The sequence below is a fragment of the Nycticebus coucang genome, chromosome 22 (genome assembly GCF_027406575.1).
Source record: "Nycticebus coucang isolate mNycCou1 chromosome 22, mNycCou1.pri, whole genome shotgun sequence".
Taxonomy (NCBI): Eukaryota; Metazoa; Chordata; class Mammalia; order Primates; family Lorisidae; genus Nycticebus; species Nycticebus coucang.
Genome location: NC_069801.1, coordinates 43,614,184 through 43,758,362, shown reverse-complemented (window position 1 = coordinate 43,758,362; position 144,179 = coordinate 43,614,184). Strand labels below are relative to the sequence as shown.

General features: G+C 45.4%; 3 protein-coding genes, 1 long non-coding RNA gene, 1 other non-coding gene and 1 pseudogene across 5 annotated transcripts; 2 read left to right on the top strand and 4 right to left on the bottom strand.

Annotated features, from left to right (window-relative positions):
- Nucleotides 1–38,703: 38,703 nt before the first annotated feature.
- FOXD2 (forkhead box D2) lies at nucleotides 38,704–41,572 on the bottom strand. The gene has a single exon (XM_053576696.1). It carries the CDS (start codon nucleotides 41,407–41,409, stop codon nucleotides 39,934–39,936), a length of 1,476 nt encoding a protein of 491 aa, XP_053432671.1. The 5' UTR covers nucleotides 41,410–41,572; the 3' UTR covers nucleotides 38,704–39,933.
- Nucleotides 41,573–41,946: 374 nt separating this feature from the next.
- LOC128574920 (uncharacterized) lies at nucleotides 41,947–96,302 on the top strand. The gene is made up of 3 exons (XR_008376879.1): nucleotides 41,947–42,266; nucleotides 79,091–79,159; nucleotides 95,944–96,302. It is a non-coding gene; the product is annotated as an uncharacterized LOC128574920 (long non-coding RNA).
- On the bottom strand, nucleotides 62,759–63,959 carry FOXE3 (forkhead box E3). Its single transcript, XM_053575968.1, has one exon. The coding sequence runs from the start codon at nucleotides 63,732–63,734 to the stop codon at nucleotides 62,784–62,786; it is 951 nt and encodes a 316-aa protein (XP_053431943.1). The 5' UTR covers nucleotides 63,735–63,959; the 3' UTR covers nucleotides 62,759–62,783.
- LOC128574919 (transcription factor BTF3-like) lies at nucleotides 71,398–71,993 on the bottom strand (annotated as a pseudogene).
- A 1,271-nt stretch (nucleotides 96,303–97,573) lies between the features above and the next one.
- Nucleotides 97,574–140,792, bottom strand: CMPK1 (cytidine/uridine monophosphate kinase 1). Its single transcript, XM_053575965.1, has 6 exons — nucleotides 140,477–140,792; nucleotides 107,331–107,477; nucleotides 103,923–104,075; nucleotides 101,971–102,047; nucleotides 101,664–101,760; nucleotides 97,574–100,122 (listed from the first exon to the last, which is right to left on the bottom strand). Exons 1-6 carry the CDS (start codon nucleotides 140,645–140,647, stop codon nucleotides 100,081–100,083), a joined length of 687 nt encoding a protein of 228 aa, XP_053431940.1. The 5' UTR covers nucleotides 140,648–140,792; the 3' UTR covers nucleotides 97,574–100,080.
- On the top strand, nucleotides 111,254–111,393 carry LOC128575715 (U11 spliceosomal RNA). Its single transcript, XR_008377126.1, has one exon. It is a non-coding gene; the product is annotated as a U11 spliceosomal RNA (small nuclear RNA).
- Nucleotides 140,793–144,179: the final 3,387 nt, after the last annotated feature.

The window sequence follows — 144,179 nt, the reverse complement described above, 5'->3', positions numbered from 1 at the left end:
TGTTTTTGAGGAAAGTATTTAGCAAATTGGGGAAATTAGAACATGGGCCATGTTTTCAATGATAGTATAGCATCAAAGTTAAAATTTTAGGGTAAAAATGACTTGTGGTTATAAAGAAGGATGTCTTTTAATGAGATCCGTGTTGAAGTTTGAGCAAGGTGGAGGCGAAGGAGGAAGGGAAGGGGGGCAGGAAAGAAAAGGGAGAAAATAAGTTAATGGTTGATGGGTCTAGAATTCTAGATAAAAGGCATAGAAGTGTTTGTTGTGTGATTCTCACCATTTTTCTGTTCTTCAAATTTTTTCACAATAAAAAGTAGGGGGAAGGTGATGTGGCTAGAATGGGAAAATAGGAAAAGACAGCCCCAAAATAGAGGTGGGAATGATTCAGGTTTGGTCAGAGAAACAGTGAAGAGCCAGCCTCCATTGTGAGAGAAGGGGGAGGGCGTGGCGGAATCTCCTGACTCCCATCACACAGGGCTATCGAATCCAGGATGAAGGTTAGCTCCCATCTCACAGAGCTGTGGCCAAAGAGCAGATGGGGATGAGTTCTGCATGGGGCCACAGTGTGAGTGGGATGATCCCAGGAGAGAGAGAGACAGAGGAGAGAGAGGCTAGCAGTGGAGAGGAGCTGAAAGAGGAGACATGGCCTTGCCAAATGCCGTGGAACCAGATTGACCAAGATGAGACAGAGCTGTAGCAGGTGGAGAGGCCGGAAGGTGAAGGGGTGTGCAAGGTTTGTGGGCTTGGACACCAGCCCACCTCTGGCATTTGAGGCACATATATACCCACTTGGACACAGTATGGAAAGGCTAAGGGATGGACTCCCGGTAGTAATCCAACCAGGACCATTCCATTCCCTACACGACCACTTGCTGCCTCAGTTTCTTCACCCATGAAAGAGAGAAAATAGTCATACCCACCTTATAGATGGGCTGTTGTGAGCATTTGGCAAACTAGTGAAGTACTCAGTGGGAGATACATGTCAGCTATGACCCTGAGAACCCCAGTAACTAATATCCCCGAAATGGGGATTCACACATCTGCCACTCCAGTTGTCCACAATGCAGCCATGAATACAGCAGACTGAAACTCCACCTGCGGGAGAGACAGACAGTAACGGAAATCACAGGAAGATGTAGGGCAGTGGTTTTCAACCTTTTTTATCTCATGGCACACTTGAAACTACAGTTAAACTTCCACAGCACACTTCAATTATACTGATCAAATAAAGAGCAAAAGAAGAATATACTTACTGTGCTTTGAACTTCTTTTGAAATAATTTAATTAATGATCTTTAAATTTTTTCACAGTACATCTAAGATCCTGTCACGGCTCACAGGTTGAACATCACTGGTCTAGGACGGGTCAGATGGCAGGAGGTGCCACGGAGAAGGAGGCCACAAAGGCGGCTCCACATGAGCTCTGCTGTCCAGGAAAGGCCTCTCCTAAAGGGTGACATTTGGGCAAAAGCAGTTTACAAAGAGGTGAGGGAGGGGGTCTTCCAGATCTTGGGGAAATGGTTCCGGGAAGAGGGAACAAGATGTACAGTAACCAGGGGTGTGCAGAGAAGGGAAGGAGGGGAGCTGAGGCCGGAGGTCTGGGCGGGGCCGGCTGACATTCTTATTGATCACTCTGGCTCCAAAGGTGACAACAGACTGAAGGGAACAGGACAGAGTTTAGGAAGTTAACTGAACAACACAGTCATCTTCACTGTGCACAAGACATGGAGCGAAGTGTTTTACATCACCATCTCATGGGTCATGCTCAAGTATCTGTTATTCTTCCCATTGACAAAGGAAGTAATTGAAGCTCAGTTAGCTCAGGAGCAAGACATTTGGTGTCCAGCACCCTGAGAGTAGCAGTGGAGGCTGAGAAGGGGTTGGTTGATGAATAACTGTCTGAAGGTAGAACCATCAGCGTCTCCTGACAGAGGTCCCTCGACAGCCTGCCTGGTTATTTGACGTCTAGAGAGATGTGCATGAAGGGTCTCGGTGCCCATGCCACGGCCATAGGCCCGACCCATAGTAGTGGGCTCTCCTGAATGGGCTGTCCAGCCCGCACAGGGCCACCTGGAAAGCAGCTGGCAGCAGCGTTTCATGAAGAGCCTCTGTGTTGCAACCAAGCGAGAAAGGGGTGTCCCCAGAGCCCTGAGCCCCTCCCCACCACTCCCTGCCCGGATAGCACTGCAGAGGCCACAGGTTACGGAGAAGGAGCTCACACCCCGGCAAAGATTGATGCCTTTTAAACAGACCCAGAGTGAGAAGGACAGAAAAAGTCAATATTTGTCCGAGCAAGCCAAACAGGCCGGCTCGCCCAGGAATGTGAGGGAGGGAGGGAGGCCCAGTGCCCAGAGAACATTATTTCAACAGACAGATATTTGGAAACCGTCGCTGTCCTGGGGGTGGGGAAAGAGGGCAGTTGATCCAGCCCTCTTCTGCCCAGGGATAGATGGGACCAGGCCAGGCGACAAGGGGGTGAGGGGAAGGTTGGGGGGAAGAAGGCAGACTCACACAGTCCCGGGCAGAGGAGCTGGGCCACCATGCCCCTTGTCTGGCAGCCGAGGGTCAGAAAGGGGAGAGGATATGACCCAGGACACACAGGTAAAACCCTCCGGTGGTTCTTTGCATCTTTCAGATTGAATTGCAAACAGCTGTGCTGTGCAGCCCTCCACGATGCAGACCCCACCTACCTGTCTCAGCTCACCTCCCTGCACACTCAGCCAGTCTCTGCAATGAAAGGGCCCAAAACACACCACGTGCTGAGCTTGTTTTCACCACTCCGTTCTTCTACCTGACCCACCTTTTGTTAACTCCAATTCATTCTTCAAAACCTCGTCCAAGGTTCACCTGCAGCAGCAACCTTCTTGTTTTGAGGGTCAGAGCTAAAGGGTGTAGTCCAACCAGTGCTGGATTTGCCAGTCACTGGCTCTGTGGCTTTAGGTGCATTCCTTAGTCTTCGTAAGCCCTAGTTTTCTCATCTGTAAGATGGTGTGGTGGGCTAAACAGTGCTCCCCCGCTCCAGATGCCCACATCCTCACCCCCGGAGCTGTGAATATGCTACCTCTCAGGTCAAAGGGACTTGGCAGATGTCACTAGGTTAAAGGTCTTGAGATGGGAACACCATTCTGGGTCAGCAGGGTGGGCCCACTACAACCACAGGGTCCCCATAAAAGGGAGGCAGGAAGGTCAGACAGAGAGTAGGAGATTCAGCGACAGAAGCAGAGCTGGAGTGAGGCAGGGGCCATGACCTGAGGGATGGGGGCACCGTAGAAGCCAAAAAAGGCAAGAAAACAGATTCTCTCCTTAGTGGCTCCAGAAGCAACAGTCCAATCAACACCTTGACCTTCTGTGGACTTCTGACCTCCAGAACTGTAAGATGATAAATTTATGTTGTTTTAAGCCACGAAGTCTATGGTAATTTGTGACAGAAGCAATAGGAAACGAACTCAGTTAGAAACAACATTCAGGCCTATATGCAGGATGCTTGTAAGAACTAAACAACATTATAAGCAAAGACCCCTGAGCTTCCCACCTGATGCAGAGAAAAGGGTTCAGAGGCTGTCGAATGTCCCTGTTGGTGCTGCCACAGTCCCATCCTCTTCACAATCCCTTGAAACTTGGTCTTTAATTGCCTGCTTACATCACTGCCTCCTGCTTCTGACTGTGAGCAACGTGAGGGCGGACACACAGCATCACATTAGTCTTAAGATTGCCAATTCCAACCATGACCAAGTGCACAATAAATGCTGAATGAAGGAATGAATGAAAGCTGGCATCTGTCCATATACAATGTGGCTTATTCAAATTCTACAATAAGTAAAGCAAGCAAACAGCCCTCAGAATGGGAGAAGGTATTTTCAGGTTATGTCTCCGACAAAGGTTTAATAACCAGAATCCACAGAGAACTCAAATGTATAAGCAAGAAAAGAACAAGTGATCCCATCGCTGGCTGGGCAAGGGATTTGAAGAGAAACTTCTCTGAAGAAGACAGGCACACGACCTACAGACATATGAAAAAATGCTCAGCATCGTTAATCATCAGAGAAATGCAAATCAAAACTACTTTGAGATATCATCTAACTCCAGTGAGACTAGCCTATATCACAAAATCCCAAGACTAGAGATGTTGGCGTGGATGTGGAGAAAAGGGAACACTTCTACACTACTGGTGGGAATGCAAATTAATACATTCCTTTTGGAAAGAGGTATGGAGAACACTTAGAGATCTAAAAATAGATCTGCCATTCAATCCTATAATTCCTCTACTAGGCATATACCCAGAAGACCAAAAATCACTTCACAAGAAAGATATTTGTACCAGAATGTTTATTGCAGCCCTATTCATAATTGCTAAGTCATGGAAAAAGCCCAAGTGCCCATCGATCCACGAATGGATCAATAAACTGTGGTATACGTACACCATGGAATATTCTGCAGCCTTAAAGAAAGATGGAGACTTTACCTCTTTCATGTTTACATGGATGGAGCTGGAACATATTCTTCTTAGTAAAGTATCTCAAGAATGGAAGAAAAAGTATCCAATGTACTCAGCCTTACTACAAAACTAATTTATGGCTTTCACATGAAAGCTATAACCCAGTTACAACCTAAGGATAGGGGAAGAGGGAAAGTGAGGGAAGGGAGGGGGGAGGTGGGCAGAGGGAGGGGGATTGGTGAGATTACACCTGTGGTGCATCTTACAAGAGTATATGTGAAACTTAGTAAATGTGGAATGTAAACGTCTTAGCACAATAACTAAGAAAATGCCAGGAAGGCTATGTTAACCAGTGTGATGAAAATCTGTCAAACGGTCTATGAAACTAGTGTATGGTGCCCCATGATCACATTAATGTACACAGCTATGATTTAATAAAAAATAAAAATAAAAAAACAAATTCTACAATCAGTGGAACCAAACCTTGAATAATACCAGCAGAGATCTCTGGAAATGATTGGGTCCTGCAGGGCAGACAGGTGCATGGATGCCAGTCCCCCAGCTGGGGTTGTCTCCACTATAGGTTTTCAGAGGGCCATCCTTGCTGACACTGAGAGAAGCTGAGGTATCGGGGTAGTGCCCAGAGAGATGGTTCGCTGCATCTGGATACAGGTTCCCACATCTGGTTGTTGCCAGGTGAGAGGGAGGTGCCTGTAAAGGCAGCACAGGTGGTCAGCAACTGCGGACATGGATCAAGGTGATGATGAAGTGTTAACAGGTGGTCACCATCCAGTCGTCTTCACTGTGCACAAGACATGGTACGAAGTGCTTTATGTCACTATCTCATGTCATGCTCAAGTATCTGTTATTCTTCCCATTTACCAAGGAAGTAATTGAAGCTCAGGTAGTTATGCCATTTGTCCAAAATCATATACTGACAAGTAGCTGAACCAGGATTCAACCTCTGGCTGTTTGCCTTGAGAGCCCGTTCTACCATTACGTCCTTCCAGTCCCCATCAAGATGTCCTGTTCTCAGATTCTCATTGTCTCCCCTGTACAAGCTAGACAGGACCTAAGGACAGACAGCTTGGTATACTTGTCTGTTCCTCTTCTAGATTCAACAAACATTTATCATACCTCCTATGGGACAGAGAAGTGACCTAACCCAGAGGGTGAAACAGACCCTAAACAATCACAACACAGTACTAAGTGCTGGACAGTGGGACACGCGAGGCTATGGGGACCCACGTATAGGCATCAATACCTGGTAGGCATCAGAAGTAAAGCTCCCACGGTAACAACCAGACACATGGGGAGACACCCTTCAGAAAGGGAAATTCCAAGCCACAGGAACAGCATATGCAAAGACGCAGAGGCAAGAGTATGGTCATTCGGTGTAGCAGCCCATATAGCCTATGGCTAGGAGGAGTGAGAGTTCCAAGAAACACCTGTATAGCTCAATAATGGAACACCTTGGTGGAAAGGGCATGGAGAGGGATTTAGCTCTCCTAACAAGCATGAGAGCTCGTGAGATGAGAGCAGTGGTGAATTGGCAGTCTCTACGCCTGTGGTGTTGAGAGGCAGGAGATCAGCCTTATATTAGGATGGAGGAGCAGGCAGTCGGGAGCATGCGCATTCTATCACAGACCGCTTACTCTGACTCTGTCTCCTCTTCTGCCTGCAGAACGTCAGCATGGCGTCTCACTGCTAAGATTACCAAGCTGTACTAAAGACTAAGATCTATTTATTCTAAGTGTCTCTCTCTCTCTCTCTCTCTGGGCACCTAACAGACCTGAACAAGGTAACTTAGCAGTCCACGTCCACGTCCGGAACCTAGCTAAGCCAGGCCTGAGACCTGGCCAGTCTTGGGCCCTGACAAGTGGTATCAGGAATGAGATGTGACAATTCAGGAAAACACAGGCCATGTGGGGTGGCTGAAGAGCAGTGAGTCAGAAAGGGATGAAGCTAGAGCATGAACAGGGGCCAGATGTAGACCACAGCACTCAGAATGCACTTGAGCCAAGTCTGAGGTCAACCGGACACTATAGAAATGGTTTACACAAGAGAAGGACTTGGTCAAATTGTCTTATCTTGGGCAGCGCCTGTGGCTCAAAGGAGTGGGGCGCCTGCCCCATGTACCAGAGGTGGCGGGTTCAAACCCAGCCCCGGCCAAAAACTGCAAAAAAAGAAAAAAAAATTGTCTTATCTTCTTAAAATAATAACAACGTCTATCATGTATCTGATACTTGTTACGTCTCAGCTACTCTTGTAAGCACTTTACACGGGTTAATTCACTTAATCCACACTACAACATCATTATCACATAACATCCTCAGTTTGCAGATAAAGAAACTGGAGCACAGAAAGGTTGAGTAACTCGTCCAAGATCTCACAGCTAGTAAGTGGCAGAAATGAGATTTAAACCCAGGCAATATGGCTCCAGATCCCAGATACTCCCTCTGGCTGAACTCTTCTCCTGAGTGGCAAGATTTAGATGTATCTGGTGACAGCAGAGCCCAGCACAGGGCACAGAAAAAAGGAAGTGTCCAGGAATTCTGGGATGGGCTGCCCAGCAAGTGGGCCTGGCTCATGGAGAAAGATTCTGCTCTCCAAGCTGCTCTGGGGCCAAGGCAGCCTATCAACTACAAGCACCCCTACCTCCTTTGGATCAGGCCCCTAAGACCGGCTGAAGTTTCAGAAGCCCCACTCTGTCTCAGCACCCACCCACCCACAGTGCTGTGCCCCAAGTTCTAGGACATTGCCTTATCGTCTTCCTAGATTTCTTTGGGGTTTCTCCCAGCTCTGACTTTCTGAAAAGGCCTTCCGCTTTGCTGCAGATCCTATCTCCCTGTGTGTTTCCCATTAGCAAAGCGATTAGCACTCAGCCATTTACATAAGCACAGAAGGCCCCCAGGCTCAAGGGAGCCACAACCTCTGCTAGAAAAAGAGTTCCCTCTGCAAAACACAGCCAGATACTTTCTCAGTAGCCGCAAGTCCTCTCTAGGTGCCTCAGTTTCCTCATCTTTAAAGCAAAGATAACGATATCACTTATTCCACTGGGCCACTGTGATGATTGCCTATGATGATATACACAAGCAATGTGTGGTCAATATAGCACTATACATAGAGGGGTTACAACTATTATCGATGTTATTACGGCCATCTGAGCAATCATTACAGTGCAAGAAAAATGACTGAATATCCAATTTCGTCATAGCTATTTTTAAGAGATTAATAATATTTCCTTTGACCAAGAAAAATTGTATATAAGTCTTACAATGTGATGTTTTGTTGTACATATACGAAGTGAAATAATTATTACAATCGAGCTAATTAATATATCCACTCCTTACACAGTTTTTATTGTGTGTGGGGAGGACATTTAAGATCTAGTCTCTTAGCAAACTTCAGGAGTACAATACTATTCTCTATAGTCACCAGGTTGTACGATAGATCTCTTGAACTTTATTACTCCTGTATAACTAAAATTTTGTATCCTTTGACCAACATCTTCCCAACACCCCACTGCTCTAGCCCCTGCTAATCACCGTTCTACTCTCTGATGCTAGGAATTAAACTTTTTTAGATTCCACATATGAATGTGATTGTACAGAATTTGTCTTTCTGCCTGACTTATTCAACTTAGTTTAATTCATCTAGTTTATTCCATTACACTAGTTTATTCATCCTTATTGTCATAAATGGCAAGATTTCCTTCTTTCCTAAGGCTTTGTAGTATAATCCTCTGTGTATGTGTATACACATCTTTATTCATCTGTCAAAAGACACTTGAGCTCTTCCATATCATGCTGCAGTGATCATAGGAGTGCAACTATCTCTTTGACATATTAATCTCATTTCTTTTGACTATATACCCAGAAGTGGGATTGCTGGATCTGCTGCAGCCATCTGAACAACAAAAAGGAACAAACCCACACTAATCACTGATCAGAATGCAAGAGTCATTACTCCCTGCAGGCTATGAGCCAGGAGCCTTTATGATATTTCATGATATTCTCTCTCCTCATTCTCTCAGCTTCTCTATGAGATAAGAATTGTGGTTCCCATTTTACAGATGAGAAAACCAAGATCCACCGCTGTGAGAGGCTTGGAATCCGTGTGGCGGCATCAGCCTGGGCTCACTCTACTGGCCCATGCTGCCTTCCACCTGGCCAACCCACCTCACACCCAGGTCTCCCCTGCAGTGCAGTGAAAACAGGGAGCCTGGTGCCTCTGCCACTGACCCCAAAGCTAAGACTCACGTGACAGACAAACAGGAAGTACAAAATAACACGAATAAGAGCCAGCATCTATCTTACTAGATATCAGCATTCTCATGAATTTAATCCTCACAACAACTCTATAAGGTAGGTTATCTCTATTTTATAAACGAAGAAACTGAGGCACAGAGAGGTAGAGTGACTGCTTAAGGTCACTCCACTAGGAAATGGCAGGGCTAAGATTTGAACATAGGTAGTCTGGCTCCGACCTCATGCTCTTAATTTCTACACATGATACCAGAGAGGTAACACATGTCCCCAGCCACCACCACCACGTACACACTGACACACACACCCCCCATGCAACCTCAGCGCTCCCGGTGACTCAGGCCACTGTATCTGCTCTGGCCCAGCTCCACCTTCTGCTATATTGTATTCAAAATGTGTCTGGATGAAGATACCTGGGGGGGGTACACATACAGGTTCCAATGCCCTAGGTTTCCAAGGCACCCACATTGGAATGAGCCATCCCTGATACATCAGAGGTTGGGCAAGCTTGGGGCCCACTTCTCTATCAGGACTTGCTGCTATATAAACACCACGGGCCTTGGATTGTGCTCGTGATATGCAGACTTGCAGCAGTCTTCCTGGGCCCTCACAGTGGTCCACCAGTTCCGTTCATGTGAAAAGGCTAAGTTGTGGGGGAGGGGGAGGTGTGATACGTGCATCACCCTCTCTGTCACCAACAGCCACACAGCCCCAGCTTCCAGCTGTCTCGGAAGAGAGCAAAGCTGTCCAGGCCTCTCAGTGTTCTCCTTTCCCCCAATTCCCAGGTGTCTGGCCTCTGCTTCTCTTCAAGGGACAATCTGGGAGATATGATCCTGAGCCTCCTGGGAACACAGCAGGTCAAGGAAATGCCCAGTGATCTGCCCATGCAGCTCCCAGAACTTAGCACCATCCGCTCCAATCCTCAGCCCTGTAGGAGTCAGCTCCTCCCAGGTTCTGGAGATCACCTGGAAACCCCACCTTTGTAGACAGCAAAGCCTTTCTAAGACTCTGCTTCCAATAATGTGAGTAACTGACAAAAATAAGAGTCTGGGTAGACAAGGGCTCTGACAGCCCATACAGCCCAACTGGGGATAAAAGGAAGAAAAGAAGTTATTCTGCAGGTGTGAACACAACTGCCTGTCAGGAAAATAAACCTGCGAGTGCTGAACCCATAAGTTCAGGCCTCCATCCTCTTATTTTATCCAAAGAAGTATATCATCAGGGGCGCCTGTTGCTCAGTGGTTAGGGCACCAGCCACATAGTCTGAGGCTGGTAGGTTCGAACCTGGCCCAGGACTGCTAAACAAACGAACAACAACAACAAAAATAGCTGGGCGTTGTGGCGGGCGCCTGTAGTCCCAGCTAATAGGGAGGCTGACACAAGAGAATTGCTTGAGCCCAGGAGTTTGAGGTTGCTGTGAGCTATGAAGTACAGCACTCTACAGAGGGTGACAAAGTGAGACTCTGTCTCAATAAAAAAGGAAGGAAGGAAGGAAGGAAGGAAGGAAGGAAGGAAGGAAGGAAGGAAGGAAGGAAGGAAGGAAGGAAGGAAGGCTGGCTCAGATCCTACTGGACAAAGACACCTACTAGACCAGCGGTTCTCAACCTGTGGGTCACAACCCACAGGAACTGTATTAAAGGGCCTCAGCATTAGGAAGGTTGAGAACCACTGTACTCGACAAAGACACCAAACAACTAAACTCAACACAAGATCAGAATTATAGGGCGGCGCCTGTGGCTCAGTCGGTAAGGCGCCGGCCCCATATACCGAGGGTGACGGGTTCAAACCCAACCCCGGCCAAACTGCAACCAAAAAATAGCCGGGTGTTGTGGTGGGCGCCTGTAGTCCCAGCTACTCGGGAGGCTGAGGCAGGAGAATCGCTTGGGCCCGGGAGTTGGAGGTTGCTGTGAGCTGTGTGAGGCCACGGCACTCTACCGAGGGCCATAAAGTGAAACTCTGTCTCTACAAAAAAAAAAAAAAAAAAAAAAAAAAAAAGAAATGAGGAACTGAAGTTTAAAAAAAAAAAAAAAAAAAAAAAAAAGATCAGAATTATAGCATACAATGGCTTTCTATGTGACCTTAAGAAAGGATTTCCCTTCTGGGCCTCTATAAAATGAGTGGGTGGCCTCTGCACCTAGAACTGAATGATACAAATTTCAAGGGTTCTCCTCCAACATGACTCTGCCCTTACCAGTGCCAAATTCTTGGGGAAACACTCACTAGTGAACAGTATGATCACAGAAGGTGTCTCTGATCCCCCGGGTCTCATTACAGTTTGCCCCCATCTTATGCCTTTTGGTAAGAAAAAACAAAGAGGCCTGACTCTGGGACAGGCCTAGAGAAGGTTCTCAGGACATCCTGGATCTGCCTGGGGGTGGACCTGTTGGCAAGAAGCCCTGGATCCTGAGCCAAGCAATTGTCCCCTTAATTAAAGACACACACTGCATGATGGAGAGAGCCAGTGAGACTGACTCATTTACACTTGGACCATGAACCCTGCTCTCTGGCTCCAAGGAGAAGGTAGACTTTTTTATGCAAATGACTTGAGTTTTCCCTCATCAGGAAAAATAATCTTTTTTTTTTTTTCTTTTTTGAGTAAATAAAACAGCTCAGCCAAGATAGGGATTCTGTTGTAAACTCCAAATCAAGAAGTCCAAGTCTCAGCCAGACATAGTGGCTCATATCTATAATCCTAGTGCTCTGGGAGACTGAGGCAGGTAGATTACTTGAGCTCAGGAGTTCAAGACCAGCCTGAGCAAGAGCGAGACCCCATCTGTAAAAAGTAGAAAAACTAGCCAGGTGTTGTGGTAGGCGCCTATAGTCTTAGCTACTCAGGAGACTAAGGCAAGAAGATTACTTGAGCCCAGTAGACTCAGGTTGCTAGCACTCTACCCAGGGTACCCAGGGCCACAGAGTGAGACTCTGCCCCTTGCCCCACAAAAGCAGTCCAAGTCTCATTCCTGGTACCTTCCACTGTGAGGGTATGGGCTATGGCGAGGTGGGGCATAAAGGGACAGAATTTCTGGGGTAAGTCTGCAGCTACCATAACCAGAAGCCCATGAGATGCTCCAGAAAACAGTGTCAGGATAGATAGGGACCAGCCCTTCTCAAGGCCCTTCGGCCTCAGACACCCTCACTGCTTAAGCTCCTTGATGTCTTGCCCCTCCAAGTCTCTAACTCATCCAGAGAGGCACAGAAAAGGCTTCAAATTCCACCCTCTCAGGCCACGCCCTCCCCACCCCCAGCTGTTCCACAAGTATCTCTAGCTCAGCACATTAACACTGAATGCGTCATGGGCCTCCCCAGGTTCCTCACTATCTTGCCAAACACCTCAGCCAGAAACCCCACTCCTCTCTCTCTCTCTCTCTGTTACACCCACATCACTCAGTCCTCAAGTCCTGTCATTGCAAACTCTAGCCTATCCCTGTGGTCTCCTAAGCCCATCCATGCCCTCACCTCCACAGCAACTCATGCCCAAGCCCATGCAACTGTCCCTTCTTGCCTAGGTCACCATAATCCACCCTTCCCCCAGCAGCTAAGGTCACTGGTCTAAAACCCAAGTCTAACCATCTCTCCTCTTCTTAACTCACCAGTGGCGTCCCTCCAGTCTGAAGGAGATGAAGCAGGCTCTGTGGCTGGACAGTTCACATCCCCCCCCCCATCATACTTTCTGCCCTAATAACACCTCTGTTCTGTAGTCCACCCCCCACTCTGTGCTGCTTCCCACCTTGTGCCTTCCACATGCTGTTCCCTCAGCCAGGAATGCCTTTCTCCGTCCTCTTCACTTGGATAACCCCCAAATGTCTTTCAAGATTCAGCTCAGGGCACTACCTGCTTCAGGAGATCATACTGATGCCCAGTTTTTCTTTACTTCCATTCATCTTTTTGGGTAGACAATTCATCTTGTTCTTTCTAGGAATGGGGACATTCCTCCCTATCCAGCTCCCTGCTCAGTCATTTGCCTGTTCCATATAGCTGGATTTATTTGGGGGTTCACTAAAAAGATCTAGATCCTTCCCTGGACTGAAAGTGTTCTTTGCTGAGACAGCCACGGAAAAGGATTGGCTGCCATCTCTTCCACATACACCCTCACTGACTTGGCTAGTGTCTCAGTGGGCCTACCTCAGCTCTCCCATCCCCTCTTTCCCTCAGGGAGCCCCAGGTCTGAGAGGGGAACACAAGACAGCCTACCCCTAAGAAGGGGGTGGCAGGAAACACGACTCCCCCTCCCCCAGCAAAGGTCATAGCTCCACAGTCACAGAGAAATGGGCCTTGCAGGAGAAGAGAGGGTAAGATGAGTGGGTGAGGCCCTGCTTATTGTGTTCCTCCCCATCCAAGCAAGAGGCTTGACAAGGGCCCCCCTCCACTCAAAGAAGCAATCAGGAGAATCACATGTATATTTGCATAATATTTGCATTTCATTTGCTTCTGATTTACATAAAGCTGCTAGGCAGGGCTCATCTTCTTGGGCTGTTCTCTAGGTAAACATGTCCTTTCTATCTTAGAAAGTGCCAGCATTGTCTCAGCCTTTCTGAAATCAATTCTCTCAGCCTGCCTAGGTCACTGGGAATGGGCTAGGAACTGTATTCCCCAAGATCAAGCATGCCGGGCTGGCCAGAACCTCTGACAGAGCCCAGGGAAATGTGGGAGCAGTCTCCACATGCTACCTGTCCCAACTCCCCCTCACCATCTCCCTTTCAACAAAGCACAGGAACAATTAGGACAGGGAGTGGGAAATTCTGACTGGGGTGGAGAAATCAAGGAAGATTTTATGAAGCAAATACTTGAGCAAAGCTTTCAAGGAAGAATGAGATGTGTATAGTAAATAGAGACCACAGTGGTAAGAGAGCGGCCATTCACTCACAGCAGGGCTTACTTTGTATTCAATAAGATAGACAGATGAAGGGAGAGAGAAAGAGAAAGAAGGAGAGACATGATAGATGATTGATAGATGATAGATACATAAATTACACTGATCAACCATAAATGATTGATAGATAATAGATGCATAGATTACATAGGTAGATGACAGATGGTAAATGATCGATAGATGATAAATAGGTAGATAGACAGACAGACAGATAGATGCTACTGTCAACCTAGCTCTGTGCTGGGTACCAGAGATGCAGGGATGAGTTAAGTGTGTTCCCTTAGGCCAGTAAGACAGACAAGCAATCAATTAATTAAAATTCAGCGTAATGAGTGCTATGTTAGAGAAATGTACAAACTGTTGTGGGAGCACAGAGGGAACTATTAATTCAGCTGGGAAAGGAGATAGAGAAAGATGTGGAAAAGACAGTGTCAGGAGAATGAACATGAACTAACTGTCCTGAAGAAAAAAAAGGTCACCAACAGGAGAGGACACAGGGAAGAGCGATTCAGGCAGATGAGCATTCCATCCATACCTCTACCCTTCAGACCAGGCATACGGGTATGAGTGAAATACAAAAGGGCCAGGCAGAGAGGGAGAATTCCATTATGACGCATTAAGACTAAGGCAGACCACACCAAGGAGGTTCCTACTCTGTTTCCCCGAAAATAAGACCTAAGATAAGACGTCCCCTGAAAATAAGACCTAGCGCATCTTTGGGAGCACACCTTAAAATAAGACACTGTCTTATTTTCGGGGAAACAGGGTAATAGAAGAACAGCTGCTGATTCTGGGAAAAGGTGATTATAAATGCTTTGTAGAAGGTACCTACCATTTCAAAGGGACATCGCTAAATTAGAAGGTTGGGAGATTGGAGAGGCCACTCAGAGAGATGATCTTAAGGACCATGCCCTGGAAAAGTAAGGTAGCTGAGGAAAAGAAATGCTATGGGAAGAAAATCATGAAGGAAGGAAGGGAGGGAAAGAGGGAGGAAGGGAGGGAAGAAAATTAGACTCATCATCTGGCTTATTGTTTTTACAAACATTGGGCTAATTGAATTGGCGAGTGGGTGGTTGCTAATGGGTGGCTCAGCATATATGATGTGGGAAGAAAGTGAGGGAGGGAGGGGGGCAGCAGGCAGGTTACTGAAGAGCTGAATTTTAGACGAATGTGTAAGTCTGGTGCAGGAGAGGAAGCTCCTCATCTGTCAGGAGATCTGGGGGGAAAGACCTCCAGATTGATAGTAAAGATAATTTCTCACCTTGAGGGAGATATAGAGACCCTATTAATAATAGTAAGGGTGATAGTGAAAGTTTACATTTGAAGATAATTCTTAAATTTACATAGAATGACTACACGACATGTTTTATTTCATTGAAAATTTTCAAAGATGTCAAACTTTGACATCTTATAACTACATCAGCTGGAAGGTGTACAGCCATAGCAACGGGGCTTTCCTAACTGAAATTCAGCACACATAACTCCTGCTGTAGGAAACAGAGAGAAAACAGAACGGAGTATATGACAAAGGTATTGTCCTAAAGAATCTGGGAGCTGTGGCAGCTGCCACTGTGGCTCCAGTCCACAGCTGACGACAGCAGAGATCTACCGCACAGGCCCCCCCCCCCCGGGACAGAGGGTGGGCCCGGGAGGAAGGAGTGCAGTGAGCGGTGAGCATATATGAAAGGCCAGGCAGAGGTGCCAGACCAGGGAAGACTGACACAAGCAGAGCTTGGCAGAGGGACTTAGGGGAGGCTTCTTAGAGGAGGTGACACCTAGGATCAGACGAAGGATGTCTTTGCTAATACAGAAATACCAGAGGAGTAGCAGTTTGGTGGATAGGAGAGGAAAAGGAGGCTGAGGGGGGGTATGGGATTGGGAAATCATGAATTCATTTAGCCCTCTTCTTTCCATTCACATCATCTATCCAAAAGTCTTCCCACCCTTGGAGATTTAAGAGACGGCGAGGGACCATACCCTAGCCAGCAAACCCACAGCTTGACCCACATGGCTTCTGGTAGAGCCTGAATATCTTTCTAGCCGTCTTAGGCCAGGTCTGCTGCCTTTCCTTCTCCCATCATTCCACATGGCCCAGATCTTTTGGCCTCTCTGGAAAGGACTCCTGCTTTCTCCATCTAGAAGAAACAAGGTTAACTATGTGACCTTAATCAAGTCTGGAACCTCTCTGGGCCTTAATTTCTTTGCCTATACAACACATTTAATAATCCTAGGGCTTTTATGAGAATGAAATGAAATACAAACTGTTTCCTAGTATACATTTGTTAAAAGTAAACAAACAGAATTACATTAAGCTAGGTTTTTTATTTTCTTCTTTTCATTCATGGTAATTTTTAATGTTTTTACAGTGAATAAAAAGTACTTATTTAATAAGGCAGAAAAGCAAAAATTAGGAAACCTAATTTAGACTTAGAAATAGTACAAAAATCGGGAGGCTGAGGCAGGAGAATTGCGAAAGCCCAAGAGCTGGAGATTGCTGTGAGTCCTGTGACGTCATGGCCCTCTACCAAGGGTGGTAAAGTAAGACTCTGTCTCTACAAAAAAAAGAAAAGAAAGAAAGAAATAGTATAAAAAGTTAGCTTTTAAAATGACATGGGGCATTTCCTGTATTGCTATTTCTTGTGAGGATTCTCTTTTATAGATATTATTATTATCATCATTAATTATGGTTTATCACCCCATCTTACAGATGAGGAGACTGAGGCTCAGGAAGACTAAGTAACTTGCCCAAACACATGTAGCCAGTAATTGGTGGAGCCAGCACTCAAATCTTTTGTCTCCAAGTCTAGTGGCATTTACATGATAGACCAAACAATCTTTTGTATGAAATCTTCCAAATGTGGACTGTACTTCACTTTTAATTTTTAATTACCCTGGTATGTTCAATTTTCACATACCTAAATATGTTTACAGTAAAATTTTGATTGATGTATTATTCCAGATACCTGAGCTTTGGGGTAGCTGTAGACTTAAACATCAACTTCAATCATTCTTAGAAATTATTCTTTTAAAATATACTCTTTCTCTAACTTCTTCTTCTTTTTTATTTTTTTATTTTTTTAGTCTCACTTTGTCACCCTTGGTAGAGTACCATGGCGTCATAGCTTACAGCAACCTCAAACACTTTGGGCTCAAGTGATCCTCTTGCCTCAGCCTCCTGAGTAGCTGGGCTACAGGTGCCCACCACGATGCCCAGTATTTTTATAGAGACAGGGTCTCCCTCTCGCTCAGGCTGGTCTCAACCTCCTGAGCTCAAGCAATCCATGCACCTCCGCCTCCCAGAGTGCTAGGATTACAGCCGTGAGCCACCATGCCAGGCCCTCCCTAACTTCTTAATCCGGATATATAGAAAGTAATTTAACCATTTCTTAATGCACAAAGGCAATAATTCTAGTTCAGCTCAGCCTGAATGCATGTAACCTTATCACAACCGTTTCTTCTCTGACCAACATTTTCTCCATAATAATGGTAATAACCAGCATTTATTGTGCACTTAACCATGTGCATTGTTCTAAGCAAGCATTAGTGAATGTAATTGTCCTAACCCCGTCAGACGGATGTTGTTACTCCTGTTTTATAGACAAAGGAAGGGAGGCACCAAGAGGTTAAACAGCTTGCTCAAGACCACAGAGCTGGCAGTCCGTGGAGCCAGGATTTGAACCCTGGCAGTTCAGCTCTGGCGGTAGGACCAGATGCTTCCAGCTCTGGCACCCAGAGCCTCATCTTCCAAGCCCAAAGAGGGGTTTCATGAGCACAAATGCTTACCCCCAGAGTAGCCAAGGCTCTGCAAAGAGAAAACACCCCCTCCTCCAGAAACTCCACAGAGTCTTCCACAGGCCACAGCAGATGCTTCATGGAAATTCTTTTTTCTTTTTCTCCCCAGCTCCCAACGGTTGCCACAGCTTACGAAATTCAAAGCTCTTCAGCCCTTCTATCTGCCCTCCAGCCCTGCCAGTTCTGAACTTTATACCTCCAGTTTTTGTCTGGCTCTTGACAAATGGGGGAAAAAAGTCATTTTTAGGACTGGGGTGTGTGTACATGTGTGTGTTTCCCTACTCAAAGGGAAAAAATGACACTTTTGGCCCTTCCCCCAGCTCCCAGTTTCATAACACGGGAAGAGACAAGAAGCTGGACGGAGACTCCAGGAGGTGGCCGCAGCCTCCTGCCTACCCACCCCGCCCCACCATGGGCCACACAGCAAACCCCTCTGCAGCCCAATGCTTTCCGCTTCCCTTCTGCAGGGAATTACTGTTGTGGCCTCAGATCCGACCTGGAAAATGCAGCATTCCTGCCCACCTTCCAACCTCATCGCCCACAACCCCCTGGCACCAACCCTTTTTTCCGAACAAACCAGGCTCCTCATTGATCTCAACACATGTTTCATGCTTTCCTACCTCTGCGCCTTTGCTCACACGCCTTCTTCTCCAGGAATGTTCTCCCTTCCCCTCTCCCTCTACCCATCCTGCCCTCTGTCAAGGCCCTGCTCAAGACAAGCACCTGACTGATAATATGCTATGTGGAGCTAGGTGTTAGGGATACAGTGGTGAGCAGACAGGGCCCCTGCTTTCAAAACAGTTGTTAAAAAGTAGTTACACAGGGCGGTGCCTGTGGCTCAGCGGGTAGGGCGCTGGCCCCATATGCCGAGGGTGGAGGGTTCAAACCCAGCCCCGGCCAAACTGCAACAACAACAACAAAAAAAAGTAGTTACACAAGTACAAACGGCCCAAAGCCTTCCCCACTCCCCTTTGTTGTATTCATTCGCTCTCCTTCTGGTCACCATCTACCATGCAGGACTGCACTCACTAGTTAGTTTTTGTTTAGTTTTTTAGACAGAGTCTCACTTTGATGCCTCACTTTCAGTGCCCTGGCCTCACAGCTCACAGCAACCTCAAACTCTTTGGTTCAAGCGATCCTCTTGCCTCAGCTTCCCTAGTAGCTGAGACTACGGGCGCCTGCCACAACGCCTAGCTATTTTTAGAGATGAGGTTTCACTCTGGCTCAGGCTGGTCTCAAACTGGTGAGCTCAGGCAATCTACCTGCCTCAGCCTCTCAGTGTGCTAGGATTACATGGACTCAGTAATTATGACCTCCTTTCTACAACCACCTCTCCTAGGGAAGTTCCCTCACATCTTCAACCAATGGCCACCTCCTCCAGGGACCCTCCATAATCCCCCAGTCTTCTAAACTAACCCCCACTGGGTTGGATGGGCCTCTCCGAAGGCAGCCTTGTGGCCTGCTCATCATGGCACTTTCCATAATTGGTGTCATCACTGACCCCACAACCTCAGGGCCTCTGCCTTCAAATCCCCTTCCATTTGCCCCAGAGTGCCCCACAAAGGCCATCATGCTCCATCTGTGCTATGTCACAACAAGGCTGAGAAGCACTTCAGTGAAAAGCCATAATGTTTAGAGGACACAGCTGAGATTGTAACAAGGCTGCTGGTCTGGAATGTCTGTATGTTAACTGCACAGTCTAGAGGTTTGTGCTGGGCAGTGTCATTCTTATGGTTAAAGTCAGATCATTTTTAACTTTTTTATTGTGCTCAAAATTATTATTGGGGGGTCTTTTGATATCATTTTAGTGACTTATGAATGATTTGCTTGACAGACAAAACAGCATGGCAAATAGGCACAGCTTCAGCCAGCAAAAATCTACTCCCCTGAAAATTGTTCAGGGATAAGCCTGGTGCAGTGGCTCCCTCCTATAATCCTAGCACTCTGGGAGGCCAAGGCAGATGGATTGCTTGAGTTCAGGTGTTCGAAACCAGCCTGAGCAAGAGCAAGATCATGTCTCTACTGAAAAAATAGAAAAACTATCCAGGTGTTGTGGCAGGTACCTGTAGTCCCCAGCTACTCGGGAGGCTGAGGCAAGAGGATCACTGGAGCCCAGGAGTCTGAGGTTGCTATGAGCTATGACACCATAGCACTCTAGCCTGGGGCAAAGAGTGAGACTCTATCTCAAAAATACATAGATACGTTTATCTACCAGATAGATAAAAAGAAATAAAAATAAAACAATCCTCATTTTAAAAAGTTGTTCAGGGATTTGAGTGATAGAAACATTTCCTTAATGATTATTGGTCAAAAATCACTTAGTAAGACATGTAAACTATCATCGTTTACAAGATGTGATGTGACCTTGCTCCAGCCCACCATACTCTCCTATGATGATCCCACAAGATGACCACCCAGGCAGCTGCAGGGTGGGGCACCCTGTGCATAGGCAGCTTTCTGCTATGCTGACAATGATTGGTTCTAGTCACAGTCAATCGCTTTATAAGTCACCGTCCCAGATGGCAGAGACTTCAGCCCCACCCCACCCCCCGCAACAGAAGGGCCTGTATCACGAATGAGGCCTCGCCTCTCTGCAGTCGTGCTTGGAACACCCCAGCACCCATATCCACGTGCAGAGCGTACTCAGGACTCACCCAAAAGGCCTGAGGTCGATGGTCCAGATGTCATGGAGGAGCAGAACACACCAGAAGCAGGCTGACTCCTGCCGCTTCCAGGCAGGCACCTATCCAGGGCAGCATTGCTGCAGGCAGGGCTTTACGTGGGTCAGTTCAACAGCCAGAAGCCAATAATTAGAAGAAAAGCAGGACCACTTCCTAGAGCATTAAGCAAGAGCTCCTTATAGAGAATGGAAAACTGCAGAATGTCACAATTATTATTTTTATTAACTATTATCACATTACAAAGAATCTCCATAGTTGACCACCTCCCTACATAAACCACCTCCTTAAATTGACCGAATTTTCATAAACCAGACATGCACCACGTGTGCATATCCATACAGTGAGCCTAGTTCCTTATGTTGACCACGTCTGTATGTTGACCAGTTTGTTACAGTCCCCTGGAGGGTCAACTACAGAGGTCCTACTGCATTTGCTTGAGGAGGAAGAGCAAAGATATTCACTGCATCCTTACAAAAGAAAGTAATCATTAAATGACTCCCACGACAGGGAGTGAGGCTGCTGGAGAACTTGATTCTACTCCATAGGACCCTCCTTCTTTAAGTGGATCTGATCAGGAGCATTGACATGGTGCAAAAGGGAGCCAGCAGTAACCTAGCAGGACATAGAAGCATCTTGCAATAACCTTCCATAGGAATTAGGAAAAGACACCTGCTTACAATATACAATAACAATCAAGTTCTTCTGAATAAAAACAAATACCTCCACGGGTATAGTTCAATGGTGATCAGAACACCAGTGCAAATGACACATCTATCATCCCTCTCTCACAAAATTAAAATTCAAAAAAAGTGGAAGATGGATGAAGCAAACTCCTGGTAATTGGAGGCCCATGGAGGGTTCATTGTACTATTCTCTCTAGTTCTGCATATGTTTGTAATTACATAAGAAAAAAATTTCTAATGAATGGTCTCAAAAATTCAGAGGTACTGGCAGCGCCTATCATAGCTCAGTGGGTAGGGCGCCCAGTGGGTAGGGCGCCGGCCACATACACAGAGGCTGGTGGGTTCAAACCCAGCCCAAACACAGCCCCAGCCTGCTAAACAACTAGAACAAAAAAATAGCCAGGCGTCGTGGCAGGCGCCTGTAGTCCCAGCTACTTGAGAGACTCAGGAGAGAATAGTTTAAGCCCAAGAGTTTGAGGTTGCTGTGAGCTGTGACACCACACCCCTCTACCCAGGGCAACAGCTTGAGACTCTGTCTCAAAAGAATTAAAAAAATAAATAACTAAATTCAGAGGTACTACTAATTTTTAACACTGCTGAAATCTTTGTGGTTTAGGTAACTGTTGATTATATGAGGCTTAGAACTACCCTCTTTGTAGTACATGCAAAATAAAGATTCTTGTGTGGTTGCAGCAAAAAGGAAGAAGGGATGGGAGAGGAAGGGCAGGGCAAGAAAGGGGAAGTGGGCACAGCAGAAAGAGCATGAGGTTCTGCACAAGCTGGGCCAGTTCCCAGCCCAGCTCCAGAACACTCTAATGTGATGGGGGGTGGGGGAGGTGAGCTACTCCCTGTGCATCTGTTTCTTCTTCTGGAAAATTCGAATATTGCCCCCATTCGCCTGTTATGAGACTCTAACTAAATCAAAGATTTTGAATACTTGACATAGTAAGTACTCAAAAAATCTGACTATTACTACTTTATAAATATCCATACTTTACAAAGTAGACACATTCAGGAGATTCTTTGCTTTACAAAAGAATTCACCACAGGGTCCCTCTAAGCCCTCAGCCCTGCAAATGCATTTTAAGCGGGATTGAGTTTGCAAAAATCCATTTACACACAACTTTTTAAAGACACAGCCAAGGCACTAATGAAGGCAGGCAGGTCTCCAGGAGAGCTCCCCGGGTACACTATCTCAGTTTCAGATCCTGTCCAGCAGGGTTCTCTGAAAAAGGACAGACTAAAACATCTTCTCTGAAAACCCACAAAGACCCACTGGCTGCCCTCTGGGAAGCCTTTTTTCCATGCATATTTGGAAGGGCTATGGTACCTCCAGCCATGGGTCCAGGCTTATGAGGACAAAAGCAGTAGCAACAGGCTAAGGACATTAGCTAACATTTACCAAGGCTTCCTGTGTGAGAGACACTGTGTTAATTCCCATGCATTATCCGGCACTGGGCAATAAAAGCTAAGGTCTGTACAACCACAGCAAGAGCTTTCCAATGAAAGAAGTTCCTGTCATTCCTCACAAATGACTCACAAGGTGATAGGATCTTTTTTTTGTCTTCTTATTTTTCAGATGGAGAAACTGAGGCACTAAGTAGGAAAGTCATTTGCTCAAGGTTGTCCAGCTATAAAGGACAGATTATTTTAGAACCGGTCTAGCTCCAAAGCCCATTACAGACCCCATTACAGACCTTCTATAACCCATGTCCCCACCCCCTCCCCACCTGTACCAGATCCAGCAGAGATAAGATGCAAGGCAGAGGGTCCCTGCGGGAGGCACTGCCCCTCCCTCAGCCCCCCGTGCCATCTCACTTAGCCCTCCGCAAGCTGTTGTCAATTGCACTGAAGGATTTACAGCAACCAGCGACCGCTGACACCTCTGCCCACGTGGGCTATAATTTGATGCTCAAGTTGTTAAACAGCCTTTCCAGCACTGAGCTCTTCATACATGAGTGTCTTTCCCAAGAGCCGGGCTGGTTGCCTCTGCGCTGCTCCTGGTGCTTGCACAACTCTCCTGCTGGCCTCTGCTGGCCCCAGGCATGCACACGTGTGCACACATGCCAAATGCATCATCCATCACACGGACACCTTCACACACACAATTACCATCATAAGTCAATCCCAGTTCACTATTGAGGACACACCCAACACATATATATGTATCACAGACTCCCAACCTCACGCAGTTCACACACCTCTTGTCAACAACACACGAGACCCTGCAAAGATAATGGCTGTGACTGCTCCATGTGAAGCAGTATTCAGGAGTGAGTGATTGTTAGTTATGCCCGTCCCAAATATGCTCCCAGGAGATATGCTGTCCCCACATAATTATTTATCAGGAAATTACCCACAGCTTGACTAACTCTACGTTAAAGTAACCAGCTAAATACTAAACATATCTTTTCATTGACTTGTGCTAACATTCCCTTGGATGTGCCTCCTGATTCTGTACACGCTTGACATCCTTATGCTATACCTAAGCCCTGGACTCCACACCCATGTGTCTGGGCCTATGTGTGTGGTAGGTGGGGGGCTGAGGAGTGCACGTGCGCTCTCTCTCTCTCTCTCTCACACACACACACACACTAGCTCCTCTGCCTCCATGTGTCTGTTTGCACAGAGCAAACCCAGCGCTTTGGCTGTGCTGATGGTCCTATCCCCAGAGAGCCTCTGCAGAGTGGGGCTGCCCTCTGCATAATACCAAAAAGCAAACACATCCTGAAACCAGATCCCCAGCTAGCCCCTCATTAATACAGCCATGGTGTATGAAAAGAAGAGAGGGAGCAGGGGACGAAAGAGGAGGATGAGAGGAGCTAAGGGGCACAGGGCAGAAGAAGAAGCCGGGGCCCAGGCTCCCAGGACAGAATAGGTTCAGGAGCACATGATCCTCTGCAGTGGTACGGAGATGGCTCAGAGCACTGAAAGCTGACCAGTGGAGGGTCTGGGGAGGATGCAGATTTCTTGCCCTTCTGGGGCCCTCCTTGATCCCCTGGGCTGTGAGGTGCTGAAGTAGGGGTACTAGGAGGCTGTGTGGCATGCAAGTGACAGGGTGAGCCTGACCTGAGAAGGAGGAGCCTTACACAGTTGCCTTTCTGTGAGTCTAGACCTGTGCCAGCCCAGGAGATTCAGCCTAGGCACAGAGATAAGAAAATGGAGGAAAGAAAGAGGGATGATAACAAGGGAGGACAGAAAGAATGTCTGAGTAGGACGATGAGACCACTGAGGCCCAAAGGAGACCCAGAGCTGTAGAGAGACAAAGGACAGGGGCTGGGCACAGGGGTTCTTGCCTATAGTCCCAGCACTTTGGGAGGCTAAGATGGGCAGGTGACGTGAGCCTAGAGTTTAAGGCTACAGTGAGCTATGATTCCACCACTGCATTCCAGCCTGGGTGACAGAAAGAGACTATTGCTTGAGAGAGAGAGAGAATCCAGGAACTGTCTCTTGCAGGTCGGAGCCACTGACAAAGGACTCAAGATGGATGGGGCCTCTCCTGCAGCTTTAACAAGCCACAGATGAAGCATTCCACATTGTATATCAAGTCATCACATTGTACCCCATAAATGTATACAACTATGATGTAACAAAAAAATTAAATTGAAATAAAAAGAAAGAAAGGTAGATCCCTCTCTGTGCCCCTCAGCAGTTTTAGCTTCAGGAGAGGAAATGCCCCTGTGGCCTAGGCCAGAAGAGCAGTGGAAAGGGTTGGCATACTTCCCCAGCAGACATGCACAAAGACCTGACTGGAGGCCTTGGGATGAGCAGGAAACCATTAGGAGAGGGAAAAAAAGCAAACCTTCCAGTGGTGGCTGGGGGAGCACCCAAACCCACGGATTCAGAAGAGTTCAAGTCCTGATGCTGTTATTCTTGGTGCAACCCAGAGGCAGTCACAGAACTGGAAGTCTCCAGTTCTCTAAGTCTCATCTGGAAAACAGAGGCTATAAGTGCACATTTCCAGCCACTATGAGGGCTAAATAAGACCCGGGGCATTCAAATGTTTTCTAGTGAAATATATGAGCCTCTGCATTGATCAAGACTACCAGTAGGGGAGCAGTCACAAGACCAGGTAGAAATGACAGTGAGCAGTTAGCTACCAACATACAGACTTTATTATTTTTAAAACTTACACATGCTTGTGTGTCTTGCCTGATTCCACATACGAGTGATATCATGCAGAATTTATCTTTGTGTCTGGCCCATTTCACTTAACATAATAACCTTCTGGCTCCTCCATGTTGTTGAAAGTAACAGGATTTCATTCTTTTCCATGACTGTATAGTATTCCATTTTGTGTGCGTGCATGTGTGTGTATATATATATTTACATATATCTTTTACATGCTGATTTCATTTCCTTTGGATATACCCAATAGTGTAATTTTTTGAGGAATCTCCAAACTTTCTTTCTTTCTCTCCCTCTCTTTCTTTCTTTCTTTTTTTGTTGTTGTTGTTAAGATAGAGTCCCATCCTATGCCCTGAGCAGAGTGCAATGGCGTCATAGCTCACTGCAATCTCAGACTCGGGCTGTGGGCATCCTGCTGCCTCAGCCTCCGGAAGCTGCTGGGATTACATGGCACCTGGCTAGATTTTTCTTTTTTTTATGAGTTGGGGTCTCGCTCTTGCTCAGGCAAGTCTCGAACTCCTGAACTCAAGCAATTCTCCCTCCTCATCCTCCCACAGTGCTGTGATTACCAGCATGAGCCACCATGCCTGGCCAAACTGTTTTCCATAACAGCTTCTCTCCACAAAGGATTTAAATTGGATGAGAGAAAAGATTACTGACACACTGACTAAAGGACAGATGGATGGGCAGAGAAATTAAGGCAGAGCAAGAGACATACAGGGAAAAAGGGCCATGTATTCAGATGTTAGATTCAACATTTATCTACTGAGTCCCTATTAAGTGTCAGGTACTATTTGGTTTAAGTCCTAGTTATGATCAGTGAATCCTAGTTATGAATCAGTCCTGGTGACTTTACCCAGGGATAAAGCTATAAATGTGAATTTATTCCTTTCCCTTCGCACATACTCAGGGAAGCCTCTTTCATGCTCCCATGTGCCCCCATTCCAAAAGAAGTGTGATTCCCAATGGAATCTGGTCTAGAGAAAAAGGGGCAGATGGAAGGGTGTTGGTCCATGAAACAGGTCTCCATCTGGGATCCCACAGCCTGCTGGGAGCCAAGACTATTCCAATTAACTTCTCTGCATAGAGTGGGACATGGGAGAGGGGTGTGGAGAAGTGAGAGGAGGAAGAGGGGTACTTGGCCCTAGGAGCCACTGAGCACAGATTGGAGCCCAGACACCTCTGTGCCTCCTGAACTGGACTTAAAAGACTTGGAAAAAGGAGTATGTCTTCCTCTCTCCCCTTTCTAAGTTACAGGCATAATGCCCTTTGTTTTTCCAAACAAAGCTAGTCACAGTTGCTCACCTGGATCATTAAAACACTGAATGGACAGATGACTTCAAGAGGACTGCCATGTGATGTTGTGCAGTCACCAAACCCCATTTCCCATCCCTCCTGCACACACAAGACTACATTTCCTAGTCTCCCCTGCAGTTAGGTGGAGCCATATGGCCTGTGGTTCAAGCCAAGGAATGTGGTCAGAAGATACTTGCCACCTGCAGAACAGGTTATTTTAAAAATCTCCCCCAGAATCCTCTATTCTCTTTCTATCCTTTCTTGGCTAACTGAGTTTAGAGACCACATCAAAGGCTTAGAACTGAGGTCCACAGCCCCCAAAGGATAAGTGAATTGAGTTTGTTGGGTGAGAACTCCACAAATATGGATGGGGAAAAAATTAGCTTTATTTCACAAACCTCTAAACTGAAATCCTGTGTTTTATTGAATTATGAAGGCAGGCAAACAACCAGAATAATATTCCCCACATCTGTAATTTTGCCACCCATAAAAATTTCAGGTATTTTTTATATAGCATGTTAAACTGTTACAGAAATATCAAAAGGTTATTTATGCTGAATACATTTTGAAATTACACTGTTAATCCCATCGTTATATTTTACTCCATTTTTTTCTCATAAGTATTATATCACAAAAATTTTTTAATTATTTTGATATTTGAACTCAATATAATTGGTTTCTTTTGTAATCCTGTAAATTTGATGTCATACCCTTAAAACTCTTTATTTGTAAGTTCATGTTAGGCTTAACTAGCATGGATTCCATGACATAAAAAAAGATAAGAACTCTTCCTCTAGAGAGGTCCCTGAATGTCCTTACAGAACAAAGCTGCTCCCAACCACCACACCACTGATCCAACATTTGGCCCAAGTAAACATAAGAGTATGTATGTTTAAGGAAAATGTATATTCAAGAAGGGGAAAAAAAAGAATACTAGTGCTTTCCTAGAAACTGGAGTCTCTTATTTCCCTTTTCTAAACTATTTCTGCCCGGTTTTTATTTCCAAACAATGTATATTGCCCTCTAAATCTCTCTATTTTGGTAACCAGACAAGACTAAAAGTCATGAAGGGGTTAAAAACAGCGTGGGTCCTTCCTCTCCAACCCCAGTGAAGGATATCTCCTCCTGGGTCCTAGGCTGAGTCAGCCTCTTTGTCTCATACCCTTGAAAGCCACTCCTTCTGCCCACCCCCTTCCTTCTCTCCCTCCTCCAGTGAGCACCCGGAGCCACTGTCCTTGTGCTGGGAGCACTCATCTCTGTGTAGCGTGAGAGAGCCAAGGCCTGCTGCCTGGACAGCTGCTGCACCACAGTGATGTGTGTGGTGGTGGCAGAGGAGCCAACTCTCTGGCCCCCTCCTCCAGCCCAAGCTTCTTTTGTCGGGAGTATGGAGATTCACTGAGCTTGAGTAAAGTTCCCCTCTCCCTCCAGGTTATCTTGCAATGAAGGTCACTCAGGTGCCCCAATACTGCCACTCCCACCTGCTCATCTCCATTGCACCAGCCACCAACCAGGGCTTAGAGCTGAGATCCACAACCCCCAACAAGCCCATATGACAGGCACCAGAGATCACTACTGCTCTACTAAGGGTTATTCTTTTGAAAAATATTATCTGCTGGTCTTTGGGCAGTGCAACACACTTCTGGAGCCCTTCCACACACGTAATCATGTGCCAGGCCTTTTGCTGTGTACTGAAACAAAGATTCAGCTCCTGCCCTGAAGGAGCTCCCACCTGGTAAGAGAAAAAGTGGAGCAATAAGCAGAAAATAATACATCACGGAAAGTTTTTGAAAAGCAGTAACTGGTCTTAGGAGCCCAAGAGATAGAAGCTAACCTCATGCAAAAGGGAGAGAGATACAGTGGTAAGGGGTGGGGGGACAACTGAGTAGGGAACTTTTACATGTTAGAAAGGAGGAGAAGGAACAATCAGACCCATAAACAATAGTCACTGGCTCTTGGTTCATTAAAAAAGTAGACTCATGGGCTCCTAGAATTATTCATTTAACTGACAACCATTTATTGTGCCAGACACCATGCTGAGCAAAGAAATTTCAGAACCAAGTATCCCAAAGCCACCCTGGCTTCCACATCCTGCCTTTGAGAGGCAGACGGTTTCTTCCTGATCCAAGAACCTGGGGAGGAAAAAAAGGGGTTGAAGATGCTCTGGGCTGTCAGAATGAAAGTGAACCCTTCCTGGTGGTATTCAAGGAGGGCTGTTCAAGTGGGAACTCTGGGACAGACAATACACACCAGGAGGGGATCTTGGGCCCCTGTGGTTGCTGTGGCTGGCAAGTGGTCAGAGCTCTGTTGACTGAAGTCAGAGTCAAACAGGATGGAGTTTGGAGGGATGACCTCTCCCCACAACAGGTTCCAGCCTCCCAGAGCTGGGAAGTGAATTCCCCTGTCAATTACATCCTCCAGCTATTCTCTCTCAAAGCTCTTAGGTATTCAGAGCCCATATGACAGCTTTAAACCATATATATTTGTATGTTTTTTTTCTCTCCTTCACTAGATTCTCACTATCCTGAGGATAGAAACCACATCTTTTTTGTTCACCACTATATCCTTGGTATAGTAATAAAAGACAATTGAATTGAGAATGGTAGTAGATACAGAGGACATTAGAGCAGCCTAGTGATGAGCTCATTTTATTTGAGAGAGAATAGAGTGGTACAAAAATAAAGGCACCCTTGGTGGCACCAATAACTCAGTGGGTATGGCATTGGCCACATACACTGTAGCTGGTGGGTTTGAACCCAGCATGGGCCAGCTAAAGCAACAATGACAACTGCAACAATAACAACAACAACAAAAATAGCCGGGCATTGTGGCAGGCGCCTGTAGTCCCAGCTACTTGGGAGGCTGAGGCAAGAGACTCGCTTAAGACCAAGAGTTTGAGGTTGCTGTGAGCTGTGACATTGCAGCACTCTACAGAGGGCGACATAGTGAGACTCTGCCTCAAAAAATAAAATAAAATAAAATAAAGGCAGCACCCATGTATATGGTGAGGGTTGGGGGTGTGGTGAGGTCTGGCCCTTTGGGCAAAAACACAGACACAGAAACGAACTCACAGACCTGCCCGGCCCCAGGATGCCCCAGCCTCCGTAGTATCAGCTTCTTTGAAGACCCCTCCTTCCCCACACTCAGCCACCCTCCTTACGGCTGTAAACTCCATGTTCCAGAGCGTCAGGGTGCATCCAGCCAGGGTAGCCTTCAACCAACTGTCCCAGAACTGCCCCAAAGGGCAAAGGGGAGAGGACTGAAGCAGCTAACAGTCTGGGGGTGAAGTGGAACAGCCTTGCTGGGGGGGAGCTTCGCGGACCTACAGCAAGGACCGTACAGCCTTAGAACCTAATCTGTGCGGGGTAAGCCTTGAGAAGGGAAGCACACAGCCAATACGCGTAGCACAGGATCTGTCCCGGGTCAGCTTAGGGTCATCCCTGTTAGCACAGGGTCAGGCCCACTCAGAGCAGGGTCACCCACATTGACAAAGGGTCATCCCTTTTTAGCGCTAGGTCGTCCTGCTTTGGAGTAAGATCTTCCTAGTGTGCAGAGTCAGCTTCTAACAGAAGATTGGCACGGGAGGGGCGGAGTCACCTCGGTTAGCATAGGGTCATCTATGTCCGCGCAAGATAAGTCCCCAGCTACTTTGGGACCAGCGGCGCCCCCAAGCGGCTGGGCCCGCCCAGCGCTCAGGACTCGGCCTCCGGGAAGGTTTCAGGAAACTCGGGTCCCGAGGTTTCCACCCCAGCTCCTCTCACCGTCGGGCGGGAAGCCACGCCTTTCAGGAACTGCTTCTGCTTGCGAATATCCTTTGCACGCATATTGGCACTCTGATCACAAAACGCAATCGGGGTGCGCGAGCGCATCTGAGACCCAGATTCGGAAATGCAAGCAGAGAGGAGACATTCAACAGGAAAACCAGCCCCAGCTCCAGGAGAAGCGGCAACAGACCCCCGGGTCTCCGTCTGAGGACCCCTACTCCGCAGACTTGGCTCTGAGAGCCCCAATCCCGCCCGCCAGCTTAAAATACTTTCAGCTACAATACAAAACCTTAAGTTCTCAAGTTCGGCCGCCGTGGGGACATTAAGGGCGGGCGCAGAACCACTGCTGCTCCCCTTCAGTCTGGGCATATTCTGCCCACCTCCCCCATCTAACAGGGTCCACCCCTCTGGCTCCCTCCCGGTTAGGTGCCCAGCCTCTCCCACCACCGGGAAGGACTTGGAGTGTGCTGGGGAGGAAGGGGGGCCGGGGTGTCAAGGTGAACAGAGCCAAGAATAAAGGCAGCTAAGGAAGCTCTACAGGCTTCCCTTCAGCAACTCACTTTCACCCTCATCCTCATCCCACGTCCTCCATAAGGCGACGGGTTCATGCAGATCCTGGGTGGGGACCTAGGTGTCCACAGAGACTTGGCCACCCCTCTGCAGCCCTGCCAAGGAAGGAGAAAGCCTAAGGTCTCATGTGGAAACTCCTTAGATCCAGAAAGTAAGTGCGGCTGCGCCCCCAAGCCCCACTGTCTGGAGTCCGGAGCAGCTCTCCCATCCTGCACCCTGGCTGCAGAAGGGGAACTAGGAAAGGAGCTGAGAGACAGTCACTGACCCCAGGTTCAGGAAGTGGGTCCGCTCCCATTCCAGCTACTTTTCTGAGACAGAAAAATCAAGGCCCACTAAAGAGGGGTGGAGGAGTACCAACCCAAGGCCACTCAGGCTAGAATCAGGAATTTTCTCACCTCCTCCCCTTCTCTACCACCAGGATAATCTTCCTCAAGATGAAGACCCAGGAGGAGAGGAAAGAGGCACCAGTTCTGGTAACTTCCAGGGGTAAATGTAACTCAGAATTTCTAATGCTGTGTGCACAGGCACACACACAGACATATGCACTCCTGCCAAAGCCTTGAAGCTTGGTCAGCACATCTGACCCAGGAAGGAATAGCTTCAGCCAAAGCTGCCTGGGGCCTGGATGGCCTGGATTTTCTTTGCTTATTCTCTATTTTTTGAAAGGCCAAGGGTCAGTTAGGATGCAGGAAGCAAGGCCTGGAGCACTCAGGTGGGCCATCTGGCAGATGGATTCTCCAAAAGAGTCTTGGAAGCTGATAAAGAAGGAAGCCACCACCTTGGAAAACCCAAAGGGAAAGAGGTGATTCACTGGCATACACTGACTGTTCCCCCATTCCTTCTTCTCCTCCAACCAGGTCGCTAGTGCTGGAATTTCCCATGCTGCCACCTCCCCCTGTCCAGTAACCCTAGGTAGAGTGGAGCACTGCGCACTCTTGCTAAGATACACTGCACCTCCTTCCTGCCATCAGTACCTCCTTCATTAAATGTGGTCGATTTCATACCCAAATTTATCTGGATAACTGTCTGCTGTTCTGCACCTTGATCCCTACTTTACTCCTGTCTCAGGGAAGGAAGGGGGATTCAGAAACAGTGACAACCCAGATGACAATCAGGATTTCCTGAGGAGATGCTGAGTTTTGAGTTTCCTCAAAATACCCAGACCTTAAGGGATACAAAATTACAGCTGCATAGGAGTAATGTCTAGAGTGTTATAGCATTGGGAGGTAGGAGGCTGGTAAATGTGGTTAACAATAATGTATTGTATTTTTTCAAAAAGCTAGAGAGGATTTTGAAAATTCACAACACAAAATCCTCTCTAGCTTTTTGAAAAAATACAATTCACAAGACACTGGGTGGCGCCTGTGGCTCAGTGAGTAGGGCGCCGGCCCCATATACCAAGGGTGGTGAATTCAAACACAGCCCCAGCTGAACTGCAACCAAAAAATAGCCGGGCATTGTGGCGGGCGCCTGTAATCCCAGCTGCTCGGGAGGCTGAGGCAGGAGAATCGCGGAAGTCCAAGAGCTAGAGGTTGCTGTGAGTCCTGTGACATCATGGCACTCTACTGAAGGCGGTAAAGTGAGACTCTGTCTCTACAAAAAAACAAAAATTCACAACACAAATTAAGATGTGTTTCAGGTGATATGTTAATTACCCTGATTTGATCATTACATAGTGTATACATGTATCAAAATATTACTCTGTATCCCATAAGTATGTACAATTATTACATGTAACTAAAAATAAAAGGAAGACTTCTAGACCAGTGTCTTAACTGTCTGTGGAAGAAAGGCTGCGGAGTCCAACCTACATCCGGGATCCTGCTGAGCAACTTTGGGCAAACCTCACCCCTCACCCCTCTCTAGACCTATTTCCCAAATGATATCAGCCTTGGGAAACTGCAAACTCCGGCGTTGCAGACTCTACAATCTGAACCTGCCTCTTTGATGTTGGAGGACAGTTTTGAAGAAATGGAAAGGAAGACTCCAAAGCCACACAGGGCCAGGCCAAGTCCCTTAGTACAGGCTGGAAGGGGGCAAGATTAGCAGTACCAGGCCAGAGAGCCCCTCTGAGACCAGATAATGGAAACTTCAGCTATTCTTCTCCATTGCCAATCAAGTCACTGCACCCCTCAACACCTTTGCTTCACTCAGTGTTCCCAGGCTTGTCTGAGGCTGGGAAGGAACTTGGAAAAAGATGGACAGTTTCTAGTCTTTGCTAAGAAACAAAAGAAGAGGCTGAGAACTCAGGCCTCTTCCTCCCTACTCCTTTAGAAACCCATTCCTAACCCTTCCACCCTATTATCTCCACCCTCATCTCTCTAGCCTCTGCCCAAACCACCCAAGGAGACTCACCACATTCTCAGACTCACTGTGATGCAGTCACGAGTACAGTATATAGCACATATAGTCGTCCACAAATATTCACCCCTCAGCACAGTTGTCTGACATATGCATCCCCTCCCACACACAGTCATAGACCCCTGTGATACCTGGAGCCATCAGAGTTGAAATTTGCAGCCTTAACCCTGAAAACACCAAACTTTTCTTTTTACCTCAAATACAGTGACAATAGATTGCTTTGCCTTTCCTTGGGTTCTGTACAAGTTAGACTGCTCGTAATGACTCTAAGCAGATGTCTGTGTACACGTATCTGCCAACATCTGCCCAGTACACAGCAGGTGCTCAATAAATATTTAAAGAAGGAAGAAAGTAAGGAAAGAAGGAAGGAAGGAACCAACCAGACAGGGAAGAGATCTCTGAGCCTGGGAGTATATTAACTTGCCAGTATTTAATACTCACCAGGTAACTCATTATTAGAAAGGAAAGCTCTTCCTGGTCACCAAGTTAGCACTAAGGATGACCTCACATTTTTTACACAATGTCTCCGCAAAGAGACTGAGGGACTGAGGTGTGTGTGGAGTAGGCAGATCAGAAGCCAGAGAGGTGGTCTGATGCAGAAGAACCTTGAAGCGGCTTCCAAGGTGTCTGCCCTGTCACTGCCACATTGAAGACCCATGGGGTTTGCAAACGGAAACTCAGGATTCTCACCCCCTGGGTCCTCCCACTGACCTGAGGCTACACAAAGCACAGCTGGCTGGGGCAGCTAGGACCTAGCGAACTGGGCAAAGCTGGCTACCACCACGCCAACCCTCTGATCCGAATCTCCGTATTGGTAGTACAGGTGCTGGGTCTTTTTTCCGGCGGGAAATACAGCAATCCGGCTCTCAGGACCCTCTGGGTCCGAGGCTAAGTTAAGCGATAGTCTCATTAGCTACCCTCTTTGACTGGGGTAACTCGTAGGGAAGTGAGGACCTATCTCAAGATTGAGATATACGCATGTAACTCAAAAGCTGAGACACGAAGTCAAAAGGCCCAAAACAGGCGACCTCGAGGGAAGCCATGGGATACAGCGCGGGTAGGAAGGTGAACTTCTCACACTCAGAGGGGACCTAGCACATTTGCATCTGAATGGGATGGGGGGTCTAAAGCCTAGGAGTCCCAGAGGCACAGACACCTGCTGGGGGAGGGGGTGCAAAGCTAGGGACCTCTGTAAGCTGCAGCAAATTAACTTGAACAATGAAGTCCACTCCCGTACCCTCAGCGGTCCCCCACTCTCCGCTCCCACACACATAGTTTGACAGTATCTACACGATGACTTGAAATATATTTTTCAAGTCCACAGTGCTTTTTAGAAACCGAAGTGACAGATTTTAATTTTTTTGTTCTCCCAATAATTCGCCCTTTGCAATCTTAAGATCCGCGCTACCGCAATTCCAAAGATACTTGCACAAATAGAAATGTCCCAGAGGTGAGAACAGCCGGAGGCAATGTTCCAATATCTGGGGAACCAAGCAGAGACCTCCAAGGCCTCGGCTTCGCGCGGAACTCCAACAGCAGTGGCTGAGCTCATGCTCCGGAGCTGAGCGCTCACACTTACGGAGCCACGAATCTCCAAACAACTGTGCTGGGGATTGAGGGGCGGTAAGACTGAGACTCTGTTACCCTCTCCAGGACGTCAAAATTTTGACGAGGCGGCTAGCGTGCTGAAAGGAAGGCACCAGTGGAGACCCCTAATCCAGGGAGATTGGCAAAGTCCCAGAGAGCAAGCGACTTCCGCTCAGAGTCCGCATGGAGCGAAGAGGCAGCGCTCCGCAGGGACCTAGGACTCAAGGCCTGGAGCGGAGCTGGGGTCGGAAACAACCCAGAGGGTATCAGCGCGGAGTCCAGCAGCTGGGCTCTCCGCAGGAAACTACTTTCCTTTCCGGGCAGAACGAAGCCTCCGGACCTCCGAGCGGCCACAGCCTCGGTAGCCGCGCTCGCTGCGCTGCAGGAGGCGGTGCCCGCTCCGCCCAGCGCTGCGCCGCGCCGCGCCCACCAGCCCGCGGAAAAATTCGCTCCTCAAACCAGAGCTGGGAACCTCCGTCCTCCCTACGGATTTCTGTTGGAACGTGTCTATGCCGACCTTAAGGAACAGAATAATTCCGCTCCAAAAATCCAATCAACCCTTGTTTTGCTCTCAAATACCCTGATAGACAAAAAGCTTAGGGGTCTAAATTACCCTGTCCGAACGCTGCCCACCTCTAGTTTTTTTTTTTTTGTTTTTTTTTTTTCAACATTTCTCCAGAAACTTCAGAGCACCAACCCCAGGGACAAATGTCCGCTGGGTCCTTGTTGGTCCTCCTGGACGGCTCCCCAGGCCCTAACCGTTTGAACCACTTATCCGAATAATTTAGGCGCAAACCCAAACTCTCTTCGCTTCTCTGGCGGGATGCACGCGGTTCGAAGTAAACTCCGAATTCGGTCCACAAAGACCCTAGAGGACTGCCTCCTTCCACACACAACCTCAGCACAAAACCTTACGAGGCACACTCCACTCTCAAAATGTTTTCTCCCTTTCTCTTGCCTCGTTTAAACAGCGTCGGCGCCTTTATTCGCTTGACCCTGTGCGCTGGAAAACCCGCCTGGACGGTCATTGTCTGGTCCGCGATTGCCCCCGCCCCCGCCCCAATCAGTGTCACAAAACGCCCCTTTCAACAGATTCCAAACCCTCTTCACCCGGGCTCACCGAGCCTTCAACTTCATTAAGCGCGCGCTACCGCGGCTCTGGAGGAGGCGAAGTTTAAATAAACCAGAGCGGAGAGGGAGGAGTGGAGGGCCTGAGGGTATGGGAGTTTCTAGTGGAAAGGAGGAGAAAGAAATGTTTTTGAAAAGGGGAAAAAAGTCATCAGGGAACAGGCGCTTTGTAACCACGAAGACGCGCCCGCTGTGGCGAGAACAAATTGGATATAGAGGGGAAGTGTCCGCCCCCACCTCAACTCCGGCTTCTGGGTGGTCTGGGGAGCCCCAAGAGAAAGAAAGAAAGATTCGGAGGAATAAGCGGTGAAAAGAATTAACCGCTTTAATTGGACTGCCAGAGAGAAGTGCAGAGAGGCTCACCGATGTGCTTCGATCACCCAAACCAAATACCTTTCAATAAAATAAAATGTCTGCTCTTAGCCGCAGCTGAAAAATGTATGTCAAAGTTTGATAATCAAGGCTGTTCCTCACTGCCATGGAAAGTAAATCTGCACGATGGGAGAAATTCTGCCCGGAAAGACCTCCTCCCCTTCCTTGTGGCCTCTGGCCTCCCGGCGCCGGATGAAAAGGAATGAAATTGAACGAAATTGAACGAAATGAAGTGAAATTGACCAGTGAAATTCGCCAATTTTCTTCCCCTTTAAACTGCCGGCTCTCAGCAGCACTCTCTGAACCCCAGGCCGATTTCTTACCATTTTTTTCTCACCTCGGAGAGACGAAGGTGTGCCCTGAATATTTTCCTATTATTGTCACCAATTGTGGGGATCTGCCCTGAGCAGCACCTCAGCTGCCTCCACCCAAGCAACCAGGGAAACCGCAGAAGCCATACAGATGGGAGGGCCTATTTTTCCTCCTAGGAAGCCAGGCCCTTAAGTAAGTCTCCTTAAATTGAACATCCACCCTACACACCCACAGGTTAGGAGGAAGCCGCTGATTGAGCCCTTCCAGATTAGAGAAAGAAAAAAAAAATAGCTGGGAGGACTCCAGCATACAAATCCTCCAAGTCCCTAATCCTTGTCTTTGCCATCCAGCTTGCAGATCGGCCCTTCCCAGCTCCTAAAAGGTTCCCCATGAAGCCAACCTAAGGGAGTCCTGAATTCCAAATACTCTCCCTTCACCCCTGCCTTCAGCGTGTGGAGCCTCCAGGGGTCCCTTGACAATTCCCTTTCTGGGTATTTTTCAAGGCCAATTGGGTATCAGTGGCTTACCTCTAGCCTAAGTCCTTGGCCATAATTATATCTGACCCAGGTCTGGCCTTTTTGACCCACTGGGAAACTGTGGTCTAAGCCCTTAAGTTCCCTGAGAGCCCCCTGTAATGACACATCTTACTCTTCTTCCCCAATCCTCTCATTTCCACTGTTTCCTGATATGGACCCTCCCACACATACACAGACACCAAGCAATATTTTTCGATAAACTCACACACACACTTTCACAAAGACACATTAGGGAAGCTAGAAGGGTCTGCTGCTTCTGCTATAGAGAGCAACTGTGGAAGTATCTCATCTATCTATATATCAGATATGAATCCTAGCTGACTTAATTTTCTTTCTTCTAAAGAAAAAAACCACTACATAAATCTACTTAAAGCTCTGACCTAAAATATCTGGGAGTGATATATTCATGGTAAATGAGATCATGAAGCTATAAAGCGCTTCATTGAAAGCACACGTACACACATATGCACGCACAGACACACACATACAGAGATCACATTCACCCCTCCTCAAATGAAAAGAAATGAAATCAAACTCACAGCAATAGAAATTAACAAAGCAGCCAGCCAGAGACCATTATCCCAGTATCAGCAGACATTTCTCCCTTTTTACCGCTGAACCTAACCTTACTTCTCCTGAATCATTTCATAAAATGGTGGGAAAGGTGTTCCACTGCCTTCAACCTCCCTCCCTCTGCTCCCACAGTCTCTCAGTAAGGAAGAGGAGAGCGGTCCCTCACTTCTGGGAGAGGGACTGTATTCACTAACATGCCTTTTTGAGCCTTCTCTCTCCTCCACTAGTAAAGAGGTTGAGAGACCTGGGAGTCCCAACAACCTTTCCAGTCTCTGGTGTATTCTTCCCACCCTCATCCTGATCCTCTTTCTGTAGGGGCCTCTGTCCTCTACCTCTGCCTGCTTTCCCATTTCTAGCTGCGGGATCCTAGCTAAAGGGGCCTGTGTGGCCCAACCCTCTCAAGTGCTCTGATCTGGGCCTCTAACCCTGCCTTCTTCTTCCTGTCTCCCTGTCACTTCATCTCTCAACCCTTGCCCTCAGCATATGTTTGTTTTCTGTGAAGGCTGCACGGTATCAGCAGACATTTCTCCCTTTCTCACCTATACTCTTACCTGGAATTTATTAAGAAAAGAGCTAAGCAACCATCTTTCCTTCACCTGAAGCATCACTACTCACCTAACTCACTTGTGCTCCCGGCCATTGGGATTCCCAAACATCAGCACAGAGCTGGGAGGTTCGATGGGCTTATGGAAGACTGGAATAGACCAATTGATTTGAACTGGGGCTTCTGGCAATGAACCTGGATCAAGGGATAGGAAGTTTTACCCTAACAGAGTGAAACTGCACTGACTCTCTCTTTCAGCTTATAATGCATGGCTAACCCTCTTGGTGGCAGGAAAGAAAAGTTTTACAACCCCCAGTTCAAGCCTTTCACTCTGTCACATGTTGGAACGCGAGAGGGAGGTCCAAAGGCCCTACAGTGGCCAAGGAGAAGCCCCTCTTTTCCTAGGGACAGTCATGGTGACTGAGAATCACAAACACACACACACATGTTCACAAACATACCCTGAAATACAATTCATTAAAAAAGACAACAAGAAAGGATACACATGCTGACCCAAACACAAAAACAAATTACAAGCCCCATAAAAGTCCTACACAAGGAGCCATACAGAATAGACATCGGGAGACATATCCAGCTCGAATTGAATTGTACTTAGTGGGGATAGTATCCATGAGTACTTAGCACCCACATCTACCACACTAAAGTCTTAACCAGATGGAGATCAGAATCCTCAGGTACATTTGAAACACAACCCCTCTGCCAAATTCCAGGCAAAAACTTCTTAGGAGCAGATCGAAAATGAAAGTGCCAGTGGGGGGGGGACACAGTCCTCCCAGAGACCTGGCCTCATCAATAGCTGAAGGCCAAAACAGAAGTGGACCTGGTATCCTAGGAGTCTGAGCCCTCCCTTGCCTGCCTGGGCTGCCCAGGGGCATTTCCTTACCACCCCCTGCTGGGGAGCAAAGGGTCTTCAGAGAGAGCCCTCAAAAGGGACAAGGGAGTACAGGCAAACAGAGCTGGTGACTGCTGAAGTTCACACACATTTATTCAATTGACACCAATCCGGATGGGAGTGAGACAGGCTTTTTCCCTTTCTTCCGCACAAACCATCAGATGATTTCACAGCCTCCCCACAGTGGAGAAATCTAAATCAATGCACACCCAGTGGACAGAGAATGAGAGACAGCCCGCTGTACAGATATTTACACATAATTACAGGACCCCTGCCACAGGGTATGCCCTTGCCCACCCCACCCCATCTCTCCAGTCCCCGGCCCAGACCCTTCTCTCCCACCCAACCTCATTGCCTTTAAGCCTCAATAAATATGGTAGAGCCAGGGACAGAGCTGAGAGGGCTGCTGGACCCGATGGCTGGCAGCCAGGGAAAAGGGAGAAAGTTCCTTTCAAAGCACCCTAACACAAAAGAGAAAGGATTTTCCTCAGTGGAGTGGGATCCAGGGTTTCTGCAGGTATTGTGGAGATCCCCATTTCACCTCTCCATTCAGTTCCGCCTGTGTAGACACCGGTTTAGATTTCAGAGGAAACGAAATTCCTTGAAGAACAGCAAAAAAAAAAAAAAGGTGAATTTTTCTTTTAAGCACAACGCGGATAATAGATGTCTTTAAATTATAATTGAACAAGGTGAGTCTCAAAGTCCGGGAAGTAGTGAGGAGGAGAGGCAGAAAGGAACACCTCTCAGCGCAGTTGGTGTTTCTGTGGAAATCAGCAGGGCCTGGGGCAGGCATCGCTCCGAGAATGCTTTCTTCTGCGCTGCCAGAGAGGTGCAGAGGCTGTGGGAAAAAAGAAGGCTTCCCCTCTCTATTACTGCTCAAACTGGATTGGGATCTTGGCTTGGGACCTCCTCATGCAAAGACCTGGGCCTCGCCCTGAGCGATAGAGCCCGCTTCGTCCCAACTATCAGCGAGATTCCCAGCGTGAAGCTTGAAGTGTCAAGCCATGCACGCCGGTCCAAGGTCTGCAGACTCTTCATAAATAGACTTCCTGAGTTCCGCTGGGACCGCAGGAGCTCCAGGGAGAAGCTGAGTGCGGGCCTAACCGACCCTGAGCCCGCTGGGGTCAGAAGTGGCAGCCACTGAGGCCGGCGACTTTGCTGGCAAACGGGGACCCTGAGGACAGAAGTGCGTCCCCAGGATGCGACAGGCGAATGTGGCCGGCTACAGGAGCTAGGGCCGGGGCAGTCAGCATGGCCAAGACCTGGGCTTGACCCCCAGGACCGGCGGCTGCCGCGAATGGCGGTCCTGGGGAGCCCTCACCACTGCCCGGGGGTGCTGTCCCGCCGCCACCGCCACTGCCACCGTGGCCCATTATGTGGTCTATAGAAAAGGAAGGCCTATGTCCTGCCCCGGAGCTCCCGCTGCCTGCAACACAGCCCGCGTCCGTCTTGAGTCCCTGGCGCAGAAGTGCAGTCGACAGACTGGCCGCAGTGCCCGCCGCAGGAGGGCTCAGGGACGCAGGGTAGAAGGTTTTGGAGCAGCCCAGCTCTGCACCCAGGAAAGCGGGCAGGCTTGCGGGGCCCGGGCCTGACCCTGGGGTAGGCGCAGGGGCTGGGGCCGATGCAGCGCCCGCGAACACCGAGGCCGTCGGAGGTCCGGGTGGAGGAGCAGCGGCACGGCCTGGGGGAACCGACAGCTGGCAAGGAGCAGCGGCTGCTGCAGCGGCAAAAGCAAAGGCGTGCGGGTGTGGATGCGGATGCGGGGCCGGCCCCGGCGGGGGTGCGCCGTAGGCCGGGAGGGCCAGCCCGTAGCCATAGCCATAGGCACCATAAGCAGCGAAACCCGGCAGGAAGGCGCCAGGGTCCCCAGCCGCCGCGGCCCCGCCACGCAGCAACAACTCTGGGTGCGGATGCGGGTGTGGATGCGGCGGTGGTAGCGGCTGCCGTTTGAACCTCTTGCGGCGCCGCAGGAAGCTGCCGTTGTCGAACATGTCTGCCGACTCCGGGTCGAGCGTCCAGTAGTTGCCCTTGCCCGGATTGCCCGGCTCTCGGGGGATCTTGACAAAGCAGTCGTTGAGCGAGAGGTTGTGGCGGATGCTGTTCTGCCAGGCCGGGAACTTCTCCCGGTAGTAGGGGAAGCGGCCGCTGATGAACTCACAGATCTCACTCAGCGTCAGGCGCTTCTTGGGACTCTGCAGGATGGCCATGGTGATGAGCGCGATGTATGAGTAGGGCGGCTTCACTAGCGGGCTCCGCGTCGCCGCGCCCCCCGACGGCGGTCCTGGCCCTGGCCCCGCCGCGCCTGGCCCTGGGCTTCCCGCTGCGGCCGCCGCCCCCCGGGGCGCTAGAACGCGAGGCTCGCCCTCCGAGCAGCCACCCGACTCCTCCTCGTCCTCTGCTACGTCTGCCTCGGCTTCCTCCGGGGGAGTCTCGTGGCTGTGGGGGAGCACGTCCCGGGGGGCTCGGGGCCCGGAGCGGGCTGGGAGCTCCCCCCCACCGCTGCCGCCGCCCACCACGTCTATGTCTGCGTCGGCCTCGGACAACGCGGCCGGGGAGCTCTCGGAGGACATGATCTCGCAGCAGCAGCTGCCCAGGGTCATGGTGCCGCCGCCGCTCTCCGGCTCCGCTCCGGCCGCGGCTCGGGCTCGGCCGCCCTGCCTCTGGGGCGAGCGTGTTTTGCGCGCGGGCGGGGAGGAGGCGGGGGACTGAGGCTGCCAGGGAGGGGTGTCCCCCGGCTCCGCAGCGCCCCCTGGTGACCCAGCTCGGCCGCTGTCTCCTTCCAGTGCGCACCCAGCTGAAGGCTCCCTCCTTTCCTGGTAGCGCGAGCTGGGAACTGCACCCGGGGCGCCGACGGAAGGAGCTGAGGCCACCCCTTACCCTGGCGGATCTGGGTCCCCTGTCCCCTTCGCTGGGAGTGGTGGCCTTCGCTGGGAGTGGTGGGGTTGGGGGATTGGCCCCTCCCGCCTAGCGCTGTCTAAGGCGGAAGAACCGCGGGCCTGGGGCGGAGCTCCCTGGGCGGGGTGATTTAGGGTAGGCGGGGCGGGGCGGGAGGGGGCGGGCAAAGAGCCTCAGTCTAGGGGCCCAGCGGGAACAAACTGCCTCCGCCGCGGGAGCTGGGCTAGGTGGTTGGAGGCGGGTCCTCCGTTTCCCCGCGCTACCCCAAACCCTTTGCTCCCTGGAGCCTCCTCCTAAAGTGCGCTCAGTTCCTGGACGTGGCGTTAGCCTGCTGGAGCCCGGATAAGTGGCGGCAGCCCCCACTCTTCTCCCGAAGGCGGCTCCCGGGCCACCAAGGCCGAAACGTAGTTGGAGAGCCAGGGGGAGCCTGAGACTCCGGGACTTACACTGCCAGAACGGGGCCAGCCGGGGACCGCAGAAGCCCAGCATTTCCAGCCTAAGAGAAAGAAGCACTTGAGTGATCCCGAGGAGCAAACTTGGAGCTGCCTCGGGCCTCGGAGAGGTGAGAGATATTGACTGTGCCCTTCTGCCCTCCAAGGCCAGGGGCCCGCCACCCATCTCCTCTCGGGGAGACCCAGGGAGTGTGCCCCTGCTCGAGGTCTCCTCCCCGAAGCTTCTGTGCGGCGCTGCAGTCGCATTCCCGAGGCGTGGCCAGGTGCTCCGTACTCCGTCTTTTTCTTGTCTTGGTATCCATTTGTCTATCTTTGATTCTGTCTCACCCTCTGTGAATTTCTGCTTCCGTTTCCTTTGGTAACGGCATTTGTCTGGGTGTCTATTCATGAGGCTGGGAATCCTTAGCTTAATTTCCCTTTTCCCCTACCCCTATTTGCACTGAGGACTGCCCTCCCATCTTGCTGACTGCCAGGCTTGTAGGCTTTACAGGCAGGCAGCAGGATCCCGTCTCCTCACTCCCCTCTCCTCTCTCAATGATCGCTGACCTCAGCCCCGGCCAGAGTTGCCTTTATCTCTCAGGATCTTGTGTAAGTTTGGTCTTATGCACTCTTTCTTGCCAACCGGGCTCCTGCCCAGCCTATCAGGCCCTTTCTCTTCTGGCCTCCTTCCAGGACCCAGGAATGAGCGCCTTCAACATAGATTGAGCCCATTTCAATCTCAGGGGTGTGGAAGGGGAGATGCGCTCGGGACCCGGACAAGAGCGGATAGTTGTCTATACCCCACAGCGCCGCGCAGTGGCCAATGCTCGGGCATGCGAGCTGAGTCCCAGCTGTGCTCCGCTGTCACTAGACACTAATTAGGTAACTTCCCTTTCTGAACCTCAGATTCATGGTCTGCGTTGTAGTTAAGAGTAGAGATCCTAGAGTCAGGCTGCTGGGGTTCCAGTACTGTCCTCACTACTGACCAGCTCGGTCACCTTGGGCAAATTTCTTAAACTTTTTATGCCTCTGTGAAATTATAAAACCCATACTGGGTAACTAATATGTAAGAGTGGCCATGTTCTAGGTTATTTATAAAGATGATATTGAGAGTGCTTTGCAGATTCTTTGGGCCCTGTTCTCTGAGACAGAAAGAGGTTAGAGGTCATGAAGTTTTCCACCTGGATCTCAAGCCCTGGTCCAGCCCCGGAATGGGTTACTGACTAGATTACTGATGTCATCGTCAGTCTCTGTGGTCCCCTGTAGATAAGTGCCGGGAGCAGAGTGGGAGGTAATTCCCCAGAGGGCTGTATCTTAGTAATGTGAATGTCAGGATGGATGACATTCTCTCTTTCACCTAACAGCAGCCTCTAATCTATGGATTAGAATAGTCTAGTGTTAAGGCAACTCTCCCATTACACAGAAGAGGTTATAGAGACCCAAAGAAGGGGGAAAGGAGTTACCCAGGCTCCTACTATGAGATGGAGTAGGGCTGGGTTGCAACCATTGTCACAGAATCCTCACTCTTCCCAAGCTAGGAGCAGAAAGGGATGGAAGATAGGTCTAGCTACTCATATCCTGTGAGAGCAAGTCCCTTGGACCCCATCTGGACCTCTGATCAAGGGAATACACTTTAGTTTAGTGCACTGGATCTGCATAAGCAGACTATCCTCAGTAAAAAAAAAAAAAAAAAAAAGGCTCAGTCCTCAAACTATGGACAAAAAATCAGACAGGAATTAGTTAGTGGCCCTGGGATTCAGATTTTTCTGGGCCCTCCAGAAGAAAATAAGAAGGTACTGGAAAGACATTTCTTATTTGTGTCCAGATAAATTGACATACCTAGAGTTGCTAGACTTACTTTACCTGGCAACCCTGCACATACCTCAAGCTTGCTCTTTACTACATGGATATCTTTCTCACACTTCCAGAACCCCACTCATAGATACCCTACGCCACAGACCACACACTGACTCCAACCCAGCTCAACTCTGCTAGTGCCTAAATAAGTGGAGAGAAAAACAATATTGTCATCATCTTATGCCATTTCACCTTCTGAATGTCTTCATTTCTAAAGCGGCAAATGGAAATCAGTAGCTTCCCTCCTTGCCAGCACTCTCCTGCTTCCCCAGACTCCATTCCCTCACGCAACTCCTGGATAAGACTTGTTGAGGCATTTGCTGCCCAAATTCCCTGGTTCTAATGCTTCACACGAAAAGCTCTACAGAGCAGCTGCAGCAACCAGCTGAGCCTCTGCCTGGGCCAGGTGTACATTGGTTGCTAGTGAGACCCACCTTGGAGGAAGGGAGTACAGAACCTCCAGCCTCTCCTCTGCAGGGTAGAAGTGGGACAATTTTTTTTTAAACTGAGTCTCACTTTGTTACGCAGGCTTGAGTGGTATGGTGTCATCCTAGATCTTAAGGAATCACCCAGACCTTTCTCACACATACTTTTACAGGAATGGAAATTAAGACCCAGGAGATCATGTTGCTTGTCAGGTTTTTGAGAGGGCTTAAGTTGGGGTGGACACACGTAGGTGTCCAGGCTCCCAGCCTAGAACTTCTCTGTTTATCCAAATAACTCTGCTTCCCTGACGGAGCTCCACTCTGAAGAGGGAGGTTTGTGGTAGCCTCTCGCCCCTGCCAATAAATTGCCAAGGTTCGGGTCCAATTTCTTTTAAATAGTGTCAGCAGTGGGTGCACTGGGGGCTGGGAGAAGGATTCCTTCTGTTTTCTTGGCTTCTCCCCACCCCCAACAATCCCCCCTTGCCTTTCCCACCCTCAGGCTCAGTCTTTTGAGTGTCCTCAGCAGTGTCGCAACCCTCATGAGCATGTCCCTCCCTCTGGGAAAACCTGGAAGCTTTCCCAGAAGCCTGGAAGCCAGCACCCACCTGTGGCAACCTCCAAGCAGGAAAGGCTGCAGCCCCTGTGGCCTACTCCCTCATCTGCCTGACTGCCTGGCCACCTTCCTTGGGTAGCCTTGACAACTGGGAGGCAGCGTTTGAGGGGAGTGCCTGTTTGAGGTTTTCTGCTCCAAAATGTTTGGATAACCAGTGAGAAGTTGTTGTTTATAGAGAAGTACAGGCTGTCGGCGGGTCAGGCCAACTCTCCCTCCCTGTAAACTAGCAGTTCTCTGCTGGGGGAAAGGAGAGCCCTCTGGCGATTATGCGAGTATAATTTCGTCAATCTTGAAATGGGCAAAAAGCGGCACCAGCTAGAAACGGAGCACGTCCCGAGTCGCAGCGCCTAGCGATCACGCGCGGCCTGTCGGTGGTTTGAGCTCTGCGAGCGCGAGGGTCTGGCCCTCCACGCAGGTGCTGTGCAAGGAGAGGCCTGAACTGGTCAGGGTGCTCTGTGCTGCCGGACACTTCTCTAATTTTATTAACAAAATCAGCCAGCCTCTGGGAAAGCGGTGAAGCCGGCGCTTCAACTCCGGTAGGGGCTGCCGCTCTAGAGCCAGAGGTTTTCCTAGCCTAATCCAGTACATCTCCACCTGGATCTTTGTCTGCTCTGGGGCTGTCAGTTCCCTTGGCCCGGGAAGAGGGTGGGTGGGTGGGAATCCAGATCGTGTGACCAGCAGGGTCAGACCTCAGGCAGCGTAGCTTCTCAGGCACAGGAATGACAGAGACTCCAGCTTGTCGCCTCCACCCCCTACCCCCACAGCCCACCTATCCACCCCAGGCTCAAAGATACAGGGGCCTGGCACCTCTGCTCCTCACATCTCAGCGAGGCAAAGTTCCAGACTACGAATTGAATTTCATCTTTCTTTCCTCCCATTACTCCTGGCCACTGTCCCCTCTCAGGCCGGTCCATCCCACCCCACCCCCATTACGTAGTGGGGAGCCCATCTGAGCAGCCAGGGCTGGAACACGGCACAGCACTTGAGACAGTGAGCTGTGGAGCCTGAGGACTATTGTTCGTGGGAAGAGGGTTGTGGCTCTGGAGAGAGTGAAAACAGCGCTGCTCAAAAACCGCCTGGCCTTGGGCGCAAGCTCCGGGTCAGTTATGGAGAGACGCTTCCAAGAGCGGGTCTAAGTATGCTCTTGTGGGTTCCTCGGTCCTCTTTGTGTCTGCCCTCTGGACCGCAGTAGCTGTGTGTGGCGGAGCACACCCCAGCGCGACTAGCGCCAGTTGTGTGTCCTCCTCTCCCGAACTCAGGCTGTGTCTGCAGAGCGGGAGAGACCTGGGACTGCTCTGGAGGGCTCGCCATCCATACTCACAGCTTTTCCTCGAGCCCTGAAGCGCTGTGACCTGGGGATTTCAAACTCGCCTGGGGCCAGGCGGGGTAGGAAGGTACGCGCCTTGGTAGGAGTCTGTGACTGTGGCGGGGAGAAGGTGGAGTGTGTACAGAGATCACGCTACGGGACACCCAGGATGACTAGAGCGGCGGCCTCCTTTCTAATGGATTACACGCTCCTGCTAGAGCAGTAGCTCCTCTGGAACAGAATGCCCTCCTGGGACCCTGAATTGGGACGATGCAGGGCGGGAGAGAAGACACGTAGCTGTACCGACTCCCTGTGTACGCTTGTCTCTCTCTCTACCTCCCCCACCCCCTTCCAAGTCCCAGACAGGGAAATCGCGAGCCTTAAGTCCCCACGGGGGCGGAGAAATACGGTCAGGTCTCTGTATCCTCTGGGACGGGTGCGGAACCGCAAAAGCCTTGTAGAAGCAGAGCTAGGGGACCGGCTGGAGCTCTGGACTCTAGTGGCGGATTCCTAGGAAACAGCGACCTCTAGAGGAATCTCGTAGCCACGCAAAGAGTCAGGAACTAGCCGACAAGGTCTGAGACCAAAGCAACCTTTCCCCACCCAATTCCATTCCACCCCTTTGGCAAGTCATCAGAGAATCCTAACCTCCACTCTTTCCTCACGTGCGCTTCCTTTTCCACCCTGTTCTCGTGCTTCAATTCTTGCTCAAATCCGGCCTCCTCCAGAAGGAAGCCTTTTTTTTTTTTTTTTCCTGAGACAGAGTCTCAAGCTATCGCCCTGGGTAGAGTGCCTTGGTGTCACAGCTCACAGCAAACTCCAACTATTGGGCTTAAGCGATTCTCTTGAGAGCCCAACCAATCTTCCCCTCTTCCTGCTCTGAGCTCTCAAAAGCTAAGGCCTGAATTTGACTCCAGCGCTCCACCACCACACTGCACATTCAACCTGCTTCCTGCCTCTCTCTTCTCCAAAGAGACCATTAATCTGCTCTCCCCACCCTTTGCATTGCCTATCGCTGTGCTGTCCTCCACCCAACCAGCAAACAAAGACTATAGTCTTTTCCTTGGTGTGTATGTCACACTTTATGGGGGCAAGACATGATTGCAAGAGGGACTTTGCCTAACAATTGCAATCAACGTAACCTGGCTTATTGTGCCCTCAATGAATCCCCAACAATAATATATATATATATATATATATATATATATATATATATATATATATATACATATATATATATATATAAAATATATAAAGACTACAGTCTTTTATCACAAAATTGGATTGTAGATTTTCAAAGCTTGTTTCTTAGATGGTGAAACTGAGACCTAGACAGAGGGTAAGGTCACAGGATAAATTGATAGCACAAGTGAAACTAAAACTCTAGCATTATGAGTATTCTTTTTCCCCCCAGCTTTCTCCTTCTTACCTCAATTGGAGCAGGTAATTAGGGGGATAGCTCCTTTTGAATTCATTTGAGGCCTAAGTCGGGGAGTTCTGTCATAGGAGGGGAGAAATGCAGGAGGAAACAGGGAGGTGGTCTCTGTTCCAGGATGCGGCAGTAAGGAAGACGGGGGGACAAAGCTGTGCTGAGAGATCAAACTCCCCAATCCTAGATCAAGCTCCTATAAGGGCTGCAAATATCAGGGGTTGGCTGAGTATCTTACATCAGCAGGTATACAGGGCTGGGAACAGATTCAACACTAGCAAATTCCACCTTCCTCCATCCACTCTTCCTCAGCCCCGAGGGGAGGAGAGGCTGAGAAACAACTCCTGCTAATACATACCCAGAGGGCACCCCTGAAACCCCAGATCTACAGGAGGAGGCCTTCTGGTGCTTGCAATTACAGAATTAAAGGAGAAACTGAGAGGGTGGTTTGCCTGTAATTTGCATGAGGTCCCAGTGATACCTGCCCAACAGCCTGGCTGCTTCACTTTCTACGTATAGTGTGCTTGTCTGCACAGGATGCCTGGCAGGCAGCATGGCTGCTACCTGCTTGTCCAGCTTACCTCCAACGCCTGCACTCCACACAAACCTGATGTACTCTTTCTCACCTCTTCATGTGGCTCACTCCTTCTGTGGCTCACTCCTTCTACCTAGCCTATTCTTAATCCTTCTTGGTCTATTTTAACCAGAAAGTTTATAAGATGCTTGCCCTGGTAACATGCCACACACCAGACTGCAATAGGCTCCCACCTCTGTGTTCCTAAAGCACTTAGCTGCTGGGCACTGTGACTCACAGGTGTAATCACTGTTTGCACTCTGTGAGGCCGAGGTGGGTGGATCACCTGAGCTCAGGAGTTGGAGACCAGCCTGAGCAAGAGTGAGACCCTGGCTCTACTAAAAATAGAAAAACTAGCCGGGTGTTGTGGCTGGTGCCTATAGTCCCACTTACTTGGAAGGCTGGGGCAAGAGAATCCCATAAGCCCAATGCTTTGAGGTTGCTGTGAACTATGATGCCACAGCACTCTATCCAGGGCAACAGAGTAAAACTCTGTCTCAGAAATAAATAAATAAAGCACTTAGTTCCATGTTATGATTTGTTTTCCAGTTGGTAGACGGTAGACTATGGGATCCTTGAGAAAGAACAGGGATTATATTGCCTTCCTTCATCTTTATATTTCCTCGACAAAATGGGGATAATAATTTTATTTGCCTCATTATGGTATGAGGATTAAATGAGATGAAGCACATAGCCCAGTGCCTAAAACTTTGAAAGAGCTCAAAAAATGTTTCCCATAATCATTATCAATCACTGTACATAGTAGGTGCTCAACGTGAGATATCTCAGTACATGAATGAAAGAATGAATGACATGAAGCATATCTCCCTCTGTCTGGGACTTCCCAGAGAAGTAGCTTTGATTTTTTTATTTTTTTGAGACAGAGTCTCATTATGTAGAGTACCATGGCATCACAGCTCACAGCAACCTCAAGCCCTTGGACTTAAGCGATTCTCTTGCCTCCCAAGTAGCTGGGACTACAGGCATCTAGATATTTTTTTGGTTGTTGTTGGTAATTGTCATTTTTGTTTGGAAGGCCAAGACCAGGTTCAAACCTGCCAGCCCCCAGCCCTGGTGTATGTGGCTGGTGCCTAGTTGCTGAGCTACAGGCACCAAGCCAGTAGCTTTGATTGTTAATAGAAGTATGTGTGCTCTGAGAACAGAGTTTCTCTTCCCTCAGTCCCCCCACTCCAGGAGGAGAACATGTCTCCCTATCAGATACAGTCATCCATGGTTCCTGGCTGCAGCCAGCAGTCATTGGATTTGTCCCTCATGCTCTTCTGCCTCTTGTGTCTTTTAAAGTGGTTGTGACAATCAAACTAGCTGCCAGATTGAGCCCTGTTAAAATCTTTCAGGGGCTCCTCTTAGTTGCTTATAAGACAAAACTCAATCTCCTTGACGTGATGAGCTGAACTTGCTTGCAGTTTGGGGGTATCATAACCCCACAGAAGGAAATCTCCCTTCCTGTGTTCCATGTGATCCTAATGGTAGCTGTCCAATTTCTGTTCCCCATCCCCACATTTACCCCTAAAAGCCAAGAGGCAGTTCTCTGCAATATAGCACTGCAAGTCCAAGGCCGCACTATTGGTCCAGGCAGTGGTAAGTGATCTAAGCTGAGCCATTCACTCCTTCTATATGATTTGATATATGAAGCATGGGTTTGGAGATATATGAGTATAGACTATGGGATACATGAACTCTGGGACTCTGGAGGACTACTTCTGGTTTGGGATCTGAAGATAGACTCCAGGCTTAGCTGCCAGAAACTGTCTTTCCTGCCATGTGGAGAGTGTGGTTTAACATTGAAGCTCATGCACAGAGGGAAATGGCCTAAACAGCAGAGGCTTGATAACAGTGTTTGAATCCTGGGACCCAGCTCTGTCTGAAACTAGAACTCTTAGACTTTCCAGACATGCAAAAGAAAGAAATCTCTCCCCTTACTAAGCTAGGCTAAGTTGAATTTCTGCTAGTTGAGTTGAATTTCACAAAAAGCAAAGTCACAAAAGAAAAGAATCCTGGGCCACTGAGACCACTGAACTGCCATACCATTCTGAACTGCCTGCACAGACTTTTATGTGAAAAGGAAATAAACTTCAATCTTGTCTAAGCCACTGATGTGAGGATTGGCAGGAAAGAGGACAGTCTGTCACTTGCAACTGAACCTAACCCTAATTATTACAGGAAGGGATGGGGAAATGTTCCATGCATGCATAGGAAAGGTCTGAGGTAGTTAAGCCTGGGGAATAAAAGTTTAGTTCAACTGCCCTCTCCAAATCCCTACAGAGTTGATCTGGGGCACAGAGACCAAGGGAAAAGGGACCCAGAAAATGGTAAAGAGGCTCACTTTCTGTGACCCATGCAAGGGCTGTCCCTCAGGGATGCAATAGGTTACCTTAATTGTAGTGAATTCCTGTCACTGGAAGTGCTTGAGTAGAGTCTGGGTCATCACTGAGTAGGAATCTTGGAGGCATCAGGTGCAGCAGAAAGAGTTCAGGTCTTAAAGCTGAGTTCAGATTATGTACCTCTCACTAGTCTCAAAAAAATACTCTCTCTAAGCCTTTGTTTCCTCATTTGTTAAGTATCCAGAAAGTTCGGTTGGAGCCTGGGAGTGAAGAAATTTCTTGGCCTGCAACCTCAAGGAGACTTTGGAGACCTAGCAGTCTCCTAGTAGTCAGGATGCCTCAGTGAGGTCCCTCACCCCCCTCTCCGACCTTGGCATGTTCAGGGATGCCTGCTCCATCCTGCCCAGGGAATGCACTTCCCATTGGTTTGTTCCTGCAGCTGGAGAGGAGCGATAGGGCCTGCCTCTACTTCTACCCCTGCCCCTGCCTCTTTGTGTGACCTCAGGAGTGCCCTTGCCTCTCCCAGGACCCCAGTTTCACCTGACAGAAGTGCCTCCCCTGTCCCAGATAATCCGGCTCCAGAATCAGGGCTTCTAACCACTGTCCACAATTCTAAATATGAGCAGTTTCCATTGACAGCAATAATAATCATGTCATTGCATGGCCTTGCCCTGCCCAGCCCCCTCAGAGCCTGCCAGAACAGGCTCCTCCTCATCTCCTTCTCTGTAATGTCCCTGGAGTTGCTCCCACCCATCATCCCCAAATGGCACCAACTGCTATATGAGCTGACATCACAGGGGAAGCCATAGCACACACATGCATGGCCTGTCACAAGAGGCTGTGCTTGATGCTCCTTTCAGAAATCTGGAGCCACTCACATCTGGTGGGTTAGAGGCAATGAAATGGGAAATATGAGGTAGTAGAAGAGATCTTAGAAGGAGCCCAATCGGGGGTCTGGCAGGGAGACGGCAGTGATGGGCAGGCAGCTTTGGGGCTTGAACAGTGCAGGTCCTAAAATCTAGTTCCCTGTGCCTACCACTGACACCCAGCATTCAGGGGCCAAGGTACAAGAAGCCATCACTCTGGACAGATCAACAGCCAGGACACAGACCCCACCCAGGATGGGAATAGTTAGTGCCGAGGCCTCCCAGGGACAGAGGCCAAAACACCTGAGGAGGGGCTCTGGTGACAGACTCCAACGGGAAGTCCTGTGGAAGAGGGCAGTGGGCTGTGAGCAGGTGAAATTCTGACTATGGTCACCAAGGGGACCTTTGAGAAATAAAAGGGGACTGGTACCAAAAGAGCCAATGTGACCACACAGGGAGCTTGGTGCCCTGACGAGGGCTGCATGGAAATCAATTCTAAGTATTTCTCCTGCAGGTACGTCTGCACACATACAATGTGATATATGCACAAGGCCTGCTAGCAGTTCTGTTTGGAGTGTGGAAAAGTTAGAAACTGTGTAAATGTCCACCGGTGGACGGGTTAAGCAAATAATGGAACATCCAAAGAAGGGAATAGTAGTATTACACTGTGTAAAAGAGAATAAAGAAATTCTTCATGGGCTGACCTGGAAAGGGCTCCAAGATACATTATTTTACTAAAAACAAAAATCAAGATATAAAATATTGCAAACATTATGCTTCTGATTGTATTTTGGGGAGAGGGTCTCACTCTGCTGCTGATGCTAGAGAGCAGGGGAGTCATCCCTTGAAACTCACTGCAACTTGAAACTCCTGGGCTTGAGTGATCCTCCTGCCTCAGCCTTCCTGGTAGCTAGGACTACAGGTGCTTTTTTGGGGGGGGGGATGAGATCTCACTTTGTTGCTCACTCTGGTTTCAAACTCATGGCCCCGAGTAATCCTCCCACCTCTGCCTCCCAAAGTGCTGGGATTATAGGCAGGAGCCACCAGACTAGACTTTCCATGGGCATTGTAAGTGTTGAAGGCAGGGAATGTGAGAACTAGAACTCCTGGGTGCTTGCGAAGGTCTCCCAGCAGCCCATCGGGCAATGAAGCGGGACCTCAGAATTCTGCTATCAAGGACCTTAGATTTTCTGCCTTTCTCTCCTTTCTCTCCTGTTCTGTTCCCACCCCCTTTGTCTTCAGCTTGCTCCCTAAAATAATCAGTTTTTTCAGTCTGCCAGGCTAGACAGGCATCAGACTGGAAGAAGGGGTTTCATAGGAACTAGAGCAGCAAACCCTCCCCTCCTTTTCTTCATTTTTCTTTGTTCTTCTTTATTTTCTTTCCCTCCTTTTCTTCAAACCCCCAGTCCACCTCCTCCAGGAAGCGTTCCTGTGAGTGGTCCACAAGTTCCCACCCCCTTCACAATTCAGGGGATCAGATCAATGCCCAGAGTAGGGCCTACATCTCCCTCTAGCAAGGTCCAGCCCTCTTTTTACTAATTTTTTTTTTTTTTTGAGACAGAGTCTCACTTTGTCACCCTTGGTAGAGTGCTGTCACATCATAGCTCACAGCAACCTCATACTCTTGAGTTCAAGAGATTCTCTTGCCCCAGTCCCAAGTAGCTGGGACTACACCCACCACAACAACCTGGCTAGTTTTTCTATTTTTATTTTTATTTATTGATTTTTGAGACAAGAGTTTCATTTTGTAACCCTCAGTAGAGTGCCATGGCGTACAGTTCACAGCAACCTCAAACTCTTGGGCTTAAGTGATTCTCTTGCCTCAGCCTCCCAAGTAGCTGAGACTACAGGCGACTACCATAACATCTAGCTATTTTTAGAGCTGAGGTCTTGCTCTGACTGAGGCTGGTCTCAAACCTGTGAGCTCAGGCAATCCACCCACCTCTGCCTCCCAGAGTGCTAGGATTACAGGTGTGAGCCACTGTGCCAGGACTCTTTTTTCTAATTTTCCTCCTTAACTCCCTAAACCCCAAGTCCAGCCTCCAGACAATGGGAAGTTCAGACCAAAGTCCAAGTGTGGCCAGCTCTGGCCAGGCTGCCCATGAAGGGAGACAGTAGAGTAGAGGAGTCTTAGGCCCTGTTTGAGAGGTCCCAAGTTGGGCAGAGTAGTAAATCATGGCCCACCATTACAATGATTTTGCAGTTGCAAAGGCCATCTCCATCCAGGAAGAGAGGATAGGGACATTCTCCCAGTTTTCAGAAGAGACTGAGGCAGGGGTGAAGACAGGCTAGAACTGGTGAGTGACCAAGGAGATCTCTCATTCCGTAAAGTGTTTTGTACATTATATTTTCATCCACCAATATTTGGCTTCTCTGAGCAAAGACAGTGTCTGATTCATTCCTGAGTCCACCTCCCAGGAGGAGAACAGAGCCTGGGAAAATCTAGTGCTTGGAAAGTAATTACTATGAAGGGCAAAGAGAGGAAAGGACTTGCTTAAGTGTTTGATCTGGGATTAGATCTCAGGTTTTCTGCCACCCAGCCAAACATCCTTTCCTTTATTTCCCTCTTAACAGAGTAGATCAGTTCTGTCTACCTAGGATCACTCATTTCACCGCCATTCCAAGCCCCTCTGCAGTGGTGCAGCTACCAAGAGCTGCCAAGAGGAAGTGGGAAGGATGGAAGATCAGGGAGGGCTGGGAACTGCAGTCAGTCGGGTTCCCCACCGAAGCAAGTGTTTTTCAGCCACCAGAGGCCCCTGCTAGTCCCAAATAACATCCAAATGGACCCTGGCTTCTTTCCAGTGATTTCCCGCTCCAATCAGGTGCAAACAAAGTGGCCAATAGGTGGCGCTTTTGTCTCCATAAAATTGGATGGATAGAGGGAAGGGCATGAGGATAGAAAGAGAGGAGCATTAGGGAGCAGAGAGAAATGACAGAGACAAGAAAAGGGGAAACCAATGAGCTGTCACTGGCTTGGAAAGGCTCCTTTCAAGGTCAGAACTGCAGGTGTGGGTTTGTGAGAGGGGGACATTAGGGTGAACTGAAGAATTGTGTTGGTGCCTAGGGCTTTCCATCCAAGTTTCCACCTCCACCTGCCTCTTCCTCAGAGGAGGGAGAATGACTTTGGAGATAAGCAGACCTGGAGTCAAGGAAGCAGTCACTTTGCAGCTTGACCTGGCAAGTAACTGAATCTTTATGAGACCCATTTTCATCATTTATAAAGATGATGATTGTAGCTCCTGTAATGAGAGCTAATAATTCTAATAATGACACCTTTGCATTCCAGGAACAAACTGCACTGACTGTATTTTTGTTTTTTGGTAGAGACAGAGTCTTACTTTATCGCTCTCAGTAGAGTGCTATGGCGTCAGAGCTCACAGCAACCTCCAACTCCTGGGCTTACGGGATTCTCTTACCTCAGCCTCCTGAGTAGCTGGGACTACAGGCCCCCGCCACAACACCTGGCTATTTTTTGTTGTTGTTGCACTTTGGCTGGAGCCAGGTTTGAACCTGCCACCCTTGGTATGTGGGGCCAGCACCTTACCCACTGAGCCACAGGCACCACCCCAATTGTGTATTTTTTATCATACACTTTTTTTTTTTTTTTGAGACAGAGCCTCAAGCTGTCACCCTGGGTAGAGTGCTGTGGCATCACAGCTCACAGCAACCTCCAACTCCTGGGCTTAAGCGATTCTCCTACCTCCACCTCCCAAGTAGCTGGGACTACAGGTGCCCGCCACAACGCCCGGCTATTTTTTGGTTGCAGCCGTCATTGTTGTTTGGCAGGCCCAGGCTGGATTCGAACCCACCAGCTCAGGTATATGTGGCTGGCACCTTAGCCATTTGAGCCACACTTTTACCTCCATTTGCTGATATTTTGTTGAGGAACTCTGAATCATCTTTCACATGTGATATTGGGCTATATTTTGTGTACTCATCCCTTCTTGCTCAGGTTTTTATATCATAATTAAACAGAGTCGTGGGACAGTTTATAAAACTAGAAAAAATAGATTCCTTGGTGGTGTGACAGAATTCACAGGTAAAACAGGCTAGCCTAGGTGCCCTCTGGTGGAAGCAGTGGAAAACCTTCTCTGACAATGTTTTCTGTTTCTTCTGGGGTAATAGGTCTATTGAGATTAGTCCCTCTTTAAATCAGACAAGCCAGATCAGGGGTACCTACAGGACTAATGACCATCTCCAAGCTTTCCGGGTTGGCATGAGGCTGTGATTAAATGGAAAAGTTTTAGCCCTTGGCAGATTAGGATGATTTTAGCCAATGGCTGATCCTTTCTATAGCTCTGTATATCTACTTTTCTCCATCTCCATCTCCACCTCTACCAAGCCACCATCCCTTCCTACCTGAATACTGCAGTAGCCTTTTAACTGGTCTTTCTGCCCCATCCCAGATCGCCTTTAACTTCATCTCCTTGGAATATTTAGGGCTATGAAATTTCCTCTGAGCACAAGTTTGGCTACATCCTGTGGATTTAATATGTATTATTTTCACCTTTATTAATTTATAAGTAGTCTTAATGTCAACTTTCTTCTAACAAAAGAGTTCTTTAATTAGTTAAGTGTTTCTTAGATCTTCAACTGCTCAGTTTGAAGTATGGTTCAAGAATATAGTCTTATACATGTAGCCATTTATAAAAATGTTTGAAAGTTGTGTTTATTGAAATCTTGAATACATTTACATAAGCTTATTCTGAATCATCTAGGTGACCTCTTTGTAACAGATATCTATCTGACATTTAAAATGTTACTTTGCATTTATTATGAAGTAGTGCTACTTTACTCTTGAAGTGAAGCAAACAACAATGTGGATTTTATAAACAAATGCTGCATTTGGGCCAGTTGGTGGCATAACCTGCTACGTGAGGAATGTTTTCAGTTTCCATTCAAAAGAAAAAAATGGTGAGTGAATTTAGCCATCATATGGCTCAAGGAATGCCCAACCCAAAAGACCCGATATGGAGAAGTCAGAGCCAACTTCATGGTGCTAATGAGTTAGTGTCAGCAAACAATATCTTCCCTTCCTCATATCTGTTAGAGTTTTTTAAAAAAGGATCTTCTGGTGGCGCCTATGGCTCAGTGAGCAGGGTGCCGGCCCCATATGCCGAGGGTGGTGGGTTCAGACCCAGCGCCGGCCAAACTGCAACAAAAAAATAGCTGGGCGTTGTGGCAGGCGCCTGTAGTCCCAGCTACTTGGGAGGCTGAGGCAAGAGAATTGCCTAAGCCCAGGAGTTGGAGGTTGCTGTAGAGCTGTGTGATGCCACGGCACTCTACCGAGGGCAATAAAGTGAAACACTGTCTCTACAAAAAAAAAAAAAAAAAAAAAAAGGATCTTCTTTAATATGTAATTAATGTTATAAACTTGAATTTTTATTTCATTGCTGTTTGAATTTCATTTATAAACTTTTTTTTAACAGTTACTTGATATAAGTCTAAGAAATCCATGCCTGCTCATACTAAATGACATTATAATAAAAAATTATGGTAAATATTAGAGGTCCACAGAATTTTTTTCCTTTAAAAATAAACCACATTAGGGCGGCGCCTGTGGCTCAGTGAGTAGGGCGCCGGCCCCATATGCCGAGGGTGGCGAGTTCAAACCCAGCCCTGGCCAAACTGCAACCAAAAAATAGCCGGGCGTTGTGGCGGGCGCCTGTAGTCCCAGCTGCTCGGGAGGCTGAGGCAAGAGAATCACGTAAGCCCAAGAGTTAGAGGTTGCTGTGAGCCGTGTGACGCCACGGCACTCTACCCGAAGGCGGTACAGTGAGACTCTGTCTCTACAAAAAAAAAATAAATAAATAAACCACATTAACCTCCTGCACCTTGCAGAATCTTCTCCCCACCCTGGTATTTCTAGGATCTCCGAGTGGTACTTCATTGGGGCTCAAAACCAACCCAGTCACTTCAGTGGAGAACCCTCCTTGTTGCTCATTTCTCTTTCCCTTCTCTCCTAAGTAATGCCCAGAGCTCTGAAAGTTGCTTAAAGGAGCCTCTCTGTTGTCACACTTGCCAGTGTCCCTGCCAAGGGTGTCACTTTTCTGTATACCTATATTCCATGTGCCAGATAAACACTGGGTTCTTTCTTGAGCTGGATCCAGGAGATCCTCAAACTAGCTCAGCACCATCCTGAACCAAAAGCCATCTTTCCTGTATTCCAAGATGCCTCAAGTCAGGAAGCAACTTCCTCCCAAGGCTTTCCTCTCACCTCTCCTCCTATAAGGAACTCTCAGTGGTTTCCCTGCCTTAACCCTCCTCCCCCCAAACTCTAACCCTTTATTTCCATAACACTGAGTGACCTCTGCAGTTTCCCCAGGAAAGCTTCCACTTTCTCTGATTTTCCAACCTCCAGCCTCAAAAAATGTTTACAGAGGGCCTGTAACTCAGTGGTTAGGGCCCCTGGACACATATACCCAGTCTGGCGGTTAGAACCTGGCCTGGACCTGCTAAACAATGACAACTACAACAACAAAAAAGCCGGGCATTGTGGTGGACGTCTGTAGTCCCAGCTACTTGAGAGGCTGAGGCAAGAAAATTGCTTAAGCCCAAGAGTTTGAGGTTGCTGTGAGCTGTGACACCATGGCACTCTACCCAGGGTGACATAGTAAGCCTCTGTCTCAAAAAAAAAAAAAGTTGGGCTGCGCCTGTGGCTCAGTGGGTAGGGTACCGGCCCCATATACCGAGGGTGGCAGGTTCCAGCCTTGCCCGGGCCAAACTGCAACAAAAAAAATAGCCAGGTGTTGTGGCGGGTGCCTGTAGTCCCAGCTACTTAGGAGACTGAGGCAAGAGAATTTCCTAAGCCCAGGAGTTGGAGGTTGCTGTGAGCTGTGATGCCATAGCACTCTACCCAGGGCAATAAAGTGAGACTCTGTCTCTACAAAAAAAAAAAAAAAAAAGAAAGAAAAGTTTATAAAAGCATAGCTTTGACTCAGGATTTCATTGTCAAATTACATCCTTAGCTTATGCTAAAACAATCATCTTAATTTTTTTTTTTTTTTGAGACAGAATCTCCCTCTGTTGCCCAGGCTACAGAACTGTGGCCTCAGCCTAGCTCCCAGCAACTTCAAACTCCTGGAATCAAGCAATCCTCCTGCTTTAGCCTACCAAGTAGCTGGGACTACAGGCACCTACCACAATGCCAGCTAATTTTTCTATTTTTAATAAAGCCCAAGTTTCTCTCTTGCTCTGGCTGTTCTCAATCTCCTGAGTTCAAGTGATCTTCCAGATCTTTCTACCTCAGAATCCCAGACTACTAAGGTTACAAGCATGAGCCATAGTGCCCAGCCAATCATCTTAATTTTAGATGTGCGAAATTCCAAAAAAAAAAAAAATTAACCTTGACCAAAACAAGGGAATAAACCAAGAAAAAGGGCTGGGGGTAGTGGCTCACACCTGTAACCCTAGCATTCTGGGAGACCAAGGAGGAAAGATCACTTGAGATTATGAGTTTGAGACCAACCTGAAGAGTTACTAAAAACAGAAAAAAATAGCTCAGAGTGGTGGCAGGCGCTTATAGTCCCAGCTATTCACGAGGCTGACGTAGGAGAAATTGCTTGAGCTGAAGACTTTGAGGTTGCTATGAGCTATGATGACACCATTGCACTCTAAACCCAGCAACAGACCCTGTCAAAGAAAAAGGGAAGGGGAAGGAAGAAATAAAAGAGAAAATGAAAAGAAAACTAAAAGTTAGGAAGATTATGGAACTCAGGAAACAGAAGATCCAACATAGGATAGAGATGGAGGGAATTCCCAAGGTAACAGTGAAGGGAAACTCCAGGTCCACATCTGTGCAGCAGACATAATGAGCCATCAGCCCAGCCAAGAGCTAGAGGACAGAAGATTCTGGAAGATAAGACCACAGCAAGGTAAAAACACAGTCACCAAAAGTACTAATAGATTTCCTGTTAAGCCTGACCTCATTAAAAAAAAAAAAAAATGGTACCACAGTGATGTTGGAAGGGATGAGAAGATTTAGCCATAGGTACCAAGGAAATGGCAAATGAAAAAAATAAGGCATTATTAACTCCAGGAAAAAAAAAGTTGCATCCTCACACACAAAACAATTGTAGTGATAGTATACTAGTAGCTTATCACAGAACTGTTTATTTAATAGCAATAATCTAAATGCTAAAAATTGACTTAGCCAAAAGTTGGTAATTTGAGTGGGAGTCGGACGAGATGGAGATTTTAGAGGTAAATGATCATGTGTTAAAATAATAAATTAATCATTACCATTTCAAAGACAGAGGAGTATAAGCATAGAGATATGGAAATATATTCCAAAAGACACAAAAATCGATTGAAAGTAGATGCTTATAGAGAACAAAGCAGAGATCCTGAGAGTGGGGCAAGACATCGTTATAAGCCTTTGATTTTTATTTGAGTTGTTAATTATCTGCTCATTCCAATTTAATAAAAATTAAAATTAAGCATTAAAGTGTGTTTTCAGATTAAAGATGACTTCCAGTTTTCTACAAAAGTGAAAGGGGAATTATTTGCTTAATATTTCTGAAGGTTTCATTTTCATTATTTTCTCCTCAAAAGAAGGCAGGTATAACTTATAGATAAAAAGTGCTTGGTGGTTTTGTTCTTTTGAAATCTCTGAAGTGTCACAACTTTAGGGTACTCTATGAAACATAGCTTCCCAGACCATAAATTCTTCGAGGGCATAAACAAGTCTTTGTATCTGCATTAGCCATAGCGTCCAGCACAGGCCTGGCACACAGTACACCCTTGATGCTGTTGAACACAGTCTTTCTGAATTCCCAGTTCACCAGTGACCTTCCTACTGTTTCCCACCCTGACCTGCAAGTGTCGAAAGATCTTAGGGACAGCAACCTTCAGGGTGGCACAAGAATGGAATTCAGAACTCAGGAAGCACTTCCAGGCTTTAGGGAGGAGTGAGAAGGGGTCTTCCCTTCTCTGGAAATTTCTTGGATTAGGAAGGAATTTATCAGCAGGTGCCCTGAGGCTGGAGGAGAGGTGATGGCACCACTTGGAGCAGAAGTTTGCATTTTGATCTTTGTGGAGCTCTACTTCTTAGAGAACTGAGGGCTAGCTATTCCACCACCCACGGGGTCCAGGGAGGGGCAATTTTTTAACCTGACAAGTGAGGACACAGCTCCAAGCTCCACCTCTTTCAACTTTTTCACAGGCTACTGTGAAGACTGCAAGTGAGAATGGATACGGTGCCAAGATACTGTCCACTCAGTCACTATTCAGTAAGTTAGGCACAGTATTGGATGCTAGTGATTCATGCCTGTAATCAACCAATCAACAAACATTAAGTGAAGGGCTGCTATGCATCAGGCAAATTAGATCTGACCCTTCCTCAAAAGGAGGATAGCTGGAGGAGGGGGTCTGTCCAAGTCACCTACTGCCCTGCCTCTAAAAAGGGCCTTCCCAGCCTTCTCTTATTTTCTATATTTTTCCTCTATGAGCTGCCCACTGTCCACTCTTACCCTCCATCACCACCCCAGAGCTTCAAACTCTCCTTTTTGAGAGAGGTGCACCAGGCATGGCCCACATGCAAATCACATTCACCCTGTGTTTAAGACACACTGATCTCCTCCTTCCCCACTCTTTCCTACCCCTAATACAGGTCAGCGAGACTGAGAACCCTGGGGCGGAGGAGCTTGGAAAAGCCTAATGATTAGTTATTTGGATCAGCATCAGAGAGCCAGGGTCAAAGGCCAACTCCCTCACACTGCAACCTCTGAGTCTCTGTTCAGTGCTGCCCTGTCCTTGGTGCTGGGGACAGTCACCAATCAGCTCAGGTCCCTGCTGGCCCATCTCTTCACAATCCAGCAGGGGAGGGAATGGTTGTGTCCAGCTCTGTCGAAGTTGGGAGCAGGGCGAGTTCTGTGCCTGACCTCTTTTTACAGGAGGAAGCTTTAAAGACTGAGCCCCCAGCCCAGAACCAGTGCCATTAAGTGGTGCATACTAATCACCTGAGAAATTTATTGAAATGCAGACTCTGATGATTCAATAGGTATGAGGTGAGCCTGGAAATCCTACATTTCTTACAAGCTCCCAGGTGAAGTTGTAGGTCCCTGGACTACACTTGACTTTGAGTAGAAGGCTCTAAAGCCCTTATTTTACCTCTCTGAGCAGTGATGATTGGATTAATGTCTCCTCTTTGCCCATTAGTGTTAAATATTCCACAGTGCCCAGCACTGTGCCTAACACATTCAATAAATGCCCGTTGGAAGAGTGAATCCACTGCCAATGTGCTCTTATCCATGGGAGCTGGGAATAATACCAAATTGTAGGCAACCTGCTGCCCAGATACACTCCTGCCAGCGTGTACACACACATACACACACCCCATCTAATCTCTGCCAGGCTCTGAGATGCAGGCGATGGCCCTTGACTAGGCCTGCTAGGTGCACAGCTATGGCTGGATCACTTCCTAATCCCACTTCATGAACCTCTTCCTGATGACTCCCAAGGGGGTTCACCCCATGTGGCAGCCAAGATCCTGAACAAAGCTTACCCAGGCTATCTCCCCAGACCACTCCCCCAAGTCACCAGCCAGCATATGAAACCCAGAGAAAGGTTTCTCTTTCTTTCTTTTTAATTAAATCAGCTTTAATTAAAAAACAATAATAATGCAATAAGTCCTAAGTTGTCCAGAGGGCAGGGCAAACATAAAGACCCACTAACTCCCATTTCAGTCAGGAGCCCTGGTGCCCATGTCTCAGAAATTTCCAAGAACTGTCCTCAGGGCCTGGAACAGGGCAGCCTGGTGTCTACCTGGAAAGGGAGCTCTCTCCCAGTAAGAAACGGAGGACAGACAGGTAAGAGAGGGTGGGGAGAAAACTTGTGGGGAAGCAAAGGGATGAACCCAGAGTCTGACCTCTGATGTGTTGGAAAACATGAAAGGTTGACGAAGGAGAGTCTGCGGAGGGAAGAGATCGGCTTGAGAGCGAAGGTCTGTAAGGCTTCCACTTCTCCAGGAGTGGGGTGGGGGCTCACTGGTGGGGTCCAGTTCCGTAACAAGGGACCCAAAGCCAGCGCACTGGGGGGTTCACAAGTGAAGAGAAGAAATTAGGGGCTCACAACTCAGAGAGGACGCTTCGGTCTGGTCTCAAGACGGTGGTGATCTCTCCAGGGACGCGGGACAGAAAACAATCTAAAAGGTGTGCTGAGGCCAAGAGGCCAAGATGGGAGGCTCAGAGGTGCGCTCCGGGCCGACGGCGGGGAGCGGCCCGCGTGGGACAGAGGCTCACAGGTAGCGCTCCAGCCCCGGCGCGAAGCCCGGCTGCCTCAGGTAGGCGTCCCCGGGGCTGAGCGGGCCGAGCGCCGCTGCCGGCCCGCCCAGGGCCAAGAGGGGCTCGGCGGGCAGCGGGCCGGAGCCGGGGCGCGTGGCGGGCAGCCCCAAGCGGTCTGGGGCCTGCGAGTAGAGCGGCGGGGAGGCGGCGGCCGCGCAGGGCGCGAAGGCGGCGTCGGGCGCGGCGCAGCAGGGCGGCTCGGAGGCGCCCAGCCCTGCCAGCTCGGGCTGCAGGCTCACCAGGCTGTCGACGCTGAAGAGGCGCGCGGGCGGCGCGGGGCCGGCGGCAGCGGGGGGCGGCGGCGCGAGCAGCGCGGGGCCCGGCGCGGGCGCGTAGGGCGCGTAGGGGAAGGGGAGCGCCGGCCCCGGCGGCGCGGCCGGGTGCGCGGGCAGCTCGGCGCGCTTGAAGCGCTTGCGGCGCCGCAGGAAGCTGCCGTTGTCGAACATGTCGGCGGCCGCGGGGTCGAGCGTCCAGTAGTTGCCCTTGCCCGGGTTGCCCGGCTCGCGGGGCACCTTGACGAAGCAGTCGTTGAGCGTGAGGTTGTGGCGGATGCTGTTCTGCCATTTGCGCGGGCTGTCGCGGTAGAAGGCGAAGCGCTCGGTGATGAAGCGGTAGATGGAGGCCAGCGTGAGGCGGCGGCCCGGGGCGTGCGCCAGCGCCATGGCGATGAGCGCGATATACGAGTAGGGCGGCTTCCCGCGCTGCAGGGGCCGCCGCCGCCGCCGCCCCGGGCCCGGCGTGGGTGTGGAGTCCGCCTCCCCGCGGCCCGCTGCCGCCTCCTCGGGCTCCCGCCCCGGCTCGGCTCCGGGGAGCGGCGACGGCGGCGGCCCCGACGGCGCGACCGAGGGCAGGGCCGGGAAGCCCGAGAACGCGGCAGGCGGATCCATGTCGCCGCGTCCAGTCATTGGGATGCGGCCCGGGGAGAGCAGGGGCCAATGACCCGCCTTATATGGACACGGCACCCCCACCTCCACCAGGGCAGCTCAGCTCCGACCTTCTCTGCTGGCCAGCGCCTCCCCTCTAATTTCTTTTCCCAGCCCCCTTACTGTTCTCACAGTGTCCCCCCACATACACATTTCACCCCTCCCTCTGTCCCTCTGGGTCAGTTTTTCCCAGAGCCAGCCTCATCCCTTCTCCATCTCCATTGGGTCTGACCCTGGCCCTGGCCCCAGTCCACCGCCCCATCCACTGTCTTTGGTCGACCCCCTTCCCTTTCCACCCCTCCCTCAACCCCCTCTCCTCTGGGTCAATCCCAGCAGCAAATTGAGATCTCCTGGCCTCCTCCCCATTTTGTTACCGGTTGAGCAAGATCTCCTGACCTCCTGCCCATTTTGCTCCTCCCAACAGTCCAGTCCTCTGCATCCTCCTGAGGCATCCATCCCCAGCTGGATGAGATGAGAGCCAGGTTGCCAGCCTTCAGTGTCCTGAGGTAAGGTGGGCAGGCAGAGCCCCACCAACTTTGTCTCAGGGAAAAGATGTTTGGCAACTCCAGACCAGGGTCACCATCTATTCCCTCTGCTACCTCCCCTATCCCATCCTCCCTCCAGGGTGAGGGTGAGCATTCTTTGAAAAAACAAAATGGTGAAAAGTGGTCTAACTGCTTTAAATCAAGCCCCCCGCCCCCCCCCCCAAAAAAACCCCACAGCTTGGAGTTGCTCTTCTGGCTGCTTCCTCTTCACACCCGGGTAGATAGAAAACTGCTCTTCTTCAGAGAGAGAGCACGCGAGCGCGCGCACACAGGGAAGGTGCACAAAGCAGGCTTCTACAGACAGGAGGTCTAAAAGGGCAATTTTCTGACCCAGAAACACCACACTCGCATTCCATAGGGGCTGGAGGGTCTTAGTCTTTTTTTACTGAAAACTTAGTCTGGGAAATAGCCACCCACAGCCACTATACCGAGGGATGCAACCCTGAGTCTATTTTAGGAAACTTCTAAGAAGTGACAGGAGAGACTCAGCCCTGGCTTAGAGGGAAGTAAAGTGTGATGGAGACTTGATTTAAAGTTCCTTGTCCTGAAGACAGGCAAGATCAAGGGACTTGGACAAGGAGCAGGGCTGGGAGTACAATGAGCTAAGTGAGATGCCTAAGGTGCTAAACTTAAGGGGCGTTCACTCTCAGAGTCCTGTAAGTGCAAGGTCAACACTGGAGAGCCAGTACTTCCTTCAGTTTGGACCGGAGATGCCTCACTTCTCCTACCCTAGCCCCAGCCCTGATATAGAGAGCTCCCAGGTACAGATGACCAAGCTACAATAGTCTATAAAATCCAAACTCAAAACCTAAGAGTTCAAAGCACCCCTCAGTCCCAGTCTCAGCTGATAATATCCCAGCCACCATTCCTGAGCACTTTGTATTTGATAAACACTTTATACACATGATTTCACTGAAGTTTGAGCACCTCTGAAAAGCGGGTGCTGTTATTATACCCATTTTGCAAATGAGGAAATTAAGGCTCTGAGTGGCTAAGTGGTTCCGCTGACTTCACAGCGCTCATGGTAAGTGGCAGAGCTGGTATTAAACCTTGACTCCAAAGCACTGGCACTCTCCTCTTCTAAGAATACCATCTTTTTAAGGAGGGGTGAGACTGTAGAAATAATTTTCTCTAGTGTTCCTCTAGCTCCCATAACATCAGCTGCCAAGGCTGATTCCTAGCCTTTCTCCTGACCTCCTGGTCAGTGTGTTCAGATGTCTATGGGGCATCACCAAGTGGATTTCTCAAACCTAGATGTCCTAGATGTCTCACTGTCCAACCCCAGCCACCTCTCCATCCAGCATTTCATATCTCAGTAAATGGACCCCTCCTCCTCCTCCTCCAACCACCACTCTGATCAGTGGACATCATCATCCTCCTTCCCCATTCACTCTCCATACCCAGGCAGTCTCCAAGTCCTGTCAATTCCACATGGATCCCAAATCCATCCCTTCTTCAGTTCTTCTGGCCTAAGTTCAGCCTGCATCTTTCACCAAGCACTTCTGGGCCAGGCCCGTTGCTAGCTTTAAGGGAAAGACAGAGATGGAGAGACAATCTAGTAATGAGATGGACAGTTAACAAGCGATGGGAGAAGTGGACAGAGGGTGCTGTACTGGCAAAGAGGAAGGAGAAGGTGACACTTGGAGATCCAGAGACAATCCTTAACCTCAAAAACAATGAAGAAATCAGCCCTGTTTTTATTTAGACAGGTCCTCAGGACCTCTCCACACACACCCCACCCTGCATTCTCTTGCCCAAGCACAGGCTGTCCCCAACACAAGACATTGCACTCATAGCCGTCAGCTCGCCAAAGGAGAAGGCTAGACAAGCCACCACAGCAGCAGGGAATCTAGTTCCAGGAGCAGAGTGACCTGGGACACATTTTCACTTGAGCCTCAGTTTCCCCACTTGGCAAATGGAAATAGTAATGTTCCCTTTCAGCATTATTATGAGACTGAAATGGGATTATGTGTGAAAGTGTCTGGCCCACATTGGCACTTAGTAAGAGGCGCTTTCTTCCCCTGCTGTACAACTGGCATTTTCAGTATTAAACCAGGAAAGGAAGGAGACAGGCAGGGCTAGAGAAGTGATTTCAGAGCCTGCATATTTTTAAGGAGGGGTGAGACTGTAGAAATAATTTTCTCTTGAGTTCTTCTAGCTCCCATAATGTCAGCTGCCAAAGCTGATTCCTAGCCTTTCTCCTGACTTCCTGATCAGTGTGTCCAGATGTCTATGGGGCATCACCAGGTGCAGCATATGCGGCTTAATCCTGCAGCTAGACTCTGGCACAGAAACAGAGCTGATGAGGTCTCAGCCACTGCCCTTGCCACCTCCCCTTAGGGAGGTGACTCTGAAGCCCTCCCAGAGGCCCCACCACAGACTCTGTCTCACTCTGCCCAGGAATGGGATGGTGGGGAGAAGTAGCTCTTATTACCACATGGCCAACTTTTGGTTTTCTAGTCCATGTGTACTGCCTGAGACATAGTATGTGTTCAACAAATGTCACCAAATGTGCAGTTGGCTATGCTAATCCTAGAAAGGGTGGGGGGCGGGGAGCTGGGCCAAAGGGGTGAGAACCCAGACTTTTCCAATTCTTTGTGCCTGTCTGGCCCCTTCCATTGGGCCTGCTTCCCGGAGCCGGAGCCGAGCAGGCCAGTGTCAGGGGGCGGCCCAAGGGCTAATCCGTGTTTTCAGCGTGGCTGGGCCCTCTTTTCACAGGCCCTGGGCCGGACGTGATGCGGCTGAGCATCCGGGCATAAGATGGCCAGTGAAGGCGGCCCCTTTCTCATGGGCCTGGATTCCAGGCGGCCCAGCGTCTGAGTGGAGCCCCTGGGGCGGGAGGAACACAGTAGCTGCACTGGGCAGTCCTTTGTCTAACCATACTGGGTGGATATTCGGGCTGGCAGGAGGGATTAATGGCCAGGGATTGGCCCTGGGGCCGGCCTTCTCACTGCCCTTTGGAGGCCAAAGGCCCAGGTCAGGGCACACAGTGTTGATGGCTCTCTAGATAGGAGTGGAAATTCCCACCCTCATCCAAAGCTGTTAGCACTAGCCCCCAAGACTCCCTGCCCCCAGCCTCAGCTCTGCAGAGACACCACTAGGCAAGACAGACTTCAAGACAAGGAACGGAGTTGGGAGTGACAGAACTTTACAACTACTCTGCCTAGGAAAGAAGGCTGAGGAGCAAAGCTGAGGAGGGGCCGTGACTGCCCCTCCAGAGCTCTGTGGAGAAAGAACTGTGTTAACTCAATGAGAATCCAAGGGGCCAGCCTGAGAGGCCTCTTAAGACTTCCTGGAATGTTCCTCAATCACCTCTAGTTTGAGACTCTTCCAGAGTTGTGTATTTCTAAAGCCCTCCATCACAGCGTCCATGAATCCCATAGCTCAGAGGTTGCCAAAGGGGCTCAGGAACCAAAGGAAATCCTGAAATACCCCCAACACTATCTCTTGCCACCCACGGGTACTGAGGGCTGCTATGAGGCTTCCCTTCTCTCATCCCCCAAACTAGAGCTGCCCAGGATACGGCTTATTCCTTAGGAGCTTCCAGCCTGGCTGGGGACATCCTGGGACCCCACTCTGGCAAGAACTTTTCTGACCAGGTTGTTCCTGAACTAGGGATGAAAATCCCCAAACCCTAACCGTATCTGCAGGGCCTGACTCCAGAGGGTCTGGGAGCAAGTGCAGGCCTGACTCTGGTGAGAGCATCAGGGAGTAACCAAGAGGAGGATGCTTCTCTTTGTGACTCTTCATTCCTCAAGGTCTTTCACTGAGCAGATTCTAAGGATATGTTCAGGCTGCCCTGGGTGCTGGATCAATGATAGGTCAGGGTGTTCTCTACCTTTACTGTGCTCAGGAGGAAGCTGTCAAGCACACATCCCCATATAAGGTGGTCATCAGTGCATGATGTGGACAGAGTAGGGTCCACAGAAGCACAGAAGAAGGACTTCAATCAGCCTGAGAAAAGGAGATATCCCAGAAGGTAAAGCTGCAGATGGCCAAGTGAGGAAGGCCCCAGGTTGGATTAGGGCCTCACCTCCATCACTGCACTTACCGTTTTATCATCTTTCCGTCTCGTGTCTGTCTCCATCACTAGGATTTTGAATGCAGAGAGGGCACGTACCATGCCTTATTCATCTCCAGATCCCTGGCGCTTAGTATAGTGCCTGGCACAAGTTGATGATCAATAAATATGTATTAGATGGGTGGAAGGCCAATGGCTGGATACCAGGTTGAGAAAACAGCAGGTGCAAAGGTCTGCAGGCGAGAGCATATAGTCCATCTTTGGAAGTGAAAAACTCAGTGTTTTCCTGAGAATTTGTAATGAGTGAAGGTCTCAGAATATTGCCGGGAACATTTCAGAGCTGCGTAACTGTTAGCTGTTGTTTTTGTTGTTTTTACTGTTATTGTTCACTATGGCCAATGTAGAGGGACCAGGACTGGGACAAGGAAGGTAGCCAGTGTCAGACTGGTGATGACTTCATGTGCCAGGCCAAGCAGCTGGGATCTCCTAGAGAAAATAGGAATCCTTTGAAAACTTCCCAGCAGGTAAGTGATGTGATCATTCAGATCACTCAGTCTGCTAGGGAGTGGGCTCGCTAGTGAAGAGTTTAAGGCTAAGGGACCAGGCTCAGTGCCTGTAGCTCAAGCAGCTAAGGTGCCAGCCACATAACACCAGAGCTGGCGGATTCAAATCCAGCCTCGGCCTGACAAACAACAATGACAACTACAACCCAAAAATAGCCCAGTGTTATGGCAGGATCCTATAGTCCCAGATACTTGGGAGTCTGAGGCAAGAGAATCACTTAAGCCCTGGAGTTGGAGGTTGCTGTGAGCTGTAACACCATGGCATTCTACCCAGGGTGACAGCTTGAGGCTCTGTCTCAAAAAAAAAAAAAAAAAAAGAGTAAGGGACCAGATGGAATGAGATGGAAACCAGAGCTACGGCTGTGGGAAGAACATCAACACTTCATTTCCATTCAGTCCAGACCAAGATGGAGGGAGAACCCCCAGCTGGCATCTCCAATGGTGACTTAAACATCCACCTTGTCACACAGTCCAGATACTAGCCATCATCCTCTACTCCTTTCTCTCCCTCTCCAGCCACCTCCAGTCACTACGACCTATCAGTTCTCAGATGTTTCTCTCATATCCATTGTTTTCTGTTGTCTCTCTGCCTCCATCCTTGTTCAGGACAGTATCAGTTTTTCACTGCTGTCTACAGTAGCCTCCTGGCTGGTCTCCCTGCCTCCTGCTCCAATCCTTTCTCTACTCAGCAGCTAGAGTGAGGCCTCATCCATGGCCCTAACTTGAACACCTCCAGTGAACACTCCCCATCTCTCTAAGGAGTCACCAAATCATTAGCCCAGCTGGCAGGTGCCACACGACTGGCTGTGAACCCCTGCTGTCTCACTTCTCACCAGTCTCCCTGTGACACACACATATAACTGGGCCAAATGAAATGACTTTCAGCCCAAGTCCCCTCCCATTCAGAGCCTTTGCTAATCAAAATCAGTAGAACCCAAATGACCAGCTTTAGGTACAAACATGGTCTCACACTTATTTTTCCAACCAGCCTCTCCATCTCTTAAGACCCTTATTGGTAGCAAGTCCCATCTTTGCCTCTGAAAAACTCCATCTCTACATTGTCAAACAAATCAACAACAATGGAAAAACTCTTAAGTATTTTCCCATCCAAAAGCAGAGAGGGAACTAATTACTTCCCCCACTGATTCCTCCTCCAGGACATCCTTCTCTTCCCTGAACTGCCTGGGGCATTCCTGTCTGTCCCTTTGAGAAATTGGCATGGAAGATAACCATTTTATCTTCTAGAAAGTATTTCCCCGTTTCTCCTTCCTTGCTCCTTCTCCAGCCAAAAGGCCTGCAAATACCTCTGGCCAGATCACACCCAGAGAGGATGGATCACATGCTTCATGTGTACCTCCCTCAGCACAAAGGGAGCAGTTCATCCTGGGATCCTGGGACAGGCTGCAGAGCTGTACAGTTCAGCAAGCATTCGTTGAGTGCCTGACTGACTTCCTTGCTGAATGAATGAGTGAATGAGCAAATGACCACACCTGCCTAGAAAGATCTTTGTGCCTTGTTTCCAGCTAGGAATCTGCCTCCTGCTGTCCCTGCCTCCCTGCCTGGCTTTTTGGCCCTGGGCTGAGACACACCCCCACCCCAACCCAAGTGACCCTTCTCTCAGCAGGGTCTAGGCTCGGACACTGTTGGCTCAGCCCTGAGGGTCCAATTCCAGCCGCTCCTAAACCACACACAAGGCATCTGAAGTATGTTCCGTGTCATTTCAGGCTGTCAGCGTTCTGACATCTCCCTCGGCTCTGCACCCTAGGCAATCTCAGCACTCTCAGGACCTCCCTGATTCTCATTTCCAGGGGAGCCAAAGGGGAATGGTGCTGTCAGCAAGGCTGGCTGAGCCAAGGGAACCCAGGCTGGAGAACACCTGTGTGCTGTGTGATCTGGGGCAAGTTGGGCACATGAGTCCCTAGTGCCTGAAGGACTCTGAGATGATGCAGGCCAGTGATTCCTGGCTAAAAGCATCTGGAAACCATGTGGCACCCAGTGCTGTCTATAAACTGTGTATTCCATGTGTCCGACACACACAGAATGGATGTTTTTCAAATGGATGTAGATGCTGCTATGATTGATAAATACAACCACATTTAAAAGCTTTGCAGTCATTTTTATTTTCGTCATGGTTTTTAATCCACCAATGGATATTAAAAGCATAACCATTATCACGTGGGGCAGCTGAGAGGTGTTTATTTAATCCCCATTCTTAAATTACTGCTGGAGTCCAATGTGCCTTCTTTATGGTTGTGGACATTGAAGTTCAGAAAGGAGAGAGACTTACCTGATGTCCCAAGTGAGTTAGGGTAAAGCCAGAAGTGGACTCTGGCTGCCCTACTCCTCTGCACCTAGCCCCTTCCTCTCTGCATTGACTCAGCAGTATTTATTCAGCACCTGATTTGTGGCAGACTTTATGCTAGGTACCAGGAAGCCAAAAATGAAGACCAAGGGTCCTCATGTCAGGGGAGGGCTGTGGTTATACAAGGAGAGACTTTATTTTTTTTTTTAATATTAGAGATCTAGATTTTATTAGATCCATAAAAACAATTTTAAAAAGCAGTCATAATATAAAATAGCAGCTCCCAGTAACTTCAAGTTTCATCTTCAGAAGTTGACTCAATTCAGTTTGCCTCATTCTTGGAAGCCTCGTCAAAATTCTCCACAAGATCTGGAACTTCATCATCATCATCCTCTCCAGTAGCAAGTGGTGCTTTTCCATCCACAGATTGTTTAGGCAGAGCTTCAGCCAGCTCCTCAAGCTTGTCAGACTGTCTGCACCACGCTGGTTTAAGATGCTGGGTAGCATTTCGGTCAGCTGCTTGGTCTCAGCATGGCCTGTAATGGTGAAAGTGTTTGCTGCCAGAGATGCCTGAACTTTAGGGTTGTTAAAGTGGATCACTGTTCCTTGGTTTGTAAACATATTCACCTCTTCAATACCAGAGATATTGTTTACCCCTAACTTCTTTAAGGAGAATTGAAGTTTGTTATCATCTGCTGTAGCTGTTCTATGAACCACCTTCTTCTTCCTGCGAGCAGTTCCTTTCCCACCAATGCACACTTGTGCCTGTAGTTTGGCAAGTTTCTCTTGGTTCGTGATAGTTTCTTTCATCTTGTCAGAGTGTAAAGGGGGCCGCGTGGGGGACTAGGGTTGGTGCTCAGGGGGTCTCGGGTGGACCAGCTGAGTTTAAGCGCACACACGCGGAGACGCAAGATGGCAAGACTTTATTTTTTTTTGAGACAGTCTCACTTTGTCACACTGGATAGAGTACCATGGTGTCACAGCTCACAGCAACCTCAAACTCTTGGGCTCATGTAATTATCTTGCCTGAGCTTCCCAAGTAGCTGGGACTACAGGTGCCCGCCAGAACACCCATCTAGTTTTTTAATTGTTTTTGTTGTTTTTTTTTTTTTTGAAACAGAATCTCATTTTGTCACCCTCAGTAGAGTGCTGTGGCGTCGCAGCTCACAGCAACCTCCAGCTCTTGGGCTTAGGTGATTCTCTCAGCCTCCTAAGTAGCTGGGACTATAGGCACCTGCCACAACACCCGGCTGTTTTTTGTTGCAGTTTGGCCAGTGCCAGGTTTGAACCCGCCACCCTCGGTATATGGGGCCGGCGCCCCCACTGAGCCACAGGCATCCCCCAGTTTTTTAATTTTTAGTAGAAATGGGGTCTTGCTCTTGCTCAGTCTGGTCTTGAACTCTTTTATTCTTTTTTGAGACAGAGTCTCACTGTGTCGCCCTTGGTAGAGTGCTGTGGTATCACAGCTCACAGCAACCTCAAACTCTTGGGCTTAAGTGGCTCTCTAGCCTCAGCCTCCCAAGTAGCTGGGACTACAGGTGCCCTCTAGAACACCTGGCTGTTTTTTTGTTACTGTCGTTGTTTAGCAAGCCCTGACTGCGTTCGAACCCACCTGCCTTGGTGCATGTGGCCAGCTCCCTAACCACTGAGCAACGGGCACCGAGTCTGGTCTTAAACTCTAGAGCTCAAGTAATCCACCCACCCAGCCTCCCAGAGTCCTAGGATACAGGCATGAGCCACCACACCTGGCCCACAGAGAGACATCTAACAAAGACTATACCCTGGCTTGGTGCCTATGGCTCAAGTGGCTAAGGAGCCAGCCACATACACCTGAGCTGGCAGGTTCAAATCCAGCATGGGCCCGCTAAACAACAATGACAGCTGCAATCAAAAAGTAGCCAGGTGTTGTGGCAGATGCCTGTAGTCTCAGCTACCTGGGAGGCAGAGGCAGGAGAATCTCTTGAGCCCAGGAGTTAGAGATTACTATGAGCTGTGATGCCACAGCACTCTACCCAGGGCAATAGCTTGAGGCTGTGTCTCAAAAAAAAAGACTATACTCTGTTAAAAGGAGCCACTGGGGCGGCGCCTTTAGTTCAAAGGAGTAGGGCGCTGGCCCCATATGCTGGAGGTGGTGGGTTCAAGCCCAGCCCTGGCCAAAAAAAAACTGCAAAAAAAAAAAGGACCACTGAAGGACTTGAATCAAATTGGTATAAGCATGCTGTAGTGTAATAACTCTGCTCACACCTGTCTGTCTTCTACACTTGGCTCTCAGCCTGAGGGCAAAGCCTAGAACTCATGATCTTGTGGATCCAAAACGGGGATCAATGAAGAGGAGGAGGAGAAAGAAGGCGAGGAGTGGCTGGAAAAGACTGGAATTTCACAGTGGAAAGTTCTGGCTCCCATCGGAGACGTGTCCTAAACAGGGAGCAGGTAATGACACTTAGTGAGATATCATCCAGCTAGGTGACCTGGGACAGTCGTCTTGATTGTCATGAGCCTCAGTTTCTTCTTTAGAAAATTAGGAGACGATGTTCTCATTTTATTTTAGAGAATTAGGAGAGGATGTTCTCATTCTTTAGCAATATTCACCTCCCACAAAATGTTAAGTCTCTGTCACCTTGGTAGAGCTCCATGGTGGGAGATGAATGGGTGGGGGGCTTAAGAAGGGGAGAAGAAGGAGACTCAGGTAGGTAGAAAGACAAAAACTGGTGTGCTGGAGCTAACTCCACAGTCATGAGACTGTGTGCATCCCATCCCCGTTCTGCCTGTGGTGACATCACGTTGGTAATTGAAATCGGCCACAGTGGGAGTATTTATACCATAGAAATTGGCAAATGCTACAAATCAGGGTGCCCCCCACCAAAGACCACCAGTCTTTGATTCACCAGCCCACCAGTTGGCAAGACTCCAATGACCAGACTACACGGAGACTTCCCATCTGGCGCAGGCAGGAGGCTCCAGCAGCGGAAGGCCCAGAGGGCAGGGCCACTGGGACCCTTAGGCTCACACTCAGGAAGCAGTAGGCTGGAGCCTCACACAACTTCTCTAATCCTTTCAGTAGCTCAATGAGTTAGATCTACTCCCCCACCCCCACATTTTATCCTGAGTTCTAAGGGAGACACGATCTGATCCAGTAATTCCCCTTCTAGGAATTCATCTTGAAGGATGTGCTCAATGATGCATGTTCAGGGGTGGTCATCACTGTGTTATTTATAATGGAGAAAAGATTGAGCCTAATATCCTAGAGTAAGGTTGGATCAATTCCTGGGAACATTAGGCAAACATTAAAAGAAATATTTTTGAGGAATTTTTAATGACATGAAGAAATGTTCATTATATAACGTTAAATATGAAAAATAGGGTATAAAAGTTATAGGGCATCGTTCTAAGGTGTGTGTGTGCATGTGTGTGTACAAAGGATAAAGCATAGGAAGAAAATGCACCAGAAGATCGACAGTTTTCTCTCTAGGACTTGGGGTAATTTTTATTTTTTCTTTATTCTTTTTAGGAATTAAAACTATGAACATTATTCACCAAGTTGTGCTTTTGTGACAGGCACTTTGATATATGTGTGTGTGTGCATATTATGAATATGTGTGTATGTGTTCATACTTCAACACAAAGTTTTAAAAATTTATATGTATTTAATACACCAGAAACCAATAACAGAGGTTGCCTCCAAGGAAGAGAACTGCATGGTTATGAAACAGGGGTGAGGGAGAGTTTAGCTCTGTACTACTTGCTTTTGAATTTGGAATTACATGAGTAATTCAAAAATGATGTGATTAAATTTTCAAAAATATAAACGATAAGCATGCATGAATTCTTTTTTTTTTTTTTTTTTTTGAGACAGAGCCTCAAGTTGTTACCTTGGGTAGAGTGCCGTGGCATCACAGGTCACAGCAAACTCCAGCTCCTGGCTCACGCGATTCTCCTGCCTCTGCCTCCCAAGTAGCTGGGACTGCAGGCGCCCGCCATAACGCCCGGCTATTTTTTCGTTGTAGCCATCATTGTTGTTTCGTGGCCAGGCGGGATTGGAACCCACCAGCTCAGCTGTATGTGGCTGGTGCCTTAGCTGCTTGAGCCACAGGCACCAAACCATGAATTCTTTAAATAGAAAAAAATGTTGGCCAGGCCTGATGGCTCACACCTGTAATCCTAGCACTCTGGGAGGCGAAGGTAGGTGGATCATCTGAGCTCAGGAGTTCCAGACCAGAATGAGCCAGCTAGCTGGGTGGTGTTGTGGGATCCATTCCACCAAGCTGAGGCAGGAGGATCGCTTGAGCCCAAAAGTTTGAAGTTGCTGTGAGCTGTGATGTCACAGCACTCTACTGAGGGTAACGAAGTAAGACTGTCTCAAAAAAGAAAGGAAGGAAGGGAGGGAAGGAGGGAAGGAAGGAAGGAAAAGAAAGAGAAAGAGAGAAAAAAAAAGAAAAGTCAATTTTAAAAACTATCCCCAATTTACAGATGAGAGAAAGGAGTTTCATTTGAGTGGAGGGAGCTGCCTCCCTGTTAGAAGATGGTTCCAACTCCAGTGGACATAAGCAATGGAAATATTTGGGGCTTTGAGTTTGCAGAGTACTGCTTCCCTATAAAGTCATTACCATGATAGATGCAGAAACTGAAAACAGCCGTATATTTAGAATGTGCCTCCCTCACCCCAAGACACCTACAGTCCTGGCTCCTTGCCTGGCACTTCTCTCACCACCCCACCAGGCCACCAAACATAATCTCTACAATAGTTTGTTAAGGCAGGGATCCCCTAAACTGTTCCTGCAAGGCCCAGAGAGGGCAGTCATTCACTCCAAAAACCCCTTCTGGCCAGAGATGGCCCAAAATACTGGAACCTAGGAAAGAGTTCAGAGCACTGGGTGGGAAGAAGGAAGGGCTGTCAGGAGGCAGGAAGCAGCATCTGGAACAGTTTGTGCCTTTGGAGGAGGCGTGCAGTCATTAGTGAGGCCTCAGCATGTTTGGGGGCAATAACTGCGTATTTTCTCCGGGGTGCATGGTGACTCGCCTTTGCTCGGAATGTAATGAATATGTTTCTGAAAAGGAAGGGGATGTCTACGCTCCTCCCAGGCCTGCCTGAGCTGCTGTTCTGCTCTCTGGCTGGCATTTGGCTGGCCTGCCATCCTAGACTTAGTCAGATAGCCCTAGGACCAGCCACTGGATGTGACTATGCGCCTGGCTTTCCTGATAGGGCCAAGGACTATCAGGGTAGCCTGATGGGGAAAGAATCATCCTTCCAGTGCTCTTCTGTGGTCAAGAGTCACTTCTGTCATCTCCACTCAAAGATGCCACCCAACAGATTTTCTAAGCTTAAAAAATGGAGGGACTTGTGTTTGTTTGTTTTCTTTTCTCCCAGAAGTTTCATGAGTGAAACATAGAAATAAAAAGAGTGCAGATGAATCTACAGCCTCATCTTTTGTGTCCCTTCCCCTCCTGCCCCAGGCTTCTGCCTTCTCTCGTTCTCCTTTGGGCCCTTACAAAGGCAGGTTCTGCTTGGAATACCCTTCTCTCTGCACTCCCCCATCTGAAAAACATGGTGCATGTCACCTCCTCCAGAAAGCCTTCCAAGCAAGGATAAGTCTCCTCGTCTAACTTCCTCACAGCTCTTATGCCTCGCTCTGTCACAGCCCATCATCTTACAACTAAGGAAACTGAGGCTTGGAGAGGGAAGGGAGAAGGTGTTATCAGGAATTGCTGGTAGCAAATGGCAGAATACCAGCTCCAACTTAGTTAGAAAAAACAAGACAGGGGGTGAAATCAGGGTGAAGATGAAACTGCACTTAAGGATGTCTGAAACCAAGTACTCAAAAATTATCTTCATGTCAACTTCGCTTTCACAGACCACTTTCTTCATAAGGTTGGGGACCTGACTGTTGCAGCTCCATACTGCCCTCCTTACCATTCTGCAAATGGGAATCAAATAGCTGCAGTTGGAAAAAAGCCCCAGAGAAGGACTTTGAGTGGTACAATTTGGGACCCACCCCCATCCCTGGACAAGTCATGGTGGAGGATGGCAGCTCCTAACTAGAGACGAGGCATCATAGCTACAACCCTTGCAGAAAATCACTGTGAGCTGGGCTGCCTGATTTCACTAATTCCTCTAGAGTTACTCAGCCCATATTAGATATTTTCATCCCCAATCATCTTACAGCAACTCTCTTAGGAGGATATCATTACTTTCATTTTATAAATGAGAAAACTAAAGTTTGAGAAGCACAAGTAGTTGGCCCAAAGTCCCAGAGGGTTATGAGGACCAACTCCACTTAAACCCAGTTTCCTCTGTGTACAAATGAAGAGGACAACCCCAGGAGGACAGGGACTTGCCTGAAGTCACAGAGTAGGTAGTAGAGTAATATGGAGCTGGAAGTCATATAAGCATTAAGTCACATTATACATGCATTATGGGAACATAATAGGCATCTTTGGAATATCTCCTGTGCTCATGACAGCTTCCCTTCTCTCAGAGAAGCCCACCCACACCAATCCATGGAACTATAAGAGATGACTCCCAGAGAAGTGGCCTGGCAGCCACTTGTACACTATATAAGCCCATCCCCTACCCAGAGCTGATTGGGCTAGGGTTGGAACTGATTCTGCTCATTCATCTGGTTCTGTTGGGCCAATCGCCCTCTCTCTTAAGAATTTGGAGATTCCAGGTGGCGCCTGTGGCTCAGTGGGTAGGGCGCCGGCCCCATATGCCGAGGGTGGCGGGTTCAAGCCCGACCCCGGCCAAACAGCAACAAAAAAAAATAGCCGGGCATTGTGGTGGACGCTTGTAGTCCCAGCTACTCAGGAGGCTGAGGCAGGAGAATCGCCTAAGCCCAGGAGTTGGAGGTTGTTGTGAGCTGTGTGAGGCCACGGCACTCTACTGAGGGCGATAAAGTGAGACTCTATCTCTACAAAAAAAAAAATAATAATAAATAAATAAATAAAAACTGTAATTGATTAAAAAAAAAAAGAATTTGGAGATTCCTCTTACATGGCTAGACCTGTCAGGTGCTGTGAATGGCTGTGTTTTCCCCATCTGATCTGACTGGCAGAGAAGGAAAAGAGGGCAGAGGCAGGGAGATCCTCCAGCCCCTGGGTTCCTGAGAGCTTTCCTAAGCCTGGGTCCAGTCCTTTCTGCATTAGGTTCCTTTAGAGTCCCAGTTCCCTTCTAACTGCTTCCCCTTTTTATGTTTTGATTCTAGTGGATTTCTTGCTGTGAATTAGCATCCTAATACAGCCTGCAGCAAAGTACTCGCACTGAAAAGGGTGGTGAGGCATAAAATCACATGGGTCCTTTAGCCATTTGAGTGATCGGAGGAGGAGGCTAGTGTGAGCCCGACTCATTGGGAAGGATTCTCTGGAGCAACCAGGACTGCTCTGTCTTTGAAGGATGAGACGGTTGAAGCAGGGAGAGAAGAGGTAGGAGGGCCGCTCGGGGAACCCTTCGGCCGATCTGAAGGAGCTGAATGTACAGCCCAACAGGGAGGAAAGACAGATCTTCTGGCCTCCTTGGAGATCATCCCAAGCTGTCAGGTGGGCTGAGGGAGGGATTGGGATTGGGAGGGATTAACTCCTGGGAAGGTTTCTTGCGGCTGGTTACAAACCATACCACTACAAAGCAATTATGGCTCCACACTATGCTGTAGCCTGACATTAGGCGGTTTGCCATTCCTGACCCTACTGCACACTCTCCCACTGGTGTGCCTGTGTTGGTGCAGTCCCGTCTGCCTAGAAGCACTTCCATCCTGTCTCAGCCCAGCTGAAAGGCTGCCTTATCCCTAAAGCCCTATCCCTATCCACCCTGCCTCGATTCCTGAGGAAACCAAGCTCTCTTTCTGCAGCTTCCCACTTGGACCCCCGACTGTACTTTATGCCATATCACCTGTGCATGTGCTTGTTTCTTCCACCAGGAGGAGGAGGCCAGGATCCACACTGGACTCATCTGCTGCTCTGGGGCCCCGTACTGGGCCTGGCCACAGGTAGGTGAAAATTTGCTAACTGCCCTAGTGTATCCGCTGTCCAAATTAACCTTGGGAAGAAGGTTGTTTGCTGCCTCCTTATCAACCCACCCCCACTTACCAATCAACAAAGAGAAAGAGATCTGCAGGGCCAGGAGTACATCCTCCTAGGGGGGTTGGTGGAGTTAGGGGCTGTGTGCAGCTCTGCATGTGTGTTGCATGTATGTATGTGCATGTACAGGTATGTGTAGGGAGCTCTGTCTACGACCTAGAGCCAAGTCATGGGGGGCACCGCAGGGTCAGCTGTGTCAGCCACCTGTGCCCCAGTGCTTCATTCCAGCCACAGGACCCTTTAGGCCAACAGGCATCAGGCCTGGAGGTCGATAGGAGATACAGTACACAGCGCCAAAGCCAAGCACACAGAGGCACAGAGGAGATCAGTATAGTCTTCCAGCCAGTGATGCCCCAAACAGCCCGGTTAATGTTGAGCTGCAGTTTTTCCTTCAGGTTCTCCTGCTCCTCTTCTTCAAGCAGGACCAGGAGAGAATGGAGTGGCCGGGCGAAGGGAGACTGGATGGTATAAGGTTTGACAAAGAAGAAAGGTGCAGAAAACGAGCTAGCCCTTACCAAGTACCTACAGGTTATCTTCCTTAACTTATAGATAAGGAAGCAAGAGCTCTTGCCCCAGGGCATGTGGCTTGAAAGTGGTGGGGTGGGAACTTGATGACCGCCCTCTGCCTGGAGTTCCATTGCCCTTGAAGGGTCAGAGGAGGTGACCTGAGCCTCCCCAGCACTCTTCCCTCCCAAAGCTTTGCCGCTTCAAACCCTCATCACCTTACATTCCAATCCTCACAAACAGCTGTCCAGAGTGACTCATGCCCCAATCCCTGGCACAGTCAGACAGACCACTGCCATTACACCTGGGACTTTCCCAACCAGCATTTACCAGAGGTGCAGGTGCTCAGTCCTGTAGGTAGCAGCTTCTGCCGTCAGAACGTACATTCCATGAGGCCCGGAGCTCAATTTTCTTCACTGCTCTGTCCCTTTTGGGTCATTCATGAACAAATGTTTTCTGCCCACTAAGTGACAGGCACTATGCTAAACGTTTGGAATACAAGAAAAAACAGACAAAACTCAGGGCTCCCGGACCTTAATTCCTAGTGGAGAGAGAGATGTTAAACAAAAGAAATAGGCAAGTCTTATAATGTGTTGTCTCGGAAGGTCTTAAGCAGCGCAAAGTAAAGGAGGAGAACAGAGAAAGTGGGAGTCTGATTTTATGTAGGGAGGTCAGGAAGGGAGCCACGTGGATACCAGAGTAAAAGGCATTCCAGGCAGTGGCAACAGCTAGCATGAAGGTGCAGAGGCAGGACGGTCTCCAGCATTTTCCAAGAAGAGCTAGGAGGCCAGTGAGGGTGGAGCAGAGTGAGAGGCAGGGCATGAGAGCCCTGCAGGGCACTGTGAGGGTTTTGCCTGACTCCGATTTCAGAAGCCACTAGACTGCAGTGTTTTTCAACCTTTCTTATGTCCTGGCACGCTTGAACCTATGGTTAAACTTCCACGGCACGCTTAAATTATGTTGATCCAAAAAAAGAGTCAAAAGAAGAATTACTTATTGTGCTTTGAACGTCTTTTGAAAATTATTTATTTATTAATTTTATATTTTATTTTATTTTATTGAGACAGAGTCTTACTCTGTCACCCTCAGTAGAGTGCTGTGCAGTCATAGCTCACACCAACCTCAAACTCTTTGGGCTTAAGTGATCCTCTTGACTCAGCCTCCTGAGTAGCTGGAACTACAGGTGCCTGCCACAATGCCTAGCTAGTTTTTTTTCTATTTTTAGTAGAAATGGGGTCTCACTCTTGCTTAGGCTCATCTCAAACTCCTGAGCTCAGGAGATCTACCGACCTCGGCCTCACTAGGATCACAGTTGTGAGCCACTGTTCCTGGCCATTGCAAATAATTTAATTGATGATCTTTTTTTTTTTTTTTTGTAGAGACAGAGTCTCACCTTATCGCCCTCAGTAGAGTTCCATGGCATCACACAGCTCACAGCAACCTCCAACTCTTGGGCTTAGGCGATTCTCCTGCCTCAGCCTCCCGAGCAGCTGGGACCACAGGCGCCCACCACAACGCCCGGCTATTTTTTTGTTGCAGTTTGGCCGGGGCTGGGTTTGAACCCACCACCCTTGGCATATGGGGCCGGCGCCCTACCTGCCGAGCCACAGGCGCCGCCTTAATTGATGATCTTTAAAATTTTTTGCAGCACACCTAAGATCCTCTCAGGACACCAGATGAAAATTACTGCCAGATGAGTAGTGTTACCTGATTTAGATTTTAAAAGGATCACTCTGCCTACTGTGTTAAGAACTTATAGTCTCTGACACAGAAGTTAGAAAAGCAAACCAAGAGGAAAATTCCAGACTGGTTTTTTTGTTTGTTTGTTTGTTTGTTTGTTTGTTTTTAAGAGGCAGAATCTTACTGTGCTGCCCACACTGTTCACAAACTTCTGGGCTCAAGCAATCCTCTTGCCTCGGCCATACCAGCACCTGAGATTACAGGTGTGCACCATCTCACCTGGCAGCAGTTCTACCTTGCACCCTAGTGATCTGAGTCCAGTTAGAACCAACTGAAAGGGAACAGATTGCTGCTGAGCACAGCATGACTCTTTTTGTTGTCCTTTATCTTAGTATATGTTCTGGGAGATCAGAACTCCTTGTCGTGGGAGATGTGCAGATCAGAACTGGGCAGCCTTAGAAAAAACTGTAAGCTGTGGCCTTCTATAGCTAAGAGCAGCCTGTGTGTCCCCAAACCTCCCCTCCTGGCCTTTAGCTCAGATATTGCAAGTAGGCTCAGAGAGGTTCCTGTCTCCTCCTAAAAGACCGCCATCTGACCTTCAAGGATATTGGGTCTTCTTGGTATATTTTGTCTATTGCCCTTAGGTAGTACCAATGACAAAGGGGACCCAACAAGCAGGCCTGCCAGGAAACGTTGGCTGAGGAGTACCTGGAGCAATATTTGGCTGAGGCTAGGAGGCTATCCAGGGTGGCAGGCACTCCGTGGGCAGCCTTGGATTCCAGGGAGCCAAGGCCAATGCAGGCCAGGAATTCCTTGCCTTAATTTTTGCCTCTAATTCCTCCCAGAAATGAGGCATATCCGTCTTCAAACTCCCCGGTTTTTATGAGGCGATTATGGTGATTACTATAAATCTCCCGTGTGTTATTTTCAAAGGGACAATTAAGTAGAGGAACTAAGCACCATTTTCATTTCTAATTAAGTGATTAGGGTTTGTTTGGCAAATTCCAACATCTGTGGCTAGAGCTGGAGTTGGGCAATTCACAGCCTCCACACAGTAAGCATTCAGCACCTCCCTTCTGGCCTGGCTTCTTGTAGCCTGACAGAATTAGAAAGAATCCTTTCACTATACAGATGAGGAAACTGAGAGACCAAACTGACTCACCAATACTACACCTCAATAGAGCTGGATTCTGCCTCCTAGAGCAGAACTCCAGTCATCACACCATGCTTTCTTTCTTTTTTTTTTTTTTTTGGAGACAGAATCTCACTATGTTGTCCTTGGTAGATTGCCATGGTGTCATAGCTCACAGCAACCTCAAACTCTTGGGCTTAAGCAATTCTCTTGCTTCAGCCTCCCAAGTAGCTGGGAATACAGATGCCTGCCAAAACACCCAGCTATTTTTTTGTTGTAGTTGTCATTGTTGTTCAGCAGGCCCAGGCTGGGTTCAAACCCCCCAGCCTCAGTGTATGTGGCTGACGCTCTAACCACTGAGCTATGGGCACACTGAGCCCACACCATGTTTTCTATCTAAAGGAGCTACTTCTTCTTCTTCTTTTTTTTTTTTTTTTGAGACAGTCTTACTCTGTGCCTTGGGTAGAGTGCGGTAGCATCATAGCTCACAGCAACCTCAAATTCTTGGGCTTACACCATCCTTTTGCTTCAGCTTCCTAAGTAGCTGGGACTACAGGCACTCACCACAATGCCCAGCTAGTTTTTCTATTTGTAGTAGAATCAGGGTGTCACTCTTGCTCAGGCTGGTCTTGAACTCCTGAGCTCAAGCAATCACAGGCCTCAGCCACCATGCCCGCCCCTTCTCTTGAGGTCTTTCTTAAATGATTGTTAAGGATAAAGAGCAAGGTAACCTCAGTAGACAAGATATTACAACAAATTTCAGAACAATAGGGAGAGGGGAGGAAGATAGGAGATGGGGGTCATGATGTATGGCACACCTTTTAGGGATGGGACACAATTGTAAAAGGTACTTTATCTAACAAATGCAATCAGTGTGACCTAATTCTTTGTACCCTCAATGAATCCCAAACAATAAAAAAAAATTTACAGAGTAGCGCCTGTGGCTCAGTGAGTAGGGCACCAGCCCCATATACCAAGGATGGCGGGTTCGAACCCAGCCCTGGCCAAACTACAATAATAACAACAAAAAAAATAGCCGGTCTTTTGTGGCAGGCGCCTGTAGTCCCAGCTACTCAGGAGGCTGAGGCAAGAAAATCGCCTAAGCCCAGGAGCTGGAGGTTGCTGTGAGATGTGACGCCACAGCACTCTACCCGGGGCAACAAACTGAGACTCTGTCTCTAAAAAAAAGAATTACAAAAAATTTCAGGACAATAGAAAGCAAAGGAAGGAATGGCAACTGATGCTGTAGGGCAGAGAAAGCCTGGGCGTAAGTGTGCAGAGGGGACAACACAGCCGAGGAAGGAGGCAGCCTGCCTTGGCAGAACCAGGGGACAGAGAGCTAGAAACGGGGTTAGTTCAAAGTCTCTCCCCAGCCCTGTACTGAGACAGTGGGTCCACTCTCCGGGGGGGAGATCAGGGGATTTCTGGAGAAATCTAATGTCCCCAGGAGAGCTTCCTGCTCTGGCCTTGGGTGGGAGTGCAGGGAGGAAGTCCTCTGCTCTAGCGACTCAATGCCCAGTCAACCTAAAGCATGCCAGCCAGTCAATGAGCTTTTCAGTTCATTCTTCAATATGAATAGACAAAGATTACCATTTGAGGAAAGCCTCCAAACTGAGAGACAAATAAAATGGCCTCAGAGGAAATAGAAATCACGCAAGAAACAGCAAAAGACAAAAACAAGTTTTTTTACACTCTGTTAATACTCCCGAGAGCATTAATACCATTAATACTCAAGGAGTATTGTAGCCATCAAATAAAAACTGGATAGTATGAAGAACAAAGAAACAGAGAACAAGAGAGAGTTCCTGAAAATTCAAAAAATATATATGCTTTAAAATTTAACAGATGTTTTAAAGTTAGGGAAATTTCTCAAAAAGTGAAATAAAAAGATAAAGATGTAGAAAATATGACCGAAAATATAAGAGACATAAAGAATCATTCCAGGAAGTAAAAAATCCAACAATTGGAAATTCCAGATAAAACAGATTAAAATGGAGAAGAGGAATTGCAGTCAGTGTAACCTGGCTTATTGTACCCTCAATGAATCCCCAACAACAAAAAAAAAAAAATGGAGAAGAGGAATTATTTAAAAGTTACATTAAAAAATTCCTGTAAACAAAGTTCATAAAGCTTTTGTATTAAAGGAGCTACGTGCCCCCCAAATGAATTTAACAATGATCCATGTTCAGGTACAACATCCTGACAGTTTTAAACATAGGGCCAAAGATATCTAAAGGTTCTAGAGGGGACAGGCCAATGGCTCATACTTGTAATCCTAGCACTCTAGGAGGCCAAGGTGTGTGGATTGCTTGAGCTTGGGAGTTCAAGACCAGACTGAGCAAGATCAAGACTCTGTCTCTACTAAAAATAGAAAAACCAGCCAAGCACTGTCGTGGGCACCTATAGTCCCAACTACTCAGGAGGCTGAGGTAGTAGGATCACCTGAGCCCGAGAGTTTGAGGTTGCTATGAGCTATGACGCAATTCTAATGAGGGTAACTGAGTGAGACTTTGACTTGAAAAAATTTTTTTAAAGTTTCTGGAAGGGAGACAAATGATAATAGAGAAAAAAGTCACAAAGGAATGAGAATCAGAATGACTTCAGAAGTATCAGCAACTAACAGTGGGTGCTAGAAGATAATGGAGAAATGTTTCAAAATGCTGAGAGAACTTAGTTTTCAATCCAGTATTCTCTATAAGCTGAACTATCAATTATAAGACTATAATAAAGACATATGAGGCCAGGTGCGGTGGCTCACTCCTGTAATCCTAGCACTCTGGGAGGCCAAGCACGGGTGGATTGCCTGAGCTCACAGGTTCCAGACCAGCCTGAGCCAGAGTGAGACCCTGCCTCTAAAAATAGCTGGGCGTTGTGGCAGGCTCCTGTAGTCCCAGCTACTCGGGAGGCTGAGGCAAGAGAATCGCTTAAGCCCAAAAATTTGACGTTGCTGTGAGCTACAACACTATGGCTCTCTACCAGGGGCAACAAAGTGAAACTCTGTCTCAAAAAAAAAAAAAAAGGCTCCGCGCCTGTGGCTCAAGCGACTAAGGCGCCAGCCACATACACCTGCACCTGAGCTGGTGGGTTCGAATCCAGCCTGGGCCCACCAAACAACAATGACAGCTGCAACCAAAAAATAGCCAGGCATTGTGGTGGGCGCCTATAGTCCCAGCTACTTGGGAGGCAGAGGCAAGAGAATCGCTTGAGCCCACGAGTTGGAGGTTGCTATGAGCTGTGATGCCACAGCCCTCTACCCAGGGCAACACCTTGAGGCTCTGTCTCAAAAAAAAAAAAAAAAGGAAAGGATAATTTAAACATTCTCTGCCTTGACAATGCAAAAGTAAAACTACCAATGACAAAAACTGGAGAAGAGATGGGAGCTGAGAGGTGAGGAAAGGACCTCTGTATTCCTATCTCACGAAGCAAGAGTAAAAAATAAAGCCCTTTGGCGCCTGTCGCTCAGTGAGTAGGGCGCTGGCCCCATATGCCGAGGGTGGCGGGTTCGGAACCAGCCCCGGCCAAACTGCAACAGAAAAATAGCCCGGCGTTGTGGCGCGCGCCTGTAGCCCCAGCTGCTCGGGAGGCTGAGGCAAGAGAATCGCTTAAGCCCAAGAGTTAGAGGTTGCTGTGAGCTGCGTGATGCCACGGCACTCTACCTGAGGGCGGTACAGTGAGATTGTCTCTACAAAAAATAAAAAAATAAATAAAGCCCTTTGGTTATGGAACAAGGAATAAATTGTTAGTATATTTCTTAAAAGGTAATCAGTACAGCAATTAAAAATGGTTATATAACTCTATCAGGAGGACGACAGAGGGAGGAGAGATGATCAAAGTGAGCTGATTCTCATCCAATGTGTTGAGGAATCAACAGTCTAAAATTAGTTAAGAAATAGGTACACTTATCTCTTGGTACACAGACCCATGTGTCAAGATGTTCACTGCAGTATTGCTTACTGTAGCAAAAGAATGAAAACAATATAAATGTTTGTCAGTAGGAGACTGATTAAATAACAGTAAAAATACTCAAGGGGATATACAGCCAATACTATAACAGCCAATAAAAAGAGTGAGGTAGAACCACAATATCATACATAAAAAGGGTAAACGTACAAGACAGTGCACATGTGTTACTGCGCAAAAAGCACGGAGAAAGGGAGTGATGTATATATGTATGCATCGCTTTGAGGAGACTATTTCTTTTTATTGAGACAGAGTCTCATTTTGTCACCCTCAGTAGAGTGTTGTGGTGTCACAGCTTACAGCAACCTCCATCTCCTGGGCTTAGGCGATTCTCTTACCTCAGCATCCCGAGTAGCTGGGACTACAGGTGCCCACCACAATGCCCAGCTATTTTTTGTTGCAGTTTGGCTGGGGCCGTGCTCGAACCCACCACCCTTGGTATATGGAGCCGGGGCCCTACTCACTGAGCCACAGGCACTGTCCTTTTTTTATTGAGACAGAGTCTCATTTTGTTGCCCTCGGTAGAGTGCTGTGGCATCATGGCTCACAGCAACCTCCAACTCTTGCCTCAGTCTCCTGAATAGCTGGGACTACAGGCACCCACTACAATGCCCGGCTATTTTTTGTTTGTGTTAGCAGACCCGGGCTGGGTTCAAACCCACAAGTCCGGGTGCATGTGGCCGGCACCCTACCCCCTGAGTTACAGGCACCACCTAAGGAAACTATTTTCTTTTAATTGTTTTGATTGTGGCAAAAATATATAACACAAAACTCACCATTTAACCATGTTTAACTGTACAATTCTATGGCAGGAAGTACATTCACATTGTTGTCCAACTATTACCACCATTCATCTCCAACCTTTTTTATCTTCCCAGACTGAAATTGCATGTGCATTAAACAATACTGCTAGGCCCTTTCCCCCCAGCCTCCAGCAATCACCATTCTACTTTCCATCTCTATGAATCTGACTCCTCACACATTTGTACTCATATAGCACTTGTCTTTTTATGTCCGACTCACTTCATTTTAAAGAGCCCTTTAAAATGTCTTCAAGGTTCACTCACTTGTAGCATGAGTCAGAATCAGCTTTCTTATTATTCTTAAAGCTGAATAGTATTCAAATGATACTTTTCTTTTTTCCCCATGAGACAAGGACTCATGCTTTGTCACCGAGCTAGAGTGCAGTAATATGAATACAACTCACAGCAACCTCAAGCTCCTGGGCTCAAGCAACCTCCTGCCTCAGCCTTCTGAATAGCTAAGACTTACTCACCATGCCTGGGCCAAATTTTTTACATTTTATAGAGATGGGGCCTCACCATGTTGCCCAGGTTGGTCTTGCACTCCTGGGTTCAAGAAATCCTCCTGCCTCAGCTTCCCGAAGTGCTGGGATTATAGGCATGAGCCACCAGGCTTGACTGTGGCAGTTGAATTTTTTAAATAGAGGCATAGGAGGAGACATACCTGGTCTAGCGAATGCTGTGCTTTTTGCCTGGCGTATTAGTTTTCTGTTGCTGGGTAACAGATTACCACAAACTTAGCAACTTAAAACACCATTCATCACCTCACAGTCCTGTAAATTGTGTATCTGAGTGAGTTCAAGGGACTGTAATCTCTGCTTATAGAATCACAAAGCCACAATGAAGATGTTGACTGGGCCAAGCTTTTATCTATCTGGAAGCTCTGGGAAAGAATCCACTTCCAGCCTCACTGAAACTGTGGGCAGAACATTCCTTCCATTGGTGGAATTGTGGCCTCTGTTTCTTTGCCCATTGTCAGTCAAGGCCACTCTCAGCTTCTAGAAGCCACATTCCTTCCTTCTTCAAACCAAGCAACAGCAGGACTTCCTTCTCTCTTACTCACCAGAGAAAACTCAATTTTAATGGGGTCATGTGACTTGATTGGGCCCACCCCAATAATCTATCTTTTAATGAGAGGCAACCCCACTCAAAAGGGAGAGGACTATCCAAGATAACGGTCATTGGGCAGGCCGTTTTATGGTGACCCCAGTGACTCTCGCCATTGGGTAATTCCCTCTTCTGTGAATGTTATGCAACGTGGCAGGTGCAGTTAAGGTTACTAACCACTTGACTTAAGATAAGATAGGGGGATTACCAAGGTAGGGCTAATATTATCACATGAGCCCTTTAAAAGCAGAGAGTTTTGTCTGACTAGTGACAGAAGAAATCAGGGGTGGCACCTGTGGCTCAAGGAGTAGGGCGCCAGCCCCATATACCATGGATGGCAGGTTCAAACCCAGCCCTGGCCAAAAAAAAAGAAATCAGAGATTTAAAGCATAAGGAAGATTCTATAATAAGAGCATGTGAAAAGGACTGAGAGCAGCCTCTAGTGCCAAGACCACACTATGACCAACAGTCAGCAAGGTAATGAGGACCTCAGTCCTACAGCTGCAAGGATCTTAATTCTGCCCACAATGTGAATGAGGTTAGAAGTGGATTCTTTCCCAGAGCCTCTGGATAAGAGCCCAGCCAAGCTGATGTCTTAATTTCAAACTTGTGGTACTGTGAGCAAAGAACCCAATCAAGCCTGCGCAGACTTCTGACCTCCAGAAGAATCATGAGGTAATAAATGGGTGTTATTCTAAGTCACTAACTTTATGGTGATTTGTTACACAACAATAGAAAATTAATACACCTGGCATGCCCTTCCCCTCCCTTTCTGTCCCCAAACCCTTATTTTGTTTATGTCATGAGAGGTATTTTGGATTGGTGGTTAAGCTCTGAAACTGCAGACAGGCAGACCTGAGTTAGAATTTTTCCACTCTGAGGATTTGTAATCCTGAACACAGTAAGCATTCACTAGACAGCAGCTGTAATGCTCCTTCTTACTTTCTCACTCCCTCTGTGAATGATCCCAACTCCCACCCCACTCCTCTGGAAAGGTCATCATACCCTCCCCTGCACTTGGCACTTACTCTACTATGCACGCCCCAGGCTGTACAGTTACATACCTTCAGCAGACTGTTAACTTGTTGGAGGGCAGAAATCTTGCTTTTGCGAGGCTTGCTGCAGCCCTTGTTATGACAAAGCAGCTCTGGCAAAGTTTGTGGAAGAGGAACATAGAGGAACTGTACAGGAGTCTGAGGTGCTGGGCGAGGGGTAAGCTGTTACTAGGATAATTACCTGTCAGGGACGAGGGAAAGGATTGACCTGATGACATCCTGCATCTTTCTGGCCCTGGCTTGTGTTTTAAAGTTGGCATTTGCTTTATTGAAGGACAAAAAAAAGCAGAAGGCAGGTGCTAAGGGTAAGAGACCTCTCCAGCTGGGCTTAGCAGGGAGGTGGAGTCAGGTATCTGAGCTGGGCATCAACTCATTCATTTAGTTATTTAGCATGAACTGTTGACTCTAGCTGTCCTGCACTGGGAGATGCTGGGATTCTGACAGTTGCCCCTAGAGAATAACCTTTAGATAGAAGTCATATCATGATCAAGACCCAGTTATCTAAGGAGCAGAGTCACAGGACAAACAGGGAACTCTGAAGTGTCTGTTCTGTTGAGGGGTGGAGGAGGGATGGGGACTTGTGGTTGTCTCAGTGGTGTGGGACAGGGAGAAGATGAGAAAGAGTACCGTGGATCCTGGAAGGTTGAGCCGGGAGCAAGGAGCCAACTAGCTCTGTGCAAGGACCCAGAACAGGAAGGTACAGGCTTCTGAGTGCAGTAACAGTTGACCAGCAAAGCTCAGAACCCATGAAAGGTGAATGCAAGATAGAGCCTTGACGCCCCTTGGTGGCCATTCTGCTAACTACATCTGCAGGCCCACTCCCCAACCCCGGAGAATCATTCTTGCACTAAAAATGATTTGTGTGAATGCATCTGTGTCTGGGGTTGTGTGTCTGTGTTCCCCGAATGTACAGGTGTATACATATATATAACCCTTATACATGTGTACATATAGGTGTACATATGTATATATAGGTGTACATATATGTATATATCTATATACCTGTACATATATATGTATATATAAGGGTTATATATATGTATACACCTGTACATATAAGTGTATGAGTGTTCATATGTGCATGTGTCTGAGAGTACTCTGTTGGTGCTATGACGGGGCCTGTGTGTACAAGGTGTGTGTACACATATGTACTAGGTGCTAGTATGCCGCCATGCATTTGTGTGCACGAGTGGCAAAACATGGATCTGTGTGTTTGTATGTGTATCTTTTGATGTGATTGCTGTGTGCTGGTGTCTGAGTGCATGTGTATTAATGTAACTGTTTGGGGTTGGCTTTCTTTTCTGTTACACATTGAAATAGTTAAGCTCCATAATCTTATTGTTTGTTTAAAGTTTGCTCTTGGATGCGGGCCTGTTCTAGAATAACTAGCAGATGCGAAAAGCATCCATTATGTATTTTTGCAATTAGCCGAAAACCCAGAAATTTTTCTTAAATAACAGACACAATTCTGTGGGTTGCTTATTGCTGGGAGCCACCTCCTCTCCCGGGCTCACCCTAGGCTCAGCCCCAACACAGACCAAGCCAGAGAGGGTTTGCAAACTGTCCCTAGTGAGATGGAAAAACCATTAAGGGTTTTAGAATAGAACTTAAGGGACAGCTTATAGTGAGGAGGAGGGTAATGAAGAGAGGAGAGGAGGAAGGGGATAAAAACAGGAGCACAGCCTCCTAAATCTGCCCTCGTCACAGTGTTCCATCAAGCCTAGCAGTTACCCAGTTTTCTAGTCTGGACTCGGCTAAGTAGACACAGGATAAAAATCCACATTCTTTTACTTGTTATGAAAGGCTTTTCCATTATATTGTCTCACCTTATCTTTGCATACTCCCATCTCCCATTATTTGTTACATACACACTCACTCACCTCCAGCTAGTTGGATCTCCCCCATTGCTCACTGCCATCTTTTTGCCAAGCTGTTCTCCTCCTCCAATAGAAACCAGGCATCTCCTGACCACTGGCAGCATTACCACCAGCAAACTCTGTTGAGCACTCCCTGGCACTGGGAAGGACAGCAGGAGGCTGAGGGCCATTACTCAGCATTTGGGTTCTTATGTAAGGCACAGACTTTCATGATTTCCCTTAGCCTTTCTGCCCTGTTTATAAGACAGGGATCTGTTATGTACTCTGGGTTTCAAGAGGGCCCAGAGAATATCCAGGCAGACTTCAGACTTAGCTACAACTTAAAGAAGATAGATGATCCTTAAACCATAGAATCTCAGGGCTGAAGGACTAATAAAATCCTCCTGAACAGCCATGCTGGCTCTGCTTGCACACTTCCAGTGATGGGGAACTCATGTCCTCAGCACCTCATGTCCCCTCCGCCAGTTCACTGTTCAGTGGCTCTATGACTTTAGATCCTCTTTCCTACATGGCTTGCACTGCCCTAGCTCTGCCCTCAAGCCCATATTGAACACATCTACTACATCTCCTCTCAGAGGTCTGGAAACAGTGGTGGTGGCCCCTGGGCTCTCCTCACCTTTTACAGTGGTAACTGCTGACTAAGCTGAAAGGAGGTCCACTGTATCAAGGTGGTATTCATTCCAGGAGTCTCTTAGCAGGAGTGCATTTGTGATACTCTCGTGGTGCTTCTCCCCTCTCAATCCATGAGCTTCCAGGATGGCAGATCGGGCAACTGTTTAATTTGTGAGCTTTCACTAAGGTTGTCACTGTCACTTCATCAACCATTAAGTACCTGTTTATTCTACGTTAGGCACCATGGATACACAGACCAAGACGACTTGGTGCCTTGCCCACAAAGATGCAGGGCTGTTTTGTGTTATCTGCTCTAGTCACTTTGTTTACTACTGGGGTCCTCAAAGTATCACTATCAGCATCACTCAGAACTTTAAAAGAAACGCAGATTCTTGGACCATACCTCTCCGATCTACCGAATCAGAAACTCTGGGAGTATGCCTAGCATTCTGGATCTAACAAGCCCTCCAAATGATTCTGATACATTCTGAAGTTTGAAAACCACTGGTTTAGATTCACCTGGGGAGACCTTAAAATTACATTAGATGTCTGAGCCTAGTGGCGCATGCCACTAATCCTAGCACTTTGGGAAGCCAAGGCAGGAGGATTGAGGCCAGGACTTTGAGGTTGCAGTGAGCTACGATCACACCACTGCATTCCAGCCTAGACAATAGAGTGAGACCTGCCTAAATAAATCAATAAATAATTTCTAGGGATAGGGCCTTAGGCATTGATTTTTGTTTTAAATATGGTTTAAAATATATTTGATAAATGCTCAGTAAAGAGTGAAATCCTGTTATACAGTAACAGTGGTTCTGGAGCATAATGAAATATTAATTACTCTGCCTCTCTAAGCCCTTGACAGGAACAATGGAGGTATATTAATAAAGCATGTTGGTGTTGAGGAATAAGAACTGGGGGGAAAAAAGAGAACTGGCTTCTGGGTCCAGTTCTGCTCCTAACTATCGAGAGCAGTGGTTCTGAACCTTCCTAATGCTGCGACCCTTTAATACAGTTCCTTATGTTGAGGTGACCCCCAACCATAAAATTATTTTCATTGCTACTTCATAACTGTAATTTTGCTACTGTTATGAACTGTAAATATCTAATATGCAGGATGTATTTAGGCGACACCTGTGAAAGGGTTGTTCAACCTCCTCAAAGGGGTCGAGACCCACAGGTTGAGACCCACAGGTTGAGAACCACTGATCTGGAGGGATTTTAGAGGATACTTTTCTTCTTTCAATGCAAAAAAATTTAGTAATCTACTCTGTGCCAGGTCAGTAAGAGAATAGAGAAATACAACAAAGACCTCTGAAGTCTCTTTGCCATTCAAAGACTCCAGTGGTCAAGAACCATTGTACACTGCTATGGAGGAGAAAGCAGGCTGAAAGAATCTCATTTCGCTTTTTCCCAATTCAGTAAATACAGTAGGTATTAAAGTGCTGAGGATGCACTGTAATCTAAGGCTTCAAGTAGAAATTTATATTACTTCAATCATGTTCAAATCTGTAACATGAACCAGAAAATAGTAAAAGTATTCATAAAGCAGAGATCACCCTAGCATAGTAACATTGAAATAAGAGGTACAATAGGTCAAAGATCTATCAACATAGATTGAAGTACAGGAGGGTAGGTGGGTGATAGTTCCTGGTCTTTCTTTCTTCCTCCAAGACAGTTAGATGTTAAGTCTTTTTGAGAGTTGCATGCTGAAAGGGCGGCTGATGGGGTCTAAGATCCAGCTCCCTTCCCGCCTCAGTACTTTAGGATCACCAGCTCCCAATCTTCAAGGCAATGAAAATAGAATCATAAGGAGATCACAAGTTGACCCTGCTGGGATTCAAAGCTCAGGGATATAACTTGTAGCTAACAGCTACTGCCAAAAATATCTTTCCTTTTCAGTTTACTTTTTCAACAAATGTTTACTGAGTGTCTTCTATGTGCAGGCACTGGTCTAGGCACTGGGAAACAGGATGAAAAAGATGGTGTTGCTCTTCTGACCTTTAAAACCTAGTGTGGAAGATCAACAAGTGAAAGTAACTTCACGTGTGGTGATGTCTAGTAAAGAAAACAAAAGGAGGGTAATAGGCTAGTGGCTGAGGAAGCATAGTGAGGTGTGAGGTCACACCTATTACAAATGTAACAGGCAGCAGGGGCTACTAGAAAGATGGGAGGCAGATCTGGTAAGGCCCAGAGGTCTGAGTTCCAGTTTCAACTATCTAGTTGTGAAGATTGTAGCAACTGAGTTGGATTGTTTAGGCCTCAGTTCAGTCATCCATGGCACAGGAAAATCACTCCAACCTGCCTAAAATTTGCTGTGAAAACAAAATGAAATCACAACACTGTTAAGAAACCAGCTTGTTGAAGGCAGTAGTTGTATACTGATTGTTGTAGCCCTATTTTGAATTTTTGTAATATGAACATTTTGGTGCTGCTGTGATAGACACATTGCCTAAGGAAGAGGTAGACTACCTGTAACAAACTTGTAACCCCACTTACAGGGATCAGCATCTCTGAACACTGGCTTGCTAGTGACCAGTCACTAAATTAAGATGACAGACCCTTGCATGAATATGATTATAGACCATGAAATGACCGCCTGTTATCTAGCCATAATCTGTGTGTCATCAGATAAAATAATGATTTAGCTGCTAACTATAAAAAGCTATTTCCTTAGGTCAAATACACAAACTAAACTCAGAAGTATCTATAAAATTACTCAAACCAGAAGTGAAAGATAAATGAAGATAGGTGGTGTTAAGGAAGTCACATTCCTGAATCCCATTTTCTTCAACAAAATACTCATGGACAGGTAGGAATGTGGTCTGTGATCATGAAGACTTTTGGTCAGATTAGGAAATATTTTATGGGAGTGATTTTGGAGTGAAGTATTAATAAGCTCCTACAAGAGCCATCACGTATGAAGTAGAACTAGACTGAAAAACCCTGCTTTTCTTTATAAATTGTTTCCTTCTTCCCATGTCATCCCCTGAACTTCAAAATTTTCCATTATCACATAGTAGCACCAGGCTCAAGCCCAATATTTACCTTCTTTCCCCAAAGAACACTTGTCCAGACCTAATTAAAGGCCTTCCACAGAGGAAGGAATATAGATACCATCTGTGCTCAACCATGTTGATATCGGATATGACACAGTCATTCTGACAGTGATTCTGGGAGCAGGAGGATTCAAATGTGGTTGTTTCAACTTGGTCCTTTTAACGTGGGAATATTTTGACCCAATCTAAAAGTTAACCATTAAACTTTAGCTTTTTTTTCCCCTCCAAATAACGTAAATAATGTGTCATCTTGACCACTGTCCCAATTGAGGATAGGACAGTAGTAGTGCTTATTGTGTACGTTGTAATTAAAAAGAAAAAAAGCCTGACATTTTGATGTAGCCTCATCACACTCGCTGATACCAGACAGGCCAAGTTCTGCCAGCTGCTTTCAAGCCACTTGTGAAAATGTTTCTTAATAAAACTAACAAACAACTTAGGGTGAGCCATGCATAAAGCTCTGTGCTTTTAAGTACTTATTGTTGAACCTGTATTCAATGTCTTTCTCCAGTGGCTCTGAAAGTCCTTGGAGCCAGGCAGCTGTGAGGTCAGTTCAACCCTGAGTCCTCAGAGGTTTGCAAGGACCTAAAACAGTATTTTTCAACCTTTTTTTATCTCATGACACACTTCAACCTATAGTTAAACTTCTGCAGCACACTTAAATTATGCTGATAAAAAAAGTAAAAAAAAAAAAAAGAATATACTTAACTGTGCTTTGAATGTGTTTCAAAAATAATGGTCTTTAAAAATTTTCAAGGCACACCTACGATGCTCTCATAGCACACTTGTTGAAATCACTGATCTAGAAGCTAGCAAGGAAACTTAATTCAATTCAAGGCTTTCCTTGGAAGCTCATCTTGAAACTATGTCTGAATTCTCCCCCACCCCGCCCCGTATTTTACAGGAGCAGGAGAGTATATTTCTTCCAGGGAGCCTTCAAAGAATGTTTTAAGAACATTTCCAAAGCCATTCCCAATGACTTCTAAAAACCATCTCTTTTGAACTGTGGTGATGTAACCAAATGAGGATGTTTATGTGGTGTCTGCTTAACTACTTGATTCTCCTGTATAAAAGACAATTCTTAAAGCGTGTCTCTGCTTACCCAACGTTGAGGCTGGATGTGGTAATGTGGTAAAGTATCTGGTAACCTGTCTCTGAATATGTCTTTATTCTAGTTGAGTCTGGTGTAAAGGCCAGTATTCCAAAGTTGCATATGGTTATTTAGTATTTCAAAATGTGTCATAAATAAAAATTAATTTTCTGGGGCTGAAAGAGCCTCACCTAGAGAAATGTTCTGATTTGTTATCCCTGTCTCCCTAAATAAGACAAAATAATATGCTGGCTTTTAGGAGGACACAGGCACAAAGGAGAAGTCTCTGAAGAAGAGGGATCCAAGAGGAGGTTTTACTCAGAAAAAATGGTGACAGGAGGGTCCCATAGGTCTGAGCCTGAATGATGAGCTGGTATGGTGGGCATTAGGTGTAATTAGGAACCAGAAATTCAACTCCGTCTTTCAGCTCTTCCCACAACAGGAAAGAAGGTGACATAACAGAAGTCTGTGATTAACATCACAATCACAATAACCCCGTTCAAAGGAAAGTATACCTACATCCAAGAGACTTCTTATATTGTCCTTGGGGATAAGGAAATGAAGGGGTAAGTGATTAGGACCATTTTTTCCCTCTCTCTTTGGTACATAATAAATGAGCTTCCTTTCTTTCATTTAAAAAAAGTGCTTAGCCCTAGCCAGCGTGGTGCCCAGCACCTGTAATCCTAGCTACTCTAGAGGCTGAGACAGGATAGCTTGAGCCAAGGAATTGGAATGAGGGTGCAGTGAGCTATGATCCCACCACTGCACTCTAGCCTGGGCAACATAGCAAGACCCTATCTCAAATAAATAAATAAATCTTAGAAATATGAAGCACTTAATTTAGCTAACGTATGCAGGTGGGCTAGGGGAAATGAACTAGAATATATAGTTCATGATTAAAGTTAACCAACGGGAGATGTCAAAAGGTCTACTCATATCAGAGTGTTTTAGATAAGAACACTCTTGGAAGGCAGAAAATGTGTTTATAGCTTTATTGCTTGTGCAATGAGTACGAGTTTGAAAAGGATCAAACCTCCAGGAAGAAGACGCTGATCTAGTCTGGCCCATACTTTTAGCCACTATTATCTCCTGGGACCATAGGAATGTCTGGCAACCACTTAAATTACAAGGGCAAAGCCACAAGTCTACAAAAAGCCTGCATCCTCATACACATTGCCTGTTGTCAATTTCCCCCCCAAAGAGACAAGCAATTGATGCCACTGGTGGGTAATGAAATAGGCTGCCTGTGCCTAGATTACTTCTTGAGGGAATGGGATAAAGTCATGTTTTCTGTTTTAAGTCAAGATGTACAAGCATAATACACAGAACAGAAAATTCTCCTGAATCCTGAACTCTGATTTTGCCGTGTGAGAATCTACATATTAAATACAATACTTCTTGATCTTTCAATATACTTAAAAGAACAGAAATCTGAACCAGCAAATAGCAAAGGCCACAGCACAAAATTTATTGAGATTATTTACCAAGTAATTCATACATATCCAACATCACTGAACGGAAATAATGTTCATTTAAAAAAGCAAGGCTCAAATTAGGGTCTTTCAAAATACTCAAAAACTTCTTAGTGACTGTATCTTTAACAAATGGAATGATCAAACTAGTAAAGTCAGATGTATCCCAATCCACTCCAAAATTCAGTATTGCCAACATGTTTTTCTACTTAAAAGAAAACAAAAAGCAAAGCCTCATAATTTAGTAATTATAATGTTTCTTGGTTTCTGTTTTCAAATGCCAAAGAAAGATATCTGATGAAAGGAAGTAAAGCACCTAGTCTCAACAGTCTTCTTCAAAACTTTAAGGTTACTTTCAATAGCAGTATAAATATTTAGATTCTCATCTGACAGATTTCTTCACTTATGTAAGAATGCTCTCAAAACCTTAGTCCTTTACTCTTGCTTCATACTAGACCTGTTTTTTTTTTTTTATTCAGTCATTTGTACATAGATCATAAATACATTTATGCCATTATGGGATTCAATGTGTTATTTGTGCAAATTGGAGTGCTTACATCCTACTAATCAACACAGCCTTCACCTTCATTTACCCAATTACCGCATTAAGACATTTGTGTTCTACACCTGATAGATCCAACTTGTACTTGCAATATGCTCCATAGGTGTGGTCCCCCTACTAACCCTCCCTCTATTGGCCCATCCCCCTCCCTGCCCATCTCCCTCCCTTTCCCTCTGTCATTGGAGGCTATAGTTGTGTTTCATTTTTCATATGCCAAGTGTGAGTGATTATAAATTGGTTTCACAGTAGTACTGAGTACATTGGATTTTTTTCCCCCCATTCCTGAGATACTTTACTAAGAAGAATATTTTCCAGCTCCATCCATGTAAAACTAGACCTGTTTGATTAAGTCACTTCCTTACTGGCTGGACTAAAACACTAGCTAAGAACTCACTACAATGTCTTCTAAAGAAACCAAGATAATCTCAATACAAATTCTGGTGGCCAGTATGTTACAGTACTTAGTGATACTTCGTTTTCTAATGGCAAGTATGTTGAAAAACTTAAGTGAATTTCATAACACATAGAAATAGCTGATTCTATTACAATATAAAACATCCATTAACTTGTCCTCACTATTCCCTAGGACTTTAAATAGCAAATCTAATTATACAACAACAAAGTTCCTTGCCCTATTTAACCCTGTGTACCAAACAGTGTAAATGCCAAAAATGAGAAACATTTTAAGAAATCTCATATTAAGAACCTTGGATACCACTTAGCATTAGGGATAGAAGGAAAAGAAACGAGAAAAAAATTATCAGAGATTTATACAGGAAAAATGGATGTAAAAGAATATTCCTTTGGACCTTTAAAAAAATTCTTTTTTAATGCTTCAACATGATGACAAAAAAAAAAAAAAGAATTTACTGAATAAAAATAGCCAAACATTTATAGGATATATTTATTATTTTTCTGACCAAAGTGCAAGGATTTTTAAATCTTCTTAAACAAATATTAAAATAATATTCAAAAAATTAAATACAAATGGGAAATTTAACTATTAAATTGCTCTTATTTATGCTAACCTTGTATTTATCTAGAAAACAAACAAAAAAAATTGAAGTGTTACTAAAATGTTGACCAAATCATTTTAGCATAAATCTAACACATGCATTTCAAGGTTCCACTGCTAGGGATTTTATTAAGATCAACTGAAGCATGAATAACACTATCTAACAGAGTATGAGGAACACAAGCTATTACATGGGATCCTTGCCCCATCCCCTCAGATTATGTCAGAATGAAGCTGACAATTCTCCCAGGCTCTGAACCCCCACATCCCCCAACCCAAACCTTAGAAACAAAGAATATGCCCTGTCATACAACTTTCTACAAAATGTAGTAAATTAACAAAGCCTAAGCTTTTTTTTTTACCTTTCTATAGGAAATGGTCAGTTATTTGATAAATATTAAAACACTGCTAATAATCCATTTTATGAGTTTGTTTACCAAACATATTGTGCAAGAACTGACTACACAAAAGTTCCTTTGAAATTTGGTCCACAAATTCACCTCAGCTTGGAAATTTAAAACTTACAAGAAAAAGAGGAAGTGGCTCTCCCTAACCTTAACATACTGTAATTAATAAAAGGATCTAATATTAAAAGGTGTTGCTCACAGAAGGCACAAACTATAAAAGGGATATTCTTTTTTAATAAAAACAAAGAACTAGCTGATATCCTTCTTTGTTTTGTGAGCACCATAACTAGGATGGAAGTTAAAGCTGAATTTACTGTGTATTCCTGTGACCAAAAAAAAAAGGACATAAAAAATTAATGTCTTGCTATATACTTTCCAGCCATTAATTGAGATGTAGTTATGAAAGATTAAAATTGTCTTAAAAAGGGGTGTGATAGCAGCTATCAAAGCAATATTCAAGCATGATTTTAAGGATGTTTTCAGGCTTTGAATTAATTAGGCTTCCTTGTCAAAAACCTTCACAACTTCATCAAAAACCTGTAAAGGAAAAAGATAATAGTAATTTTAGAAACAGATACCATGAAAACACCATATAGCTAAGTTCCTGTTAAAAATAGTAAATTGTATATTAATTTTCAAAATGGATAATTAAAAAAATCACATTATAATTTCTTAGTTTCATCTATTTTACTTCAGACAGTAATATATAAAATTATGAATATATATTCCATTTTATTAGTGCTTTTAGGATAAAACTTACTTCTTCATAATCTGATACAATGTAAACTAAAGTAGTTTATCTTCTTAGTTCTGATTCTAAACACAAACATTCTAAAGTTTTCTCATATATTAATGTGAGAAAATGTCTATGGAAACAGCCATGTTCCCCCAAATCGTTTTCCTCTGAGCCTTTCTTTTTTATCTTATGAATACAAGAGGAAGAAGGCAGGGGCCTATAATCCTAGCACCCTGGGAGACTAAGGTGGGAGGATAGCCTGAGCAAGAATAGGACCCTGTCTCTACTAAAAATAGAACAATTTTTAGTTCTATTTTTTTAGAACTAAAAAATGGTGTGCCTATAGTCTCAGCTACTTGGGAAGCTGAAGCAGGAGGATCACTTGAGTCCAGGAGTTTGAGGCTGCATTTAGCTAAGATGATGCCGCTATACTCTGCTGAGGGCAAAAAAGCTAGATTCAGCCTCAAAAAAAAAACAAAAAAAAACAAACAGAAATTAAAAAAAAAAAAGAAAACAGAGGAAGAAGATTCTATGAATCAGGGGACAGAGGAGATAGGTGAATTAGGAGACACTGAAAATATTTGTTGAGCACTAAAGATTTGCAAATTATAATTCAGAGATGACTGATTCATGAAGAGAGAAGTGGTAAGTTTTGGAAACCCTGTACCTCTGGAGCTATTTGTTCCGTGATGTAAGAGAAGAAAGCAGCCCAGGGCTCTTGAGCCAGATAACTTGCCACTCATGTTGTAAGTTTTTAAAAAATGAACATGATCCAAATCACAGTTCTCAAAATAGTAATTTTTCCAGTTCTTGGGAAGAGGTTTGAAATTAATAAACCACCTACTTCTCATGAAAATGAAAAATAAGACTGAAGTTATCAAACCCATTTTTGGATTCTTTAAAGGAGAAAAAGGTAATTTTTCATTTTGTCTTCAACATCTTAAAAAAACAAGCTAATCTGGCTCGGCGCCTATGGCTTAAGTGGCTAAGGCACCAGCCACATACACCTGAGCTGGTGTGTTTGAATCCAGCCCGGGCCCGCCAAATAACAATGATGGCTGCAACCAAAAAAATAGCTGGGCGTTGTGGTGGGTGCCTGTAGGCCCAGGTACTTGGGAGGCAGAGGCAGGAGAATCGCTTAAGCCCAGGAGTTGGAGATTGCTGTGAACTGAGATGCTACAGCACTCTACCCAGGGTGACAGCTTGAGCCTCTGTCTCAAAAAAAAAAAAAAAAAAACCAACTAATCTGTCATAGTGTTTCTTTTTCTCTGCCTACCAACCCCAAAAGAAATAATCACATCTTTACTTGACATTTTTTAAAAGGCAAGTTAGGGACACTCACTTCATCAACAGATTTAGAAGCATCTATTTTCCTGACTTTCCCCATTTCTTCATATAAGTCAATAATTGGCTTTGTTGACTGAAGATAGGTCTGGATTCTGCAAAAGAAGCATATTGTGAGGTCCTAGGTACCCATCCTTTCTGCTACACGTTATAGGACAGCTCAGAGGACAATACTGGATCTGACCCAAGTGACTCAGTTATCTTTTCCTTACACAAGCCATTTTACAAAGTATGACATTTTCCTTTTCTGGACCACAATGGGACGGGTCTGCAATTGAGGTAATTATGTAAAAACTGAAAAGTACCTCTTTTCCAAGCTCTCTCTGTTGTCATCACTCCTACCACTACTCTTTCCCCTCTCAAGACATCGTTCAATACAGATCTAAAAAGAGATATAGTTATTTTAAAAATATAAACATTGGAATTTGCCATTCTTTTAACCTGAAAAGAAAAGAAAGTTTAGAGATAACACAACAACAAAAATTGCATTAAACTGCATTAAACTCACTAATTCATTAATCAACACGCAAAGTCCTTTTAAATTTAAACATGTGGTTCAATTTACATAAACTAGGTTAAATAAGTACAGAGCACAAAAATAATTCATTCATGACTCAGTTTTTCCTGTGTATTTTTTTTCAAACCGCAATAAAAAGAAGATCTGTATGTGTATGTGTATGGTTCCATCTCGGATATATTATTAACTTATTAGGTATGAATTACATGCCTAAACTTTGTTCCATTTTTGCTTACTTTTCTGTAATTCCATAAATATCAAAATATTTAAGAGTCAACATATTTGCATTTGAATAAAGCATCCCTTGTTAATCATAGAATAAACATTCTTTAGTTATAAGCTGTGGTAACATTCTAAAGTTAACTTTGAAGAATAAGTGAAAACATATTTTTGGGGGTTGGAAGGAGAGTTACATTTTAAAGCAACTCAAAAGCTGTAGTAAGTCTCTCCACCAGAGGCACATTTACAATTCAACATAAGAATAGCCAACTTCTTTCAAGGCACTATGACACATTCTTAGTCTTTTGGGCTATTGGCAGCATTAATTTAATGAAATTTATATTATAGCGCTGTCAAACAGAGTCAGGCCTTTTAATTAAATGATTTTGAGAAATTTATTTAGTTATTCAAATGTATGGCTGTGTTTGTTACTAAAAGTGCCAGAAAGAACAAGAACACTTTCCTGCTTTTTTCAAGATCCTTTCACTCTTAATACAAATCAAGTTATCCTATATGTTTCTTTAAAACAGAAAATTTTCCCAATTCCCAGAAATGTGTATTTCGTTTCCTACAAACAAGCCCATAAGGCAAGAGACTCTTTGATAATAGCACCTACCTAAGAAAGTAGTAGTTCAGCTTCATCACCTAACATTATTGTGCATGTCAATTCTTATTTTTAAAAAACAAAACTGAGGACTGGGCGTGGTGTCTCACGACTGTAATCCTAGCACTTGGGAGGCCGAGGCGAGTGGATTGCCTGAGCTCACTGGTTGGAGACCAGCCTGAGCCAGAGCAAGACCTCATCTCTAAAAATAGCTGGGCATGTTGCGGATGCCTGTAGTCCCAGCTACTTGGGAAACTGAGGCAAGAGAACTGCTTGAGCCCAAGAGTTTGAGGTTGCTGTGAGCTATCATGCCACTCACTCTGAGAAAAACAAAGTGAGACTCTGTCTCAAAAAAAAAAAAAAAAAAGATTATTTTTAAATTTATTTTTAAAATTTTTAAAGGTTAATTTCTTTTTTTTGAGTCAAACTCTCACTTTGTCACCCTTGGTAGAGTGCTGTGGCATCTTAGCTCACAGCAACCTCAAACTCTTGGGCTCAAGTGATTCTCTTGCCTCAGCATCCCAAGTAGCTGGGACTACAGATGCCTGCCACAACACCCTGCTATGTTTTAGAGACAAGGTCTTGCTCTTGCTCAGGTTGGTTTTGAACTCCTGAGTTCAGCCAATCTACCCACGTCAGCCTCCCAGAGTGCTGGGATTATAGGCATGAGCCACCTTGCCCAGCCAAAATTGATTCTTATTTTGAAAATAAAGCAAATTTTCATCCACAGGCTGTAATGCCAAATAGCTTCCAACAGCAAGACAGTATTATTTTGTCCATCTAATCTACCAATTTAAAAAAAATATAGCTGCCAGTATAAAGTGTAAATATAAATAAAAAAAAAAAATCACTTTTGCTGTTAATAGCTGACCAACAATTGCTTAAAGCCCATGTGGGCAGATGAAGATGTTCATTACCTCATTATCACAGTCAAAAAACAGAACGAAAGATACATCAGCCTTCCCATCCATGGTCTTGTTCCAACCTTGAAGGTTGTCTTCATTTCTCGGAAACCCATCAATCAAGAATTTATTCTTCTGAGCACTGACAGCCATCGTCTTATCCATTTCCTAAAGGAGAAAGATTTAGGCTCAATACTACATTCAAAAAAAGCAATTTCTCAAGCAGCATAATACATCCGTGTTTGTCTTATTATTATTATTCTTGAGAAACCAGTGGCTCTCAACCTTCCTAATGCCGCCGCCCTTTAATTCAGTTCCTATGGGTCGCCACGCACCGGTTGAGAACCGCTGCTTTAAACCATAACTAAAGAGTGGAGAGTGCACAAGAACAAAAAGAAACAAAGGAAATGAACCAACATATTAACATGGTTGCCGTAACATGGTGGGAATAGGTATACATGTATGTGCCTCCCCACCTTCTCACTTCATAAATATACACAAAATTGTTTTCTGTAGTTTCCAAACTTTCTGTAGTAACATTAAGGGCAGCAACAAGAGGAAAATGCCCATTAACCAGTATCTTTGCTCTAGTAATAGGTCACTGACTTGTGTTCCTTTCTCCCTTCCCAAATCATTTTACTGTGTAGAAAGTATGTTACATTTACAGGTGCACAACTCTGCTACAATTCAAGTCCAACAGCACAGAGCTGTTGGCTGGGGCAGTGGCTCACACCTGCTAATCCTAACATTCTGGAAGGCCAAGGTGGGTAGATTGCCTGAGCTCACAGGTTCAAGACCAGCCTGAGCAAGAGTGAGACCCCTTCTCTAAAAATAGCTGGGTGTTATGGCAGGCACCTGTAGTCCCAGCTACTTGGGAGGCTGAGGCAAGAGAATCGTTTAAGCCCAAGAGTTTGAGGTTGCTGTGAGCTATGACACCACCATATTCTATGGGGGGCAACAAAGTGAGACCTTGTCTCAAAAAAAAACAAACAAACAAAAAAAAAAAACAGGACAGAGCTCTGAACAAATATAAAAAGACAATCAGCATTAATTATTAATTAGAATTCAATTTTTTTTCTTTTGGAGAGAAGGTCTCACTCTGTTGCCTAGGGCTAGAGTGCAGTGCACTGGCATTATCATAATTGTAGCTCACTACAACCCAAAACTCAAGTGATCCTCCTGCCTCAGCCTCCCAAGTGGCTGGGAACACATGCACACACCACCATAGCCAGTTAATTTTTCTATTTTTGGTAGGGACACGGTCTCACTCTTGCTCAGGCTTGTCTTAAAAAATTCTCCTGCCTCAGCTTCCCATAGTATTAAGATCATAGGCATAGCCACTGTGCCCATCCTCAACGTTTTTTTAAAGAAGTTAATTCAGGGCGGCACCTGTGGCTCAAGGAGTAGGGCGCCGGTCTCATATGCCGGAGGTGGTGGGTTCAAACCCAGCCCCGGCCAAAAAAAAAAAACACACACACACACACACACACAAAAAAAAGAAGTTAATTCAATTGAAACAGGAAGCAAAAGAAAAAAATACATTTAGAAAGATGATGAGAGGGGGTGGCGCCTGTGGCTCAATGGAGTAGGGCGCTGGCCCCATATGCCAGAGGTGGTGGGTTCAAACCCAGCCCTGGCCAAAAACTGCAAAAAAAAAAAAAAGAGGAAAGATGGTGAGAGCAACCCATTTTACTACCCTCTTCCAAAGCCTGAAGTTAGGGAGAACATGGGGATATGTGAACAGGAAATGCACATTACTGATCTCTAAATCCTTGCCACTCCTAATCACCCATAGATTATAGCACAAATGCATCCCTGTGACAAACCTTACAAGAGCATCCATTCCAAAGCAAACTAACATTCACTACCCTCCCTGCTCAAACTTTTCTCCTTCCTCAAGAAAAGTTTGGCTTTCAGGGTCCATGATCCCTTTATGTGAGAACTGGCTTTACCCCAGTATCAAGCTCCTTCTTCAACATTCACAAAACTGATACAAAATATTTTGGGCCTCTATAAAATTTCTACCACAATTATAGTAGCAGAAGATATGTGAGGCAGGCACATCACTATTATAGTCAGTATATACTTATTCAAGGCCTACAATGAGGGAACATGAAGAGCAAAGAAGCAGTGTACTGCAGCCTCTGAGACAAGAGGTAAAGAAGTGTGTATGAACCACTCCTCATCCACAGTGTCTTTAGTTTCACAGATGCTTATATATCTCTTTTCCATCAGGCTTCAGCTATTTCTTGTTCTCAAGATTGTATTTCTCCTTCTTTACTGTTTCTTATATGCGAAAATACCTATTACTGACTATTGTCTTTCTTAGATTTCTATAGTAAAGAGTAAACTAGCAAATGCAAGGTGTCTATTTTTTTTGTAGAGACAGTCTCATTTTATCGCCCTCGGTAGAGTGCCATGGCGTCACGCAGCTCACAGCAACCTCCAAATCCTTGGGCTTAGGCGATTCTCTTGACTCAGCCTCCTAAGTAGCTGGGACTACAGGTGCCCGCCACAACGCCCGGCTATTTTTTTGTTGCAGTTTGGCCGGGGCTGGGTTTGAACCCGCCACCCTAGGCATATGGGGCCGGCGCCCTACCCACTGAGCCACAGGCACCGCCCCTCAAGGTGTCTATTTTTTAGATGTCTCATCTGTTAGTTAGATAGCTATTAAGTCACAGCATTTCACAATGAAAACGGTGATGCATGCACCAGAAAAGCAGACATCAGGCTCGGCACCCATAGCTCAGTGGTTAGGGCGCTGGCCACATGCAACGGGGCTGGTGGGTTTGAGCCTGGGCCTGCTAAACCACAATGACAATTACAACAAAAAAATAGCCAGGCATTGTGGTGAGTGCCTGTAGTCCTAGCTACCTGGGAGGCTGAGGCAAGAGAATTGCTTAAGCCCAAGAGGTTGAGGTTGCTGTGAGCTGTGACACCACAGCACTCTACTACCAAGGACAAGATAGTAAGACTCTGTCTCAAAAAAAAAAAAGAAAGAAAGAAAAGGAAAGCAGACATCAAGACTGAGATAAGATCAACAATGAGAAGGACATAGGATAAAAGAAGATACAAAGAAGTTTATAAGAAAATAGTAAGGAGGAGAAACAGGGATGGGGGATAAAGAAAAAAGAAACAGAAATCAAAGACAGAATAACTGTTTAAATGTGGTGAAAGAAAGGTCAGGTATATGGGTGTTAAGTTGAACTAATCCTAGACCAAGATAGAGAATCCTTGTCACTGTTCATTTTCTTCCCAGGTGACAGCAGAGTTTCCAGTTCTGCCATTCTCAAATGACCGTGACTGCCTGCCTTCCACAAGCAAGAAATTCAATACTCTGATTTTCTCATTACTCAAATGAAAGGCGAATTTAATTTCTTATTTCTTTGCTGGTTTAAATTGATTGGCATTCATACTCCTTACCCTCTTTAATAAACTGATGGTTATCTCAACTGGCACAATCTTTCCGTCTTTAATGTACTTTTCAATCAGTTCACCATATTGTGAATCTGGATTCTTCCTCTCATCACGAAGAAGTTCTCCTGCAGAAAGGTGTGTGTAGCCATATTTCTGAAAGAAACAGCACATAGGAAAGAAATTAGAATTCACTCAACCCAATGGTAGGACTATTTATCTTTTCCTTTGTATTAATTTATATATTCTATTTTTCTATAATGAACAAGTTTTGCTTATATACCAAAAAATAAAGAAAAATTTGAGGGATTTCATATAATGTGGTTTGCATAATAAATAGCAATACTGTTCATAGCTAAAGTGTTCACATATCATGATATCTTCCCCCAATTTTTCTAACTGTTAGAGGCGTCAACATCTGATTATATTCCTTCACAAATACAATCAAAGTTTAAAAAAAGAAAAGAAAAGAAGACTTCAAGACTGAGATAATATCAACAATGAGAAGGACATGGGATAAAAGAAGATACAAAGAAGTTTACAAGAAAATAGCAAGGAGGAGAAACAGGGATGGGGAGAGAAAAAAGAAATAGAAATCAAAGACAGAATAACTGTTTAAATATGGTGTAGGAAGGGTCAAGTATATGGGTGATAAGTTGAGCTATAGCTAATACTAGACCAAGACAGAGAATCCTTGCCATTAATATTGTTCAAAGAAATATCTAACAAAAATATATACGATTCATCAAGCAAGAAAAACAAAAAATAAATCTTACAACTACTGGCTGTACTTACCTTCTATAAAATCTCTGCTTTCTTAAACTCAAAAAGTCTAAATTGTACACATCACTAATTACACAAACCCAGTTTTCAGTTTCTTCCCTATCTCAGTAAACAAGACAAGTCTTAGTCCCTTCACAAAACCAGCTTTCCTAGCCACTCTGCAGAGTGGTCACATAATCAAATAGTATCACTGTTTCTTCACATAAACCAGTATCTTCACCCCAAAGTACCATGCCCAAAGTCTATTTCCTACCTTTCTAATTGCAATACAAGGTCTCATCTGTAAAATGGGAATACAGATACTTATTATATAAATTTGTGGTTATCCTTAAATGAGATAATGTATATGAACTGCCTACCATGAGGTCTGACATACAACAGGAATAAAAGCCATCAATTACCTCCTTTCCATCATGAAGATAATTATCTTAACCTGGAAGCATTCTTATGTGTGTTGTATGTGTAATGGTTTTGATAGAAAATCTAAAGGAGCTTAAATAACACCATAAATATGAATATCCTGTGAAAGGTCAGTACATAGTATAGCATTATTATAGCCAGGATGATGATGATTATTAAAGACTTAAAAATGATACTTTGGGCCAGGATAGAGGGTAATAGTTAACCTAAGTCACCTAAGACCCTGTGGTATGGTACTGCCATTTCCCCTTGGGTGGAATGAGAAAACAATATAGATCTAAGATACAATTCTGAATACGGAAAAGCTTCTTCCATATGAACTTAAAAGTTCCCATTTTCTTATTCTGTCACTGAGGACGGAGTGCAGTGGTGTCATCATAGCTCACTGCAACCTAAATTCCTGGGCTCATATGAACTTCCTGCCTCAGCCTCCCAAGCAGCTGGGACTACAGAAACATGCCACTATGCCTGGCTAACTTTTTTTTTAGAAATGGGGTCTTGCTATATTGCTCTGGCTAGTCTTGAACTCTAGGTCTCATGTGATCCTCCCACCTCAGCCCCTCAAAGCCTCCCAAAGTGCTGGGATTATAGCGGTGAGCCACTGTACCTTACCTTACAATCATTTAAAATATGTTTTTACTTTCAAATACTAGGACATTCAGAATTATTGATATATTCAATGCTCAGCTATAACCATCTCATCCCAAATTCTTAAGACTCTGAATGTGTTTTTATTTTATCTAAGTACACAACAAATATTTGATAACTTAAATGTTACTTTTAATTTCAGTGTTAAAATTTGAGGCAGTCAGGGGTGGTAGCTCATGTCTGTAATCCTAGCACATTGGGAGGCCAAGGCAAGTGGATTGCTTGAGCTCAGGAGTTTAAAACCAACCCAAACAAGAGCAAGACTCTGTCTCCACTAAAATAGAAAAACTACCTGGGCATGGTAGCACACACGTGTAGTCCCAGCTGCTCAGGAGGCTAAGGCAAGAGGATTGCTCAAGCCCGAGAGTTTGAGGTTGTTATGAGCTATAATGCCACAGCACCCCACCCAGCGCAACAGAGTGAGACGCTAAGAAAACAAACAAACAACAACAAAAAGATTTGAGGCAACCCACAGTTCTAACACATTTTAAAGTAGAATGTATCAACTGCACATTTAATAAAAACTAACTTTTTCAATTACTCAGGCTATGGTGTTCTTTTTACTTTTTTTTTGCAGTTTTTGGCCAGGGCCGGGTTCAAACCCGCCACCTCCGGTATATGGGGCTAGCACCCTACTCCTTTGAGCCACAGGCGCCTGAAGCCATACATTCTTTACCCCTTTTCTATTTCTCAAAGTCATTGGTTAAACTTGTTCTTACTTATTACAGAGTAAGATAACAGTAAGGTAGTTAGCCTAAGAAAATAAAACTCCAAACAGTTTATCTGCTGACTAAAATTGAGCATAAAGTTTGTTGAAAATAAACAAAAACACCGTATTATCCATGTCTCACTTAGTCATCTGGGCCTTCCCATAATTAAAAATGATCAAAAGTGTATTTAATTATTATAATAGGTGTAACCTACCTTCCAACTTACTATGTTCAATTTTCAAAAAGCATTTTGCAATACTATCCACAAAATGTTACAGCAGCTTCATTTCCCATTGTTTATTTTGGCTCCTACTGGGAAGTCTGCTTGTTGGATGCTTACTCTGGTCTAGTGATTATAGTATATGGTAATATTTGAGTAAATGCAGAGACAAACAGTACTAAAGAATGGGAACGCTCAGCATAACATCAACAATACATATCGCTCTGTAATGCTTTGCTGTGTGAACAATATGTATATGTAGAAGCCCAGACAGTAATTTAGAAATTAGTTTGTTTCTTGACATAGGAGAGGTCAAATCTGCAAGATTTATATTGCATTAAAATGGGTTTTGGCTTCGTACTCTTTCTGTTTTTTAAAGAAACTACTTAAAAATATAGAGAAATACACAAATGATATTTTAAAAATAATTATACATTTTGAGCCAGGCATGGTAGTTGACACCTGTAATCCCAGCACTTGGGAGGCTAAGGCTGGTGGATTATCTGAGCTCACGAGTTTGAGACCAACCTGAGCAAGAGTGAGACCCCGTCTCTAAAAAATAGCAGGGCCCTGTGGTGGGCGCCTGTAGTTCTAGCTACCTGGGGGGCCAAAGCAAGAGGATGGCTTTAGCCCAAGAGTTTGAGGTTGCTGTGAGCTAAGATGCCACAGCACTCTACCAAGGATGACCAAGTAAGAATCTGTCTCAAAAAAAAAATAAAAAATAAAAAAATTATACATTTTGTCAAAAAGAGAAAACAACCTTACCTAAAAAGTCCAAGGAAACAAGGAATTTAAATTAATATAACCAAGTCAAACCTATATGTGTATCATTCACTTTCCCATTCACATTCTATTTTTTTAAATCCTCTATTTACCAGTTACTTTTTTATACTATATTTTTAAGATTTTACTGAAGCTTTCCTCTTACCACAGAGCTTCAGCAACAACAAAAAGCAACTATCGCTTACATATTAGTTATTATGGTATTTTAATAATAGCTAGACTTTAAAAAGCATCTTTTCAAAGCATTCTACAGTCATTAAGTAGCCACTGGAGCCAATATTGAGGAAAGCAAGAATGGATATTTTCCAGCCTTAACCAATACTTTTTCACATTCTCCAAAATTTCCTAGCAATTAAAACCTAGTGGGAAAAAAGGGCTTCTGTCGTGAATGCACATGTGGGGCAATTCAACCGCTCTTCGTGTGGAATCAACATCAATAGATTTTGAAAACATAATTTTTTGGTACCTGGGCAGCTGGTGGGAAAAAAAAAAAAATCCTAGTGGATCACTAACTACAGTCTTAACAGCAACATTCAAAACCACAGTAGCTTATAAATACTATAAACTATAATAACTACAATTGCAAGCTACTGTTTAACTAAAAATAGTAGTTTTCTAGTGACAAATGTATAAACTCCATTTATTTAGGGTAACTATTTAAACTTTTACTTTCATTTTCTGCTTTAAGAAATTGAAAAACAACTCAATAACTTTTATGAATCATCTGCTAAGATCTGGAAGGAGAAAAAAGCACTATATTCTCAAGAAGTACAGAATGGCATTCAGTTTTGCTACAATTAGACAAATGTTGAGAATTAGCATTGAGATTTGACATCTCAAACCATCTTGTTCAACTTCACTTCTTGCCAACTGCCTTTCCCTCCTAAATTTAGAAACAACCAAAAACAAACAAAAAAACCATGGCTCATGTTTGTAATTCTAGTACTTTAGGAAGCCAAGGCCGGAGGACTGCTTGAGGCCAAGAGTTCCAACCATGGCAACACATAACGATAGTTTGAAGCCACACACACTCAATACTCTAATTAAAATGGGGATACCTCTGGATAGTACTATATTGTAAGTTGAAAATGCACTTTTGACTTAAATAACATTTTCTTTTTGTTTTTTGAGACAGAGTCTCACTTTGTCACCCTTGGTAGAGTGCTGTGGTGTCATAGCTCACAGCAACCTCCAACTATTGGGCTTAGGCGATTCTCTTGCCTTAGCCTCCCAAGTAGCTGGGACTACAGGGGCCCATCACAATGCCTGGCTACTTTTTGTTGCAGTTGTCACTGCTGTTTTAGCTGGCCGGGACCGGGTTCAAACCCGCCACCACCGGTATATGGGGCCGGTGCCCTACCCACTGGGCCACAGGCGCCGCCCGACTTAAATAACATTTTCAACATACAATGGACTCGTGGTATCTGTAATCTAAATGCCTAATAAGGACTTTAAGTAAAAAATACCTGCCAGTTCTGAGGAACTTACTTTCCACTGACTACAAGAACACAGTCCCAAGAACTGGTCAGATTTTTAGGCCTCCTTCCAGTCCCTCTCACAGAGGGGTGGAAAAAAGTGTTTTTCCTATAAGTACCGCACAGAGGCCCAGCCTGGGCCAGCTAAACAACAATGACAACTACAACAACAAAAAAAAATAGCCAGGCGTTGTGGTGAGCACCTGTAGTCCCAGCTACTTGGGAGGCTGAGGCAAGAGACTCGCTTAAGCCCAAGAGTTGGAGGTTGCCGTGAGTTGTGACGCCATGGCACTCTACCCAAGGCAACATAGTGAGACACTGTCTCAAAAAAAAAAAAGGGGAAGGGGAAGGGAAAAGATCATGTCTAGTGGGAGAAAAGCTGAGTGTAATATCACACTTAAATTCCTTGTGAATTTCCGATCTCATTTTTAGTCAGCCCTCCTTGTATTGCTAAATGTGCACTGCATTTGACCATGCCTATTTCATTGCAAATCCACCTATTAACTATAAAATATGGAAGTTAGAACCAAACTAAATCTTTTAAGAAAGAGGCTTTAGCAGACTCTAAATTAACATGAACCATGCTTTTTTCTTTAAAGAGTGATATTTTAAAAGCTTACATCCTGCAAGGGAGAAAAAGGGGGGATATAATCCATTTACCTGCAGACAATTATAGCACCATTTCATTTTCCTCAATGTTTTGCTCTTCATGTGGGAAAATCTTAATGCAGGCAACACTTTGAATGTATTTTAAATTCATAAATGCTTACTGAGTGTCTACAAAGTATTGAGAAATGTGCTGATTCAGGAGAGGTAAACAGGTCATAGTCAACAAAGGATTTAATAGTGGCCTCCATATATAAAGTGACTTGAGGCTCACTACTAATAAATAAAGGCATTTCTTTGTATTTGTATAACAAATCGTTTACCAACACTGTCCACTTGGGGAAAAAGCTGATTCTTCAGAAGCAATGGCAAGAAGACAGAAAAATAAATAACAGAGAAAGGGTGAATGGAAGTCACCAGTTTCCTTGTCTGTATAGGAAATCACTCCAACATTTTCCAGAAGACTTCTCAGATAATTGAGGATTATTTATCTGATTTTCATACCAAAAGGCCCCTATACCAACTGTGAATTGAAATTCTCACATTCCAATTTTATCCTGTAGGTAGTTAATTCCATTATTTTTATTTCTTTTCATTCATCTTCTCTGTGGTGAATCAATCTGCATTCAATAGATTAAAAGAGAATAGAAAATAGTCATGTATGAAGACCAGGCCCAGAAATCTTCAGGGATTCCAGAAGCTTAAAACTTCCAGCATTAATGTTAGGCACAGAGGTCTTGTCACTCTCAGGAAATGCTCATCTAGTCTTGTGACAATTATTGTCACTACAAAGCCTACAAGTTACACATTCATCTTTCTCAGCAGAAGAAATATCTTGGCTGGGAGCAGTGGCTCACACTTGTAATCTAGCACTCTTGGGAGGCTAAGGCAGAAGAACTGCTTGATCTCATGAGTTCAAGACTAGCCTGAGCAAGAGCCAGACCCACGTCTATTAAAAATAGAAAAATTAGGCTCAGCACCCATAGCTTAAGGGAGCTGGCCACATACACCTGGGGTGATGTGTTCAAACTCGGCCCTGGGCCAACTAAACAACAATGACAACCGCAACAAAAAAATAGCCGGGCGTTGTGGCAGGCGCTTGTAGTCCTAGCTACTTGGGAGGCTGAGGCAAGAGAACACTTAAGCCCAAGAGTTAGAGGTTGCTGTGAGCTGTGATGCTACAGCACTCTACTGAGTGCGACATAGTAAGACTCTGTCTCTAAAAAAAAAATAAAATAAAATAAGTAAATAAATAGAAAAATTAGCCAGGTGTGGTAGCACTTGCCTATAGTCCCAGCTACTTTGGAGACTGAGGCAGAAGGATTGCTTGAACCCAGGGATTCGAAGTTGCTGTGAGCTGGGCTGAGGCCAGGGCATTCTAGCCTAAGACAAGAGAGTAAAACTCAATCTCAAAAAAAAAAGATGTAATATCTTAAGAAATCTTCCATATGATTGCTACAACTCAAATATTGTTGCAGGTGGTCTAAAACCTAGAATTCAACTAATTCAATTCCTGAAAATACTTGGAAAAGGGTAGACAGCAATGATAAAATACATATTTGTATACATCAAACACTTAGATAAAGCCCTGGCTTCTATTTCTCCTTATAATAGAGAGGTTTCTTTTTTTTTTTTTTGTAGAGACAGAGTCTCACTTTACTGCCCTCAGTAGAGTGCCGTGGCATCACACGGCTCACAGCAACCTCCAGCTCTTGCGCTTACGTGATTCAATAGAGAGGTTTCTTAATCTGTAAGCGGGCCAAATTGTACTTGTTTCTTATTTTTAAAAAGACAAGTAACATTAAAATGAGAATATAATTTACCCAGGAAGTTTCAAAAGCAAGAAAGACAACCTAAGAGATTCAACTACTTGAGAATACAACATATAAAGAGCCTCATCCAAAAATTAAATCAATAAAACACCTTTTAAAAGGACAGGTGCTCTTTAAGAACTATAATTTATTTGGATTTAAGAGTCAACACTTGAGAAAGTGCAAACAAAACAAAACTCTGAATGACAATACTATTATACAAACACATGTGAACATTTGCAAAATTAGCAACTAACCTGGAAATGCATTTAGCAAAACATACAATTCAGCAAGGATCACAAGAACCTTGTATAAAGTCTCATACTCAAAACACTATTCAAGGTTTTATAACTAAGTAAGGCTTCATAACTAAACTCTATCACAGTCCAATATGATTAAATCTCATTGTTTTGTTTTGTTTTTTTGAGACAGAGTATCACTTTATCACCCTGGCACAGTGCCATGGCATCACAGCTCACAGTAATCTCAAACTCTTGGGCTTAAGCAATTCTTTTGCTCAGCCTCCCAAGTACCTGGGACTACAGGCACAAGCCACAACTCCTGGCTATTTTTTTGTTGTTGTTGCAGTTGTCATTGTTATTTGGCTTGCCTGGGGTGGGATTCGAACTGCCAGCCTCAGTGCATGTGCCTGGCGCTAGAACCACTGTGCTACAGGCGCGGAACCAAGATCCCATTTTATTTTTTTTATTTTTTTTTTTTTGTAGAGACAAGAGTCTCACTTAACCACCCTCGGTAGAGTGCCATGATGTCACAGGACTCACAGTAACCTCCAGCTCTTGGGCTTTCGCAATTCTCCTGCCTCAGCTTCCCGAGCAGCTGGGACTACAGGCGCCTGCCACAACGCCCAGCTATTTTTTGGTTGCAGTTCAGCCGGGGCTGGGTTTGAACCCACCACCCTCGGTATATGGGGCTGGCGCCCTGTTCACTGAGCCACAAGCGCCACCCATATTTTTTTTTTTTTTTTGAGACAGAGTCTCAAGCTGTGGCCCTGGGTAGAGTACCATGCAGTCACAGCTCACAGCAACCTCAACCTCTTGGGCTTAAGTGATCCTCTTGCCTCAGCCTCCCAAGTAGCTGGGACTACAGGCACCCACCACAACACCCAGCTATTTTTTGTGGGGGGTGGTTATAGTTGTCTTTGTTGTATGGTGGGCCCAGATTTGAACCCGCCAGCTCTGGTGTATATGGCTGGTGCCCTAGCCACTTGAGCTACAGGTGCTGAGGCCTTATTGTATTTTTAAAATAGAAATAATATCTATACTATCATAAATAACTTCTACACAAGACCACACTATCAGCCACAGTAAAATCTCACCATTAGGTGTTACAACTAGAAGAGTCTGTTGAAGAACTCTCTTCTAAAAATGTGGACTAGGGCAGCTCCTGTGGCTCAGTGAGTAGGGCGCTGGTCCCACATACCGAGGGTGGTGGGTTCAAACCCAGCCCTGGCTGAACTGCAACAACAACAAAAAAAAAAGGCGGTGCCTGTGGCTCAAGGAATAGGGCCCCTGCCCCATATGCCGGAGGTGGAGGGTTCAAACCCAGCCCTGGCCAAAAACTGCAACAACAACAACAACAACAAAAATAATGAATAAAATAAAATTAAAAAAAAATGAAGCCGGGCGTTGTGACAGGTGCCTGTAGTCCCAGCTACTCAGAGGCTGAGGCAAGAGAATCACCTAAGCAAGGAGCTGGAGGTTGCTGTGAGCTGTGACACCACAGCTCTCTACCAAGAGCAACAGAGTGAGATTCTGTCTCTAAAAAAAAAAAAAAAACCGTTGACTACACTACTAGATTCAAGATCTATTATGAGAGCACTCAGTAGGTCTGCAAGGAGATAGACAAATTCATACAGGTTACTCCTAGAGCAAAGTCCAAAATAATCCTTGGCTAAACTACAAATTACACACCAATAAAAGAACAGAATTACCAAAGTGGCTCAACATCAAATGAAATATATATAAGAAAGAAGCAAAGTCAAAGAACAGCTAAACAAATATATATGTGGTATGGTTTGACTATGTCTCCTAAAGTTAATAAGCTTGATCCCCAGCAGGGCAATGCTGGGAAGTGGGGCCTACTAGGGAGGTAGTAGGGGCACTTTGAGTCATGGGGGCACTGCCCTCAAGAATGGATTAATGGCATTTTCTGGGGTATGAGTTCCTTACAAAAGAATGAGTTTGGTATATGCTCTCTCACTCTCCTTCTCGCTTGCTTTCTCTCTTTCTCACCATCTCTTGCACTCTCATTATGGGATGATGCAGCAAGAAGCCCCTTACCAGACACTGGAGGCTTACTCTTAGATTTCCCAGTCTCTAGAACTGTGAAAAATAAATCTCTATTCTTTATAAATTACCCAGTTGCAAGTATTGTTATAGCGGCACAAAATGAACTGAAATAGTATGATACGTGAAAATCCAATTCAGCACTCTGGGAGGACAAAGGAGGAGGAATGCTTGGGGCCAGGAGTCTGAGACCAACCCGAACAACAAAAGGAGACCCTGTCTCTGCAAAATTAAAACATTAGCCAAGCATAATAGCTAGTCTCAGGTACTTGGGAGGCTGAGGCAGGAAGGCAGCCTGAGCCCCAATGTTTGAGGTTGCAGTGAGCTATGATGATGCCACTGAACAACACTATCTTAAAGAAAACCATAAATCCAATTCGCTCTGTAAATATCTTCAAATGTAAAGACTCCAAAAACTGGCAACACAGGTGTATTTGAGCATATACTATTAAAAATTTATGAGAACCAGGCTGGGTGTGATGGCTCAGGCCTATAATTTCAGCACTCTGGGAGGCCGAGGGGGTGGACTGCCTAAGATCATGAGTTCAAGACCAGCCTGGGCAAAAGTGAGACCCTGTCTCTAAAAAAAAATAAAAAAACTAGCAACCATGGGTGTTGTGGCAGGCACCTTTAGTCCCAGCTACTCGGGAGGCTGAAACAAGAGGAACCCTTAAGTCCAGGAGTTTGAGGTTGCTGTGAGGTATAATGTCATAGTACTCTACCAAGAGGGACAGAGTAAGACTCCATCTCAAAGGGAAAAAAAAAAAATTTATAAGAACCAATAAGAATTTATCTTGGCCCAGTGAGGTGGCTCATGCCTATAATCCTAGCACTCTGGGAGGCAGAGGCAGGTAGATTGCTTGAGCTCATGGCTTCGAGACCAGCCTGAGCCAAAGCGAGACCCCATGTCTACTAAAAATACAAAAAACTGAGGCAAGAAGATCACGTCAGCCCAAAAGTTGGAGGTTGCTGTGAGCTATGATGTCACCAAGGCGACAGCTTGAGAATCTGTCTTAGAAAAAGAAGAATTTATTTATCTTACTATCCTCCTATAAACAAATAAATCAATAACTTTCCAGTCAACCATCAGTGACTAATTAGAAATTACACATTTTAAAAGACCCTATTCAGAATAGTAATAAACACTTCAATTTAGGAAACTAAACATGTAAGAATTATATCAAGAAACTACAGATACTTTTTGTAGGACATAAATAAAATCAATATCATAAGAAGAAAGCATGTTATACTCCTCAATAGGAAGATTCATACTACAAATATTTGAATTTTCCAAAAATTAGTCTACAAATTTATGGTAACCTCAATCAAAATTTTATCAGGATTTGGTTTTTGTTTGGTTTTATTTTATTTTTATTTATTTTTTGTTTTTGTACGCAGTCTCACTGTGCCACCCTGAGTAGAGTGCTGTGGCATCACAGCTCACAGCAACCTCAAACTCTTGGGCTTAAGCAGTTCTCTTGCCTCAGCCTACCAAGTAGCTGGGAATACAGGCGCCCACCACAACACCCATCTATTTTTTGTTACAATTATCATTGTTGTTTAGCTGACCCAGGCTGGATTCAAACTCAGCCAGCCTCAGTGAATATGGCTGGCACCATAACCACTGTGCAACGGGCACTGAGCCTGGTTTTATTCTTAAATGAATTTGGTAAGTTGATTCTCAAGTTTTATACCAGTACTGCACTGTTACCTAGCGGAACAAATCCTCGTTTGGGTTGTTAATATTACTTCCAATCATGTTCTATAAAAATAGAACTCAAAGGACTACAGAAACATACCCAAGTATAAATGAGAATTCAATAAGTGATAGAGTCGACACCTAAAAATCAGTGGGGGAAAAAAATGAACTATTTTATAAATGATACTTTGTGCAGCTGGCTATCCATATAAGAAAAAATAAAATTAGATTCCTTCACAACACTATACGCAAAACTAAATTCCAGGTGAATTAAAGTTCTAAACAAAAATCAAGCAAAACCCTATAACAGTACTAGAGAAAAATAATCTTGAGATAGGGAAGGCATCTTATTTGGTACCAAACAAAAACCAAAACAGCTAGAATTTATATTTAATTACATAAATAAAAACTTTTGAATAGGGCGGCGCCTGTGGCTCAGTCGGTAAGGCGCCGGCCCCATATACCGAGGGTGGCGGATTCAAACCCAGCCCCGGCCAAACTGCAACCAAAAAATAGCCGGGCGTTGTGGTGGGCGCCTGTAGTCCCAGCTGCTCGGGAGGCTGAGGCAAGAGAATCGCTTAAGCCCAGGAGTTGGAGGTTGCTGTGAGCTGTGTGAGGCCACGGCGATCTACCGAGAGCCATAAAGTGAGACTCTGTCTCTACAAAAAAAAAAAAAAAAAAAACTTTTGAATAAAGAAAGACACCATAAATATAATCAAATGACAAGGAACAGCCTAGAAGAAAATATTTTCACTATATAAAAGTGATGAATTGATGTACGTTATATATAAAAAGATCCTACTAATAAATAAACAACTCAATAAAAATACAGGCAAAGGATAAGAACAAACGATTTACAGAAAAGAGGGAAAAAAATAGAGGCAATCATAAAAATGTAAATTAAAACAAAGTGATTTTATTTTCTAGCCACCAAATTAGTTAAAATAAAAAATTCTGGACGGCGCCTTTGGCTCAGTGAGTAGGGCACTGGCCCCATATACCAAGGGTGGCGGGTTCAAACCTGGCCCCAGCCAAACTGCAATAAAAAATAGCCGGGCGTTGTGGTGGGCGCCTGTAGTCCCAGCTACTTGGGAGGCTGAGGCAAGAGAATCACCTAGGAACTGGAGGTTGCTGTGAGCTGTGTGATGCCACGGCACTCTACCAAGGGTGATAAAGTGAGACTCTGTCTCTACAAAAAAAAAAAATTCTATACAATTAATTTTAATAAAATTAATGTAAAACAAAATGTTGCATCTGGCAATGGCAAGGATATGAGGAAACTAGTATTCTATTTTGCGGAAGTGTAAATTGATTATTTTACAGAACAATATACTTACGTTTATTAACTTAAATCACAATTTAAGTTTGTATACTGAGTAATTCCAATTCTAGGAGTTATGCTACTGTTGCATATGTGCACAAACATACACACATGAATGCTTGTTGCAGTATCAATTGTAAATAACAGAAAATCTAAATATCCAATAATATATGAGTGGCTAAATAAATTATTGTGTATATTATGAAGCATAGCTATCTATATCTGCTGACACAGAAAGCCCTCCAAGATGTACTGTTAAGTAAAAAAAAATGTAAATCACAAAATAATAAACATCATGTCTGTGTGTGCATAGCTCATGCATTATATATGTGTATAAATGCATCAAAACAGAACCAGAAAGGCATACACACAAAAAAAACTGATAATTACATAAGAAGAGCAGGCTGAGATTAAACTTATTTATAATTTAATAAACTAAATCATGATAGAGAATTGCAGCTTTGGAAACAGATACTGGTGAACTGTTCTAAAACCAAAAATCAATTCAAATGTTTAGATAAAAATTTCTCTGCAAAGTGATCCATTCCCTAAACAAAGAAGAAACAAAAGTACAATATACCAACAAAGAAACACTGCGTGGGCATGAAGTCAAGAGTTATAGAAGGAGACACAAAACAGTACAGTTTTATAACCTAGAAACAGACGGCAATTTACAGACATATTCAGTTGAGATGATCCATAAGGCACAGCAGCAAAGGTTCAAAAGGAAACATATTTCAGTGAACCCCTACTCTAGACAGCAGAGTTCAAAATTACAAGCAAGATGTTCTGAAAATGCCACGTCAATGGCATAGGCAATATACCCATACTACTTTAGTGCCCAAAACAACCCACGGGAGCATTTCACAATTTTATTTTCTTAAATAACCTCTCACAATCAACTTTTTAGAAAAAATGAATCAACTCTTGGATAACAAAGAATCATCTTTATTTCATTTACATTTATTTATTTATTTCAGACAGTCTCACTCTGTTGTCCAGGCTAAGTGCTATGGCATCAGCCTCTAGCTCACAGCAACCTCAAACTCCTAGGTTTAAAAGATCCTCGTGCCTCAGTCTCCTGATTAGCTGAGACTACAGGTGCCAGCCAAAAATGCTGGCTATTTTTTTTCTACTTTCAGTAGATACAAGGTCTGGCTCTTGCTCAGGCTGGTCTTAAACTCCTGAGCTCAAGAGATCTTCCCGCCTCAGCTTCCCAGAGTGCTGGGATTAAAGGCATGAGCAACCACACCTGCCCTATCTTCATTTTATTTTATTTATTTATTTTTAGAGACACAGTCTCACCCTATTGCCCTCAGTAGAGTGCCGTGGTGTCACAGCTCATAGCAACTTCCAACTCACGGGCTTAGGCGATTCTCTTGCCTCAGCCTCTCAAGTAGCTGGGACTACAGGTGCCCACCACAACACCCAGCTATTTTTTGTTGCACTTTGGCTGGAGCCAGGTTCGAACCCACCACCTTTGGCATATGGGGACAGCGCCCTACCCACTGAGCCACAGGTGCTACCCAAGGCTCACCTTCATTTTAGATCAATAACTTGTGCTAACAAAAGAAAAGTGTAAGAAAAATCATTATTTGGCTTAGAAAAGCTATACCTGTTTTAAAATTTTTCTTGTATAAAATTTATTTTCATAAATACACATTTTGCTCAATCTAAAATTAGTCTAGGAATACATATTTTTTGATGATATAGTAATCAAATCATAGCCCAGAGTGGGAGCTGTGGCTCATATCTGTAATCCTAGCACTCTGGGAGGCTGAGGAGTATGGATTGCTTGAGCAAGGGTGACTGAGTAAGACTCTACCTCAAAAAAAAGAAAAAATCTCATAGCCCAGCATGAGATTTAATATTGACTACAGATAACTGTACTCATTCTATGTATAATGTAGAGGAGAATATAAGGAGCTTCTAGTTTTTTTATTTTTTTAATAATCACTACTAGGAAAACAGGGGGTCCTGGTTCTTGATGAGAGCCTAACTTCATCAAGGAAAATGCTCTAAACAGTAACCTTAAGGAAAATTTTCCCATATCATTTTCTTTCTTGTCATAACTATACAACAGGAAGAGCACCATAAACCATTCACAAAATAGGCAACTTTTTGCTTAATGAGCATCCCTCTAATCCCAATTACCTTGAACCCAATTATGTCCTGGAATCACTCAAGAAGTAATGACAATCTGTTACCCCCACTCCTTCCTTTCCCATTTACCATTACCCACTCTCTTTCCCACTCCCAACTCCTGGGCCCAAGCACAATATAGACACTTTTATAACACACAGTTAAACCTCTTTTATAGTTGTGGACTAACTTATCAGTTAGTCTGCAACATAGGCAACAGAAAGCCTATTACATATTCTATCATGAAAGGTGTTAAGACCTCATTAAAATTTAAAATGCTTTACTTCCAAGGACACTACTAAGAAAATGAAAGAATCATACAAGATGGGAGGAAAATCTTATAAATCATATACCTGAATAAGGGACTTACCTCTAAAATACATAAACACTTGCAATTCAGTAATAAAAAGATATATAACCTAATTCAAAATAAGCAAAGAAAAAAATTGAAATGTACTACCGTGGAAAATAAAACACTTTATGCCGGCCAGCGCATAGTAAGACTTTGTCTCATAAAAACAAAAACAAAAACAAAAACACTTTATGCCTAGTAGGATGGTTTTATTTATATAGGCATGTGCCACCACACACAGCTAATTTTTCTATTTTTAGTAGAGACAGCAGAGTCTCACTCTTTTTTTTATTTTATTTTATTTTTGTAGAGACAGAGTCTCACTTTATCACCCTCCGTAGAGTGCTGTACCGTAACAGCTACAGCAACCTCCAACTCCTGGGCTTAGGTGATTCTCTCGCCTCAGCTTCCTGAGTAGCTGGGACTACAGGTGCCTGCCACAACACCCAGCTATTTTTTTGCAGTTTGGTAGGGGCTCGGTATATGGGGCCAGCGCCCTGCCCACTGAGCCCACAGGCACCAGCTTTTTTCTTTTTTGAGACAGTCTCACTATGTCGCCCTCAGTAGAGTGCCTCAGCGTCACAGCTCACAGCAACCTCAAACTCTTGAGCTCAAGCAATTCTCTTGCCTCAGCCTCCCCAAGGAGCTGGGACTACAGGTGCCCACCACAATGCCCGGCTATTTTTTGTTGTAGTTGTCATTGTTGGTTAGGTGGCCCAGGCCCGGTTCAAATCCACCACCCTCGTTGTATATGGCTGGCACCATAACCACTGTGCTACACTCACCTAGCCAGCAGGGTCTCTCTCTTGCTCAGGCTGGTCTCAAACTCCTGAGTTCAAGCAATCCACCTGCCTTGACCTCCTAGAGTACTAGGATTATAGGCATGAGCCACCACGCGCAGCCTGGTTATAATTTTTAAAACCACCACCACCAAAAAATAAAAAATAAGTACTTGTTGGTGAGGATGTACAGAAACTGGAACATGTGTACACTGCCGGTGGGAATGTAAAATGGTGCAACGCTTGTGGAAAACAGTTTTGTGGTTCCTCAACAAGTTAAACACAAAACTACCATATGATTCAACAATTCCTCTCCTACGTATATAACCCAAAGAAATTAAAGCACAGACTCAGACAGCTGCTTGTATGTCAGTGTTCACTATAACATTATTCACAATAACCAAAAGGTAGGAAACAATCCAAATGTCCCTCAACAGATGAATAAATAAACCAAATCTGCTATATACATATAATGGAACATTATGCTATCAGAAAAAGGAATGAAGTTCTGACACAAGCTAACATGGATGAACTTTGAAAATATTCTGTTACATGAAATAAACCAGACACAAATGACAAACATGATTCTACTTGTATGAGCTAGCAAGAATAGGCAAAGTCAAGCCAAATTCGGTGGCTCATGCCTGTAATCTTAGCACTCTGGGAGGCCGAGGCAGGTGGATTGCCTGAGCTCAGGAGTTCAAGACCAGCCTGACCAAGAGCAAGACCTAGTTTCTAAAAAAAAAAAAAAAGCCAGGTGTGGCAGTGGGAGCCTGCAGTCCCAGCTACTGGAGAGAGGCTGAGGCGAGAGGATCACTTGAGCCCAAGAGTTTGAGGTTACTGTGAGCTATGACTCTCCAGCACTCTACTGAGGGTGAAAAAGTAGATTCAAAGTTACCAGGACCAGGGGAAGAAGGTAAAGAGGAGTTATTGCTTAATGGGTATTGACTTTTTGTTTGTGGTGTGAAAAAATTTCAGAAATAGACAGTGGTGACTGGCTGAACATTCATTCATACTGTGAATGCAATTAATGCCACTGAACTACACACTTAAAATGGTTAAAATAACTAAATTTCATGCTATAGTTTACCACAACATGAAAAATTAAAAATATAATACACCAAAACTACTCAACTGTATAAATAAGTGAAATTACACAATATGTAATATCTAAAAGTTGTTTAAAAACACTAAATATATATATATTTTTAAATTAGAAACATAGGCTCGGCACCCGTAGCTCAGTGAGTAGGTTGCCGACCACATATATCGAAGCTGGTGGGTCTGAGCCCAGCCTGGGCCTGCTAAACAACAATGACAACTGCAACCAAAAAATAGTCAGGCATTGTGGCGGGGGCCTGGGGAGGCTGAGGCAAGAGAATGGCTTAAGCCCAAGAATTTGAGGTTGCTGAGAGCTATGATGCTAGGAGTAGGGCGCCGGTCCCATATGCCGGAGGTGGCAGGTTCAAAGCCATCCCCGGCCAAAAAAAAAAACACAAAAAAAAAAAAAAAAAAAAGAAACAATTTCCAAAAATAGAGAATTATATACACAGTATGTACTTTTAACACTTATCTGATCATTAGAATTAAAAAATCTAAATTAATTCCACCTTCTCTAAGTAGAAAGACTTTTCTTTTTTCTTTTTGAGACAGTTTCGCTTTGTCACCCTGGACAGAATGCCGTAGTATCATAGCTCACAGTAATCTCTACTCTTGGGCTCAAGCAATTCTCTTGCCTCAGCCTTCTGAGTAGCTGGGACTACAGGCACCTGCCACAACACCCAGCTATTTTTAGAGGCAGGGTGTTGTTCTGGCTCATTCTGGTCTCAAACTTGTTATCTCAGGCAATCCACCTGCCTCGGCCTCTCAAGAGTGCTGGGATTACAGGTGTGAGCCACCATGCCCAGCCTAAATAGAAAGACTTCTTTTCTTTTTCTTTCTTTTTTTTTGTTGTTGCAGTTTGGTGGGGGCCAGGTTTGAAGCCACCACCCTTGGTATATGGGGCCAGCGCCCTACCCACTGAGCCACAGGCGCCGCCCAGAGAGACTTTTCATATCTAATAAACTCTAAAATACTACACAGGCCAGGCTCAGTGGCTCGCACCTGCAATCCTTGCAATTTGGGAGGCCAAGGTGGAAGTATCAATTGAGGCCAGGAGTTTGAGATCAGCATAGGCAACAGTGAGACCCAGTCTTTACAAAAAAATAAAAAATTAGCTGGGTATGATGGTACATGCCTGTAGTCTCAGCTACTCAGGAAGCTGAGGCAAAAGGATTGTTTAAACCCAGGAGTCTAAAGTTGCAGTAAGTATGATACCATTGCACTCTGGCCTAGGAAACAAAGGAAGACTGTCTCAAAAAAAAAGAAAAAACCATATACATTTTTAAAATCTGTTAACTGATTAGTATAGATAATCATTTCCTTATGCCATTGTAAACAATGGGAATATTATGCTCCCCTTAACTACTTTTATCTAAATTGCTCTTTGATCTCTCTTTCATATAGATCTTTTCTAAAATAATAAAAGTTACCATTTACACACTTACTGAATGCCATGTACTGTGATAAACATTGTATAAGTATTACCTCCATTTAATCTTTAACACAACCCAGTAAAGTTACCATTATCATTTTACAAATGAAAATAATCAGAAAAGCCATAGATTCAAACTGAGATTCAAACCAATGTCTGACTTCTATAATAAAGTTGACCCTAATATCTCATTTCTTAAATATTTTAAATTAAAAACACACATATACAATCGTTAGGGGGCTGTGCCTGTGGTTCAAAGGGTTAGGGTGCTGGTCCCATATGCTGGAGGAGGCGGGTTCAAACCCAGCCCCAGCAAAAAAATAAACACACACACACATACAATCGTTATATTTCGAAAAGCTTTCCTTTCCTTTATATGTTCCTCGTTACAACTCTGAAATTCTAGGTAAATGAAATGTAAGAGGGAATTTATTTATTTATTATTATTTTTTTTTTTGGCACTTTATCACCTTCAGTAGAGTGCCGTTGCGTCATAGCTGACAGCAACCTCAAACTCCTGGATTCAAAAGATTCTCTTATGGCAGCCTCCCAAGTAGCTGGGACTACAGGTGCCCGCCACAATGCCCATCTATTTTTAGAGACGGTGGGGGGGGGGTGTCTCGCTTTTGCTCAGGCTGGTCTCAAACCTGTGAGCTCAGGCAACACATCCACCTTGGCCTCCCAGAGTGCGAGGATTATAGGCATGAGCCATGCACCCAGCCTAAGAGGGAATTTATTAAATATAGCTCCTTCATACTCCCATGCATGCAACACAGAAGAAAAAAGAAGGTAGACATATTCATGGTAATTGGAAATTTTGCCTTTTGGGTATGACAATATGGGGTTACATGCTATCTAACACTGAAGTCTTGAGATACAGAGCTATTTTGGAGCTGGCAAGTTGACTTACTCCATACCTCTCATTTTACCAAAGGGAAAAACTGAGATTAGCAGACTTGCCAGTTAATGGAAAGAAAACAGATAGTCGAACCCAGGTCTTTTGTCTCTGTGACTACTATTCCACAGTAGGCCTCCAAAGAAATTCTGAGGTGACTTGCATGGAGATGCAGTGTCTATTGTCTATTGCATGGAGATGCAGAGTCTATTGTCATCAAGCTACACGTATTATGGCCTTAATCACAGAATCTACAGGTAGAAGTCAAGAAAGACATTCAAAGTTGATGGGCTTCATCATTTTGCTATATCCTGGTTTGGAGATGAGATTAGCCACACACAGGGCCAGATTTATTTGACCAACCTTGATTCAGCCAGATTCTAACCATCCTTGCTTCATCCTTGCCTTTTTCTACTTCTGAAACGTTTCCATTTCCACTTTACATTTGCCTCACTCATTAAATAAGTAGCCAAACATGGGCAGTGCCTGGGGCTCAAGGAGTAGGGCGCTGGCCCCATGTACCAGAGGTGGTAGGTTCAAACCCAGCCCCAGCCAAAAAAAAAAAATAAGTAGCAAAACAAAATGAAAAAAAAAAAAAACAACTCTACTCTTTGAAAACGTAAACTGTTAAGCCAATTCCCAATTATGTAATCAAAACATTTATGCTGTCTCCATACTCCCAGTAGATACCAAGAAAATGGAAATTCATGTTATTATCTACTTAAGGCATACACAATTATAAAGGTAAATCCTGTGAGTTAAATCAAACACCAAATACTTTCCAATAGCAAGTATCAATGACTAATACATTCTTGAAACTCCAAACAGAAAGTGAGCAGTAGCCTTTTGTGCAGAGACCTAAGTCAGGCATATTTAATTGCTTATTGATATGGGATATATCCTAATGGTGGTGAAAAGAACCAACTTATGGGTCTTCTGGAGAAAACTGATGGAAACCAGGCATGGAACATGTTTCCCGGGCTCAGTCCTTCAAACTAAAAACCTCTGAAAAGGGCGGCGCCTGTGGCTCAGTGAGCAGGGCGCCGGCCCCATATGCCGAGGGTGGCGGGTTCAAACCCAGCCCCGGCCAAACTGCAACAAAAAAATAGCCGGGCGTTGTGGAGGGCGCCTGTAGTCCCAGCTACTCGGGAGGCTGAGGCAGGAGAATCGCCTAAGCCCAGGAGTTGGAGGTTGCTGTGAGCTGTGTGACACCACGGCACTCTACGGAGGGCAATAAAGTGAAACTCTGTCTCCACAAAAAAAAATAGAAAAACCTCTGAAAATAGCTAAGTAACAACTGGTACTTTTTCCTTTACCAAAGTGATGTTTTGTTATGTTTTACTTACCAGACAGTACGAAGCTGTCAGCAAACAAAATGTCACACCTGTTGTCTGTTAAGTTCTAAATGCTCTTATCACATGTTTAGTCTGTGAAAGTGTTCTTGTTTGTCAAGTTAAAACAACTGAAATGTTAGGGTAAATACATTTTTATATGGCAAATAAGCTAAAGTATTAACTTTAAGGTAACAAAAGTCAGTGTGACCAGGCCAACATGACACAAAGGATAAGATGGTTTACTGTATGTCTCCACTCTTTCTCACTTGGTCAAATAGTCCTACTGGAGCAATTTCTCTAAAATGCTCTGGATTTCAATTCATAAGGCCAACTGTTAAAATGCTATGACTTTGGGAGATTTTCAGTGACTACAGACTTCTCCCATTAGCAACTTGACTGAAATGTGGTATTTAGATTAACAAATTATTTTCACCAAAACTTTAACCCAAAGGGTATAAATCAAGTAGATTTCAAAGGGAACAAGGGTAAGGGGAAGAAATGATATTATAGAGGGGCTTTGAGATAGGGAAGACTTAGGTAAAGACATCTAATTATGATTGGGTTGACTATATACATATACACATATATTTGTTAATGCATAACTAAGCTGGCAGAAGAGTAAAGGAATAACTCACATTTACATAAATCAAGAAACCAAAAATCTATAGGAGTGAGTGCTAGAGTTGCAGCTGCCCTGGGGATGCCCCTGACCCCTAAATCACTAATGGCTACAGCCCGGGATTTAACGGGCCACAGGCTGGGGAAAAGAGACAAATACTGAAGCCTAAATATGGTTGGAGGTCAGATCAAAGAGTTCCACATAAAGTGGAAGCATGATACGCTTCGTGGTTAAGCTAGGGAAAAAAGAACGCACCCCACAGAGACAACAACAAAAATACCTAACCACAAGCCCATACTGATTAGAGAAACTTTCTAAGGATATACTTTTAATTGTTTTTTTTTTTTTTTTTGCAGTTTTTGGCCAGGGCTGGGCTTGAACCCACGACCTCTGGCACATGGGGCCAGTGCCCTACCCCTTTGAGCCACAGGTGCCGCCCTAAGGATATACTTTTTAAAAAGAGGGGAAAAGATCTCAGAAGGGAGCTCTGAGGTACAAAGTAAACAAGTGCATAAAAAAAATGGTATGTAAGCGTGGACGTCATTCTAAATGAACATCACATCTTTGTTATAAAATATGAAACATTAACATGTCATGGGGGATAAAAACTAGTCAACATAGAATTAAAATCTAAGAAAACAAAATAGGACAGAAAATAGAAGTAAGTGTTCTAAGGAGCTTGTATTGTTTGGGAAACAAGTAAAGATATTAACTTAAAGTCTAATTAACTAATATTAGACTTTAAGTGAAATACATGTGCTTGAAACTTCCAGGGTACACTAAAACAAAAGGAATAGACTATATAGTTTCCAAAGTAGGAGAGAATAAATCAGAGAAGAAAGTCCCAAGTCAAAAAGAAGGACAAGGGGAAGAACAACAGATAAAAGACACAGGAAAAATAAGATGATGATGACAATTAAAATAATACTAAACATTTATATGAAACACAGCATGTGCCAGGCATGGCTCTACCCACTTTACACACAGGTGTTTAGCTTACTTATTTGTTTTTGAGACAGTCTCACTGTGTTGACCAGGTAGAATGCAGCAGCATCAGCCTAGCTCACTACAACCTTAAACTCCTGGGCACAAGTGATCCTCCTGCCTCAGCCTCCCAAGTAGCTGGGACTACAGGCAAAACACCTGGCTTTTTAGTAGAGATGGGGTATCACTCTTGCTCAGGTTGGTCTCGAACTTCTGAGCTCTAGGGATGCTCCCACCTTGGTCTTCTACAGTGCTAGGATTATAAGTATGAGCCACTGTACCCAGCCTATTAGCTCATTTAATCCTCACAATGAACCAATGAAATAAATACTATGTATTATCATTCTCATTTTACAGATGTGGAAACTGAGACATTGGGAAGTTAAATGACTTGGACTCTGGAATCTGTACTACATAAATGTCTAATAGACAATATGTAGGTATGACAATTTTTATATTTATTCATGCCCCTTCCATCAATTTTTCAGCTGCTAAGACTCCCTACCAAAAAGTAGGTATTTACCAACACTCAAAACATTTCCTTGAAAGCTATAACCCAACTATAGCACAAGACTATGGGGAAAAGGCCAGGGAAGGGGAAGGGAGGGGGGAAGTTTTGGTGGAGGGAGGGTAATGGGTGGAGCCACATCTACAGTGCATCTTGGAATGGGTACAGGCAAAACTTACTAAATGCAGAATGCAAATGCCTGCATACAGTAACTAAGAAAATGTCATAAAGGCTACGTTGAACAGTTTGATGAGAATATTTCAGAGTGTATATGAAACCCGCACATTGTACCCTTTGATTGCACTGCTATGATTTAACAATAAAAATAAATAAATTAAAACAAAAAACAAAAAACATTTCCTTTATTGACTACAGATAAGTACAGATTAGGAAAGGGAGGAGGTGCTAACGTATATGAAGTAACTAATATGTTATCAGGCACTGTGCCAAACATTTTATCACATGGGTTCTCTTGGTTAATTCTCACAGTCCCCTTTAAAGTAGATTAATAACCCCAATTTTCAGTGGAGGAAACTAAAGAGCCAAAACTTTAAACAACTCACGAAAGGACAGAAACCCAGTCAGTCAAGTCTGGCTTCAAGATCTACTTAACAAATATTTATTGAGCATCAGTTTATACCAGGCATTGTGCTCGGCACTAAAGATACACTGGTAAATTTAAAAATGCAGAGATTTTATCCTTACGGAGCTTATTGTCTAAAGGGGGAGACAATCAAATGAACATAAAAATAAAGATGAATTACAAATAGATAATTGCTATAAAGCTGTGGTTCCCAACCCCTTGGCCCAGTACTCCACCTACTAGGAACTGGTGGAGGATGGGTGGAAGTACTCTACCTCCCTCCATCTCGCCTATACCATGAAAAAACTGTTTTCCATGAAAGTTAGGAACAGGGCAGAGGTAAGCAGGCAATCCAACAAAACAGCTTCATCTGTATTGACAGCTACTCCCAATCTCTCACATCACCACCAACCCCTCTTCCTCTGCCCTCCCTCCTCCATTCTGAAATCCCTGCCTGGGGAAAAATTGTCTTCCATGAAGCTAATCCCTGCTGCCAAAAAGGTTGAGGACCACTGTTAAAAAGGACAGCAAAATTACAAACCGACTAGTTGCAAAATGCTCTGACAGCACGCAATAGAAAAAACTGACCTAGTCTATAAATGTCAAGGCTGCAAGATGTCTGTAAAGAATGAAAAAAATAAAATAAAAAGAAATAGTAATAAGATTAAAGTGTCAGGGCCAGTTTCACTGAGGAAATAACATTTAAGCCCATGGTTCCCAAAGTGGATCCCAAGGCACCCTAGAGCACTGCAGCAAATTCACAAGAGGTTTAAATTTTCAAGGGAAACACAGCAATACTCAACACTTGTTAGACACTATGTGAATGACAAGGTCAAAGTAGTTCAGTTTCAATTAAGATCAAGGTACGTTCCTTTCAATGACATCATCTTTGTGAAGCTAATGTTTTGGTGAGTGACTAACATGGTAAAAAATTAATTCCACAAGAAAATTAATTCCACATGAAAATTAATGTGGAAATGGAAGGGAGGGAAGTGTCCAATCTGATTCTAACACAAGAAACTGCAGTGCCCAACAGGCTTATATATTCCATTAGTATGATTACTTAACAATATAAGGCCAGGTAAGGTGGCTCACGCCTATAAACCTAGTACTCTAGGAGGCTAAGGTGAGTGGATTGCCTGAGCTAACAGGTTTCAGACCAGCCTGAGCCAGAGAGAGACCCCGTCTCTAAAAAATAGCTGGGCATTGTGGCGGGCACCTATAGTCCTAGCTACATGGGAGGCTGTGGCAAGAGGATAGCTTGAACCCAGGAGTTTGAGCCTGCTGTGAGCTATGATGCCATGGCACTCTATCAAGGATGACAAAGTGAGACTCTGCTTCCAAAAAAAAAAAGAGAGACCCTCTTGAGTCCAAGAGTTTGAAGTTGCTGTGAGCTATGACACTACGCTACGGCACTCTACTGAGGGTGACAAAGTGAGACTATCTCAAAAAAAAAAAAAAAATATATTTTTTATTTTTATGTTAATTTATATGTACTATATTATTTCTTCAAATAGCTACTAAGTTGTTGGAAAATAAATACTTATTAAGTATTGTTTGGACCTAATTATTTAATGAATACAACTCTTTTAGGTACACATTATTTCTTTTAGACTAGGGTTGCTATGAAAAAAATTACTGAGACACCAAGAGCAATACAACTGAGAATGTTTGGGAATCTTCAAATTAAGCTAAGATCTGAAGAAATGAGTAAGCATTTCAAAAACCATGAGGTAGAATGGGAGGGAACAGACAGGGACCCCATCCTTAAAAACATTACACTGTAGGGTGGCGCCTGTGGCTCAGTCGGTAGGGCGCCAGCCCCATATACCAAGGGTGGCGGGTTCAAACCCGGCCCCGGCCAAACTGCAACCAAAAAATATCCAGGCGTTGTGGCAGGCGCCTGTAGTCCCAGCTACTTGGGAGGCTGAGGCAAGAGAATCACTTAGGCCCAGGAGTTGGAGGTTGCTGTGAGCTGTGTGACGCCACGGCACTCTACTGAGGGCCATAAAAGTGACTCTGTCTCTACAAAAAAAAAAAAACAAAAAAAAACATTACACTGTAGCTAACAAGGTGAAAGTAAAAGATAAGCAGTTTTAAAATATTAACAATTAACGGGGCAGGTGTGATGGCTTACGCTTATAATCCCAGCCTCATTGGAGGCTAAGGTGGGTGGATCGCCTAAACTCATGCACTCAAGACCAGCCTGAACCAGAGTAAGACCCTGGTTCTAAAAATTACTGGGTTGTTAGGAGGCTGAGGCAAGAGATTCGCTTGAGCCCAGAAGTTTGAGGCTGCTCTGAGCTGTGACGCCATAGCACTCTACCAAAAGCAACAAAGTGAAACTATCTCAAAAAAAAAAAAAAAATTAATGGCTAAGCTTTAATATTTGAAAAATTCTCTCGTATCTTTTATCATGAAATTCTATTAAGTGTTCAACTACTCTCACCAAATTGAGAGCCCCTTAAACCTTGTATTGGTGCCCCCAAGGCACACTATTTCATTCAGGAAGTTTTTTGTTGTTGTTTTTTTTGCATCAACCTCACTTATGTCAGTTTACTCTCAAGTTTTTCACAGAATTGAACCCTCCAAGGAATTATCCTACCCCATGCAAGGATAACTTTATTGGCATATTTCTATCATAGGACTTACTTTTAACAGCAGGGTCTGTGTCTTCTTACTCATTTCAGAAACTATCACAGCACCTGGTTCTCAAAAAATGTATTTTGGGGCTGGGTGCGGTGGCTCACCCCTGTAATCCTAGCACTCTACCAGGCCGAGGCAGGGGATTACTTGAGCTCAGGAGTTCGAGACCAGCCTGAGTAAGAACGAGAACCCCATCTCTAAATATGTAGCCAGGCCTTATGGCAGGCACCTGTAGTCCCAGCCACTGGGGAGGCTGAGGCAAAAGGATCACTTGTGGCCAAGTGTTTGATGTGTGAGCTATGATTCTACAGCACTCTACAGAGGGCAACAACGTGAGGGTATGTCTCAAAAGAAAGAAAGAAAAAGAAAAGTAATGGGACAATTAATTATCAATCAAAATTTAAAATGCTTGTGCCTTCTAACTCAGCAATCTACTTTCAGGAATTTTGCTTACAAAATAAAAGCATCCATATATAATGTCATATATACAAGGAAGTTTACTGAAATACTGAAATAGCAAAATAATCCCCAGAAACTAACCCCCAGAAAGGGAATAGTACACACTCTGGTAACATCTATATTATAGAATATTCTGCACCTACCAATAAAAATGAATTAAATCTGTAGGAAAAGACCTGAAAAAATATTCACAAAACATTTGGAAAAAATATAATAATCCCACTTCAAAGTAAAAAGGCTAAATATTTGCATTTTTGTAAGAATATTAAGAAATGGGGAAGCAGTTAATACAGTGACCTCAGGATTAGAAGGAATTTAACTTTTCTCAGTGAGCAAATATTACTTATGTAACTTAAAATGTAATGGAAAGAAGAGCAGCACCTGTGGCTCAGTGAATAAGGTGCCGGCCCCATATACAGAGAGTGGCAGGTTCAAACCCGGCCCCGGCCAAACTGCAACAAAAAATAGCCGGGCATTGTGGTGGGCCCCTGTAGTCCCAGCTACTTGGGAGGCTGAGGCAAGAGAATCACTTAAGCCCAAGAGTTAGAGGTTGCTGTGAGCTGTGATGCCACAGCACTCTACGCAGGGTGGCAAAGTGAAACTCTGTCTCTAAAAGAAAACAAAATGTAATGGAAAGAAAAGAAACTTTTTAAAAATAAGGATAGTAAATAATCTGGCTGTTCTCCCCTCCTCCAAGTTTTTAACATAAAAATCCCACATTACGTGCAGTGCCTGTGGCTCAAAGGTGTAGGGCGTGGGCCCCATATGTAGGAGGTAGTGGGTTCAAACCCAGCCCCGGTCAAAAACTGCAAAAAAAAAAAAAAAAAAAAATCCCACATTACAAGCATGCTTAATGAAACAGTGGTGCTTGGGCTACACCTGTGGCTCAGTGGGTGGTGTGCCGGCCCCATATACCGAGGGTGGCGGGTTCAAACCCAGCCCCAGCCAAATTGCAACAACAACAACAAAAAAATAGCTGACGAAGAATGAACAAGCAAGCTGAAAATTAAAAAAAAAAAAATAGCCGGGCGTTGTGTGGGGCACCTATTCCCAGCTACTTGGGAGGCTGAGGTAAGAGAATCGCCTAAGTCCAGGAGATGGAGGTTGCTGTGAGTTGTGTGATGCCAGGGTGCCATAAAGTGAGGCAGAGGTGCTGGCTCGGCACCTGTAGCTCAAGCGGCTAAAGCACCAGCCTCATATACCAGAGCCAGCGGGTTTGAATCCAGCCTAGGACTGTCAAACAACGAGGACTACAGCCAAAAAATAGCCAGGCATTGTGGCGGGTGCGTGTAGTCCCAGCTACTTGGGAGGCTGAGGCAAGAGAATCACTTAAGCCCAGGAGTTGGAGGTTGCTGTAAGCGGTGATGTTACAGCACTGTACCCAAGGCAACAGCTTGAGGCTTTCTCTCAAAAAAAAAAAAAAAAAAAAGAAGAAAAGAAACAGTGGTGCTTCAGAAGAATAAAAGATTTTGTGGACCATCTCTTTTACCAATGATTTAAACTTTCTTTAAAAAAGGAAAAAAGACATATTTATAACTCCACTTACACCATCAAAAGGGAAGATGTCTATTTTTTTTTTCTTTTGGCGTCATGGTGTCACACAGCTCACAGCAACCTCCAACTCCTGGGCTTAAGTGATTCTCTTGCCTCAACTTCCCAAGTAGCTAGGACTACAAGGCACCCACCACAACTCCCAGCTATTTTATTGTTGCAGTTTGGCCGGGGCTGGGTTTGAACCTGCCACCCTCGGTATATGGGGCCGGCACCCTACCCACTGAGCCACAGGCGCCAACCGGGGATGAGGTCTACTTCTAAACAACGGACCTCTTGTTTCCTCTGAATGCTAATCTCTTTTGGAAATCTATAATCGAGAGTTCGGTAATCTGTTCAGCATATTTTCACAACCATACCATTTATTCAATGAGAGTAAACAGGGTTACTTGAGAAATCTGAAGACAGCTAGATCACATTCAAACATTTATGGTCCTAAGACTAAGAGACCTAACTGTTACTTGGGCGCCCCCTGGGGACCAAATTTGTAAAATTTTTTACATCATCAGGACAAACGTCCTCTATAAATATACATTCAAAGAAAAATTAAGAACCTACTGTGTCAGGTACAATGTTCAACACTAGGGACACAAAGATAAATAAAATCAAGTTTCTAATTTCTATACACTTAAATTATCCAAAATTTTTTCTAACCAGAGTTAATTAGGATGACCATCAACAGCACAAGTTATCAACAAAGGCCCTGGAGAAAACTGATACAGATAATGATAAAAATGTTTTCTGGATGCTACAGAAAGCAATTTGGCATAGATATAAGCTTTAGTTATGATTTGTTTATATACACAAAATGTTCACAATCTTTAAAAGAGGTTTAAATATTCCTTCTAAATAGCACATGCAAACTTGTGATTGTTATTTTCAAAGATAAGTTTAGGTTACGATGCCACAATTTCTCTTGGGCCAAAATAACAAATATAAATAAAGATTAATTTTAAAAATTCACAAACAGGAATGGGCACAGTGGAGGCCTATAATCCCAGAAGCCAAGGCGGGTGGATTGCCTGACCTCATAGGTTCAAGACCAGCCTGAGCAAGAGCAAGGCTGCTCTAAAAATAGCTGGGTGTTATGGCAGGCGCCCCCAGCTACATGGGAGGATGAGGCAAGAGAATTGCTTGAACCCAAGAGTTTGAGGTTGCTATGAGCTATGACCCCAGGGCACTCTACCCCGGGCAACAAAGCAAGACTCTGTTCCTCCAAAATAAAAATAATAATCAAAAATAACACAGTAGTCTCACAATGATGTTTTAGAAACAAGTGATCTCGCACCAATAACTCCCAACCAAGCACTTGACTCTAAGAAAGTATGATTTTGAAAAATAAACAAATTAAGAGGCAGCACCTGTGGCTCAAAGGAGTAGAGCACCAGCCCCATATGCTGGTGGTGGGTTCAAACCCAGTCCTGGCCAGAAAGTACAAAAAAAAAAAAAAAAGAACAGAAAGAAAGAAAGAAAAAGAAACAAATTTAGTTATGAGAGGACACAGAATCAGAAACAGAAAAATCCGGGCGGCGCCTGGCTCAGTGAGTAGGGCGCCGGCCTCATATGCTGAGGGTGGCGGGTTCAAACCCAGCCCCGGCCAAACTGCAACAACAACAAAAAAAAATAGCCGGGCGTTGTGGTAGGCGCCTGTAGTCCCAGCTGCTCGGGAGGCTGAGGCAAGAGAATCGCGTAAGCCCAAGAGTTAGAGGTTGCTGTGAGCTGTGTGACACCACGGCACTCTACCCGATGGCGGTACAGTGAGACTTTGTCTCTACAAAAAAACGGGCGGCGCCTGTGGTATGCCGAGGGTGGCGGGTTCAAACCCAGCCCCGGCCAAACTGCAACCAAAAAATAGCCGGGTGTTGTGGCGGGCGCCTGTAGTCCCAGCTGCTCAGGAGGCTGAGGCAAGAGAATCGCGTAAGTCCAAGAGTTAGAGGTTGCTGTGAGCCGTGTGACGCCACGGCACTCTACCGGAGGGCGGTACAGTGAGACTCTGTCTCTACAAAAAAAAAAAAAAAAAAACAGAAAAATCCAACAAACAAAACTAAAAAAAGACCTTAGAGGGTAAGGCATCCTAAATTTCTACAGCCAGGATCCAAAGATATACTTTTCACAGCCTGAGTTAGAAGTCAATGTAATAAAGAAATAATTCTATTTCAGCCACATTTCAGGTATAAATCAGTACCTTAAATGAGCTCAATTAGCTTTGGCATGATAGTTGGGGAATTTAACATTCATTTGCATTTAACATTCATTTACCGAAAAAATTATTTCCAAAAATTACAATCTTTTGGGATTTAGCTTATGATTGCCTCAGTAATAAAATACTAATTAAAAAAAAGAAAAAACAGCCTACCTATGTCCCAATTTACCATAGATATTCCAGTGATTATTTAGCCAGCTAGGGATAGCAATTACTAAATTATAAACTATTTGGTATTAGTTGATTGTCAGTTTAATAACATTTATGACAACTAGACTCAAAAGCAAACATTTTCCTGAAAGAAGAGAACAGGTGAAAACAGCTTAAGGTCATATAATTGCAGAAATCTTAAAGAATAATTTATTATTAAACATATCTCATCATGGAATCTCATAACTGATAATCAACAGTTTTAAAATATTATCAGTCATCACTGAACAGTTAAGAATAAGCACAAGCTACAGAATGTATAGATTATTTTTAATCCAGTAGAATAATGTGAGTATTATTGGTTTTGTTGTGGACAGTTAAAGGCATGTTATGATTCAGAAACAAAATACTATATTTAAGTGCATTAAAATATTAACAATCATATAACAATTTTTAAAAAATAATGCTTCTTCACAATAACCACTATAAGATCAGAAGTTTAAAGTAGGGCAACAACTGATTTGCATGTCTGTGTACCAGATATTTTTACCTCACTTGATATTCACAAATGCCATACAATGTAGGTATTTCTATTTTCTCCTTTTATAAAGGAGCTCAAGCTGAAAGTAACAGCTTCTCTGAGCCTAGAGAAACAGTAATGGCAGAGTCAAAATTTGAACCCATGTGTTTGCCACTGCTCCTTCCCCTGTCGTGCTATTTACCTATGAGTCATTTCACATACAAAAGAAAAATATGAAATCACCCAACTGTCTTCTTCTTCTTTTTTTTTTTTAAGACAAGAGTCTCACTTTGTCACACTTGGTAGAATGCCCTGGGATCATAACTCACAGCAACCTCAAACTCTTCAACTGAAATGATTCTCTTGCCTCAGCCTCCTAAGTAGCTGGGACTACAGACACCCGCCACAACCTCTGGCTATTTTTAGAGACTAGGGTCTTGCTCTTGCTCAGCCTGATCTCAAGCCTGTGAGGTAATCCACCCACTTAGGCCTCCAAGAGGGCTAGGATTACAGGCATCAGCCACTGGAGCGACACGGCGCCTGCCCACCTGTCTCCTTTTGTTTTTTTTTTTGTTTGTTTGTTTTTTGGCCGGGGCTGGGTTTGGACCCACCTCCGGCATATAGGACCGGCACCCTACTCACTGAGCCACAGGTGCCACCCTTTTGTTTGTTTTTTTGAGACTGAGTCTCTGTTGCCTGGCTAGAGTGCAGTGGTGCAATCATACTTCACTTGCAATCTCAAACTAATGGGCTCAAGTGATCCTCCTGCCTTAGCCTCCAAATTGTTGTAACTATAGGCTTACGCCATCACCCCTGGCTAATTTTTCTATTTTTAGTAAAGATAGACTCTCAAGTCTTGCTAAGGCTGGTCTCCGACTACTGCCCTCAAGTAATCCTCCCACCTCGACCTCCCAGAGTAATATTAGAGGTGTGTGCACCTCCTATAATCGTAGAAGTAAAATATGACTTGGGTATTACAATTTTAATACAGTTTTTTCCTTTCTCAAAATGTATATACATTCTTTTGGCACCCTCTTTATATATGTGTGTGTGTGTGTGTGTGTGTGTGTGAGTGTGTGTGTGTGTGTGTATGTGTGTGTCCTGGAAGAGGGGGAAATTACTTTGTAAGTTCCTTGTCAAAAACTTCTATTGGTAACGTAGCTTCACAGCGATTCTATGGGTGACTTACGCCACCACTGGTAGCCTCCTTTTCTCACTACCTTGTTTCCTTCTCCCTCAAGCATTCCCGCAGACTGTCCATCAAGAGGTTCTCTTCACAGTTTCACTGAAGCTACCCACGTATAGTAAACTTATCACATTTTAAAACAAAAGGAAAAAAAGTAAAAAGATTTTAGAATGAGAAGGTGTTTATATTCTGAGTAAATCTGGGCACCGAGACTTCTTACTATATGAGAAGGGGCAATTGAGGCTCAGGGAGAGAAAAAGTGACTTGCCCGAGGACAACGCGCCAGGTGGCAGCACGGCCAAAGGCTGAAGCTTGATCTCTGTACACCTCTGCACAGGCTGGCCCTGCCCTAAAGCCCGTGGCGAACCGGGCCCGGGAGAACTAGCTGCAACTCACTGGACGCTTAAAGTAACACCCGCCCCTCGGGGCTCCTTAGTAGGGTAAAGACCGGCTACGTGACAGCTAGTAGTTTTGAGGACCAGGTGAAGGGCGCGGAAAGGAGAAACCCCTCTCGCCTTCAGGCAACTGTGGGACTCTTAACCCAAATCCGCATTCTTGCCACCTTCACCCCCAAGTAATCAGCGACACACTGACACAGTGTGCGCGCTGGGGACCCCCGGAAGCAGGCCCTCCCGAACTCTGTCTCCCAGCACACTGCTCGTACGAATCTGGTCCCCAACGCGTAAGAAAGGGGCGCCGGAACAAAGCGACCCCAGGCGGTCCCCCTGCTGCGGCGGACGCGGACTACGAGTCCCGGCATGCCTCACGCCGGCGGACCCTCGGCACTGCCACGCGGGCGGCGCGGTGGCCGCTGGCACTCGTAGTCCGCAGCTGCGCGCCGCCGGGGGCGCGGACGGCCAGGCGCGCTGCGACAGGCCAGCCCGCACCGGGTCAAGCCCCAGGGAACCCGCCAACTGCCTGGGCCTCACCTCGACGATCCGGGCGCACTGGGTCCCCTTGCCGGCGCCGGGGCCGCCAAGGACAAACACTACCAGCGGCTTCATGAGGCGGGAAGGGCAGAGGAGAAGCGGCCGGCGGCTCAGGAAAGAGAAGCCAAGGCCTAGGACGTGTTGCAGCCGGCGCCCGCAGCGGCTAAGCATACACCGCAGCTCTGCCGGACTCTGAGGGAGCTGACAGCGGCCGGCGCGGCTGAGGCGCGGGGCGGGGCGGGGCGGGGAAGCTGTGGGAGAAAGGGGCGGGAGGAGCCGGCGCCCGCCACCGCCCCGCCGCCGAGGCTGCCCGAGCGTCCGCACCGCGGCCGGAAGGGGAGGAGCTCCTCGCGGCTCGCTCGGCGGCGGTCCCGGCGTCCGGTCTGCGCGCCCCTTTTCTTCTACATCTTTTCGGGTCCTTTGGCGCCTGCAGGTCGCGGGTGTTTTATTCTACGCCTCCGGGCATCTAGTGCTGTCCTGGAGGCTGAGACGTGGTAACACGGCAGAGCAAAACCCATTGTCTCTGCTCGCAAGCAGTTTCAATTCCTTTGGGGTGGGGGGACAGCCGCTGTTTATTTATTCGTGTGCTTACTTATTCAGGTCGGCCGGGATCGCGTTTGAACCCGCCACCCTCGGTATATGGAGTTATAATATGGTTCATTTAGTCAGAGAAGTCCTCAGAAGGGTGACATTTAGCCCAAGACATAGGGATGAGAAAGAGCACAACCAGGCAAAAGCTGGGATAAAAGTGTTGGTCCCACAAAGAGACAAAAGCTTGTGCAAAACCCTAAAACGGGCCAGGTGCAGTGGCTGACGTCTGTAATCCTAGGACTCTGGGAGGCTGAGGTGTGAGGAGCACTTGACGTCAAGAGTTTTAGGCCAGCCTGAGCAAGGCGGAGACTCCGGTCTGTACTAAAAATAGAAACAAAGTAACCAGGTGTGGTGGCCCAGGCCTGTAGTCCCAGTTACTCAGGAGGCTGAGTGAAGCAGGATCGCTTGAGCATTGTAGTGAGCTATGATGATGCCACTGCGGGATAGGGAGTAGGACAGATGGAGACCCTGTTTCAAAACAAAAAACCAAACACTTAAAATAGCTTGGCAAGTTGGAGTAACTGAACAAAGACCAGTGGGACCAGGGTTGGATGAAATGAAAGGAGAATGGGAAACTGTCCTTACAAGTTAACAGGGGGGTGCAAGACCAGAACTGGGGTAAGGGCACAGCTAAAAATAAAGTACAGACCCAACTAAAAATAATGATAGTGATAAGGCACTGCCTTCCTAACCACTACTCCGTAGTTATAGCTGGTGGTCATAAATATTCCTAATGTTGGCTCCGTGCCTGTGGCTCAAGCCGCTAAGGCGCCAGCCACATACACCTGAGCCAGCGGGTTCGAATCCAGCCCTTCTGCAACCAAAAAATAGGCGGGCTATGTGGCAGGCGCCTGTAGTCCCAGCTACTTGGGAGGCTGAGGCAGGAGACTCGCTTGATTCCAGGAGTTGGAAGTTGCTGTGAGCTGTGATGCCGCAGCACTCTACCCAGGGTGACAGCTTGAGACTGTCTCAAAAAAAAATTCCTAATGTTATCAATAATATCACCTTTTTGAAACCTAGGGGTAGTTTTCGAGATATATTCCAGTAAATTGGCTGACCCACCCAGACCAAGGAAGTGACCCAACTGGTTTTACGATCCTGTCCCCCCCACACACACCCAAGAACCTGGTCCTACATTCCAGAGAATTGGCTGAACCACTCAGGCTGGCAGCCTAGGGACTGATGGTTCTGCTCACACCCAATCAATTAGCAGACCCTGAATGCCTAATCCTCTGCCCACCGAGCTGTCTTTAACCCTGTCTCCCAAATTCTTAGAGAAGCAGATTTGAGAAATTCCTCCTGTGTTCCCTCTTAGTGCTATACAGAATAAACTTTTTCTCTACTGTCTGGGTATTGGCTTCCTCTTGAGCATCAAGCAATGAAACTGCTTGGATAGGAACAAATGGAAGGTGAAGAGTTGGGAGAGTTAGGATGGTGGCAATTCATGAGGCCTTTTGGTTATAGAAAGGAATTTGGATTATGTTCTAATTGCAATGGGAAGCCCTTTAACTATCACTCCATTTCCTTCCTTCATCAGGGGACAATAGGGAGAAGAGAAATACTGAACCTTGGTGAGTATAGACCTTTAAAAGTTGGATAGATGAGGAAAAGCCTGAGAAGAAATAGCCAGAAAGGTAGAAGAAAAACCAGGAGAATGTGATATTCCAGCAAAGAAAGGAGCTCAATTCAAGCTCAAAATAAGCTACAACCTTCCAGCTTTTGGGGAGGAAAAGGTAGGACTTAAGCAGCCAACATCAAGGACAAAACTGGTCGTATTAGGAAAAGGAAGCAAGATAATGAGAAAGGCCATATCTAAGCAAATCTGCCACCTTTTCTTTTGTGTACATCACTTAAGTGGGTTTTTTTGTGAGTGTTCTGACAATTAGAATAGAAAGATACTAAGGGTATGGTGTCTGTGGGAAAAGGCATAGGAAGCTGTTAGCATGCTTTCAAGTGAAGGCCTTAGGCCAGAAACAAAAAGTCTTTGTTGCTCCCTTGACAGAGCACCAGACTATGGATTCCACGTATGGTATGGGTGTAAAACTTCTTTGTATACCTACTTACTACAATCTGTCTTGATTTTTCTTTGTCTCCCTGGATAATTATGACCACCTTGCCCATCTCTTTCCAACCATGCTATGCAACTGAGGAAAATATTAATGTGGACAGGAGAAAAGTGAAACTGGGATGCCCATCTCTGCTAAGTGCTTTCCAGAGAATCATTTCCAGAAAGGACAAGACTACATAAAACAATATTTTATTACCGCTTGGCTCTTTAAGCTTATTCTAGTTTTCTGTTGGTGTGTAACAAACCACCCCCAAAACTTAATGGCTTAAAACAGGACTATCCAACCTTTTGACTTCTCTGGGCTACATTGGAAGAAAAGTTGTCTTGGGCCACACATTAAATACACAAACACAAATGAAAGCTGGTGAGCAAAAAAAGATCTATGTATAATTTTCATGATATTACCAACCACAGATAAGGAAAAAGTCCTCAAATAATAATCCTAATTATGTAGTGGCCCATTCAGAGAGTCTTTTAAAATCATTGAGCAAGGGGTGTGCTTGTGCCTCAGTGGTAGGGCAACGACCCTATAGACCCAGGTGGCAGGTTCAAAGCTGACCCTCGCCGAACTGCAACAAAAAAATAGCCGGCCATGTGGCAGGCGCCTGTGGTCCCAGCTACTCGGGAGGCTGAGGCAAGAGAATCACCTAAGCCCAGGAGTTGGAGGTTGGTGTGAGCTGTGACACTATGCCAGTCTACCGTGGGTGACGAAGTGAAGCTCTGTCTCTATTAAAAAAAAAAAAAAAATCGGGCGGCCCCTGTGGGTCAGAGGAGTAGGCGCCAGCCCCATATGCTGGAGGTGGTGGGTTCAAACCCAGCCCAGGCCAAAAACTACAAAAAAAAAAAAAAAAATCATTGAGTAGGTTTCATATTTGTGATCACTAATATAGAACACAATATAGGAAATGTACATATCTAAGTAAAACAATCTTTGCCTTTTTTTTTTTTTTTTTTTTTTTAATTTGGCCGGGGCTGGGTTTGAACCCGCCACCTCCGGCATATGGGACCGGCGCCCTACCCGCTGAGCCACAGGCGCCGCCCTGC

What these genes read in the sequence shown, in the direction of transcription:
- CMPK1 (XM_053575965.1), bottom strand. Translation starts at nt 140,647, where the DNA reads ATGCTTAGCCGCTGCGGGCGCCGGCTGCAACACGTCCTAGGCCTTGGC. An exon ending in AGAGAGAGCTTGGAAAAGAG is followed by an intron (nt 101,761 to 101,970) that starts GTACTTTTCAGT and finishes CTTCTTTTGCAG; the next exon opens with AATCCAGACCTATCTTCAGT. An exon ending in CTTCTAAATCTGTTGATGAA is followed by an intron (nt 100,123 to 101,663) that starts GTGAGTGTCCCT and finishes TTTCCTTTACAG; the next exon opens with GTTTTTGATGAAGTTGTGAA.
- FOXD2 (XM_053576696.1), bottom strand. Translation starts at nt 41,409, where the DNA reads ATGACCCTGGGCAGCTGCTGCTGCGAGATCATGTCCTCCGAGAGCTCC.
- FOXE3 (XM_053575968.1), bottom strand. Translation starts at nt 63,734, where the DNA reads ATGACTGGACGCGGCGACATGGATCCGCCTGCCGCGTTCTCGGGCTTC.